General features: G+C 42.2%; 3 protein-coding genes across 3 annotated transcripts; 2 read left to right on the forward strand and 1 right to left on the reverse strand.

The window, feature by feature from the left end:
• Nucleotides 1–11,177: 11,177 nt before the first annotated feature.
• On the forward strand, nt 11,178–33,697 carry LOC117518246. Its single transcript, XM_034179331.1, has 6 exons — nt 11,178–11,443; nt 15,364–15,515; nt 26,901–27,023; nt 28,017–28,038; nt 31,786–31,830; nt 32,165–33,697. Exons 1-6 carry the CDS (start codon nt 11,350–11,352, stop codon nt 32,329–32,331), a joined length of 603 nt encoding a protein of 200 aa, XP_034035222.1. The 5' UTR covers nt 11,178–11,349; the 3' UTR covers nt 32,332–33,697.
• A 5,062-nt stretch (nt 33,698–38,759) lies between these two features.
• Nucleotides 38,760–69,193, reverse strand: orc1 (origin recognition complex, subunit 1). Its single transcript, XM_034180775.1, has 17 exons — nt 69,029–69,193; nt 60,776–60,900; nt 60,035–60,204; nt 57,542–57,968; nt 55,599–55,863; nt 55,238–55,363; nt 51,768–51,884; nt 50,466–50,736; nt 49,602–49,684; nt 46,218–46,319; nt 41,232–41,403; nt 40,788–40,895; nt 40,420–40,569; nt 40,091–40,210; nt 39,854–40,008; nt 39,688–39,775; nt 38,760–39,384 (listed from the first exon to the last, which is right to left on the reverse strand). Exons 1-17 carry the CDS (start codon nt 69,121–69,123, stop codon nt 39,190–39,192), a joined length of 2,769 nt encoding a protein of 922 aa, XP_034036666.1. The 5' UTR covers nt 69,124–69,193; the 3' UTR covers nt 38,760–39,189.
• A 3,965-nt stretch (nt 69,194–73,158) lies between these two features.
• prpf38a (pre-mRNA processing factor 38A) lies at nt 73,159–84,041 on the forward strand. Its single transcript, XM_034179332.1, has 10 exons — nt 73,159–73,369; nt 74,168–74,327; nt 75,089–75,210; nt 76,354–76,439; nt 76,509–76,619; nt 79,626–79,732; nt 80,317–80,343; nt 80,481–80,572; nt 83,002–83,050; nt 83,905–84,041. Exons 1-10 carry the CDS (start codon nt 73,240–73,242, stop codon nt 83,948–83,950), a joined length of 930 nt encoding a protein of 309 aa, XP_034035223.1. The 5' UTR covers nt 73,159–73,239; the 3' UTR covers nt 83,951–84,041.
• The last annotated feature ends 57,473 nt before the right edge of the window (nt 84,042–141,514 follow it).

Genomic DNA, 141,514 nt, shown 5'->3' on the forward strand with positions numbered 1-141,514 from the left:
CTGACCAACATTTTGGCTCGAGTGGTGTAGGGTATGATGAACCCCAAAGGGTCAAACTGACTCGCTAAGACCCGATAGATGGTGCGCATTGTGGGAATGTCGTACTCTATGGGTCGGTGCTTGTAACTTATGATGTCAGTTTGACAGTGCCAGCTAAGTCCAAGTGTAGATTCGGGGAATCAACTCTGTCTTGGGCGAGACAGAGCTCAATGCTGTCTGACCTGGCCTCCTTGGGTAGGTGTTCGATGACACTTGGCACGTTACTTGCCCACTGGCGCAATTCAAATCCTCCGGATGCAAGAAGCTCCCGAAGTATGTCTACTAGATGTCTGGCATCCTTGAGCTTAGGAAGGCTTTGCAGTAGATTGTCTAGATAGAAGCATCTGTCGATTGAGAACCGCACGGCATCTTCTGGCTGGCTGTGATCAGCTACGTGGCGCCGCAGGGCAAATGTGGCACAGCATGGACTGCAGGTGGTGCCAAATGGTAGAACCTGCCACTCAAACACTGCTGGAGGGTCGTCTCGGGTTACATCACGCCACACAAACCGAAGGAGGGCACGGTCTTCGGGCAAGAGGCGGACTTGTTGGAACATTGCCTTTATGTCGGCACTTAGGGCGACAGTGTGTTCCCGGAAATGCAGCAGCACTCCTAGAAGTAAAGCCCCAAGAGTGGGTCCAGGCAGCAATGACTCATTCAGGTTTTGGCCCCTGTACTGATAGGAGCAATTGAAAACAACCCGGTTCTTGTTATTGTGATTCACCATGTGATGAGGGATGTACCACTCTTCTCCCTCTCAGTTGACCTATTCAGGGTTTAACCTAGTGATGGAACCTGCATCCACTAACTTCTGGATCTCTGTGCTGTAGGCCTTAGCCTGTTCTGGATCTTTAGCCAACCGTCGTTCAGTACTCCACAGACTCGGCATGACTGCTTCTTTGGTGGCATGAAGTAGAGGCATATCTACCTTGCGTAAAAGGGGAGTGGCATAGTGCTGGATTCCTGCTACTTCTACACGAGTGGTCTTTGCTTCCAACAGAGCCAGAGCTGTCTGGTCTTGCTTCGACCTGGTTATGACCTTCTCACTCTTGTAGGGGAGGGTGTCCAGCTGCCGTAGCCTCTCAGCGTGCTTAAAGAGCTCTGATACGTGTGGGGGAACAGATGTCACCAAACACTGCTGGGGGCATAGAGGTTGCTGGATGGATCTTGCTGGTCCCTGAAGAGTCCAACCCAATCTGGTCCGAACAGCAGCAGGCCCACCTGGAGAACCTAGTCTGACTGGCTCAATGGAGGTGATCAGATGTGGGTGGTCAGAACCGATAAGCACCAGGGGTCTGACCTTCTGAAAGGACTTGATAGGCACGCCAACTAGGTGGGTGTACCTTTTCTGGAGACTCTCTACTGGGTCGGACTGGTCCGCTAGACCAAGGCGGGATGAGGTGAAGGCCTTGGATATGAGGAACCTGGTCTTAGGTTGATCAGCGGGAGAGATGTGGAAAGACACGCTAGAGCCACGGAGGGTCTGGACATCCTGCCGGATGGTCCTCAGGGGCAGGTCCTCTTGATTACCTTGGAGGCCAAGCTCTTGAGCTGCTGCTGAGAGAAGCATAGTCCTTTCAGGCCCGTCATCCAAGATGGCATAGGTATTTATTGTGCGACTTCCATGACGGAGGAGCACCCTGACAACCTTCAGTAGGACCCGGTGGTCCTCTGGTGGTCGGTCGACATAAAGGATCTCAGTGGTCGAACTCACTAGACAACTCTCTTCTTTGTTGTCCAGTCTCAAAGATCTATCATTGACTTTGTGTAAGACCAGTAGATGTTTCCCTTGGCATAGGCTGCAGAGCTTCTTTAAGTCACACTGGGATGCCTGGTGAGGCCTTGCACAGCGCCAGCACCTCCTGTTGGCCTTTATCCAATCTATGAGCTGTTCCCTTGAGATCTTCTTCACTTCAGTACACTGACTGAGGAAGTGTTCCTCATTATCACAGAAGGGACAGTAGGGCTTGGCTCTACCCTTCTGCCCTTGGGAGCATCTTGTAGGAGCATTGTTCCGTTCGGGCTCCTGAGCTCCATGGAGGACTGCCACAGACTTCCGCCTTTGGTAACCCTCTGATCTGGAGATGTGTTTCTCTCTCTGCCCTACGGTTAGTCTCTGCCCATCAAAGTCTTGACACCAGGATTCATATTGTAGCCACTAAGCAAGATCGTTAAGCGTGGCTACAGCACCAGGATGTTTAAAGGTGCACCGACAGAAGTCAGCTCTTTGCTCGGGAGGTAGTTTGCTTAACAACCTCACTACATGTGATCTGCAGCGAAGTTCCACATCCCCTTTCCGGGCCTAAGGTCTTCAGAAGGCCAACCAGCGACTGTACGTGGAGGGCAAACCGCTCAAACGCTGCAGTGTCATCACGGCGGATATCAGGTGAATCTAGTACACTGGTTATTTTCTTGAGAGCTATTTGGTGTGGCTGACCAAATTTATCATTAAGGGCTGACATGGTGTCATGGTAAGGCGTAGGGGAGTTCAAGTAGGAGTCTGCTATCAACTTTGCCTCTTCCAACTTCAGGTGATCGACAAGAATCTGGTACTTGAACAGCTCGGTCCCCTCGACAGGCAAGAGGTTTTCTAGGGCTATTTTTAATCGTGCCCACTCACACGGGTCACGGTGGCTGAAGTTAGGGATGGTTGGGCGTGGACCCCTGTATACCTGTTCAGTGGCTGGTGCTGAGTTATGGTGCAATGGAACAGGGGTATGCTGGTCATGACTCTGCATCCATGGAACTTGTTGGGTGGAAACTGGAAAGGTGGCAGGCTGCTGTGGTGTATAGGCTGCTGCATATGATGGCGCTCGTTGGGGTAGAAGCTGTGAGTATGCAGGCTGGTGGAAGTTTGGAGGCTGCCTAGGTGCATAAGCAGTGGCATAGGATTTAACTGTGAGGGCAGGAGGCGGAGCCGCAGGTTGATATCGGTACTGAGGCTGCTGAGGTGTAGAATTTGCAGTGTGGATTGTAGCTCTCTGATATGGAGTGTATGCAGTTTGTTTAAAGTGGTTAGGAAGCGGTGGAGGGGAATATCAAGCAGCATAATTTGAACTGCTGGATGGAGGAGGCCGTGAGGTCAGGTCCTCCCGGTATCGGCAGTGTTCAGGGTAAGTGGCTGCTCTGTATGCTGGGTACGTCTCCTCTCTGCCATTATCTGGTGCCCCACATAATTGACTAGGCTCAAAACGCAGAGGTGGAGGGCCACGGGCCCTCCGTGGTGATGTCACATGACTGTTCGCTGACATGGCCTGATCCTTAATTAGCTGGAGCTCCACCATTAGGCGATCCAACCTTTCCACCATTGGTTGCTCCAATGGCTCCATGTGGACTTCCATGTCAGGCCACGGTGGGGGGGTCAGACCAGTCCTCTTCATCCTCAACGCCAGTAGCCTCAGAAAAATGTGGTGTATCCTGCTGAGGACTATTCACTGTGCCAGTTAGCCTCCCCATTTCCGCTTGAACATCACAGGGTCTCTGTACATTAGTACGTGTGATGTGCTGTGACTGTAGCATGGCACTCTCTTGGTGTATCGCTCGGATTTCCTCCCTCAAGGTGTGTTCTCGGCTTGGGTGGAGCAGTGTGAATGGATCTTGTATCCTTTCCCTTGGTTCCCTCTCTCTGCACCGTAGTTGGGCTAGCCGGGTTTCCGGACTGTACGTCTGCCGCTCTCGGTGGTACAGGTCCGCCTCATCTGGAGCAGTATCCCTCCGGCAGTGGTCGATATAAGGGTAGTAAGGGGAATTCAAGGTGATCATCGTGGTCACTCCCTCTTCATGAGATGATTGCACTTCCTCTTGCCCATGCCTGTCTCGCTGCCTGTGCCCGGTGTAGTTGACCTCATAGTCATCGAGGTGGGCTGGTGGACGTGTCAGATGCTTAGGCCGTGCTCCGTAATGCTGCTCTTCATACTCCATGTTGTCCAGGGGTAAAGGGAGCTATCTGGCTCGAAGGACCATAAATGTTATGGAGACTAGGATTTAAAGGACTGAATAGGGTTGGCTCGTGATGGTAATAAGCCTCTTTCACCCCCGGGGTGTCAGTCAGGACACAATAACAGGAGATAGTGGTTCAGTTTAGGCAGTTTACTGAACAGTTGCAGGCACAGGTGAGTTACAGGCATAAAAGGGTAACTGGGGAGGAGAGTGCACATGGGGGTCTGTGTGTGTGGTTCTAAGAATACAAACAGAGAATAGCAATAATGAGTATAATGGCCCAGTCACACGGCACTTAACGAAGGGTGACGAAGACCTGACGAAACAAGAAATGTGGACCTTCGTTGACTGTCGCTGGCATCGTTTAACCTTTGCACAGCCTCGTTCCTGCAGCGGGCGCTTCGTCAGGATTTTTAAACTGTTGAAAATTTTGAACGAAGGGCAATGAAAACCTCAATTCGTCTGTGTCTCGTTTTGCTGTCATTCTTGATGTTTTTTAAGCATTTGTGTAGTTTTTGTAACGTTATTGTTTAATTTGACTTCGTTGGAGCAGCTGAACGTTTTCACACAGCGCAGAAGCCGGTTTGTGAGTGCCGAGGCTGCTGCTGCGTTCATGTACATTGGAAATTACAGGGCAAACTCAGCCTGCTTGCTTGGATTTTTTTATATCAAAACAAAAAGTTGTGTAATTTCTGATGGTACATGAATGCAGCATCAGCGGCAGCAGGAGTGCCTGCGTGCGCTTATTATTTTGTATTAAATATAACAATATGAGTGTTACGCAGTGTTGCCACAGTTACTTTGAAAAAGTAATCCAATTACTGATTACTCCTTGAAAAAGTAACTTAGTTACTTTACTGATTACTCAATTGTAAAAGTAACTAAGTTAGATTACTAGTTACTTTTTTAGTTACTTTTCCCAGCTGCCGACAACAACCCTCTGCCACCTCAACATGACAATGATACTTGTTTTGCCAAAACTCACTTTATAGTCACCCTTTCTTGACTTCAATGAAAATAAATACTTGTTTTATAAAAAGTAAAATAAAGACCTCTTTCTTGACCTCATATTTAACTGTTGACAGCACTGTAACAGTAAAACTTGCAATTTTGAACCTACATTGTTTATAAATGTAACTATTAAATTCATTCTAGCATTTTTCTAACATTTAAATTCTCTCTAAATATTTTACTTGTCGAAATTATTATTTTAAGTAGTATTAGTAGTTGTAGTAAAAAAAGGCTTCAAAACTGGACCTTTAATCTAGGGGTGTTGTGAGGGGGGCACATCCCTGCCCCACGCCCCCATTCCATCTGGATTCGCCCCTGCTTTGGCGTTTGAGCACAAAGAATGGATAACATTTATTTATGCAGAAAACGTGACCAGATTTACAGGTAAGAAAGTTTTATTGTGTTTTCACATCATGTGGTCCTCAGAAAGAGAGTTTAGGTGCATTTGAGTGGAAAATAGTGTTAGTTGTTGACGCGTCGCGGAGGATCAGCTGTTTTTAACGTGCAGATACGGAGCAGCTCAGCTCTAAATAAAGGAGGAAAAAAAGTATAAAAACGTCTTTGTAAAGCTCAGTGCAGGTGTGCTGATCACCGCGCTTTAAGAGGTGAGGACGAGTCGAGCAGCTGCAAAAAAACGTGGATGAAAAGCTCACAGCTCGCTTAAAGTGGGCCGTTCAGTCGAACCCCGACCTCCTGCACACAGACCAAGTTTAATGCTGCTATCGACCCACAATGAAAAATAATAGTAACGCACAGTGACATGGAGAAGTAACTTTAATCTGATTACTGATTTGGAAAGATTAACGCATTAGATTACTCGTTCCTAAAAAAAAGTGGTCAGATTAGAGTAACGCGTTACTAAGTAACGCGTTACCGGCATCACTGGTGTTAGGAATGATAATCCAGTCCTTCTGTACATGTGGCAACAGGTAGATGAATCAAAATGATGATATAAAGAGCTGTTCTGGAAGGAAGAATTCACGTTGTGGATCAGTGATCAATACCCACACATGTGAGTCAATGCGCGCGTTCACACGCACTGATTAATTTACTGCTCTGATATATTCAATCATCTTTACACTTATATTTATATTTATTCTCCCTTTTGACGGTTTTCTGTTATAAATTAATATATATGGCTTAGAACATAATACAGTGATACAGCAGTGACCATGGAACACTTTTTTTTTTTTTTTTTTAAATTGGAGGAAGACGGAGCGCACAGCGTGTCAACAGACAGTGTGGATTCTGATAATGATGGACATGATCCCTCTTTTGTTCTGGATGAGGAACCAGAGCAGGTGGATGTGCACACAGATCTCCACAGCTTCTGTTTGCAGTTTCTCCAGGACTCAGGCGCTATGAGCTCCGTTCCAGCGCTGAGTCCTGGAACTCAGAGACGCAGACACACACTGTTCCAGCTGTGGCTCCAGGTGCGTTTCGTCGAGATCGTGAGCTTCGGTTTTGTTAAGTTCCTCTTTCGTCCCTTTTGCGCTCTTGCTTCGCAGGCTGTTCGGTGATAAAATCTCTTTCGTCCACCTTTTCTCAACGAATTGTGACGTTTTTCAGGAATCGTCGTGTGACTGGGCCATAACAGATTCTATAACTTCAGCCATATAATATGCAATGCTGTTGCATTTATACTCCTCAGGTTAACATAACATGTAATCAGAACTCAATAATCTAAACTAGTGAAATAGCTGAACAATAAATCCCAATCAACCATTTCAGCATCCTTACAAACTACATAATGATGTAAACAATAAACCAGGGAGGAAAAGTGATCTCCACAGCCTTAAACGGTGTTAACAAGCTTAATTGCACATCAAAGGATCTGCCGCACGGACCTGTCAATCAAACACCCCGTTCTAACAGCACTCACAAACGCATGTTATATTATCTCTAAACGGACCACGGACTCTACGTGGGAATGAAACGCATATTATTGAACTGAAGAATACGCTTACATTCAACAATGACGCACACTGGCACTGCACAATGAAGAGTTTAGTGAAGAAATGAAGGTGACTTGTCTGTGGTTAACTTCTCCGGCTGCTGTAATCCCACAATGCAAACCATCGCTCTCTTAAGGTGGCACAGGTAAACATTGCACCTCCACTCTTAAGGTGGATTATTGAGGCACAACAAACATAAACATTGAGAGCCTTTCTAACAAGGAGACTGTGGAGGGTGAAAAGGGGGCCATCTGTGCTCTGGACTCCAAATGCACATGCACACATACACACAGATCAGATCCTGCTGCAGTCCAGCACTCTTAAAACTTCAGTTACCTTTATAATTTTATTACTGGTAAATTTTAGAATTGATTTAGATGAGACAGACTCATTATCTCACACAAATATAGCACAATTATCTGGGAACTACTTTTTGTGCAGGAATTCATCAATCACAGAATATACAGAAACTGTACGAGGTCTATCAGAAAAGTATCCTACCTTTTTATTTAAAAAAAAAACTATATGGATTTGAATGACGTGCGATTACACCAATCATGCTTGAACCCTCGTGTGCATGCGTGAGTTTTTTCACGCGTGTCGGTGACGTCATTTCCCTGTGGGCAGGCCTTGAGTGAGATGTGGTCCCGCCCTCTCGGCTGAATTCCTTTGTTTCACACGCTGCTCAGACGTGTTGCTTTATCAACATTTTTTCTGGACCTGTGAGGAATATCCGAGTGGACACTATTTGAGAAATTAAGCTGGTTTTCAGTGAAAAGTTTAACGGCTGATGAGAGATTATGGGGTGTTTCTGTTGGTGTAAGGACTTCCCACGGAGCGGGACATCGCGCAGCGCTTCCAGGCGCCGTCGTCGGCCTGTTTCGACCTGAAAACATCCTAATTTAAGGCTTAATTCACCCAGGACATCGTGAGAGAACAGAGAAGATTCAGAAGAGGCCGGCATGAGGACTTTATGCAGACATTCCACTGTTTAAGGACATTTTGTAATGAAAGACGTGCGTGCAAATTCGCCGAGTCGTTTCCGTGATGACTCGGCGAATCTGTGTGCGCCGCGACAGGAAAAACACCTCCGTGTTGAAAACCATTTGTAGAATTCAGGCGGCTTTTGATGGCTTTCAACAAGTGAGTAACTGAGAAATTGTTTAACAGCTTGGGCATGTTCTAACTTGCCCGTTAAGGTTTCCAACGGAGGTGTTTTTCCTCTCGTGACCCCCCGCGGTCGGGTCCAGCCCGACATGCGACTCTGCCCGCACGTTCTTTCATTACAAAATGTCCATTAACAATGGAATGTCCAAATAAACTCCTCATGCCGACTTCTTCTGAAAGTTCTCTGTTCTCTGATGACTTACTGCGTTAACAGAGCCTGAAATGTGGAAGTTTTCAACTTGAAACGGCGAGACGCTGCCGCCTCGGAGCGCAGATCGCCGTCAGGCGCCGTGGGCCGTCCTTAAAGTGACACTACCAGACCAAAATCTCTCATCAGCCGTTAAAATTTTTACCGAAAACCAGCTGAATTTATCAAATGGTGTCCACTCAGTTGTGCCTTACAGTTTTGAAAAAAATTTTGATCAAACAAAGCAGCAGTCTCTGAGCCATTCCTAAACAATGAAAAAATCGACGAGCGGGTGGGCGACTCCTCACTCAAAGACTGCCCACAGGCGAATGACGTAACCGACAGGCGTGAAAAAACTCTTGCATGCCCACGAGGGTTCAAGCATGTCTGATGTAATCACACGTGATTCAAATCCATATGGTTTTTGAAAAAAATAAGGTCGGATACTTTTCTAATAGACCTCGTATATCGTTATTTGGTCAAAATGAGAGCGTCCACTGCCTGAGCAGTGTGTGAGAGTATGGGTCAGGAGCAAAGAGGTTTATATATATATATATATATATACACAGTGGTGAGCAAAGCTAACCAAAAACTTAGCTTCAATAACCATTAATCTGCTAAATGAAAAGTTAGCTTTTATAAAGCTAAACTGATAAACCCCAAAAAAAATTTTGTGGAAGTTACAGATAAAACTAAACCGATGACTTTCAGTACTGACTTCAGTGCACTAGCAGCTACTGACACAACAACGAGTCAGTGTATCTGTCTCAGGTCAGCCTTCTCTCAGCAAACAAGACCTGTGATCAGAGATAAAGAGAAAAGAAGAGAGAGAGATTTTTTTTTTTTTACACCTTATGAACTTGCTGGAATATCACTGAAGTCATGTACAGGCAGACAGTTTGGACTTATGGTTAAAATTTTAAACAAACTAATTCTGGACAAGTTATTGAAATTAACATCACGTCTGTCATTTTACAAAGTGAAAATATCAGCTATAAGTTTTAAAGTAATGCACTAATTTTGAAGGTTTTAGAGTTTAGACACACATGCCGCAATGCATTATGGGAACATTAGTTTCCTGTTGTCAGTGGCTGGTTAGTCGCTATACAAGTTACTGAAACAATTTGAAAATTCTGTTTAAGTGATTCAACACCTAGCGAATGTGTGGCATGAACATGTGCCATGAATACTGCCATCTCCTAGCCAGTAGATGGCAGTATTCATGGCAGTGTGAACAAGTGCCACATTTGTGTGCATTTCCGTCACTTAATTGTTATGCGCTTTTGTTTCACAATTCTTTGGAATTGATGGTGTCTGTAGTTGACAAAGTAAAGCTGCACCACATTGTAAAGAGTTCCAGCACACGGAAAAGAAGCTGTGAAAAGCAGTTCTTTTTCAAGACTTTTAGCTCTTCAGCCCCACACTCCCATGAGCACCACTAGCTTAGCTTACGACAAGCTAAAAGTGGACGTTATGGCCGAACAACTGTCCAGTTTCTGGGTATTCTGTTAGTACGCGCCCGCGGCCGACATGCTTGAAGAATTCCTGCGCAAAAAGTAGTTCCAAGATAATGAGTGTATCTCATCTAAATCAATTCTAAAATTTGCCAGTAATAAAATTATAAAGATAACTGAAGTTTTAAGAGTGGCCGTAATAAATATTTAAGAAACTTGAAGTATGTTGTCCACAGGTAGGCATTTGCTTTAATTTTCACCAGGAAAATCCTAATGATTTCCTCACACACACACACACACACACACACACACACACACACACACACACACACACACACACACACACACACACACACACACACACACACACACACACACACACACACACACACACATCCAGCAGCATCTTCTCATGTCGGAATGTCACGAGCTGGTTGCGCTCGTGAGAGTGTGGCGAAAGTAGTCCGGCGAGCTCAATCTGTGGACGTGAGCTATCCCACAATTCCAAAATAGCAGAGATGTCGGTCCAGTGAGAGCGGCACTCTGATCAGGGTGCTCCATCCCCAGTCAAAAGACTAACAAGGTAGTTTAAGACCCTGGATGACCTGGAACTTTCTTTTCCTGGCCTTGAACAAAATGTGCATTTTTGTAACAAATATTACAGCAAAGATCTGTACAGGCTAAGCGCTCCCATTAAAAAAAAACTATTTTTTTTTTATTTTGGGATGTCTAATAAGTTTGTTGTGTTTTTTTTTTTGTTTTTTTGCATGGGAGCGCTTAAACCGCCGATTGACTGGTGCGAGCCTATTGTGAAGAGACCCATTCAATATGGCGGCGACGCTAGATTACATTGCAGCAAGTTATGAGGCGTCTCTGTATATAATGTCTATGGTCAAAAGTCACGCAGAAGTTTTTTTTTTTTTTACTTTGACGAGTCACACAATGGCAGGCGGTGATTGGATGAATAGATCGCGCCACTGGCTACAAGGAAGTTCGGTGGTCGGTCGCTTCGTTATCACTAGTTCAGTGTTCAATATGTAGTGATGGCAATTTCGAAGCCTCGTGAACCAACGAGCCACTGGCTGAAAATCGACACACTGCTTCGACGCGTTTGATACAGTTTGAAGGGTGACATCTGCTGGATTGCTTTGAGAATTTCACTTCAACAAAATCACAGCTCTTCAGTCACTCAGCTCAGTCTCTGATCTACCTATAATATATAATCTAAACTATAACCTATGTTGATGTACTGTGTGAATATATGTTGTGTATGGTGTGTGTCTGTCTATGTTAGATCCTATGTGTATGTACTAAATGAACTCTAAACTAGACCTAAATATAAACTAATGCTTTCCTTGGCTCCGATTCACGTGGTAATTGGCAATAACACTGTCGCTAGCAATCTCCTCCTCTCAAAAACCCACGGTTTGAGCTGCGATTCAGATCTCATTTAAATACTTGGTGGGTCGTATTGAAACGCCCAGATTATGCGAAGCTCGACACGTGGTGTGACGTAACGAGGCCTCGCTCGCAGTGGTCACGTGATGGGGGCGTGCTCGAAACGCTGCTCACTGACACTTCTGGTTCAAAAAGCTCGATGCTGTGTCGAGCAGACTTACTTGACCTTAACGTCGCTATCAATATGCACTTCACCAGGATTATCTGCATTTTTACCACATTGTCTCTGAGCAGTAAGTAAAACTTTAAATAATTTTAGGAAGAGGAAGTAACGTTAAACCATTACTGACAACTACATACTTTAAAGCAAACTCGGGAGTAAATTCATTCATTCATTTTCTGCCGGTTATCGCGACGACAGCGCCTAAAAACTTGATTATAATGTGTAAATTGATGATCTCATGTTTATTTTTGTTTCTTTTTATGGACTTTGTGTATTATTGTACGGTGACAAAGGTGCACTGAATGTCACAGGAGTGCGCTTCTTTTTTTTTTCTTTTGCTTTCTTTTTTTTTTCCGGAGGGCCTGTGGTTGGTGTATTGGTGTTGGATATTTGTGAAGATTCGGGTTTTGGTACAACCCCAGTTCCAATGAAATTGGGACGTTGTGTAAAATGAAAATTAAAAACAGAATATAATGATTTGCAAATCCTCTTCAACCTATATTCAATTGAATACACCACAAAGACAAGATATTTAATGATCAAACTAATAAACTTTATTGATTATTGATTTATTGATTGATAAACTGATTTGAAAATCATTGTATGATTGTATGATTAAATGAATAATTAATGTGATAAAAAGTAAAAGTTGATTAGAAGAATGTGTTTTACAAATAAGTGAAATGAATGATTATATGAGTTGTTTTTCTGGCTGTTAAAAAGAGGAAATGAGAAAAGCTGTTTTTGAGCAGAGGTGAAAAAAGAAGAAGTTAATGATGTAACAAGCGAGGCCAGAAGGGCTGAGGAGAAAAACAACTGATTAGAACATTAAGATGTAATAAGATATGAAATGAATAATAATTAATGGAAATGTTGTATATGATCATATGAAATGTTTTTATGTGAAAAAGAGTTGAAATGAAATGATTGAATATGATTAAATGTGATTAATATTACATGATTTAGAAAGAATGAATTCTCAGAAAAGATGTGTTAAACAGAAAAACAGGAAACTTGCGCAACAGATTTACTGACAATCGGGACATCAGTTACCGGTAGCCAGGAAATGTTCTCCAGATGGCTTCCAGTAAAAGAAGGGGGTAAGGGAGGAGGTTTGGACTCATCATCATCCCCATGGTTACTAAGATCACCCCAGCAACGGCAAGAATTTTCGTATAAAAACTGTACAACAACAGGAAACGGGGTTATTCTTCCAGGGAGAGGTGCTGTTGTCACTTCTCCGCTGCTACGAGGAGATCACAAGAATTGACCATCTTGTGAGCTGCAATTGGAATCGAGGAGCGAGAGGATTGGAGACATAAGAGATTATTTGAGAGAGTTTTCAACTCCCACTCAGGCCGTCCAGTCATGGAGTAGCAGAGCATTGGAGAATAATCACTGGCCTTAAGTCTGAGTGGGGAAGTTTCAACGTTTTCTCTCTCATGGAACATCACATCGTACCGGAATGGATTAGATCAACTTTTGGTTGATTGAAGAAGGAATAACCTCTTATGTGGATTTATTTCCTGAAGGATTACAACATCACAAGGATCGTGGTCAGCTAACAACTAAAAGCTGATGAAGAGGAGACCAAGTTCATCGAACTGGGGATTTTGACATCAAAAGACCTCCTTCCCTCACTCCTAGGAAATTTGATGAGAAGTTAATCCAGTCCAGTCAGAGTAAGATCAGATAGCATTATTGAATCAAAAACAAAAATCTCTGCCAATCATTATTCTGATTATATTTGAATTACTGTTGTGAAATTATCATCACATAACCGATTTTGATTATGTTGTCAGCACTTGCAAAACCTGCAATAAATTTCCAAGCATGCAGTTAAAGTGTTAAGGCTCGGACATTGGATTTATTGATTCTTCTTAAGGTGTAAAAGTTAAAGTTTTTTGGGTGTATAACATCAAAAAGTGCTCTAAAAGGTTAGTCTGGTTTTTAACGAAATTAACGCATCCTGGGGACTCGCTGTACGAATCACTAAATTTAAAATCTAGCAACATTCCAAGAGCCCTGATCCATAAGAGGAGAGCTGCCGTTAACGGGCGTGGCCGGCTCGTATCCTGGTTCCAGAAGGAGGCTATTCGACCGGGGTGCGAGATCAGCGTCAGCGGGGTGGACGTCCGGAAGGAGGCAGTGAGCGGCTAGACGAATCTCCTCGCCACCAGCTTGAACAGCCTTTGTGCAGCCCCGCCGGGTAATACCCGTGGAGACACGAAGGTCGGACCCCAGAGACGGAGAGCTGGTCTTATATAAAGCGGGATCTGACACGCCATTGTATTCCATTTATATTATACACAACGTCCCAACTTCGTTGGAGTTGGGGTTGTACATGTCACCTACTTGACTGCACCTTCATTATGTGATGTGCTGGTGTTTTGTCTTTTGATGAAAAAATGATAAATAAATGTTTTTAAAAATGACTAATTGTAGTTCCGTTACCGTTGAGTTGTCCAGCTGTGGATAAATTCTTTTTAAAAACTGAAGCACTCTGTGCTGCTTTCGCAAAAGACCAACAGATTTCATTGCAAAACAAACAGATAAGGTTTAAACTAACGCTGGAATCCCGTTGGTGTGAGCGTGCTGATGAAAGTTTGGTTTCATTTCCCTTTATGATCGCCTTGTTTTTGGGGACTTTCCCATCATTCCTGATCTGTTGTAGTGCACAGCCAAGCAGGTAGTCATGAAATCTCAAAAAAACACGTCAGCAGCTCTCCAAAGTGTTTGCAGGCGATTTAACTCCAGATTTATTCATACAGACCAAAGAAATCACACTTTTAAATGGCTTTAACTAATTTATTGCCATATTTTCTGTCTATGAATTGTGTTTTTTACATCTGCCAAGCACATGCGATAATAAAATCACCTGTGTTTATTTATTTCTGTCAAAATTTGCACCACAGATAGATATTAGACCATGAAGGACTCCACTGAGTTTTGGAGTGATCCTGATCTGGATTATCGGATGTCAGAAATCTCTGATTGCTCTTGCTTTTTTTTTTTTTACTAGTTTTGGAGGTCCTGTGACTTCTACTCCTGTGAGACTTATATACGAATAAACCATGTTTGTGAATAATAATATTAATTATAATTACTGTTTGTATCAAACTTTCCCGGGAACAAAAGGACAAACAAAACAAACTCTAATAATGCACATAAATCCCAAAATAAAAAGCTGATAATACAGAAAAAAGTTGTGACTTATACTTCAGTGTGATTTATATTCCAGTGCTGTTTATACAGCAGGAGTAACTCCTCCATTTACCTGCCAAGATTGGTCCATGTTGGTTTGAAACCTTCCTGACCTTAACCTTTGCCAAAATGACCCTTTAATGGTCAATTCTGGGGTGACCTTCATCCACATACCAGGTTTGGTGAGCCAGAGAAACTGAGAAGAACCGGTGAGCAAACAGAAAGGCAGATAACCTTCACCCCCACTAGTCGACTCTATCTGGGAAATTCCGTAACGTGTTGTTCCTAATACATGTTGGAAATCAGCCGGAAAACAGAGATCATAGTCAAACTCAAGGTACAAAGTTAATCCCTTTAAAAAGATACTCCACCTTTAGTGGTTTAACAGCAGCCCAAACTATTCCAGATTCCTATGATCTGAACCAGATTAAAACCAGATTAACGTCTTTGTGCTGCTGAGAGTCAAAGTGGATCATTTTGAGACATAAAGTTTTAAAGTTCAGAGGAAAATTACAAAGAAACAGGACATTTTTACAGAACGTGACAGATCTTAAGTGTTAAAGAAAGTTGAAACCATAAAAAATTGTGTATCATTTAAAATGTTATATTATTGGAATTATTAGAAGAACATCTAGACTTTTGTGGGATTTGTCATGTTACCTGTGAGGGACTCGATCTGTCTGTGTTTGGTTTACAGCAGTTTAAACAGATGTTCTGACTGATTGCAGCGGGTTTGCGGTCCAGAGACTCCAAAATGTGACAAAGTGCATGTTGTGTTTTTTGCAGTTCTGCAGGGGGGGGTTCTGTGCCTCCCCACAGCAGAGTCCATGCCACTTTTAACCTGCACATCGGCTTTTGATCCTGATGGTGATGCGATGTTTCACCTGAACCACGCACCCATCAGCCCCGTCTGTGACACGAGCTGGGAGGATGAGAGCGTGAGACTTACACACACACACGCACTCTTCAACATTAAAAATGTCTTTATGATCTTCAAGGGATGAGCAGCTGCAGCCCAGTGCCCCCAAAGTCCTCGTGTTCAATCCACAGATTGTCTCTATCCTGGACAGAGAGTCTGTGTGACATCACCCACTGGTTTTCTACCGAGACCCCGAACATCTGAAATGACCCCTTTTCATGTTGAGAGCCCCGCCCACACGGATACACTGTGAACTCATTAATGTAGATTAGACAGTGGTGGGCACAGCCAACCAAAAAGTTAGCTTTGATAACAGCTAATCAGCTAACTGAAAAGTTATCTTTTATGAAGCTGTACCAATAAATCACCCAAAAAATGATCAGAAGCTACAGCTAATCGATAACCGATATCTTTCAGTATTGTCTCCGGTACACTTGCAACTAGCTGAATCGCTTCTGGTAGCATCGACTACAGACCGAAACAATCAATCAATCAATCAATCAATTTTTTTTATATAGCGCCAAATCACAACAAACAGTTGCCCCAAGGCGCTTTATATTGTAAGGCAAGGCCATACAATAATTATGTAAAACCCCAACGGTCAAAACGACCCCCTGTGAGCAAGCACTTGGCTACAGTGGGAAGGAAAAACTCCCTTTTAACAGGAAGAAACCTCCAGCAGAACCAGGCTCAGGGAGGGGCAGTCTTCTGCTGGGACTGGTTGGGGCTGAGGGAGAGAACCAGGAAAAAGACATGCTGTGGAGGGGAGCAGAGATCGATCACTAATGATTAAATGCAGAGTGGTGCATACAGAGCAAAAAGAGAAAGAAACAGTGCATCATGGGAACCCCCCAGCAGTCTACGTCTATAGCAGCATAACTAAGGGATGGTTCAGGGTCACCTGATCCAGCCCTAACTATAAGCTTTAGCAAAAAGGAAAGTTTTAAGCCTAATCTTAAAAGTAGAGAGGGTATCTGTCTCCCTGATCTGAATTGGGAGCTGGTTCCACAGGAGAGGAGCCTGAAAGCTGAAGGCTCTGCCTCCCATTCTACTCTTACAAACCCTAGGAACTACAAGTAAGCCTGCAGTCTGAGAGCGAAGCGCTCTATTGGGGTGATATGGTACTACGAGGTCCCTAAGATAAGATGGGACCTGATTATTCAAAACCTTATAAGTAAGAAGAAGAATTTTAAATTCTATTCTAGAATTAACAGGAAGCCAATGAAGAGAGGCCAACAATGAATCAGCACTTCTGTCTTTGAGCGCCCTGCCCCCTGCTGGAAGCTCCTGTTTACTACATAGCTTCCAGCAGTTGAGAGGAGCAGCAAAGCTCAACTCTCTACTCCATATCAGTGTCACCGTGAGGTGGAGGTCTTGGAAAATAAAGCAGTGCTGACTTATGCTTTTGATTTATAAATAAAATTAATACTGATTAGAATTTATTTAGGTTTATTTGAATAGGGACAAGTATGTTCCATGAGTCATGTTACATACTAAAACATTTTAGCATTTGATACAATGGATCACCATATTCTACTTGATAGGCTGGAAAATCATTTTGGGATTACTGGGAGTGCCCTTGCATGGTTGACGTCATACTTGACCAGTCGTTCTCAGTGTTTTGTACAGTAACACTACCTCTAACCTTAGTGACATGAAATTTGGGGTTCCACAGGGGTCTGTCTTAGGCCCCCTGCTTTTCTCCCTTTATATAGCACCCCTTGGGCACATATTGCGGCGTTTAGTGATTACCTTTCACTGCTATGCAGATGATACTCAGTTATACATGCCGATAACTGCTGGTAATCTCATTCACATAAAATCCTTAGAAGATTGCCTTGCAGCAGTGAGAAGTTGGATGTCTAGAAACTTCCTACTTTTAAACTCTGATAAGACTGAAATGATGGTTCTTGGTCCAGTGAGACATTGGCATCAATTTGACCAGTTAACTCTCAGCCTCGGCTCATGTGTCATACATCACACTGACAAAGTGAGGAACCTTGGGGTAATTTTTGATCCTTCATTGTCCTTTGGCCTCCACATTAGAAATATTACTAGGACTGCTTTCTTCCACCTGCAAAATATAGCGAAGATTCATCCCATCCTGTCTATGGCTGATGCTGAGACCCTGATCCATGCATTTATCTCTTCTAGATTGGACTACTGCAATGTTCTATTTTCTGGTTTACCGCAGTCCAGCATTAGGGGTCTCCAATTGGTTCAAAATTCTGCAGCCAGACTTTTGACACGAAGCAGAAAGTTATACCACATTACACCCATTTTGGCATCTCTTCAATGGCTTACTGTCCCAGTGAGATCAGATTTTAAGGTTCTGCTACTAACCTATAAAATTATTCATGGACTGGTACCTCCCTTCCTAGCTGACCTAATTAAACCTTACGTACCGGCCCGGGCTTTACGTTCTCAGGGTGCAGGACTACTTTGTGTCCCTAAGGTGAATAAGAAGTCTGTGGGTCACAGAGCTTTCTCTTATTGTGCCCCTGTTCTGTGGAATGATCTCCCTGTGTCAATAAAACAGTCAGATTCTGTGGAGATTTTCAAGTCCAGACTTAAGACGCACTTATTTTCACTTTCATATGGCTAGCATACTGGTACAGTTTTGTTTTACCCTTTTTACTCTTTTAATTCATTTTATTAGTAATTGGAGCGGGCCGCTGCCTCAACTTTACCTAAATTCTGGGTCTTTTAGTGAAGTTTAGGACTAGTGGCCGGCGATCACCTTAGTATTTCTCTGTTTTTCTTGTTGTTTAATGCTGGCAAATTATACTGTATTTTTTTGTCTTTCTGATGCCTGATTCTGTTTTTTCTCTCTGTTTAAGGTGCAGCTCCATCCAGAGATGGGAGTTGTATTCGTATTGGCGATCCTCCTGTCCTGTGCGCCAATAGCATTTCTTGTATATTCGTCCGTGAATGGTTCTATGAATTGTGTCTGTAGCATGGCCCAAGCAGAGGGTCACCCCTTTGAGTCTGGTCTGTTTGAGGTTTCTTCCTCAGAGGGAGTTTTTCCTTACCACTGTTGTTCTGGGGTTAGTAAGGTTAGACCTTTCCTGTGTGAAGTGCTTTGAGGCAACTCTGTTGTGATTTGGCGCTATATAAAGGAAAATAAATTGAAATTGAATTGAAAAATTTAGCAAGCGCTAATTTGCAATGGCCGTCCCTAGATAGGTCTTGCATAAAACAAAACAAAAACATAAACACAATAAAAGACATTTCAACACAAAGTTAATAAGCAGTCAGTGATGGTCACATGTCTGACCTCTGATTAAAAAGTCCTGGAGTTTATGTTTGAAGAAGACCCAGTTCGTCTCTCCCTTCAGATCAGTGGGCAGAGAGTTCCAGGCTTTAGCGACCTGCAGACTGACCAAATGATGTTTAACATCTTGGTCTTTGACAGTTCCCGCTCTGAGCTCCTCTGGTCCTAGAGCCCACAGACTTGAGAAGAACTATACAGTCACTGAGGACCATTGGGGCCTGTTTAAACATTTAAACATTAACTTTAACTGACCCTATTTCATAAAATTTTCAAAAGTTAACATTTTTACATTCTTAATACTAACACAATGATGTGATCTGATGGGCTTTTTATCCAAGATTTTCACAGCTCTGTTATCGATCATTTGCAAAGGCCTGACTGTAGTAAGTGTGGCCTGTGACCATGAGCTGATGCAGTAACTTATGTGGGAAAGAATCATGCAATGCATAAAAGTGCGCGCAGCATAGAATGGCAGGTGGTCCCTGATCATTCTAAATGTAAAAAGGTTTGCTTTGACAACTCTGCAGACTTTTTTGATGTGACTCTCAAATTTAGGCCGAGAGTCTAAAACCAGGCCCAGATATTTAATCTCTGGGACCTGTAAGATGTTTTGTCCATTTATCTGTAAATTCATTTGTTCCGTTATGGTCTTGTTTCTCGAGGCAAAGCAAACAGACATTGTCTTTTTTATATTTAAAGACAGACGAGCATTCTGAAACCACACAGCTACCTTGTGCAGATGTTTTGACAATTCCTCTGAAACAGCCTGTACTGTTTTCCTTCTCACATAAATCACTGCATCGTCAGCATACATTTGAAAACCTGCTGTTGGACGTGAATCAGGTAGATCATTAATGTACAGTGTGAAGAGCAAAGGCCCAAGAATGGAGCCGTTTCTGCTACGTTTAAAATGCGTGGAATTTAATCAACGCAAACTGAATTTCAGACATCTTATATATATTACTCTGGAACAAAGATGACAGACAGTGTTTGACATAAGCAAAATGTTAAAGAGCAAACAGGAATCGATTGCACTGATTCCAATTGAAAATAACGGAGAAGCAACCTGGACTTCTTCTGGCATTTTTACATAAAACAAACACAATAACAACGTCTATAAACCCAGAGAATATATTCACAAGCGTTTTAGGCACAATATACAAAGAGTTTAATGCTGTTGTCCATGTGGAGCCTGATCAGAGTGTCTCAAATGCATTTCTTCTGTTGTGAATGTACTAAGGTATATTTTCACTTTATAAAACTTCAAACGTGATGTTAATTTAAATAACTTGTCCGAAATTAGTTTGGTTAAAATTTTAACCACAAGTTAAAACTGTATGCCTCTGGATGACTTGGGTGATATTGCCAGCGTATCAGTATTGGGTCAAAAGAAATGAGCTTTTTTTCTTTTCTGTGACCAGTTGTCCTTTGCTTGCAGAGGATAGAACAGTTTCTTCTAGAACCAGCTCTCTTTTGTTTGTAGAGGATAGAACTGCACATCTACAACCCCTGGCAAAAATTATGGAATCACCAGCCTTGGAGGATGTTCATTCAGTTGTTTAATTTTGTAGAAAAAAAGCAGATCACAGACATGACACAAAACTAAAGTCATTTCAAATGGCAACTTTCTGGCTTTAAGAAACACTATAAGAAATCAGGAAAAAATATGGACTCACTCACTCAATTCTGAGGAAAAAAATTATAGAATCATGAAAAACAAAAGACCACTCCAACACATCACTAGTATTTTGTTGCACCACCTCTGGCTTTTCTAACAGCTTGCAGTCTCTGAGGCATGGACTTAATGAGTGACAAACAGTACTCTTCATCAATCTGGCTCCAACTTTCTCTGATTGCTGTTGCCAGATCAGCTTTACAGGTTGGAGCCTTGTCATGGACCATTTTCTTCAACTTCCACCAAAGATTTTCAATTGGATTAAGATCCGGACTATTTGCAGGCCATGACATTGACCCTATGTGTCTTTTTGCAAGGAATGTTTTCACAGTTTTTGCTCTATGGCAAAGATGCATTATCATCTTGAAAAATGATTTCATCATCCCCAAACATCCTTTCAATTGATAAGAAAAGTGTCCAAAATATCAACGTAAACTTGTGCATTTATTGATGATGTAATGACAGCCATCTCCCCAGTGCCTTTACCTGACATGCAGCCCCATATCATCAATGACTGTGGAAATTTACATGTTCTCTTCAGGCAGTCATCTTTATAAATCTCATTGGAACGGCACCAAACAAAAGTTCCAGCATCATCACCTTGCCCAGTGCAGATTTGAGATTCATCACTGAATATGACTTTCATCCAGTCATCCACAGTCCACGATTGCTTTTCCTTAGCCCATTGTAACCTTGTTTTTTTTCTGTTTAGGTGTTAATGATGGCTTTTGTTTAGCTTTTCTGTATGTAAATCCCATTTCCTTTAGGCGGTTTCTTACAATTCGATCACAGAGCCAGATTGATGAAGAGTTCTGTTTGTCACTCATTAAGTCCATGCCTCAGAGACTGCAAGCTGTTATAAAAGCCAGAGGTGGTGCAACAAAATACTAGTGATGTGTTGGAGCTTTCTTTTGTTTTTCATGATTCCATAATTTTTTCCTCAGAATTGAGTGATTCCATATTTTTTTCCCTCTGCTTGGTCTAAAAAAGTAACCGTTACTGACTGCCACAATTATTTTTCCTGATTTCTTAAAGCCAGAAAGTTGCCATTTGAAATGACTTTAGTTTTGTGTCATGTCTGTGATCTGCTTTTTTTTCTACAAAATTAAACAACTGAATGAACATCCTCCGAGGCCGGTGATTCCATAATTATTGCCAGGTGTTGTACTACAAAACATTTAACAGGTAGGTACTCAACTGATTTTAGGCTTAATAAATGTTTGTAACTGCAAAGCTTTGTTCACCACGCCTGAAAAAATATGTTAGCAGTCTAAAAATTATCAGACCAAAACTTATCGAAAGATAATTGGTCCGAAATGGTTTTCAAAGTTATCTGAAAAGATAATCTGGTAATGAAAACGTTATCTTCTATAATTAGCGGTTAGCAGATTAGCAGAACTGTGCCCACCACTGAGATTAGACTAGGTAGAACTTTATTCATCTCTTGGGAAGACTCTCTCAGAGAAATTGAGGTTCCAGTTGCATTGTATAACAGCAAGCAGGGTAAGAAGCACACAGAACATCAAAAGTGAAAGTAAAAAAAAAGAAAAAACAGTTTGCAAATGTAAATACCAGACATACTGATCAATACTGGTTTACTGGTTACTACTGTTGCTCTCCTTCCCGTACTCTGTCTTCCTGTTACTCCTCCTCCCCTGAGTGTGGAGTTGTACAGTCTGATGGTCTGAGGGACAAAGGAGTTTTTCGGTCTGTTGGTCCTGCACTTGGGAGGGAGCAGTCTGAGGCTGAAGAGGCTCCTCTGACGGTGTGCAGAGGCTGACTGGCATCGTCCATAATGTCCAGCAGTTTGTCCAGTGTTCTCTTCTCTGCCACTGTCACTAGCTTCATGCCAACCACAGAGCCAGCCTGATCAGTTAGTCCAGCCTGGATGTGTCCTTGGATGTGCTGCCCCCCCAGTCCCCAGCACACCACGGTGTAAAAGAGGATGCTGTATAATGTATAAAAGGGTGGAGCATGGGTGGCACCGTGTGTAACCGAAAAAGCCTGACCACGCCTCCCTGCCGAGTCTGACCCACAAGCTCACAGCTAACCTGGGTTTGTGTGTTTATTAAATCATATTTTTGGGGACTGTGTGGTGGTTCTCATAACGGTTCACTTTGGTTTGGACAGTAAGTTATCCGCTTCATATTTCCTCAGTATTCGTGCATTAAGTGGACCTACCGACAGCTGCTAAAAGTGCTAACACTGTTAGCATGCAACATTAAATAAGACAAGAGTTTCAATCTGCATGAATATTACAAAAGGAAAGCCTCAGATGATCCGTGAGGACATTTCATCATGTAACAAGTCAGATTATTCCAGGTGTTTGTAATGAAATACTGCAAACACACACAAGCGAGCGGCTCCGTTTCATTCAGAGACTCAATCATTCACCCCCTGTGCAGTTGTCATGGAGGAGGAAACTATCTACAGAGACCAAAACTATTTTTTGTACCAGACTGTAAACGTGTTTATTTCTGTTCTAAAGTTGGACTTTTTAAAATGAGTTTCTATAGGAATGTGCTCTGTTTTTGAGCCGACCTCAAGTGGCCAGTCAAGGAACTGCAAGAAAAATGACTTCCACAGTATGGTCAGAATGTGAGCTCTGGTGTTGCTGCTTGGTTCAGTTCCAGTTTATTTAAAAAAAAATACTGTAGGGGCACTTGTTGGTGTGCCAACCACAGACCACCATGGCCCTCACCTAATATTAATAACAATGTTGGGAGGTGATGGTTTACTGGTTAAGGTGTTGGGCTTGAGACCAGAAGATCCTCAGTTCAAATCCCAGCCTGAATGGAAAATCACTAAGGGCCCTTGGGCAAGGTCTTTAATCCCCGAGTTGCTCCTGATGTCTAGTGAGCGCCTTTTATGGCAGCACCCTCACATCGGGGTAAATGTGAGGCATTATTGTAAAGCGCTTTGAGCGTCTGATGCAGATGGAAAAGCGCTATATAAATGCAGTCCATTTACCGTTTTGGTTTCTGTTCCTGATCAGACCAGATCTTTGGAAATTAGTTCACAAGCAAACTTGTCTTCACTCAACAAAAATATAAACGCAACACTTTTGGTTTTGCTCCCATTTTGTATGAGATGAACTCAAAGATCTAAAACTTTTTCCACATATACAATATTACCATTTCCCTCAAATATTGTTCACAAACCAGTCTGAATCTGTGATAGTGAGCACTTCTCCTTTGCTGAGATAATCCATCCCACCTCACAGGTGTGCCATATCAAGATGCTGATTAGACACCATGATTAGTGCACAGGTGTGCCTTAGACTGGCCACAATAAAAGGCCACTCTGAAAGGTGCAGTTTTATCACACAGCACAATGCCACAGATGTCGCAAGATTTGAGGGAGCGTGCAATTGGCATGCTGACAGCAGGAATGTCAACCAGAACTGTTGCTCGTGTATTGAATGTTCATTTCTCTACCATAAGCCGTCTCCAAAGGCGTTTCAGAGAATTTGGCAGTACATCCAACCAGCCTCACAACCGCAGACCACGTGTAACCACACCAGCCCAGGACCTCCACATCCAGCATGTTCACCTCCAAGATCGTCTGAGACCAGCCACTCGGACAGCTGCTGGAACAATCGGTTTGCATAACCAAAGGATTTCTGCACAAACTGTCAGAAACTGTCTCAGGGAAGCTCATCTGCATGCTCGTCGTCCTCATCGGGGTCTCGACCTGACTCCAGTTCGTCGTTGTAACCAATTTGAGTGGGCAAATGCTCACATTTGCTGGCGTTTGGCACGTTGGAGAGGTGTTCTCTTCACGGATGATGCGAAGGAGATGTGTTGCACTGCATGAGGCAAATGGTGGTCACACCAGATACTGACTGGTATCCCCCCCCCCAATAAAACAAAACTGCACCTTTCAGAGTGGCCTTTTATTGTGGGCAGTCTAAGGCACACCTGTGCACTAATCATGGTGTCTAATCAGCATCTTGATATGGCACACCTGTGAGGTGGGATGGATTATCTCAACAAAGGAGAAGTGCTCACTATCACAGATTCAGACTGGTTTGTGAACAATATTTGAGAGAAATGGTAATATTGTATATGTGGAAAAAGTTTTAGATCTTTGAGTTCATCTCATACAAAATGGGAGCAAAACCAAAAGTGTTGCGTTTATATTTTTGTTGAGTATATATTAATTTCAAGTTTCTTGACTCAGCCCCTTTACGGCATCATTCTGTTTATCCATCCATCAAACTTTATATCCCTCCATCATTCTATTTGTCATTCATCATTTGTCCATCCATTATTCAGTTCATTTATATAGCACCAAATCACAACAAAGCTGCCTCAAGGCGCTTCACAAGACTAAGGTCCCCCCCCGAGCAAGAACACAGGAGACAGGGTGGAAAACTCCCTCTGATGATGATGAGAAATTTTCATCTTAGGTGCATGTCCACTGTGAGAGACATAATCTAAAAAAAATACAAATCTGGAAATCACAATGTATGATTTTTTTAATAATTTATTTGTATGTTACTGCTGCAAATAAGTATTTGAACACCTACCAACCAGCAAGAATTCTGTGTCTCACAGACCTGTTAATTTTTCTTTAAGAAGCCCTCTTATTCTGCACTCTTTACCTGTATTAATTGCACCTGTTTGAACTTGTTACCTGTATAAAAGACACCTGTTCACACACTCAATCAATCACACTCCAACCTGTCCACCATAGCCAAGACCAAAGAGCTGTCTAAGGACACCAGGGACAAAACTGTAGACCTGCACAAGGCTGGGATGGACTACAGGACAACAGGCAAGCAGCTTGGTAGAAGACAACAACCGTTATGATTATTTATTAGAAAGTGGAAGAAACACAAGATGACTGTCAGTCTCCCTCGGTCTGGGATTCCATGCAAGATGTCACTTTGTGGGGTAAGGATGATTCTGAGAAAGCTCAGAACTACACAGGAGGACCTGGTCAATGACCTGAAGAGAGCTGGGACCACAGTCACAAAGATTACATTAGTAACACATGATGCTGTCATGGTTTAAAATCCTGCAGGGCAGCAAGGTCTCCCTGCTCAAGCCAGCACATGTCCAGGCCCATTTGAAGTTCACCAGTGACCATCTGGATGATCCAGAGGAGGCATGGGAGAAGGTCATGTGGTCAGATGAGACCGGAATAGAGCTTTTTGGAATCAACTCCACTTATGTTTAGAGGATGAGAACAACCCCAAGAAAACCATCCCAACCGTGAAGCATGGGGGTGGAAACATCATACTCTGGGAGTGCTCTTCTGCAAAGGGGACAGGACGACTGCACCATATTGAAGGGAGGATGGATGGGGTCATGTATTGTGAGATTTTGGCAAACAACCTCCTTCCCTCAGTAAGAGCATTGAAGATGGTTCATGGCTGGGTCTTCAGCATGACAATGACCCCAAACACACAGCCAGGGAAACTAAGGAGGGGCTCCGTAAGAAGCATTTCAAGGTCCTGGAGTGGCCTGGCCAGTCTCCAGACCTGAACTCAATAGAAAATCTTTGGAGGGAGCTGAAACTCCAAACCTGAAAGATCTAGAAAAGATCTGTATGGAGGAGTGGACCAAAATCCCTGCTGCAGTGTGTGTGAAAACCTGGTGAAAAACTACAGGAAACATTTGACCACTGTAATTGCAAACAAAGGCTACTGTACCAAATATTAACATTGATTTTCACAGGTGTTCAAATACTTATTTGCAGCAGTAACATACAAATAAATTATTTAAAAAAATCATACATTGTGGATTCCGTGTTTTGGTTTTTTTTTTGTTTTTTTTTTTTAAGATTGTCTCTCACAGTGGACATGCACCTAAGATGAAAATTTCAGACCCCTCCATGATTTCTAAGTGGGAGAACTTGCAAAACCGCAGGGTTTGCAAGGAGGGACAGCTGCCCTGTCATTAGGAGGGTGCTAACTAGAGCACAATAGATGCTAATTAGAGCTATTGTTTAGTCACCAGCCTATAGCAGTCAGTCTTTTGGTAGGAGGGGTCTGGTTAGGTTTAAAACTCCAGCGTTTGTGGCTTCTGTCTACAAGAGTCAAGACAGAAGTCAGACCACCAGAGCAAGAATTTTAGCTGAGGAAGTTTCTGCGATTTGAAGCGAAACGTTCTCGCGTCAAGCAACCCAGTCCAGTCGAAGATTCAAGCTTCTCTAATATGGAAACCACCTGGACAACTGAGAGCCTACACAGAAAACCGCAGGGTGTTCAAATACTTATTTTCCTCACTGTACCTTAGTATACACTAGTAGAGTTCCACCTTAGAAATGGAATATATTCTAGAAGACATACTTTACTGAATTTTCATGTAAGAGGACAGTCTTATGACATCATAAAATGGGGCTTTGAAGAACCTTCCAGAGGGGGAAAAAAAACAAATCTGAGGGCTAATCCTGATGGAGGTGGAGGAGGGAACATCTTAATGTTGACCTGACTCTCTGTTTTCCAGCGACTCGTCATCGCTCGTGGTAACAAGTTCAATGGAAGTTTGGTGAGGAACCTGACGGACCAAAGCATCACACTGTGGCGCTGCAATGACTACCTGCTCTACACAGTTGACTGTGCTCATGGGGTAAAGGACGCTTTATTACATCATTTAATTTCAAGTCATTACAGACAGCACCTTATTGGAATCGGATCATAACCGTATGTATTCAGTATAGTCGTTTATTTCTAAACCTGCTTGGTGCACTTCAGGGTCCTGGGTGGGAGGGGCTGGAGTTTTTCCCCAGTGGTGATTGGTTGACTCTGGACAGCTTGCCGGTGTTCCACACAGCTGCTCAAAACAGATTTTTAAATTCATTCAGGCAGAGACGCCTGCAGGCATCCATTTCAAAATGAGCAAATATTTGCACAAAAGCAATAAAGTTTATCAGTTTGAACAGATGATGATGGAATCCCTAAATTCCTTGCAATTGAGCATTGAGAAACATTGTTCTTAAACTGTTGGACTATTTCTTCACACAGTTGTTCACAAAGTGGTGATCCTCACCCCGTCTTTCCTTGTGAACGGCTGAGCCTTTTGGGATGCTCCTTTTATACCCAGTCATGACACTCACCTACAGTATTACCAATTAACCTGTTCACCTGTTGAATGTTCCAAACAGATGTTCTTTGAGCATTCATCAATGTTCACAGTCTTTTGATGCTCCTGTCCCAGCTTTTTTGAAACATGTTGCAGGCATCCATTTCAAAATGAGCAAATATTTGCATAAAAACAATAAAGTTTATCAGCTTGAACATTAAATATCTTGTCTTTGAGGTGTATTCAATTGAATATAGGTTGAAGAGGATTTGAAAATCATTGTATTCTGTTTTTATTTACATTTCACACAACGTCCCAACTTCATTGGAACTGGGGTTGTATTTGTGATTAATTGGTAATGTGAACTGTTGGACATGGATTTATTCCCGTGTGCAGAGCACAGAAGGGTCAACGTACAGTTTATTGAATAACTGTCTTTGATTTAATCTCATTAACGTCAGTTGACGTTGATAGAAAACAATTAGTTTGTGGTCAACATGTTTCTTCAACATTAACCTTTTTGCTTTATTTTATCCTCAGATAAAAGAAGTTAAATGCACAGGTGAGTACTGCAGAATACCACCACATCATACAGATCAGAGTGTTTGGTGACAAATGTGTAGTAGTTATGTGGTCGGGTCCAAATGATCAGGATTGATGTACCTTCATTTAAATGATAATCTGGTATTAATATGTCTTCATCTAAAAAGAATCAGAGTCAGAATCACCTTTATTGTCATTGCACAGTAAACCAGCACAACGAAATTTGCTTGTGCATCCTCAAAAACAGTGCCAACCCTCACACATTACTTACACACACACACACTTCAGTAAATATTCAGAACATCAGGAGATTTTTTGGGGGGTTGGGGGGGATGAAGGGAGCTCATAAACCTCTAAATTACACCATTCCAGTCAGACATATGTCTCATATTACACTGTCCCCAGCAGACATAACTCATATTGCACTAATCCCACACTGTCTTCATCCCATATTGCACGTCCCTCTAAAACGTCAGTTGACATTTAAAATGCAGAACTTTAATAAAACCTTTAAATAGCTAAAAATCAATCCAACAGTTAATAAATATACCTAAAACGTTAAAATAGTTCAAATCCAATATTGCACATGTCCCCCATTGTTCTAATGAAAGCAGTGCAGCTGTGACTGAAGTTTGGGTGTGTCTGTTCAGTTCTGTAATGGCTCGAGGAAAGAAGCTGCTCTTCAGCCTTGTGCTTTGAAGGTCCGATGACGCCTGCCGGATGGAAGCAGAGAGAAAAGGTGGTGCGAGGGGTGTGTTCCGTCCTGCAGAACACTGCTCACTCAGCGGCAGCAGCGAGTTCTAAAAATATCATCCAATGAGGGCAGAGGGAGACCAGTGATCTTTTCTGCTGTTCTTATGACTCGTTTGTTGGATTCCTTGTTGTTTTCAGAGCAGTTAGCAAACCGTGCTGTGATACAACAGGTTAACACACTCTCGATGGAGCAGTCATAAAAGGCCTTGAGAAGCTCAGCCAACAGGTTGTTCTTCTTAAGTGTTCATAGAAAATAAAGCCTCTGCTGTGCCTTTTTGACCACAGATGTGTTTACTTCCCATTTAAGATCCTCGGTGATCCAGGTGCCCAGAAATTTAAAACAGGAGACCTCACCTTTAATGGTTAAGGGGGAGGGGTCATCCTTGTGCTTCCTGAAGTCAACTATGATTTCTTTAGTTTTCTTGACAGTCATATTATTTTCTGTGCACCTTTCAGCCAGCCTGTCAGCTTCATCTCTGTAGTCTCTCATTGCCGTTGAAGATCTGTCTCACCACAGTGGTGTCATCAGCAAATTTTATAATTGTGTTTGAGGGATGGGTGGGGATGCAGTCATATGTATAGATGGAATACAGCAATGGACTTAGCGCTCAGCCTTGTGGTGCGCCGGTGCTGAGAGACAGACTGGAGGATGGATGTGGGCCCAGTCTGACTGCCTGTGGGCGGTCAAACAGGAAGTCCTTAATCCATGCGCATAAAATATTGCTGAGGCCCAGGTTGAGGAGCTTTGTGACCACCTTACTGGGTACAGGAATGCAGAGCTGTAATCTATAAAAAGCGTTCTCACGCTTGTCCCTTTATTGTCGAGGTGCGTTAAAGCTGTGTGGAGAGCCGTGATGATACATCCTCTGTAGAGCTGGTTGCCCTGTAGGTGTACTGGTGCTGATCCAGACTGGGGGGAAGGACCGATCTGAAATGCTTCATCACCAGCCTCTCAAAGCACTTAGCCACAACAGGAGTAAACACCACAGGTCTGTAGTCTTTCAGGGTTCTGATGTTGCTTTGCTTGGGCACTGGAATGATGGCGGTTTAGGATTGGTCTGCCTGCATTTAAGAAAAAAAGGTAATATAGAAATAATCTGTCTGCATTTTAAAAGGTAATCTAGGATTAATCTTAAATTTATTTAAAATGGCAGGATTAATCTTCTTCCATTTAAAAAGGTAATCTATGAAAAACAATCTTGGATTAATGTGCCTGCATTTAATAGGAGCTCAGGAATTAATCCACTTTCATCTAAAAACAATTCTCAGTTATATCACAGTTGCCTCATTATATCTTAATCATCTCATAATTACCTTTAATAATTTCATATTATTACATATTATTATCTTGAATAAATCTTTCTTCATTTAAAAAAAATGAATCATGAATGAATGTGTCTTTATTTGAAATTGTAATCAAGCATTAATGTGCCTTTGGTTTATTGTAATACAGGATTAATCTGTTTAAATTAGGAAGGTAGCCGATGATTAATCTCCTTTTATTTCAAATAGTATTTTATTATTAAAATGCTTTATTTGTAAAGGTAATATAGGATCAATATGTCTTAATTTAAAATGGTAGGATTAATTTCACTACATTTAAAAATCCTTTTATCCATTCATTCATTTACTTTGATTAAGGGTCATGTGGGGGGGGGGGGGGGGCGCTGCTGGAGCCTACCCCAGCTGTCACTGGGCATGAGGCGGGCTTCACCCTGGACAGGACGCCAGTCTGTCACAGGGCACATTTAAAAATGTAATCTAGAAATAATTTGCCTTCATTTAAAATGGTAATATAGGATTAATCTGCCATTTACAATGTTAATTGTGGATTAATCTGCCTTCATTTAAAAAGGCAAACTAATTAATCCACTTTTATCTAAAAATATAATCTCATAATTACCTAATATCTTAATTATCTCTTAATTACCTTTACCAATGAAGTTGGAGGAGGTAATGTTTTCAGCCCTGTTTGTTTGGGATCAGCCTGTAACCCACAATTTTTCATGTCATTATGAAATTTTTACTGAAGATTCATATCCTGATATGCAAGACCTGATTCAAGGTCAAAGTCAGGAAAAATCTTGGAAAATTGGGAAAATCTGTATCTTTAACAACTTGAACAAATTTTCAGAAATTCATACCCCTCAAAAAAAAGGTCAAATTTCTTTCATATTTGACAGTGTTGCATACAGCGCCCTCTGAACGTACTGGAACACTTGGTATTTCACACATTTTAATTTGTTTATGCCATTTAAATACCAAAAAAACCCAAAAAAAACATAAAAAATAGAATTATCTTACTCAAACTGAAAGCAAATCTCTCCAACTTTATATAAATGAATTACAAATATAAACGCAAAGATGATGGGTTGAATAAGTAATGTAACGCTTTGGTATAACATCTGTAAATAATCAGATTCCTTCAGACATTGTATCATGGCCCAAGCAGAGGGTCGCCCCTTTGAGTCTGGTCTGCTTGAGGTTTCTTCCTCAGAGGGAGTTTTTCCTTACCACTGTTGGTCTGGGGGTTGGTAAGGTTAGACCTTACCTGTGTGAAGCGCCTTGAGGCAACTCTGTTGTGATTTGGCGCTATATAAAGGAAAATAAATTGAAATTGAAATAGACAAGTCAGGGGATGGATACATGAACATCTCCAAGTCACTGAATATGTCCTGGACTTTATTTACATCAGTTATGTAGAAACTTGCATCACTTCTTGCTTATCAGGATATGAATCCTCTGAAAAATTTCATAATATATGAAAAATTGTGGTTTCCAGGCTGTTTACAAACAAACGGGTGAACACATAACCTCCTCCAGCTGTGTTTGTTATGAACCTGCTGGTTGTGCTGTTTTGTTTTTTGTTGTTGTTGTTGTTGTTTGTTTGTTTGTTTTTTGAGGCTGGTACATTTCTCCTGTAGCCTCTGAGCAAGTTTTAGTCAAACGTAGCGTGTCTTTGGTCAGGACGAGTTCAGTCTGATAAGTTGCTGGTTTTCTGTGTTTTTCTTAGTGAACTGCACCGCTGAGCTGGAGCCGAGACGTCCTGCATCAAACGGTGAGTCTGTTGCCTTCAGACACACTGAAGGGTTTTTAGTTCTGGTCCAGGTCCGGCTCAAACCTGCAGGGGTTTTTTTTTTTTTTTTTTTGACAGTTGTTCTGCGGTTGCAGTTTGATGTAACTGGATTAAACTGGACCTCTGACACTGTGTGAATAAACACTCTGACTCAGCTGCGTGTTCCTCCAGCAGAATTAAATTTATATTTTTATTTAAATTCATGCCAGAATAAATCTGGTACATTGAGCTGTTTAACACCAGATGTTAAAGTGCTGCTTCAGTGGTGGTTTTGGTTTTATGTGGGTTAAGAAAATGTGTCTCTGTCTCCTCTCAGAGTCTGAGCCTGAGATCAACAGCTTCTGGCAGAAGTATTGGAGGGTTTTGGTTGGTGTCATGTTGGGTTTAGTGGTCGTTGTGCCTGTGATCATCTACTGTACCTGCACAAGGGTTAACAGACATGATTATGGTGAAGTCTCTCCCTGCATCAAAAGTATGTCCTAGATCGAAGACACCTTTTGGGAAGAGGTGGCCTGTTACCATCCCAGTCAAACCGTGAAAGCCTTTCTGTTTAAATACATATATATTATAAAATAATAACATATTATAAGTGTATATATATCACTATCTGCACTGAAAAAAGGACTAAGTTAATTTAACTTATTAAGATCATTTCAAAGAACTTAATTTATTCAGCTGTTGCCAATTGAAACAATTCAGTTAAGTTGGTTCAAGTATTTTTTTCAGTGTGGATAATATATTTAACAGTAAAAATAATAATAAAACATTTTTTTGCTATACAGACATGTTAGTGATAAATAGATTAAAAATAAAACATTTATCTTGATGTTATACCTTTATCATGTTGGTTGGTTAAGAAACGTAACACGGTGCGACAGCAAAAGGCAAGTTAATGTAAAAATGTAAATGTTTTAGGTTCCAAGCACCAGTTTATATTTTGTGCAAAAGGAAACATGCGCTTTGTGTTGCTGCTTGCTTCCCCATAGTCCCTGCTTGGGGCACGCCGGGAGCCGTGGGGGTGCTTGGACTGCTTGCAAATCCAGTTAAATGTGTTATTGTCCAAGGTGAAAGGTCGTTCCGCTGTCGAGGAACCCAAAGACGGCAGGTGTGGTCAGCCTGAAGATCATACGGTGCTTAAATGACTGCAAAATCACTTTTCTTGCAAAGTCGAGAGTGCATCCCGACATGATAAACCTTAAGGCAAAATGATAATAAAATTGGTCTCTGACTTGCTTCTGACAGCCAGCTGACGGCTCTCACTGCCTGGAACGGTGAGATTTATACAGCAAGCTGACCTGAAATGCGCTTTTGCACATTATATTGACTTTACTGACGTGTTCCTTTGAAAAGTGACCAAATTACATGGATTTGTACCGGGTTCAGTGACGTTTTCACAGACTAAAAACAGCCACCAGAGGGTGCTGGAGTAATGCCTGACCTCTAGAATGTCATTGGTTGACATGGAGGCAGTGTTCATTTACCCAGCATTCATCACAACATAAGGATAAACAGCAGCACAGAAACAACATAATGAAAAACAGGTTAATATCCTCCACTGTAGCTCCAGCAAGTGTTCAACCTTTGACATTTCCTGTTTCACTGTTGACTCAAAATTTGGCACTTCCTGTTTGGGTCTCCCTGTGCCATGAGCGAGCTTGCGCGCTCGTGTGGCGCTTCGCTCGCATAAAAATAGAACAGAAAAAAATCTTTGTGACTGAATTAAAGAGGCGTTTTTATCCTGAATCATGAGGGAATATCTAACTTGGATCATAGCTCATAGCTGGAGCTAATAAGCTTTGAAAGATGTGATGACGACAATAATAAAACCATTTCTGATATGTTCCAGTTTTTAAACTGGAAAAAAGTGTGAAGGCTTTGCTGCAGGTGATTTCTCCTGAACTATTCAGCAGAAATCCGGTTCTGAACCCGGGATGGAAACCTCAGTTGACCTTTTTCAGAGAGGGTTGGTTTTTACCGTCTGGGAGGATTGGTGGGTTGGCGAGATGCCGTTAGTCACGTTTTGGTCTCCCTACACTTTGCTGATTGCTCAGGTGCATTTATAGCCTGGCTTCAAAAATTCCCAGTGGATATTTTCCGTACTTCCAACTCAGTCATAATTGAACTGGTTGGAAATCGTCTGGTTAACTTTGAAAAAGAAGAACCAACCTTACGGAGGTGATAACTGTTTACCTCAGTGGGTGGAGCTTCTCAAGATAGTCACTGTAATGCTGGTAGGAAGTACTTCCAGTCCGGTACTTTTACTTTTCCTGGTGGAGTGTCCTGATGCACCAAGCCAACTCCAACTGACAACTGATCCAAACCTTGAACAGCCTCACATGATCTGGATTGAACATAAATATTCAGCTTCATCCTCCGTGTGAAATTTCGGTAATTAACAAACCAAGTTTAGAACACCAGGTCCCAAACTGCCTGAAGTCCACCATCTGCAGGTGGATTCTTGAACCATCCCACGAACGCAAGACTCTTTGTCCACGGTTAAATCAAGCAGATGTTTCCGAACTCTTAAACAGGCCTGGGATCTAGAACTTACGTCTTAAGCAGGTGGACTTCCTGTCACGACATTTAGTAACACCCACGTGGTCTCTTCAGTTATAGGTGTACTGATTGGAGAACCACAAGAGCTCCAAACAAGAAGTCCATTTGTTTTGAATCTAGTCTAGATGGATGTTGTCCACCTGGGTGTCTGAGAATCTTCATGGACAACACCTGTGTAAGTTACTGAGGTCTTTCTAAACCAGAGGAAAGCCAAATGAGAAGCAAAGTGCCTCCGGTCCATGTGGATGTGGACGTAAAATGTTAAACTCACAATTAAGCCCAAATGAAACCCAATAAGAAGTCCTTTGATTTGTCATTGTCCGTGAAGGACCGCCCACTTTCAGACTGCAGGAACAAATTTGCAGTAAGCTACGATTATTTCATAGGCAGAAAAATGACAAATATTTTCACACAAAGAAAATAGTATGGCAGGGAAAAAACCCCGGATCTGCTCCAGTGTGACCCAAACGTGTCAGTTTCCCAAAGAACCTTTTTTTTTTTTTTTTTTTTTTCTTTCAGCCCAGACGTACGGCTGTCGGCTTGGTGTTTCAGGACTCAGCTCAGGTGACTACGATCCTTCAGCAGGATGCACTTCCTAGATCCCCATTATAATCATGGAGGTCAGGGGTCACGGACCCCAAGTGTAACCTCTGATTGAAGGACGGAGGATGGAAGTGAAGAATCCCGTGAGGAAAAAGACTCTCTGAGTAACTCGGAGAACATCAGTCTGTCAGATAAACTGTCTGTTAAAAAGGGTCACAGTTTAAATTGATAGGTGGCGTTGCTGGTGACATCACTGGTGACATCACTGATCTTCCACTGTGGAAGTTGGGAGAATTATTTTTAGTTCAGAATAAGAGCTGAATAATCTGATAGAGTTTCTGAGATACAGAAACCTCTGAATGTTGGATGAGACTCAAACAAATGTGCGGACAAGTAGTTTGTACATTTACGGGCTCCCAGACTGAGGAACGACCAATCACCAATCAGCATCTCATTTATCATTACTTCCTGATAAACGAAGGAAGATTTTCTTACAGTACTTTTTGTTTTTTCCTTATTTCTTTCATGTTTAGGGTGTTGTAAATTTGCTCTGTAATGGTTTGAATTTACTTTTTTTTTTTTTTTTTTTTTTTTTTTTTTTTTTAGTTTGACAGCAGATTCATTTTTAGACTTTAGGTATAAAATTAGTTTTTAATATAAACTGACAATTTGTTTTGTACAACATGAAAATCAGAATTTAATCATTTTTAATATCGAGCGTGGAACCAATTTTTTAATGGGAAAAAATCATTCCATCATGAACTGTAACTTTGTTTGAATTTTTGTCCTTTTTTATCGTTGCAATCCTTTTATTGATAATTCCTCATTTCTGTGGTGACCTCTAACCTTTATAACATCTTATATTTTTCACACAACTGCCAAAGTTACAAAATATTACTTATTTTTAAAAATAAACAAACCACCAAATTTAATTCTTTAATTTGATCAATTATCAGCTAATTAAGTTGCAGTTTTCTGTATATTGGACCAAATGTTTAAGACGACTGTAGATTTTATTTGCTGGTTTTTCTGGTGTTTGCATTCATCAAACTGTTTTTAATGCTTTTATTGTTGGAGTTTTTTGTCATGCTTGTAAGTAGATCATCTTGTGTCCTGCTTCATATTTTAATTTCTATATTTTGAGTGTAATAAAAAAATATCTTCCACATATTTGTCTTAGTGCTGAATCGGCATGTTTAAAAAAACATTTTAAACTCATGTTTTCAGATTTAAAAATTTATTTCAATGCTCTTTTTTACAGATATATTTGAAAAACATGGTGTTAAAGTGTAGGTGACAGCAAAAAATGTGCACAAATAATCACTAAAAATGATGAAATGTTAATATTTTTAAAAATCCTGAACAATAAAAGTCGATAAGTGCGGGTGAAGTTTAAACAGCAGCTGTCTGAAATTTCAGCCCATATGGTTGATACATCATCACCAGAACGGAACCTGCTGATTCAAACCCAAATCAATTGTAAACACGGCAGAGGGTTTTCAGATTTTTATTTTTTTTTTCTTTCTAATGTGGAACTTTTTTTGTTGTTTTAAAGTCCAGTCTGAAGGTGTTTCTAAAGAAAATGTGGAGGACACACACTGATGGGTTTGAACCTTATTTAGACCACAATAAGGGAGAAGAAACCTTGAAGGAAAACCTTCAGTCTGACAACAGTGATATCGGCAAAGTTCAGAACACAGAATGGTGATTATAAAATACATAAATAATGCAGTCAGAGATGATAAACTTTTTTTGTCAGCTCTTTGGTCATAACTGATTTTTTTTTTTCTTTTTCTATCTGTGACATCAGGAGAAAAAGTGGTGGTGTGGATTTTTAATTTATTTTTTCCTGAAACACTAGTGCATTTCAAATCTGAAAAATATCACGAGGGACTGAAAATATCAGCTATAGTTAAAATATTATTTCCTTCTTGAATAGTGTTCTGTACGTCAGCAGGGTAACATGTTGTTATTAAATATTAAAACCACACAAGGAGTAAATAATATAGTCTTACCTGTCCATTTCAGTGAGATCATCTTCAGTCTGATGAAAACATCTGAAAATAATTTAATTTGTTGTCCTGGCTGAAGAAAAGTCAATGATGGGCCGAGTCTCTGCTGTACTGATGCAGGACCGGTGCGGTCTACTACAGGCATCTGCGGCTGATTGATCGAGTCTGCGGTGGACGAATTCTCCTCGTTTCACCGCGAGCCACTTTTCACATCAAGTTGAAAGACTCGCAGTCCCTCATCTGCTTATAACGTCTCAGTCTGCACTTGCCGAATTTATGCCATGATCCACAAAACAATAAAATGTGTAAATACTCAGTTTTGCCTCCGTGTCAAGTGGAGAAGCCGCAGACACCGTGCATGTGTGTTCATTAATAAATGTTCCATCTGCCAATCAAAAGGATTCTGCCGGCGAGAATTAACTGTTCTGACACTGAAAACATGATGAAGCTCCAACCCGAACCACTCAGTGGAAACAGGGCTGGCAGTAGCCTGTAAAAAATAAATCTATTAATTTATAATCTGTAAATTAATGGGCTATTAAAATAATGGTTCTGGCGCTGATGTCACTTTCTCCTTCTCTGATGTCGGGACTCGCCCGGAAGTTCCTGGTTTTTAGTGGCGCACAGTTCAAAATCTGAATATTTATCTCTTCCATAACTGCGTACCAGGAAAGGATACCTGTTAAAGTGTTTAATTTTAGTCTTAAATACTCAAAAAAACATTACATACTGTGTCACCTAGTTTAATTTGTGGTCTGTTCATGTTCTACTTAGGTCCATCAGTGTTTGGATGGTGGCAGTTCTGTAATTTTGTGACTGCGAGTTTTCTTCTGGTGAGTTCGGAACCACGAGTCTCTAGTCCTGCTGAGGATCTGGACATCGCCCCTCTGGGATCCTGCAGCTGTGCGAACTCCTGAGATTTTTTTTTTTTTTTTGCCGTGTGTGAGGTTCAGCTGGCGTGACTTCCTGGGTATCTCAACAAGAGTCATCAAGAGAGGACACGCCCCCCACCCCCAACAAATCAAAGTGTCCGGGATCACCAAAGTCCACCCTTATGCTAAATATGAATGGAAATGGTCAACTGGTTCTTGAGATATCACACTAACACGAGTGGACATGCTGACCACTATATCCCCCCCTTTATTCCAACCAGTGTCAAATCTGGCACCAAAATTCACAGGGATGGGTAGGAAGGTTTTAGAACTTTGGTGGTAGAACATCCCAGATGGTAACTCCTGGATGGGACTCAGGCTGTACTTGAACCTTTGATTCTGGGGACAGGGTTTGCTGGCTGTCCTGATCCTGGTCAGAAGTTGATCCGGTTTAGGTTGAGCTTTGTGAAATCTGCTCAGGGTCACTGACCTGGCATCAGTCCAATCCCTGACTCACTTTGATCTCCTCCTCATGGTTAATGATCCCATCAGGAGGAAGTTTTTCATACGCTCCTTTAGTTGAGAAAATAAAAGGGTTGACTTAATCACAGAGGTCAGAAATATTACAAAAAGTAACGGCAGACGGGCGACCTCCAGCACGGGCTATGACCCCGGGTCTCTATCTCACTCATGTTATGATCCGACACCATATAAAAAATAAACAGTTGTCAGAGCAGATTATTCAAAAAGTTTCCTGCTGATAAATTTGAGACGTGTGGATGAAAAAAAAAAAGATCCCAAAGGGATTCGAACCCAGAGAATAAACCAGTAACTTGTGTGTGAAGGTCACTTTTATTTCCATAAAGTTGGATTTCTGGTACTGCACTGAACCATAATAATAAAAACCACTTCAGAACTTTTACAATGGCATCACCATGACAACGATGAAAACAACATAATAAACAAAAATAAACAAGGTGAAAGAAAAATGTTTTGAGGCCCAAAAAGTAATGTGACTATAAAGCATGTTGGAGTCAATTTATATTATAAAATATTTCAAAAACAATGTTTTGTGTTGCCATGGCAACACAAAGCTAATGATATAAGTCATTTCAAGTTCTGAAACATAAAACTATAAATATACTAAAAGATTAAAAGTCACATTTTACATCAAACAGACATTAAAAAAGTACAAAGAAAAGAAAATTAATTCTCACAAGGAGGAAAAAAGTTCAAACAGTTTTGACATTCGAACTGAATTGCTTCATTTCAGGAATTCACGTTTTGCAAAGTGAAGTAAAATCTGTCTCGGGGTTCTGGCTTGGGGTCGAGCAGCGCGGCGGCGGTCCGGGTCGGGCTCAGTCAGCCTTCAGGGCGTACAGGACGTCGTCCTGGCTGACGTTGAGCCGGACGCGCTGCAGGACGCCCAGGCGGCTCGGCTCCAGCAGCAGTAAGCGACAGGAGCCCAGACGCTGGCACAGGGTCAGACCCTCGGACACGGAGACCGGCTGCAGACCTTCGACCCGGCACAGGGCTTGGTGCTGGACGAACACCTGGCGGGACAAACGCAACGTGTACACTCAGTTTTAGGACAGTGTCTCATTCTGAAGGACGCCCAGATTTATTTCCACGTCTGAAAAGTAAAACTCAAAGTCATGAAATTTTGTGGAAATGTTTATGTTCTTTGATTTGATTATGACATCATAAAGAGCAGGTGGAGGATGCTTTGAGTTTTAAAAGCTGCTTCAGCAGGTTTGCTTTTGTTTTTTTTTTTTGTTTTTGTTTTTTTAAATACCTGCTATCAGTGTTTTTAAATTTCTTTTTTTTTTTTTTTTTAAGGATGTGACGGCGTTTACCTGCTGGAACGTGGCCTCCTCCAGTCCGAGCCGGCGGAACTCTGCGATCACGGCCCGAAGGAAGAGCTGCTCCTGAACAGATGCACACCTGAAAACGGATGCGACCGAGTTACCACCTGAACACCGAGGCGACACAAACGGGGCGGCGATCACGTTAAAACCTCACTTTATGGCGACGATGTAGGCTGAGGAAAACATCTCGTTCAGCGCCTCCATCACATGACTCACTGACACCAACCCGCTGCCAGCGTGTTCACAGATCTCTGTTGCTCGGCGACAGATGTCCAAACAGCGGCGCGCGTCGCCTGACAAAGCAGCCACCTGTGAGCAGAGAATCAGCGCCGTGTGAACGAGTCCACAGCAACACGCCGCCAGGGGACAGGAAGAAGTGCAGGTCGTGTACCTTCCTGGACACGAGCTGCAGCGCATCGCCCTCGAACGCTTTCACCTTGTTCAGTCTGGATGTGATGATCTGCTGCAGCTGCTTGAAGCTGTATGGCTGGAAAGACATCCGGGTCAAACCCTGGACACAGACAGACAGAGACCACATCTGTCCTCAAAACTCAGTAAGTGTCCACAAAAGTGACTGGTGAGGAGAACCACCAAGCTGACAAGCGCTGGTGGTAAGGTAACTTCCCTGAAAGCCAACAGTCCACGCCGTGCGCGCCCGCTCTCTGTCCATGTTTAGGTGTCAAACGGGTGTTAAACGCACCAGCGTAGAGTTTTCCTCACCAGTCTGCTGGCAACTCGGTTGATCATGATCCTCTCCGGCAGGTCCATGGTGTTAGCGATGGTCAGCACCACCAGGCGGGCGTGGCGCCGCGTCGGCCAGTCAAACAGGCTGTACATCACATTCTGCTTCCTGGTCCACAAGAGGTCCAGCTGGAGCCAAACCCAACACACAAACAGGTCACATGACTCACATATTCAAACACAGTCACAAAGTGTTTATACGACACTGATGATGACATCATAACGTTTAAAAGACAAATATTTGGGGGGAAATATTTACTGCTTAAATATTTTATTTAAATGTTCTCAAAGTGAGATTAAGCCCCTCCCCAAACATTAATGTGAAAGAGACTTTTTTTTGGTCTGACCTCGTCCACCAGCAGCACAGTCGTTTCCTTCCTGGGCGCCGCGTTACTGAACCGTTTGTCTAGCAGAGCCGCTGCGTGATCAGCCGTGGCCTTCTGACCCGTCAGCTTCTACAAACAAATAAAAATACTGTCAGGGGGAATACGGATCACCATCAACGCAAAGACCAGTTTCACCACCGCAAGTCCAATACCAAGTGCAGGACAGGTGGCGACCGCTAGCTTAGCAAAAACACTGAAGTGACAAAGTTATCAACAAACTTGGACTCACTGCTGCCTCCTACAGGACCAAAGCAATTTCAGCAGGACTTGAAAATATCCAGTTTTGTTATCATTTCGTTTGTTACTTTTCTTGCCCCAAACACTGAATTTCTAAAACGTCTAACTGCAGCACGGACGCAGTGCGAGGAAGCGGGTTGGGAGGTTCTGGTCTCTATCTGGTCTCACCTGCAGAATCTGGACGTAGGCCTGATGAGGATCCGTCATCTTCATGCCGTTTATCTCAATGAAGCTGAACGGAGGAATCTCATCGGCGTCGGCGGCATGCTGCAGGCAGCGCATCACCTCGTGGACCGTGGCCGTCTTCCCCGTGCCGGGAACGCCGGAGATGTACATGCAGCTAAAACCACAGATCACAACGAGGTGGTACCAGGTCAGAGTGGAACCAAGAAGGAGGACAGTCTGCAAAACTCAGACCTGATCAAATCAATATAAAAAAACTGAATTTTTCTTTTGTTTTTTGATGTCTTAAAAAAAAATCAATTTCCAATTTTCAATTTATTTTAATTTATATAGCGCTAAATCACAACAGAGTTGCCTCAAAGCTCTTCACACAGGTAAGGTCTAACCTTACTAACCCCCAAAGCAACAGTGGTAAGGAAAAAGTCCCTCTGAGGAAGAAACCTCATGCAGACCAGACTCAAAGGGGTGACCCTCTGCTTGGGCCATGATACAGACAGAAATTACAGAACAATTCACTGAAACAATTCACAAAACGAATATACAGGAAATGCTGTTGGTGCACAGGACAGGAGGGTCTCCAGCACAAATACAACTCCCATCTCTGGATGGAGCTGTACCTCAAACAGAGAAAAAACAGAATCAGGCATCAGAAAGACAAAAAATACTGTATAATTTGTCAGCATTAACCAACAAGAAAAACAGAGAAATACTAAGGTGATCGCCGGCCACTAGCCCTAAACTTCACTAAAAGACCCAGAATTTAGGTAAAGTTGAGGCAGCGGCCCGCTCCATTTACTAATAACAGGAATTAAAAGAGTAAGAAGCGTAAAACAAAACTGTACCAGTATGCTGCCATATGAAAGGGAAAATAAGTGCGTCTTAAGTCTGGACTTGAAAGTCTCCACAGAATCTGATTGTTTTTTGATGCAGGGAGATCATTCCACAGAACAGGGGCATGATAAGAGAAAGCTCTGTGACCCACAGACTTCTTATTCACCCTAGGGACACAAAGTAGTCCTGCACCCTGAGAACGTAAAGCCCGGGCCGGTACGTAAGGTTTAATTAGGTCAGCTAGGTAGGGAGGTGCCAGTCCATGAATAATTTTATAGGTTAGTAGCAGAACCTTAAAATCTGATCTCACAGGGACAGGAAGCCAGTGAAGAGACGCCAAAATGGGTGTAATGTGGTATAACTTTCTGCTTCGTGTCAAAAGTCTGGCTGCAGCAGTTTGAACCAACTGAGACCCCTAATGCTGGACTGCGGTAAACCAGAAAATAGAACATTGCAGTAGTCTAATCTAGAAGAGATAAATGCATGGATGGTTTTCACAGAACTGTACTGGAGAATAGTCACCTGATGGTGTCACATTATTACTCGTCTTTTCAGATGCTGTTTTCAGGTATTTACCCATAAACCATGTGGTCTCAAAACAACTCTCACGTGATGATGATGTCATAGATGAGTCTGCTGCAAGAAAAACAAGGAGAGTCGAGCCGCAGCAGGTGAGGAGATGGTTTTGAGGTTTCTAATTTGTTCTACATGTTCTAAACAGTTACTGACTTGTTCGACATTATATTCTTTAAAAAAACATTTAAGTTTCTTGTGCGCGTGCAAATGTGTAATTTACTGTGCGCGCGTGTATGTACATGTGTAATTTACTGTGCGTGTGTACATGTGTAATTTACTGTGTGTGTGTGTGTGGTGGGTGGGCATTAAAAACCTTGCCTAGGGCGCCAAAATTGGATAGGGCCAGCACTGATTATAATAACTAGACCTGCCAGCAGGTTCACACGGGGTCCAAGCCCTGTACGCAGAACGCCTCCCAAGCCCCGGCGAGGACCATGTGACTTGTAACGATGCAGCTGTAAGATGTGGGCCTGACCCACTGAGCCACATGGGCGATGGCGCTGTCATGCCAATGTTGCCATCAAGAGGACTAAATTTAACTAAGAAGTTACTTTTCCAATACGTCCACTGAATCACAGCCTTTGTTCCATCACGTGTGTGAAGTGTACGTCCAGGTAACTGTGCTCTAACAGATTTATCAACATTCAAAATCAAGTTTACCCTCATATCTGTTCAGCCAGGTGTTCGACTAAATAGCAGCAACACTGATAGAAATACTGTCTTTATGGCAACATAAAGGTCAGAGGTGACCAGCCTGAATATTTTTTAAATATGACGATCACAGTAAGGTTTAACCTGACACACCCCCTCAGTAAACACATGGGGAATAATGTTCAGAAAAAAAGAAAAAGAAAAAACTTCCTCAGGAAGTGATTATAACAAGGAACCAGACTGTCCTTACACATGACTTAAGACAACTTTGATCCCAAAAAAGGGCAATTATGTTTACACTCCAATTACCTCAGACAAGATACAGCAATTAATCCACAATTACTACTTGTTTACCGTAATAATGACACACATCAAAATTAAAGACAACACATATACATTTGACATTGTTTATGTGCACTAAACTTGAAGCAGTCCGTCATCCGAATTGAGGTAAAGTGGGTGAAGGCCGCTGCAACTGTAAGTCGCACCACCAAGACCAGCTTGAGAGAGGACGAGGCCTGCCGCAGGGAGGGAGGGGCAGAGAGTGGCCCAGTGTCCAGACAGACAGCCCGGAAGGCACGTGAGGCGCTATCGACAGGCCTTATCTGTCCATCCTGGGGGGGATCCCAGTCCTGAATCAGTCCACCAGAGTCTCAAGGTCCCACAGTCAACATCTCAGGACTGGGAAGGGAGGGAGGAAGGGGGGGGGGGAGACGAGGAGCGAGGCTATCAGGAGTGTTCCTCGGGGGGAGGATTTTATCCCAGCGGCCTTGAAGGACAGCTGTTGTTTGGAAACGAAATAGATATCCAGATTAACAGACCCCTGGCAGATTCCACAGTCTGAAACTTCAGAGTGGCTCCCAATACATATGAATAGAGGAGAGACGTGGTCTTACAGACGATCAAAGTGGTTTTCCAGTGCAGCCATTCTCCCCAAGATGGATTCTAACATGCGGTTGACACCCGCCGACTGAGCTGACACTGCCCTTCCAATCGAATCAATCATGTGGGGCAGCCTGGTCGGGCCGATTAATGCCGCCTCCACCTTCTTAATTTTCCGGTAGACCAGTGCTGTGGCCGCTCCACACAGCAGAAACCCAGTCACCACAGCTCCAAATAAGTAAACATCTTCAACGTCCTCCACAGACAACATGTACAGGCACATGACTTGCCACCTCCAGCTGTCCATCACGTAACCGGCCACGTGTCCCGGCAGGACAGGTCGGGTCCTCCGCTCCCGAGTGTCTTGTGGAAAAAAATAATATCAATTGCGTTCAGAGACCACTAGATCAGATCCATTTTGCCGTTTTCCAGAGGAGCAGGGCTGGCAGCCTCACAGACAAAACACGCTAAGGGAGAGTGGAGGAGATGCGACCACCCTCGTTGGAGTCCCAAGCACAATCTGTACTTGGGACACAATCCTGCACCTCCCTCACATACTTCTCTGCCACTCCAGACGTCCTCATACAATCCCATACACACCTTTTCTTTTGACAAAAGCTTTCCACAAACAAACAATGCAGCGCCTTTGGGCCTTCTCGACACTTCAATACTCTCAGAGCAAATATTGCATCTGCAGTGCTCAGTCTGTGTGATTTAAAGCTACTCATACTGAAAATTATAGAATTACTGGTAATTCTAGCCAATTACTTGTAGCACCAATTTGTGACCGACTACTATGAAATTTGGCAGCCTGCTTTTTGTTCATTTGTCTCCGTCATTAGACCATGTTTCGTGTTTATTGGACTTAATAATCTTAATAACATAAACACGTGAGTGTCCACTGAACATATATGCAGGTTGTGGCACGTACACAGAACGCGTCCCGAGCCACCGCGAGGTCCATGCAGCTCTTTGCATTTCAAATGTTGGGATGTGGGCCTGACCCACAGAACCACACAAGCAATGGCGCTATCACTCCAAGAGGAAAAACAGAAATGGGTGTAGCCTGTATCAGAAGATATGTGACACTCCAGAGCAGGGGTGCACAAGTTCGGTCCTCGAGATCTACCTTCCTGACACTCTTAGTTGTCTCCCTGCTCCAACACACCTGAATCCAATGAAAGACTCATTAAAAGCCCACTAACGAGTCTTTCATTGGATTCAGGTGTGTTGGAGCAGGGAGACAACTAAGAGTGTCAGGAAGGTAGATCTTGAGGACCGAACTTGGGCCACCCTGCTGCTCCAGAGAATCTGTGGATGTATGCGTTTTTGTGCGATGAATTGTTTTGGAGTTGTGGTCAAAAAAGTTAAGAAAATGCATTTTTCTTCATTATAGCACCACCTGGAGGCATACAAATGTCAATTTTACTGTTGCCCTACTTTGTGCTGGTCTGTATCATCCCTAAAATTTTCATCTTGATAGGTTGAATGGTCCGTGACCCAATCCCAGATAAACAGCTTAAGATTAGTTAGTGTGAGGTAGAACTGTGTGAGCCACGCCCACTTTTCTGGGACTGGGAACAGCGGTGTTTTACAACCGCTGTTCCCAGTCCCTGTTAGAATTGGATCCCTAATAATAATAATAATAATAATAGCCTTTATTTGTTGTTGTACATACATACAGTGAAATCTGTCCTCTGTATTTAACCGTCCTAATTACAGTTAGATACAATCCAACCACTAGGGGCAGTGTGCAGCCACAGTCCGGGGCCCAACTCCACGTGTGGAGATGCTGCCTTGTTCAGGGGCAGAAAAAGGAGCAGACCCTCAAATAAGCAGGTTTTTGATTGTGGGAGGAAACCCATAGACACGGAGAGAACATGCAAACTCCACACAGAAAGGGCAGGAAGCGATCCCATGACCTTCTTGCTGTGAGGCATCAGTGCTAACCAGTAATCCACAGTGCCAAGTAAAAAAAACAAAAAAAACAAAAAAACAAGAAGAAGCAAAAACCTGGAATCAGGAACTCACCCTCCGGTCCCATCGATGATCTTACTCTCCACGAAGCTGTAGATGTCCTGGAACTCCTGCTCCCTGCAGGGCAAAGACTCCGGCACCGAGGACACGTGGAGCCTGAAGAACAGGCAGAATCAGCTGAAGTCACCTCAGGTCCAAAAACCCTCCAAACTCCAGTTTCACCTTCTGCCAAACGTGACTTTATCGTAATCATATAATGTTACTTAAAGCTCCTTTTCAACAAGTTTGCATCTCAGTGGTTCACAAAACACGTCTGATGCTTCTGAAGAGCCTGGAAATCCTCTCCCATTTTAGGGCGCCTACAGAGCGTGTTTGCAGTCATGTGACACAAACGTAGCTGACTGGAGTCCAGTGTTGCCACAGTTACTTTGAAAAAGTAATCCAATTACTGATTACTCCTTGAAAAAGTAACTTAGTTACTTTACTGATTACTCAAATGTAAAAGTAACTAAGTTAGATTACTAGTTACTTTTTTAGTTACTTTTCCCAGCTGCCCACAACAACCCTCTGCCACCTCAACATGACAATGATACCTGTTTTGCCAAAACTCACTTTATAGTCACCCTTTCTTGACTTCAATGAAAATAAATACTTGTTTTATAAAAAGTAAAATAAAGACCTCTTTCTTGACCTCATATTTAACTGTTGACAGCACTGTAACAGTAAAACTTGCAATTTCGAACCTACATTGTTTATAAATGTAACTATTAAATTCATTCTAGCATTTTTCTAACATTTAAATTCTCTCTAAATATTTTACTTGTCAAAATTAATATTATTTTAAGTAGTATTAGTAGTTGTAGTAAAAAAAGGCTTCAAAACTGGACCTTTAATCTAGGGGTGTTGTGAGGGGGGCACATCCCTCCCCCACGCCCCCATTCCATCTGGATTCGCCCCTGCTTTGGCGTTTGAGCACAAAGAATGGATAACATTTATTTATGCAGAAAACGTGACCAGATTTACAGGTAAGAAAGTTTTATTGTGTTTTCACATCATGTGGTCCTCAGAAAGAGAGTTTAGGTGCATTTGAGTGGAAAATAGTGTTAGTTGTTGACGCGTCGCGGAGGATCAGCTGTTTTAACGTGCAGATACGGAGCGGCTCAGCTCAGAATTCTAAATAAAGGAGAAAAAAAGTATAAAAATGTCTTTGTAAAGCTCAGTGCAGGTGTGCTGATCACCGTGCTTTAAGAGGAGACGACGAGTCGAGCAGCTGCAAAAAACCGTGGATGAAAAGCTCACAGCTCGCTTAAAGTGGGCCGTTCAGTCGAACCCCGACCTCCTGCCCAAAGACCAAGTTTAATGCTGCTATCGACCCACAATGAAAAATAATAGTAACGCACAGTGACATGGAGAAGTAACTTTAATCTGATTACTGATTTGGAAAGATTAACGCGTTAGATTACTCGTTACTAAAAAAAGTGGTCAGATTAGAGTAACGCGTTACTTGGTAACGCGTTACCGGCACCACTGCTGGAGTCACACCGCGATGTTGGAGTGAAAACATCGAGTACTGCACACCCAGCCACGTTTGTACGTTCACTACACAAAGGATGATGTCATCCAGGTAACATCTCCGATCAGACTGCAGGGTTCTCCCCAGAAATGTTTAGTATAGCGGAGCTGTTGGCAATTATCACCTGAGGCGGCGCATTGCGAGTTATTTTGACCGGTTTTAGATGCATTGAAAGCAAGAATAATACACCAAAAAAAAAAAAAAAAGACGTTATAATATCAAAGTTCTTTTTGCATGTTTCTGTCTAAGTTAATAAAATAAATAAAACACATTAATATTTGATGGACATAACATTTACTCTCTTCTTTAAAAATGACACACTGTATCTTTAATCCAGTCAGACAGGCAGAGTTTTACTGTCATTTTGACAGTTTAGTTTTTTCTTTTTAACATTTCTGAGTGGGATTGCATACTTTTTAAAACAATATAACCCCTAACTGTCTTGTTTGAACAAGAGCTAAACCTGGACTGATTTGATTGTCAAATCAGAATCAAATTTATTGACAAGTTCTCACAAACAAGTAATTTGTTCTGATGTCATTGGTGCATAAACAACAATAATAAAAAGAAAATGGAAAAAAAATAGTTCTACAAGAAGTAAAGGAGTAAATTTGCTCTTTTAATGATGAAACCCTGGATGAAAAACTTTTTGAATCAGTTTTTCACACTTTACTGTGTCACTGTGTGGTGAAGATGATCACTGATTAAAATTGCTTCGCTGTTTGTTTTTTTGTTACAGCATCTCTCTCTGTCTCTGTCTCTGTGTGTGTGTGTGTGTGTGTGAGTGAGTGAACGGGAACGAGAAACTTGTCACTCTCACACCATCTTTGCGGCTTATTTGAGCAAACTTTGGAAACATGAAGGTTTTCATCTGTAAAATAAAGCCTTAATGTGTCAGTAGCTATGCAGGCAGAAGGAGCTGTTTTTATTGGAAGACTTTGACAGAGTTTTTGTTCTTTCACTCTCTGAGCTGTGGCGCTGTGACTCTGCTCGGCTCAGCTGCCGGCGTGGGGGAGGAGCAAGCAGGCAGCAGTCCGTTCAGCACAAACAGCATGGCTGGATTAAAAATATAACAGCACTGTGGTCACAGTATAATGGCGCTACGCCGTTGTTCCGTTGTCTGGGGAGAACCCAGGACTCTGTGAGCTCATTATTAGAAAGGTGGAGGATGGACTTTCCTCATGTTGGGCGGAGTCTAGACAGCCGGGGCAAACAATTTTTGTAAAACTACGGTTAAGAGATTTTTGCGTAATGTGACCTATAAAAAAGGAACAGATTTAATTCAGTTTGTATTCTTTATGTCACTTTTTTAGAGGGTCAGAATCAGAGTCTGACTGATATATCAATTAGCCGATAATATCGGCCGGTATCAGCCTTTCACAAACATATTGGTAATCAGTATCAGCATTATGTTTGCCAGTATGCAATTTTTTTTGGGGGGGGGGGGGGTTAAAAAATATGCAGAAAAACAATTTGGCTGTTGAAAATGGCATCATTACATAGTTTGTCCAGCAGAAGGCTCCAACGACATTACTTGCAATGCTGTCCAGCATGGCTGGCACCTCCATCACCCCAGTGGAAAAGCGATCAGCTGCCGTTCGTTTCAGAAAGTGACGTTTTACAGTGACAAAAGACATGCGGTCACTATGCCGAAAGTCTATTTGATGCAAATGCTGAGTGACACGACATGGCGACCGTTAATCCATGTGACAGCAGTGTGATGTACGGTGGTTGGCTATTAGTTATATTTATAGTTATTTAGAATAAAGTTCAGGTTTAAAGTGTAAAACTTCAAACCTCAGTTACATTTGTTTAGTGTAAAAGTTTGATACTAAAATGTTGCGAATCATTTGGACATTTCTCACCTGGCTCGGGCCTCCTCCAGAACATTTGTGGGTTGTCGTACCGGCAGCGACCTGTTTGGGATGTTGGGCGTGGCGTGCAGAATCTGTCAGCACAGGAGACGTTTGCTCAAAACTCAGAAACACTTTGAGGAACCATCAGTGATTCGTTTGGCTACATATGTGCCAGTTTGGCATTTGAAGAGAAAATACTGAATAATAATAATTATTATTATTATTACTGACAATTTCCCAAATCATTAAAGTTAAACAGGCAAAAGCAAATTATCTACTTTGCCTGCCAACGCTGAAATGTCTCAAAAACGTGATGATAAAAATTATTATTTCAGGCTACGTTTTACACATAACCATAAATATTTTAGACAACTTTACATTTTATTACAAAACTTAAAATCAAACTGTTTTTTTTATTAATATATTTATATTTTAACCCTCTGGAATCTTGGGTATAATTTGGCATTTTGACTACTTTTGCTTTTACCTTCATAATTTACCTTAAAAACTGTTTACCTTTTCTGTGTTTGGTGTCATTTTTTTCAGAACAACCTCACCTGTGTGACTTTACAGTTTTTCTTTTATTCTGACATTCTGCATTAAAACAGCATTCACCCCAAAACCGAAAATTCAAATCAGAAAATATACTGGTATATATATTTTTACTGTAAAAACTAGAAATATGTTTAACAAACCATTTTTATAACTTAGAATGCGAATATAAATTGTAAATTTCAAAAATATATGTAAAAAACAAAGTTATCTAAAACAATTCACATTAAAATGCAGGAAATGCTTCAGGCATTTTTTTGTGGCTGTTTACATGCATCCAGGTACCCTGGATGGCCACCGTATCCTGAGGCTGGACTGTACGTGTTGTTCAGTGGTACCACTTAGACCGGGTCTTACCATCCTTCTGGGAGTTCTGCATGGCGTTCTGGTTGAGAAGCGGACCTTCCCAGTGGATCGAGGCGTGCGTGGCTCCGTGGTGTCGGACCGGCACCTCTGCTGCTTCATCAGCTCCTTGTCGCCCTCCAGCACGTCGTCTTCATCGCTGCTGCTCTGCAGCTCCTTCAGGGACGGAACAAACTCATCCTCTCCATCCGAGTCCAGCTCCTGGTCCTGGCGGGTGTCCATAAGTTTTCTGAAGGAGATGAAAAAGATAATAAAACACTGAAGAATTCCACTGAATCTATTTTAATTTCTTTTGAATTAACTGTAAGATTTTTGTCTCCTGTAGAAAAAAAAAAAAAAAAAAATTCTGCTTTTAAATTTGATGATTTCACCATTTTTAGTGTTTCACAAATTATTAAAAATAAAGTCCCGTCTAACATCTGCACCTTCTCCTGTTTTACATTCAAACATAATAAACAAAGTGTTTATTTCAGTTGTGCTGAAGGAGATTTTGTCCCGTCACTCCGTCACTGCAGACACCTCGTGTGTCCTGGTGGCTTCAGGGCGAGTCATCAAAAATAATGGATCATAAAATAATCTGGAATAATCAAGGTCTCGGAAATAAGAACGCAGGAAAACAACTTATCTTGTTTAAAGCCAAAAGACAGAAAAACACTGTCCAGATTCAAAACTGCCATAATTTATGCAAAAGTCTGACTTCAAAAACATTAATTATAATATTAATAATAATTTAAAAAAAAAACTTTTTTTAAAAGATGTTTTTGTTTATATCAGACAAAAGAACGAACAGAAGCTGCAGAAAATAACACCATTAAAATGTAACGAGGCAAGCAAGCTTTTTTGGGGGGGGGGGGGGGGGGGGCTGTTTGCAGCTAAATCATGACTTCTGTTTTTTATTTTAACTGATAAAGTAGCGAATCTGTTAAAAAATTATTAAAAATTATTTTGTAAATGATGTTTCTCAGAAGTATTCGATCTAATCGCTGCTTTTCTAATTTGAATTTGCACATTCTGAGTGTAAAACTCTTCCATAAAGTGGATCTAAAACAATCACACAGTGTGAACGCTAAAACTCCCACAATGCAATGCTCAAAACAATAGCTAAATAAATAATAAAACAAAAAATACATTTAAAAAAAAACTCCTGAGGTCACATGATATTGCTGCTATGATGATTAGTAACTTCTGGAAGGTTAACGGTTTATGATGCGCTGAGCGGCGGCGCTTTGGGATGCAGCTGTGGGCCACGCCCCCCCTTACAGCTGCTTCCTGATGCGCGACGACGCAGCCTGCACAGACTTCCTCTTGGAGCTCCGCGGCATGGTGGCGCTGGCGGCGGCTGGCAGTGTGGGCGTGTCCTCGTCGTCCACTTTAGACCTGTTCAAACAGAAAGAACTTTTTATTGTTATTAGTAAAAATGGCAGAGAATCAGCTTCCTGTCCGAGCGAGACGCTGCTGATGATTTCAGACAAACCGCAGCTGAACAAACGGAGCGAGTTAATAGAACTGGACGACCTTCAGTCTGAAGTAAAGCGGTTTAGCAGCATGAGTTCAAACCCTCCAGTAAAACGTTCTGACACCAAAAACCCGTTCAGTGATTGTGGACTGAACTTCAGGCCGTCGTCACCTGATTGTCTGAAGAACGAGCTCAGCTCGCTTCAATCCTTTGATTCTGAACTTTGGTTTGTTTGGGTTCATGTCAACAAAACATTCAGCAACGCAGTAAAAATAATCTGACGATTTTGTCACAACGAGAACATAATCTGCCCTGGATTACGGATTAAGGCTCCGACACGAGCACGCCATTGACTCGCACTAGCACGACCTGTGTGTCATGCTGGAGAGTAAACTCGTCTTTAACGGGTGCAGACAGGACGCTGGATGGGTGCCGGTGCGTGCTACTGCACAAAGAGAATTTTGAAATGTTCAAAAAAAAAAAACTTTCATGCATAAATGTCGTGCTACGATCTAATCTCCAACACCACGTGCAGCTTGGCAAGTGGAGTAAAGAAGTGAACAGAGCGAGTGGTGACGTGAGCAGATCACATCAGAGTAGGGATGAGTACTGATAAGTATTTATCGGCATCAATACCATTATGGATTCTGCTTATCGATCCGCTTCCTTATCGATTCCGCTCAGTGGTGGCACCAGGAAATTTTTGTTAGGGGGGCTGGGGCAAATGTTGGAGGGGCTCCACAAAATTTCGTTGAAATGAACAATATATAGTAAATTGCTTTATAAATGTTTTAGTCACCTGTGCTCCTCTAAAATGTGGTATGTGGTATTAATGCACACACATCACTTAGAATGACTGCAAGTTCAGTAAACTTGCACAAAGGTATAAATAAAGATAAGTGAAGTGTTAAGAGTGGCCTTAATAAATAGGGGTGTTGGGGGGAGAAAAAAAAAAAAAAAAATCGATTCACGTCCGAATCGTGAATCTTATTTATTACGATTCTGAATCGATCCAAAATGTCCAAGAATTGATTTTTTAAAAGCATTTTTTAAACATAATCTTGCTTACTTGCTGCGTGTACTGTTTGTCAGGCAACGGCTTCCGTATTACAGCGTCTCTGCGGGGGGGGTTGGCGTGCTTCAAACACTCGTGAGCTGCAGAGTTCAGTGGCTGTAGCTTAGCATGACGGATGAAGAGCTAATTCAGCCAGCACCGTCTTTGCTGAAGGCAAATGTTTGGCCGCATTTTGGATTTTATTATTTGCTGTGTAAGAAGGAGCTTGACATGACTTATGCAAAATCTGCAAAATGAAAGTCAAGTACTTCGGAAACACTTCAAATCCGCAAGCCCACATGCTACGTCATCACCTGGAGCTAAAAGAGGGGAGCAGCGGTCTCTGCCGATGACTGACCAGCGCTTTGCTAAACTGCCAGCCAACTCTGAACAAGCAAAGCAGATAAGTAAATTTACATCTAGAATCACTTGATTAACCTTGTAAAGCTGCATTTTCTTAAACATAAACATTTTTAAGTAATATAACTATTTCTCAGAGCACTTTGAATCGAAAATCGATTCTGAATTGAATCATCACCCCAAGAATCAGAATCGAATCGAATCGTGAGTTGTACGATTCACATCCCTAGTAATAAATATTTAGGAAACCTACATTTTTGGAGAATGGAGTTAAATTTGTCTCATTAATACTTGCAAATGCACAGAGGGTGATTTACAAATATCCTTTGATTTGTACATGTGCTTTATGATCCACAAACACAAATTTCTGATTTGTAACTTGTGTGTGGGTTTTTACAAATAAATGTTTATTTGCAAAACTGAACATTCTGTTTGTGAAGTCTGTCTGCTTCTGTCTCTCCCTCAGCCCCAACCAGTCCCAGCAGAAGACTGCCCCTCCCTGAGCCTGGTTCTGCTGGAGGTTTCTTCCTGTTAAAAGGGAGTTTTTCCTTCCCACTGTCGCCAAGTGCTTGCTCACAGGGGGTCGTTTTGACCGTTGGGGTTTTTACGTAATTATTGTATGGCCTTGCCTTACAATATAAAGCGCCTTGGGGCAACTGTTTGTTGTGATTTGGTGCTATATAAATAAAATTGATTTGATTTGAAGGGTGATTCAGCATCGGTGGATCACCGAACACACACACATTCATCACTTTGCTCAGTTACGCAATATTGAGACATTCTCAGCGTAAAACTGCAGTTGAGATCCACAAATATGTCAGTCGCTATTCACATTATTGGCAGAATTAATGGGGGGGCTGAGGGGGAGCTTGGCTCATTATTGGGTGGGTTTAAGCCCCCCCCAGGCGCCGCCACTGATTCTGCTTATCAACACTGGGGCCAGTGTAGAATTGTGTATTTCGGTGTACCGTCTACACTGAGTTTAAGCAGCTCTACACCGGGTTTTTGCTCCCTACACAGCAGTGTGCTGAGGGCTACGCAAGGACGACGCAAAAAATTAAACGTTTAATTTTTTTCTGCGTGGAGCGCTGGATGCAGAAAGTACACCGTTTTTAAGCACGTCTACACAACAGCTACTGTACAATAAGCCTTCGCAATTCTACACGCCAGGGCGACAAATCCTTGTATCAGTACAAACTTGGATTGATAGTAACTGAAACCAAGACGAGGAACACAAACACACACAGCCTGCACAGAGACGCCGCCAAAAGCTGTGCAATTTTCCACTGGACTCTATACGCATCACAATGCAACAGTATGCAAGCCCGGTGTGAAAGGGGCTGTAGGAAAAAAAACAAAACAGCTGTTCATGCACACAACAGCACCCCCTTACATTTCTGAAACTGCTTTATTCCACAGGAAAATAAATTGCCCTTTGGGGATAAATAAAGTGATTTGAACTGAAGACATCAAATTTCACGGTTGACAAATATTAAATGAAAACAAACAAATAAACTCGTCAGCAGCGACTCGAACAATGACCCACTTCCTGTTTTCTTAACTGATTAATTTCTCGATTAGTTGTTTGGTCCATATTTAGTTTACTGCCAGACAGCAGGAAAATATTCACATTTAAGAAAAGAAAAAAAAAAGAAAAAAAAAAGAAAAGATGAACTGATTATCAAAACTGTTGTTAGTTTAATCATTCATCCCTACTCAACTAATCGTTGCAGCTCTGTCAGCCCCACCCCTAAACTCTGGATTAGGATCTGCTTCCACATGTTCGTATAAACACCAGACCCAGATTGGATCTGGTTTTACATGTTCATAGGCACCAGAACCTGATCAGGAAAGACTCACGTCTGCCCTCTAGTGGCGTAGTGTTTCTTCAGGGCTGCGTTTTGCGTCCTGGGTGTCTGAACTGAGCAGGCGTGTGAACCTGGTTCCTGAAGGGGACTCTGCTGAGGGCTATGATCCAGCTGCACCCTGCAAGAAGAACCAACATCTCTGGACTCATCTGGTTTATTACTGGTTCAAACCAGGGTTTTTCAATTAAAACCACTTTTGCTTCAACTCGATTCTAACAGATTAGAAAAATATGGAAAAAAAAAATTTCTAGCTTTAACTTGTTTCAAAACAACTGGGACCAGAAACCAGATTCAAAGTGGTGATTCAATGAGGTTTAAACATCAAGTGTATGTATTTGAGTGTCAACACGGACCTGGAGGACTCGTCTCTGGTCAATGGAGGACTTTCTGTCCCAGGTTGGGACAGTCTGTGCAGGATCACAGACGGGTCCCCGAGCTGGATCCGGTCCTGATGGTCACGGGTCCTGCGGGCGCTGCTGATCGGGCTCAGACTTTGGCAGGAAGTCAAAGTCTGAGGTGGCGATGAGGACATCCGCTGAGCCATCATCAACTCTGGCTCCAGCTCCTCATCCAGCAGCTTGTCCAGGATGTCCTCAGGGCTCGTGTTCTTGTCCGGACCTGATGAGATCAGAACACGTTTGTTGGTGTCCAGAGGGATCTGCTACTGAGTGATGTTCTTCCTGAAGATGTTTTTCCCTCATGTATTCCTTTACTCCATCCATATCCACACTCTGTTCTCATCACACTGTCCTGATGTCCCCTGTCTGGACATCTGCATTTGTCATCTGTCTGTACATGTTACTTCATCCTGCTGGTCTACATCTGTTGTTGCTGTGATGCTGCAGATGTTCCCGTGGAGGAACCACTACTGTCAATCTTCTTGATGATCTCTAGAAGTTACTGCTGCTCTGATTCTCTCTACAACTGGACTCTTTAGTCTTTAAGACATTTTGTCCCTCGTCCCACTGACTTCATCACTTGAGGGTGCAGACGTTCAGAATCACCCGGCAGGAAACAAACAACAACTAAGATCATCATTTGTTTCTACTCAAGAGCTCCTCAAGTCTACTCAGCTCCAAATGGTTGTTGGTTTGACTCTCCATGGATGTATGAAGTGTTCCTCATCATCTTAATCCCCTCAAACCTGCTGAAGACTGATGACTCTTCAAGAGCCATCAATAGAAAATGATGGGGGGGGGGCTCCGTCATCGCTCCTCAGAAGATTAAGGAACCTTCACACCATCAAAGGAAGGACACCTAACAGCCACCTGGACACAATCAGACCTTCAACAATGTCTTGATGAACACACCGAGCTTGTTTTATAACAAAGACTCGCCCCCTGGTGGACAAATCGCACATCATACGGTCTAAAAGTGAAGATGTCACTGGGGGGGGGGGGGGGGCAAAGTTCTTAAAGAGCACCAACAAGTCCAGCTGCTGCAACCTTCTCAATGCCTGAATGACAAAGCCGTCTTCCTGTCCACCTTTGGGATGTCTGTCTCATCCTGCACTCGTGTCTGCTCCATCCACCTTCAAATTCTGACCGTCAACCTTTATTCTTTGCTCACTGTCATGTTCCATCTTCAGCTCCCACTGATCCTACACACGGAAAATGTTCCCACTGCAGGCCAACATCATGAATCTTGATCTTGAGCAGGACTCTCGTCCCGGCAATGAGATACTCAAATGATACTTGAAGTTTACTCAAAGATACAAAACAATGAACATCAGGACATTTTCATCACTTTCTTAAAAAAAAACAAAAAAACAAAACAAAAGAAAAAACAACAGCAACACGAGGACGTGAGACCAGGTCCCTAAAATAACCTCATGTTGAATGTTTTTTTATATTTAAAAAAATACGTCAATGCCCATAAAAATATTCACTTTAATCTTTGTGTTATTATTTATTAAATTATGATTTAAAAATAATAATTTATCCAATAATTCCAATTTCTCTCAAATCAACTTGCTGTAAAAGTGATGATTAAAGTCTGTGCATTAAGTTCCGTCTGCATTTTCTTTTATTTCTCGACTGAACTTTTGTCATGTGGGAGGGAATTGTTTTTACTTTAAGCGCTTTGGGGCAACTGTTTGTTGTGATTTGGCGCTATATAAATAAAATTGATTTGATTTGAAGTATGAAAAAAAACAAACAGAATTTCAAAAATTTTTCCACGAATACATCAGAATTGATTTCATGCAGACTTTAAAGAGGTTAACTGATTTTGTTTCATTTTAAGTCGGTACTCAATCAACATGTAAAAACACAGGACTTATTTTTCAGACACTCACTGTTCAGTTCCAGTTTCTTGCGCACGCTCGGCGCCCGGCTCGCGGCGTTCCGCCTCTTACTGCTCAGACATTTGGAGGCGGAAATCTTTGAGGTGGAGTGCAGTGACTCAGCCTCGACGGCAGCCCCGCACTGACCTGAGCCCCCGTTCACTGCACCGTACGACGCTGAAGAGGCTCTGTGCATGACGGCGAGGTCCGGAGCAGGCAGAGCGTGTCGGGCGTGGTGTCTGGACACTGGTGTGGCAGCGGGCAGGGAGCAGGGCGGTGAAGGCGAGAGTGACCGTTTCACAAGAGAAGGCGCGACGCTGCCCTCCACCACCGCGGCGTCCACCGCCTTAAAGGACTTTTTGTCCCATGAAAGCTTGACGAACAGAGTGTCCTCGTCTTTGCAGTCGGGGAACGGAGACGCCGCTTCCACATGTTTGACCTTTGAGCAAAAGAGGAAAAACACAAATCACCACAAATTTAAAATGGTGTCACTGTGAAGGCAAGTACCATATTTTCAAAAGTCACATGAAAAAACATGACATACTCTGGAGAGTACGGTAAGTTGCCCATTAGGGCAACGGGCAAACCTGTCAGTCGATTTCATCTTATTTTCACCAAAAAGTTAACTTCTCAAATGAGCAAATAGTTGAGATCTTGCTGCACAGTCAAGCAGCCTTTGCTGCCATTTAGTGGGTGATGTGAGCATTTCAGGGCTTCTGGTGCATTTCCTACTTGAAAGGCAAAAACACAGCAAAAAAAAAAAAAAGGCATTTAGAAATGTCAGAAATGTATGATTTTTTTGGGGGGGGGGGGGGGGGGGGCAGGCAGAGCTTCAATCTCCCAGAATTAATGTAAGAAAAAATTAGATTTTGAGAGTTTTGTGATATGACAGTTTGCCTGAAGGACATAATTCATCCTGACAAACAGAAGTTACAGCTGTGAACACAAACACACATGTAACCTCATCAAAAATAAACACATCAATTTTTCTCCTCAAAATTTTGGCGGAACTCACTCTGCATCGTTTCAAATTTAGGAACAGAGAGAGATGTTGATATAAGCTCCGCCCTTCTCAATCAGTTATAACAACATCTGTCAGATTTAAATACATTTTCCTGACAGCAGAGAAGCAAGCAGGTCACAGGGTCACTGTGAGAAAATACTGCGGTGCCATCTCTGGATTCTGGGAGGAAATGAGTAAAGATTTTGAAAATAAAACTCAAAACTATTCCGTTTTTACATTCTGAAATGAAAATAAGTGGCTGCATTTACAGCTGCTGCACAACTGTTTCATATAACAATTTCTCTCCGTTTGTGTGTTCGGGGGGGGGGGGGGATCTGCCCCAACAAGTTCCACCTTAGAGACGCTGATGTTGGCATTATGAAATTAGACACTGACAAGTTGTCAGTTGATCACAGTCCAGAAAACAAACATGTAAATCTTTAAATTTAAACAGAATTGACAAATGGTGACGTGAAAACACCACCAAGGAGCCGCCAGTGTGAAACAAACATTTAACACCACGACAAAACACATTCAAAACCTTTCAAGTATGTTTTTGAGAAAACCTGAACTCCCCCCTTTGACCCCCACACCCATTAATATTCAGCAGAGTACTGCATTTCAAAATAAAACTTTTACTGGGTGCAGTCTGCACTGCCCTTCAAATGCTTTTATTGTGAAAGTGATTCAAGAAAGCTGCTCAGAATCGCAGGCAGCAAAAAAAAAAAAAAAAAAAAAACATAAATAAATCACAAAATATGGATCAAAATCTGCAAAAGAAAAAAAAAATGTACACAAGAGCTGCCCACCATCAGACCCAGAAAACCCTAACAGGAGTGAGAGTTCGGCTGGACGACGTCTGGATCTGCACTCCGCGACGAGCCGACAGGCAAACAGCATTAACAGTGATTCTACATCCACAACTGCTTCCTGGTCAACACTTCTTCATCTCGATAAAACCAACTTTTCTTCTTTTTTTTTTTTTAATCCTTTACAGCCAGGCCAACCTCAGCGGTCACGTGACCTCAGCACTGCTCACGATGCATTCTGATTTTCACGGGTTAACGTGCAGGTTGTGGGGAGCGAACGCAGAAGACTCTCAAAAACTGACAGGAAACGGACTTGAATTTTACATGTTGTACTGAAAGATGCCTTCACTCAACAGAAAGTTGCTACAACAGCTTGCAAGCTGACCACAGCGCTCTGCCCGTCTCTTCTGCCCGCCCTCGACTCCGCACCCAGATGGGTGGGCCGTTGCCCTCAGTGTTGATCAGTAAAGTTATTTGATTGGTTGAAAAATGTTGCATTTGACATTTATGTGCGGTGAGTGCTCATGTCGTCTATAAACAGTATGTATAAAAGTAAAACTGTGTTCTGTCTGTGTAGCGCGGTAAGCAAATGAACAGTACGCACCAGAGGAGACATGAAGTTATCAAACAGACAAGAACATGGACATGAGACATACTGTCCAACAGTTCAGACGTCACGTTCTCTCCGTTTACCGTCACAGTTCTGATGATGGACTCAGCGTCGACGTCGTCCTCACAGCTGCCCTGATAGTAGAAGATCTCCTGAGGGTGGGGCTCTCTGCCCAGCAGCTTCAGTTTGCTCGGAGGCACTTCGGACACACGCATGAACCATTGAACCATCACCTTCTTCTGGCTCCCGCTCTCTGAAACACCAACCAGAAAAAAAAAAAAAAAAAAAAAAATCAAAGATTACTAACAATATATATATATATATATATATATATATATATATATATATATATATATATATATATATATATATATATATATATATATATATATATATATATATATCTGTATGCATCTGTTTCCTCCCAGGTGAGCTTCTTTATGTTGAGAATAACTCTGTGCTCATCATCTATAGGGGGCGCTGTGGCACAGAGTGACTGATCAGCCGTCTGTGGTGACGTTCTAAATATCAGATGGCGAATTCTGACACAGCAAAATGTATTTAAAGCACCTTCGTTGAGACGTCTCACAAGTTAAATGTGACTACTTATAACAATTCAAAATACTTTAAACTATTTTTTATATATATTTCTACATTTTTAGACTATAAATTACTTCAAAGCAAAAGTAAAACATCTGCAATTGAACAGGATCACAGATATTTTGGTTTGATCATGTTGCAGAGGGTTTTGAGTTGTAGAAACAAAAACCAGTTTCTTATGTCATTTGTTCCGTGTTACTGAGCGTGACCCAATGACCTCTCACCATCGCCGACCAGCCTGACAACCCGCGCCACAAACGGGTTGTTGTCATCCTCGCCCTCGATCAGAACATGTTGGCCGGCCTTGATGACGATTGACTTCAGACCTTTCACACTGATGGTCAACGAGCTGAAAAACACAATTACAGACGTTTATATATATATACACACACACACACACACACACACACACACACACACACACACACACACACACTGGATTAATACAGGAAGGTCCAAGACTTCATCAACAAGGGTCAACAGATTTAAATAAAACAAATAATCATAATGGTTCACTTCAAACAGAATGAAAACAAAATATTAAAAATAAGATAAACTTTATTGATCTCACAGAGGAGAAATTCACATTACATCAGCTCTTAAAAAACACACAAGATGGGTGGACCGGGAGTGACATGTTTAGCCGCATGTTCTCCTTGAATTGCTGGCTGTCTGAGTGGTGTCCAAAAAATGAGGTGGGCTTCATAGATAATTGGCAAAGCTTCTGGGGAAAACCTGGTCTTGTTAGGAGAGACGGCATCCATCCCACTTTGGATGGAGCAGCTCTCATTTCTAGAAAAAGAAAAAATAATATAGCACCTTCAACTGCACCACAGACTAAAACAGTTAAATGTGGTCTATTAAACATTAGGTCTCTCTCTTCTAAGTCCCTGTTGGTAAATGATATAATAATTGATCAACGTATTGATTTCTTCTGCCTAACAGAAACCTGGTTACAGCAGGATGAATATGTTAGTTTAAATGAGTCAACACCCCCGAGTCACACTAACTGTCAGAATGCTCGTAGCACGGGCCGAGGGGGAGGATTAGCAGCAATCTTCCATTCCAGCTTATTAATTAATCAAAAACCCAGACAGAGCTTTAATTCATTTGAAAGCTTGTCTCTTAGTCTTGTCCATCCAAATTGGAAGTCCCAAAAAACAGTTTTATTTGTTATTATCTATCGTCCACCTGGTCGTTACTGTGAGTTTCTCTGTGAATTTTCAGACCTTTTGTCTGACTTAGTGCTTAGCTCAGATAAGATAATTATAGTGGGCGATTTTAACATCCACACAGATGCTGAGAATGACAGCCTCAACACTGCATTTAATCTATTATTAGACTCTATTGGCTTTGCTCAAAATGTAAATGAGTCCACCCACCACTTTAATCATATCTTAGATCTTGTTCTGACTTATGGTATGGAAATAGAAGACTTAACAGTATTCCCTGAAAACTCCCTTCTGTCTGATCATTTCTTAATAACATTTACATTTACTCTGATGGACTACCCAGCAGTGGGGAATAAGTTTCATTACACTAGACGTCTTTCAGAAAGCGCTGTAACTAGGTTTAAGGATATGATTCCTTCTTTATGTTCTCTAATGCCATATACCAACACAGTGCAGAGTAGCTACCTAAACTCTGTAAGTGAGATAGAGTATCTCGTCAATAGTTTTACATCCTCATTGAAGACAACTTTGGATGCTGTATCTCCTCTGAAAAAGAGAGCTTTAAATCAGAAGTGCCTGACTCCGTGGTATAACTCACAAACTCGTAGCTTAAAGCAGATAACCCGTAAGTTGGAGAGGAAATGGCGTCTCACTAATTTAGATGATCTTCACTTAGCCTGGAAAGAGTCTGTTGCTCTATAAAAAAGCCCTCCGTAAAGCTAGGACATCTTTCTACTCATCACTAATTGAAGAAAATAAGAACAACCCCAGGTTTCTTTTCAGCACTGTAGCCAGGCTGACAAAGAGTCAGAGCTCTATTGAGCTGAGTATTCCATTAACTTTAACTAGTAATGACTTCATGACTTTCTTTGCTAACAAAATTTTAACTATTAGAGAAAAAATTACTCATAACCATCCCAAAGATGTATCGTTATCTTTGGCTGCTTTCAGTGATGCCGGTATTTGGTTAGACTCTTTCTCTCCGATTGTTCTGTCTGAGTTATTTTCATTAGTTACTTCATCCAAACCATCAACATGTTTATTAGACCCCATTCCTACCAGGCTGCTCAAGGAAGCCCTACCATTATTTAATGCTTCGATCTTAAATATGATCAATCTATCTTTGTTAGTTGGCTATGTACCACAGGCTTTTAAGGTGGCAGTAATTAAACCATTACTTAAAAAGCCATCACTTGACCCAGCTATCTTAGCTAATTATAGGCCAATCTCCAACCTTCCTTTTCTCTCAAAAATTCTTGAAAGGGTAGTTGTAAAACAGCTAACTGATCATCTGCAGAGGAATGGTCTATTTGAAGAGTTTCAGTCAGGGTTTAGAATTCATCATAGTACAGAAACAGCATTAGTGAAGGTTACAAATGATCTTCTTATGGCCTCGGACAGTGGACTCATCTCTGTGCTTGTTCTGTTAGACCTCAGTGCTGCTTTTGATACTGTTGACCATAAAATTTTCTTACAGAGATTAGAGCATGCCATAGGTATTAAAGGCACTGCGCTGCGGTGGTTTGAATCATATTTGTCTAATAGATTACAATTTGTTCATGTAAATGGGGAATCTTCTTCACAGACTAAAGTTAATTATGGAGTTCCACAAGGTTCTGTGCTAGGACCAATTTTTTTTCACTTTATACATGCTTCCCTTAAGCAGTATTATTAGACGGTATTGTTTAAATTTTCATTGTTACGCAGATGATACCCAGCTTTATCTGTCCATGAAGCCAGAGGACACACACCAATTAGCTAAACTGCAGGATTGTCTTACAGACATAAAGACACGGATGACCTCTAATTTCCTGCTTTTAAACTCAGATAAAACTGAAGTTATTGTACTTGGCCCCACAAATCTTAGAAGCATGGTGTCTAACCAGATCCTTACTCTGCATTTACGCAATATCTCTAAAATTAGAAAGGTCTTGTCTCAGAGTGATGCTGAAAAACTAATTCATGCATTTATTTCCTCTAGGCTGGACTATTGTAATTCATTATTATCAGGTTGTCCTAAAAGTTCCCTAAAAAGCCTTCAGTTAATTCAAAATGCTGCAGCTAGAGTACTGACGGGGACTAGAAGGAGAGAGCATATCTCACCCATATTGGCCTCTCTTCATTGGCTTCCTGTTAACTCTAGAATAGAATTTAAAATTCTTCTTCTTACTTATAAGGTTTTGAATAATCAGGTCCCATCTTATCTTAGGGACCTCGTAGTACCATATCACCCCAATAGAGCGCTTCGCTCTCAGACTGCAGGCTTACTTGTAGTTCCTAGGGTTTGTAAGAGTAGAATGGGAGGCAGAGCCTTCAGCTTTCAGGCTCCTCTCCTGTGGAACCAGCTCCTAATTCAGATCAGGGAGACAGACACCCTCTCTACTTTTAAGATTAGGCTTAAAACTTTCCTTTTTGCTAAAGCTTATAGTTAGGGCTGGATCAGGTGACCCTGAACCATCCCTTAGTTATGCTGCTATAGACGTAGACTGCTGGGGGGTTCCCACGATGCACTGTTTCTTTCTCTTTTTGCTCTGTATGCACCACTCTGCATTTAATCATTAGTGATCGATCTCTGCTCCCCTCCACAGCATGTCTTTTTCCTGGTTCTCTCCCTCAGCCCAACCAGTCCCAGCAGAAGACTGCCCCTCCCTGAGCCTGGTTCTGCTGGAGGTTTCTTCCTGTTAAAAGGGAGTTTTTCCTTCCCACTGTAGCCAAGTGCTTGCTCACAGGGGGTCGTTTTGACCGTTGGGGTTTTACATAATTATTGTATGGCCTTGCCTTGCAGTATAAGGCGCCTTGGGGCAACTGTTTGTTGTGATTTGGCGCTATATATAAAAAAAAAATTGATTGATTGATTGATGGGTGCAAGTAGAGGAAAATGTTCATCAAACAGTGTGTGCAAAGATAAGCAATAATAATAATAATAATACTTGTAACAGCACAATAAAATAAGAAAATGAGGTAGAGATAGAATATACGAGGGCTGTCCATAAAGTATAGGTCCTTTTTATTTTTTTCAAAAACTATATGGATTTCATTCATGTTTTTACGTCAGACATGCTTGAACCCTCGTGCGCATGCGTGAGTTTTTCCACGCCTGTCGGTGACGTCATTCGCCTGTGAGCACTCCTTGTGGGAGGAGTCGTCCAGCCCCTCGTCGGAATTCCTTTGTCTGAGAAGTTGCTGAGAGACTGGCGCTTTGTTTGATCAAAATTTTTTCTAAACCTGTGAGACACAAAGAAGTGGACATGGTTCGAAAAATTAAGCTGGTTTTCAGTGAAAATTTTAACGGCTGATGAGAGATTTTGAGGTGATTCTGTCGCTTTAAGGACTTCCCACGGTGCGAGACGTCGCGCAGCGCTCTCAGGCGCGCTCGTCAGCCTGTTCAAGCTGAAAACCTCCACATTTCAGTCTCTATTGATCCAGGACGTCGTGAGAGAACAGAGAAGTTTCAGAAGAAGTCGGTTTCAGCATTTTATCCGGATATTCCACTGTTAAAGGAGATTTTTTTAATGAAAGACGTGCGGACGGATTGCAGCGTCGGCTCCGCCACAGGAAAAACACCTCTGTTGGAAGCCTTAAGGACAAGTTGGAACATGTCCAGCTGTTAAACAATTTCTCATATACTCACTCCACTGAAAGCCATCAAAAGCCGCCTGGATTTTACAAATGGTTATCAACATAAAGGTGTTTTCCTGTGCCGCCGCTCCGCGCCGGCTGCGTATTTGAACACCTGTGAAAATCAATGTTAATATTTGGTACAGTAGCCTTTGTTGCAGTTCCAGAGGTCAAATGTTTCCTGTAGTTCTTCACCAGGTTTTCACACACTGCAGCAGGGATTTTGGTCCACTCCTCCATACAGATCTTCTCCAAATCTTTCAGGTTTGGAGTTTCAGCTCCCTCCAAAGATTTTCTATTGAGTTCAGGTCTGGAGACTGGCCAGGCCACTCCAGGACCTTGAAATGCTTCTTACGGAGCCCCTCCTTAGTTGCTCTGGCTGTGTGTTTGGGGTCATTGTTATGCTGAAGACCCAGCCATGACCCATCTTCTTCACTGAGGGAAGGAGGTTGTTTGCCAAAATCTCACAATACATGACCCCATCCATCCTCCCTTCAATACGGTGCAGTCGTCCTGTCCCCTTTGCAGAAGAGCACCCCCAGAGTATGATGTTTCCACCCCCATGCTTCACGGTTGGGATGGTTTTTTTGGGGTTGTTCTCATCCTCTAAACATGGTAAGTAGAGTTGATTCCAAAAAGCTCTATTCTGGTCTCATCTGACCACATTACCTTCTCCCATGCCTCCTCTGGATCATCCAGATGGTCACTGGTGAACTTCAAACGGGCCTGGACATGTGCTGGTTTGAGCAGGAGTGTTGTGAAAGTGTAGGAACACGGACCCACAACAGGGGGCGCAAATGAACGGACAATGGAGGAGTCGAATAACACTGCTTTTACTGCAGTGAAACAGGCACAACAAATACAACCGATTACAATATTGAAATGGAGTCCAATTACAACGGTGTCGTGTGGGCAGGCTCGACGATAGGAGACGTCTGTCCAAGTCGAACCGGAACCAACCCGATTTCCTCTGCCACCGAACCCCGGGAATACTGGAGCCGCCAAGTCCCGAATTCCCAGGTGGCCACTGCCTCCGCTCGTCGGATCCGGTACTGCCGGCAAGAAACAGAAACAGTCAGGTGTGGATGCGGCTGCACCCAGCAACACGGAGGGTGGAGAGTCCACCTCCACCTCTCGTCAACAACAATGTAGGAAGGTGAGTACTTATCCGAATGTTGTCTAGTAGTCAGCTGTCCTACAGATAATCAAACGAGAATACAATTAAAGTCACACGTGTGTGCAGGCTGAGATGGTTACCTCTTTGGTAAGGCGATATCTCGGCAAATGAGGTGGAGATGCCGTCCTGTTGATATACCTCCTTGTTAATTGGGATCAGCTGTCTCCAGTGATGGGTGGCAGCTGTCATCCTGGCTGCTCCTGTAAGGCGGCAGCGCCCTCCGGTGCCTGGAGCCCGCACTCCAGGCAGGGCGCCCTCTAGTGGCGGTGGGCCAGCAGTACCTCCTCTTCAGCGGCCCACACAACAAGGAGGACCTTGCTGCCCTGCAGGATTTTAAACCATGACAGCATCATGTGTTACTAATGTAATCTTTGTGACTGTGGTCCCAGCTCTCTTCAGGTCATTGACCAGGTCCTCCTGTGTAGTTCTGAGCTTTCACAGAATCATCCTTACCCCACAAAGTGAGATCTTGCATGGAGCCCCAGACCGAGGGAGATTAACAGTCATCTTGTGTTTCTTCCACTTTCTAATAAATAATCATAACAGTTGTTGTCTTCTACCAAGCTGCTTGCCTGTTGTCCTGTAGTCCATCCCAGCCTTGTGCAGGTCTACAGTTTTGTCCCTGATGTCCTTAGACAGCTCTTTGGTCTTGGCTATGGTGGACAGGTTGGAGTGTGACTGATTGTGTGAACAGGTGTCTTTTATACAGGTAAAAAGTTCAAACAGGTGCAATTAATACAGGTAAAGAGTGCAGAATAAGAGGGCTTCTTAAAGAAAAATTAACAGGTCTGTGAGAAACAGAATTCTTGCTGGTTGGTAGGTGTTCAAATACTTCTTTTATGCAATAAAATGCAAATTAATTATTTAAAAATCCTACAATGTGATTTTCTGGATTTTTTTTTTAGATTCTGTCTCTCACAGTTGAAGTGAACCTACGATAAAAAATACAGACCTGTACATTCTTTGTAGGTGGGAAAACCTGCAAAACTGACAGGGGGTCAAATACTTATTTTCCCCACTGTACACACACACACACACACACACACACACACACACACACACACACACACACACACACACACACACACACACACACACACACACACTCTTTGACAATTCCATATTACGAAGTACTCTAATATTTTAAGATACTTTAAGAACACACTGGAGGGATTTTATTTCCCATCTGGTTTGGGAACGCCTCAGGATCCCTGGGAAGAGTTGCAGGACTTGGCCGAGGAGGATAGGGAAGTGTGGTGTGAGCTGCTTGGCCTACTGCCACCGCAACACGGAAAGTGTTAAGAAAATCAGTAAGTGGAATCTGGACAGCATAAAACAGGTGCACAACGACTCTGTAAACATCCTACCAAATGTCATGAGTAGAAAGCAGGAAAATAAGTAATTATTAATTTATTGTAGTTAACAATATAACATTATTATTATCATCATCATCATCATCATTTAATTAGAAAATGCTACAAGAACAAACAAGTAAGAACAAAAAATTTTAATTCAAACTAAAATTTAGTTTTTGGAAAATAAAAATGTTTGAAACACTTTAGGTCATATATAATGAGTCTATAATAAATAAAATGTTGACTTTCAGAAATAAATTTTAAAAAAATACATTTTTCACAGTAACCGGATGACTCATAGACATGGACCATTCATGGACAAAAACAAACAAACAAAAAAACATTCATAGACCCAAAAAAAGAGACCATTTCCTAGAAAAAAAAGAGACCATTCATAGACAGACTTACTGAATGAAGTCGTCATACTTCTGAGAGATCACACCTGTGTTATAACTGATATCTATTGTTATGTTTTATATAGAAATATAATGTAGTCAGTCAGTATTTTGTTTATATATATATATATATATATATATATATATTCATAGCTTAATCATATATTGTCTCTTCAAATTGCTAAAATAGTTGACTTTACTGCCACTATCTGCTTCTCTATCATATATTATTGTGTGTATGTATGCATGTGTATATATGTATAATGTATGTGTTTACAGTGTTTGCAAAATACTTGTTTACAATCTAGGCTATATCAGAATATTTTATTACTGTTTATCCCAATATGAATATTAAACTACGACAAACCATTTGTCCTGTATCATAACTACATGTGGACGTCATGGAACATCCCTGCATCACCTGTAATAAACCAGTCCACAAGCATCACCCGTGACAGTGCTGTATTTTAATAAATGATGAATAATTAAAGAGTCTTCATATGTCTATGAATGGTCCTCTTTGTTTTTTTTGTTTTGTTTTTTTTTTTGTAAATGATCTTTTTGTGTCTATGATGCACCTATAAAAACTTACTTTATTTATCCCTATTATATTTTATTTTGAAACAAAACTTAATGATCAGAGAAAAATTAATCAGGACATCACTGATAAGTTGTATTTTTTTTTTTTTTTGTAACCAGTGACAAAGCTTAGTAAAATAAAGTTAACGGTGAGAAGAATTAAAATCGTGACTCTACTCACTCGAACTCGCAGGTTTTGAGTTTCCGGTTGAAGCTCCGCGTTTTCCCGCCCCACTCAAAAACTCTTTTTACTCTCAGTCTGGTGAAATATTTCATCCTGAATCCACACGAAATCAAGACCAATCCCAAGACAAGCGGCGTGCGCGGCTCAACGGTTACCGAACGTTTCCGACTGGGTTTTTTTTAACGGCTCGAAGTACAAAGCTAAAAAAAAAGAAGTCTGACGCTAACGCAGCCACCAAAAGCAAGGCAGTTCGCGCAAAAATTACGTCATCACCGCGCTCGGCCAATCACTTCGCCTACGTCACAACGGAATTGAAACCAATCCGTCCTTCAAAATTAAAGCTGTCTGTGGCTGTATATGTGATAGACCGCCACAAAAATCTGTTATTTTGCAAACAGAAATAAAACAAAGCACGAAAAGTGTCACAAACGCCTTTAAAATTAATAACTGAAAGTAAAAGCATTTTTTTTTTTGTTTTTCACCTGACTAAAATTTATTAATTTAGTTACTTATTACTTATTTAGTTACATCTGAATATGTGATGATGGTAACATGCCGACACTCGTCTGGTTCATTTCCTGCTGAGATGTCTGACAGTAGTTTTTTTGCAGCATACGTATAGTGTTCTCCCCCTCTAGCTGCCACCTTATCATGGTGGGGGAGTTTGCATACCAGGATGATCCTAGGAGCTATGTTGTTGGGGCTTTGTGCTCCCTGTAGGGTCTCCCAAGGCAAACAGGTCCTAGGTGATGGGTCAGACTAAGGGCAGTTCAGAACCTCCATGACCAGTAAAAAAATCAAGGACTGAGACGTCGCCCGGTATGGCAGAGCCGGGGCCCCACCCTGGAGCCAGGCCTGGGGTTGGGGCTCGTGCGTGAGCACCTAGTGGTCGGGCCTTAGCCCATGGGGCCCGGCCGGGCGCGGCCCGAAAGAGCGACGTGGGCCTGCCCTCCTGTGTGTTCACCACCTGCAGAGGGGGCCATGGGGGTCGGATGCAGAGAGGATTGGGTGGCATTCGAGGGCTGGTGGCCCGGTGGCCCAGTCCATGCTCACAGCCCCTGGCTGTTGGGACGTTGAATGTCACCTCGCTGGGGGGGAAGGAGCCTGAGCTTGTGCGGGAGGTTGAGAGATACCGACGAGAGATAGTCGAGCTCACCTCCACGCACAGCTTGGGCTCTGGTACCCAACTCCTGGAGAGGGGCTGGACGCTTCATTTTTCTGGCATTGCCCACGGGGAGAGGCGAAGAGCTAGGCTCGCATTGCTTATTGCTCCCCAGCTCAGTCGCCATGTGTTGGAGTTCACTCCGGTGAACGAGAGGTTCGCGTCCCTACGCGTTCGGGTCGGGGACAGGTCTCTCACCGTTGTCTCGGCCTACGGGCCGAGCAGCAGTGCAGAGTACCCGACCTTCCTGGAGTCCCTGGGAGGGGTACTAGATAGCCCTCCGACTAGGCACTCCATTGTTCTCCTGGGGGATTTCAACGCCCACGTGGGCAGCGACATTGAGACCTGGAGGGGGGTGATCGGGAAGCACGGCCTCCCCGATCTGAACCCAAGTGGTGTTCAGTTGTTGGACTTTTGTGCTAGTCACAGTTTGTCCATCACGAACACCATGTTCGAGCACAAGGGTGTCCATAAGTGCACGTGGCACCAGGACACCCTGAGCCGGAGGTCGATGATCGACTTTGTAGTCGTATCATCTGACCTTCGGCCACGTGTCTCGGACACTCGAGTGAAGAGAGGGGCAGAGCTGTCGACCGCTCACCACCTGGTGGTGAGTTGGATCCGCTGGGAGGGGAGGAAGCCGGTCAGACCTTGCATGCCCAAATGTATCGTGAGGGTCTGCTGGGAACGACTGGCGGAACCCTCTGTCAGCGAGGTCTTCAACTCTCACCTCTGGGAGAGCTTCTCCCAGATCCCGGGGGAGGTTGGAGACATGGAGTCCGAGTGGACCATGTTCTCCACCTCCATTGTCGATGCGGCCGCTCGTAGTTGTGGTCACAAGGTCTCTGGTGCCTGTCGCGGCGGCAATCCCCGAACCCGGTGGTGGACACTGGAAGTAAGGGATGCCGTCAAGCTGAAGAAGGAGTCCTACTTATCTTTGTTGGTAGGTGGGACCCCAGAGGCAGCCGACAGGTACCGGCAGGCCAAGCGTGCCGCAGCCTGTGCAGTTGCAAAGGCAAAAACTCGGGTCTGGGAGAAGTTTGGGGAAGCCATGTAGGAGGACTATCCGGTCCCTATACAACTGCAGCAGGAGCTTGGTTCGCATTGCCGGTAGTAAGTCAAACCTGTTTCCAGTGCACGTTGGCCTCCGCCAGGGCTGCCCTTTGTCACCGGTTCTGTTCATTATTTTTATGGACAGAATTTCTAGGCGCAGCCAGGGTGTAGAGGGGGTCTGGTTTGGGAACCACAGAATCTCGTCTCTGCTGTTTGCAGATGATGTGGTTCTGTTGCTTCGTCAAATCAGGACCTTCAGCGTGCAACTGGGCGGGTTTGCAGCCGAGTGTGAAGCATCCGGGATGAAAAATCAGCACCTCCAAATCCGAGGCCATGGTTCTCGACCGGAAAAAGGTGCTTTGCCCTCTTCAGGTCAGTGGAGTGTCCTTGCCTCAAGTGGAGGAGTTTAAGTATCTCGGGGTCTTGTTCACGAGTGAGGGACGGATGGAGCGTGAGATGGATAGACGGATCGGTGCAGCATCTGCAGTGATGCGGTCGCTGTATCGGACCGTTGTGGTGAAGAGAGAGCTGAGTAGGGGGGCAAAGCTCTCGATTTACCGATTGATCTACGTTCCGATCCTCACCTATGGTCATGAGATTTGGCTCATGACCGAAAGAACAAGATCGCAAGTACAAGCGGCCGAGATGAGTTTCCTCCGCAGGGTGGCTGGGCGCTCCCTTAGAGATAGGGTGAGGAGCTCGGTCACTCGGGAGGAGCTCAGAGTTGAGCCGCTGCTCCTCCACGTCGAAAGGAGTCAGTTGAGGTGGCTCGGGCATCTTTTCCGGATGCCCCCTGGACGCCTCGCTGGAGAGGTGTTCCGGGCATATCCCATTGGGAGGAGGCCCCGGGGAAGACCCAGGACACGCTGGAGGGACTACATCTCTCGGCTGGCTTGGGAATGCCTTGGGGTTCCCCCGGAGGAGCTGGAGGAGGTGTGTGTGGATCGGGAAGTCTGGGCGGCTTTGCTTGAGCTGCTGCCCCCGCGACCCGACTCCGGATAAAGCGGAAGAAAATGGATGGATGGATGGATGGACGTATAGTGTTGGAACTAAACATAATCACCTTCATCATTCACCATATCATAAAGTTAGGTGTCGTTTGCATAATTATTAATGCTACAATTGACAACTTTTGGCAAATCATTAATCAAGGTTACAAACGATAGCGGCCCCAGTATACTCCCTTCAACAACTTCAACTTCAACTTTTTTCTTATATAGCGCCAAATCACAACAAACAGTTGCCCCAAGGCGCTCCACATTGCAAGGCAAGGCCATACAATAATTATGAAAAACCCCAACGGTCAAAACGACCCCCTATGAGCAAGCACTTGGCCACAGTGGGAAGGAAAAACTCCCTTTTAACAGGAAGAAACCTCCAGCAGAACCAGGCTCAGGGAGGGGCAGTCTTCTGCTGAGACTTGAGGAACACCACTCCTGAAGTATCAGACCAACTTGAGAAAGCTCCATTAACATATACCTCATGTTTCCTTCCCACAATAAAAGAGTCCAACTACTTCAAAACACTTCCCATTGTACTGTAACGGTTAACTTTACAGAATAGTCATGGATGAGGGACAGAATCAAACATGATTAAACAATGTCTATACCGTCTCCTTCATCAAACATTACAGTCCAGCCTTAAAGACACTCCAACAGCCTATAAACTAATGTCTTTTTTTAGTGTTCTGGTAACATATAATCTTAATGAAAATTTGTATAAATGTTATGATAGAGTTTTAAAAGTCTTAATTTAGCATTTAGCAATGGATAAGGGGACCATCGATTACTATTTACTCACAGAGGGAAACAAAAAAAAAACAACAGCAGGTGGCAGAAGCGGACCGCTCAGAGTGCGAAGAGCCACAAAACTTCACCGAAAAAGAGACTGATGCGACTTTTATTGTGAAGAGGTCGGTCCGTTAGCGGGTTCCGGTTGTGTTTTTTTTTTTATATAGCTGAAAAAGTAAATTAGATACTTTTATATATTTCTGATGGCGAACAGGACGGTCAAAGACGCAAACAGCATTCATGGCACCAACCCGCAGTATCTGGTGGAGAAGATTATCCGAACCAGAATCTATGAGTCCAAATACTGGAAGGAAGAATGTTTCGGACTCACGGGTATGTGTTAGTTCAGTGGCTAACGTTAGCATCATGTCGGCGGCGGTTTTTATCACGTTGTCAATCAAATATTAACATGTTATTGATCTTACAGCAACATACAGTCGTATTTAGTGTTAGTTGTTCGTTGAATACACTTTTGCAACAACCAGGAACAAATTCTGAAACTAGTTAGAGACCGAATTGTATCTTGAATTACTCCGTTTCTATTTGTCACAATTAAATGTTTACCAAAAATATATACTTAATCTGTTTTGACCTTTGAACTAAAGGAAATCTTTACTCCCTGTATCTCAGCAGACTTTGGACCTCAGAGGTCATCCGTTTTTATTTTATACACTTGAATATTTATACTGTAAACAAGTGGAAAATCTCGTTTTCATAATTTTTAATGTTTCATGTCGCCGATATTCATGGGTGAAGCTCCTCACCATCTCACCGTGTCATTTAGGGGCATCAGACTTTTTCAGGATAATAATGTTATAAACTTAAATGTTAAGAAATGAAATTGCTGAAGAAGCAAGAAGGTAGCTCATATAGGTCCATCAGACTTTCTCCAGTATAATTTAGAGTTAGACAATGAAATTGTAGAAGAAGCACATAGTTTTAGATTTTTTTTTTCATGCCTTTGATCAGAAAATAATAGAAAATTAGAAAATAATCTCTTGCCTGCTTCATGCTGCATAATCTGTGGCTAAAAACATCACTGATGGTCCTCCAGGAACTACCCAAGGACCAGAGGGTCTGTAGTTGCGGTACAACGCCACAATCACTTTTTTGTTTTTTGTTGATTGACAGCTGAGCTGGTTGTGGATAAAGCCATGGAGCTGAAGTATGTGGGTGGAGTTTTTGGTGGGAACATCAAGCCCACACCTTTCCTCTGCCTCATACTGAAGATGCTACAAATTCAGCCTGAGAAAGACATCATTGTTGAGTTCATCAAAAATGAGGATTTCAAGTGAGTCTGCATGTTTTCACCAGGAAGGGGGCGGAGCCACTGACCCTTTCAGTTGGTCACAATAGCAGATTTAAAAAGGCACAGACATGTCTGCAAGAGAGAACCTGTTCAGACTGCAAAAACCTTCAGGTTCTGCTCTCAGCTATGGAGCAGTGTGTTTCCCTTGGGATGGTCACATCTCTGAAGCTGGCCATATGCTACACGATGAAACGATAAGAATCTGCGTTATGAGATCATTGACAAACGCGTGCTGTATTGCAGTGTGACTGTTGGGAAGGAAACTGGTGCCATATTTCCTGTATTGTGTGGTGTTGCATAAACATTTTTACAGGCAGACACACATGCTGTACATTAGCACATTATATCTCTAAGGTCACATTAGTCACAAGCACCAGAGGAAACGCGACGAGCTGCCACTCATTTTTAATCATAGTGAGCGTTTTACAGTGACAAGACAACTGGCTGCTATACGGAGATGTTAGCGTGATAAAGGAACGCCACTGTGAAAGATGGTGGGCTGAAAGAAATCAAGTGAACTTTGGTTACGTTAAGCGGGGATGAAAAACTCATTGTGACAGTGTTCTGCATGCATTTGTGTTATTGATCATATTGTGTGTTTCCTATATTTATTCTGCTGTTGTAATTATGCTTTTATTCTTCTGGTCTTTTTATGTTTTAGGTCCTTTTAAAAAGTTCTAAATATTTTTTTTTCCTTTCCAGAAATATTTCTAAAATTCCAACCAGCTGTGTCTTTCTTTCAGATACGTTCGATTACTTGGGGCGACGTACATGAGGCTGACAGGGACTGCAGTGGATTGTTACAAATACCTGGAGCCGCTGTACAATGACTACCGAAAAGTTAAGAGTCAGAACCGAAATGGAGGTGAGTGTGAACAGTTAGTCACTGTTACCAGGATGACTACGGGCCTTTGTGATGTCATAATCCTAGTACACAACATTAAATATACAACAGAACCAAAATTGAATGGCTAGTGTCTGAAAATTTCCTCTGTACTGAAAATGAATGATGCCAACTGGAATCGCAGCTGTGGAACATTTATTAGTCTTTGCAAAACTCATGTTTCAAAACATTCTTAAAGACAGAATCTGCATGAACAGGAAGAACTGCTGAACACATCTGCCTGAGGCTGGTTCTTCACACAAGGAACTATCACTACACATTTTGGACATTCAGCAGAATAAGCAGAGTTTTGTTAAATTGTTGTATGTGCTGTGGCTGGTTGCTATGATGGTGACCATTTTGGTCATTGTTTACTTCCACAGCCTCACAGGCCATCGGTGTTGAAATGGCTTCTGATTGGACCTTAACATGGGTCCAGTTCCTGGCAGCGTGGTATACGTTGGCTGGTTGTTGGTTATTCTTCTAGTTATTTGTAGTAAAGTTTATGTTTAACCCTCCGGGGTCAAAGGGAATTTTCTTGATTCAGTTTGTATATGATGTAGTGCCAGATCAGAATGTAAGTCACCCCAAAGCCCCCCCGATCAAGCACACAGGCAACATAGTCCATGAGGCAGTAGTTGAGCTGACTGGTGGTGAGGTGAGCTCTGCAGTGACACCTGTCAGAGCCTGGGATGAGCCTGGAGCTCTGAGCGCAAATTGTACAGGCCACTGCTTTTGTAAATAAAGACTCTCACCCACTGATGAAGATTGCCCCCCCCCCCCCCCCCCAAAAAAAAAAGTCAGTGCTGTTAACTGCTTAAAGACAGATGTCAGACAACCTTATTGCACAGTGAGCAGTAATGGGCGGCACCATCACCTGTAATTAACCTGAGGTTCTTCATCATCAGCCTGCATCCTTATTAAAGACAGGATGCAGTATGTCAACATCACCTTTAAATTAGTGTCAGTGAGCAACTGCAGGAAAGACTCCTGGAAAAATGTTTTTTTTGGGGGGGGAACTCTCGTCGAGCCGTCTGGAGGTTCTACAAACGCGTTTATCTGATGGCATCATCACAACTCAACACCATCTCCCTTCATCTTTTTTATTTATTTTTTCTTTCCAAGAGTTTGAGCTGACGCATGTGGACGAGTTCATCCATGAGCTCCTTCATGCTGAACGAATGTGTGACATCATCTTGCCCAGACTTCAGGTCAGTTTCCCTTCGTGTCGACACACACGGTTTACGTGCAGATGCTGTTAATACACGTCTGTCCTGCAGAAGCGGCAGGTCCTGGAAGAGATGGAGATGCTCGATCCACGTGTCAGCGCTCTAGAAGAAGACCTGGATGAGGTGGAGAGCAGCGAAGAAGATGATGAGGAAGAGGAGAAGGTAGAAACTAATCGTTACGCTGAAGTCTTACAGGTCACGTGGCAGAAAATATAACTATCTAAATCCTCACAAAGATACTGTTTCTGGCACCTCCACTAACTGATATTGCGGGGTGGGGGTGGTCAGGGGGCCAAGTTTAGCTTTTCTCATGATTCATTGAATTTATTTACACAACACCAACTCATTGAATAGTCACCCAAAATTCAAAGGTCAGAAAGATATGACTTCATACTAGTGTTTAACCGCCTGTCTGCGATCAATTCTATCAAATAGTAATTCTAAATATCTACAATATCACAGCACTGGCTGCACACTTTAACCTTTGGCTGCAACCTTGACATTTAACTAGAGCCCGACTGATATCCTGTTTGGCCGATAATATCGGCTGATTTGAGCCCTTCATGAACACGTCAGTATCTGCATTATTTTTGCAGATATGAAACTTGGATTCAGCTGAATAAACAATGGAGAAAAAAATACTTTGGCTGTTCGAGATGGTGATGTCACCTAGTTTGTCCAGCAGAAGGCCCACTGTTGGTATTGTTTACAATGTTGTCAAGCATGATTGGGACCCCATCACCCCTTGGTCACGTAACCTACAAGAGACAGAGGCAAAGTGACCAGCTGCCAATCATTGTCAGTCACGAGTGGGTGTTTTAGAGCGACACAAGACAATTCATTGCTAAGCTGCCAGTTAGGCGGGGCCAAATTAGAACTCTGTTTGATGTAAATGCTGAGCTATGAGACACGGTGGCTGCCAGTCCGAGTGAAGGCAACGTGACAAACGTTGGTTGGTTGTTGGTCACCTTATTTTCCGCAGTAAAAGTTGTACAGTGTTTCATAATTATCACATCATTAATTTCGGGTTTTAGTATGTTATGTTTTTTTTTTTTTCCTGGGAAAGTGTTATGGTTAGGAGTTCAGGTGGAACCGAACTGTTTCAGTTTATGGCCCCACATGCAGGGAGCTGGACATGGAGAAGAGTTCAAAAAGAATATAATATTTATTAATAATAACTAAGGAATGCTTTGCTGGGGTTTCTGCAGTATGGAGAGTGGCCCCCCCTCTTGGCAGTGAAATTAGGGAGCTGCAGTTTCCTGAGCCAGGCCTGAAGGAATAAAGGCACAAAGGAGTCAGTGACCAGGGCCAGGTGGAACACTGCTTCTGTAACCAGGATCTATGGAAGAAGACACACAGCGTGAGGGGAATGCACTCGTAACGCTGAACCACAAATGGTCACTGTTCATAAAAGGGAATAACACAGGATGTCTGAGTTCATAAGATAAAGTCCTCTTCTAAAGAAATACAGTTCACTGTTAAGCAGTTGCTCATAGTTCATAAGGTGTATCCAGATGTCAGAGGACAAGTGCTACATGTTGAAGTGCAGTTCCAATTAAGCAGGATTGACTATAGCTGGGCAGAGTTCTCAGTTGTTTGATATCTGAGTTTGTGTTGTTCTTAGACAGAGTTCTTGAGTAGTTATTTATGGTTCTTTAGGTCCGCTTGGAAGCCGTACTGGGATTGTCTGGAAAAGTAGGAAAAGACTGTTTGCTCTAATGTGGGAATTAGAGGGAGAGACCAGCATTACCTCAGCTTAAGCTGCAGGTGGTTTGGCATCTGAGCGCCTAGCTGGAAGACACAATCAGGGTCACAGTGCAGCAGTTAGTAAAAATCCCTGTGATCTCCATCTGGAGCATGGGCGAGGCTTGGCAGCTGGCGAGGCAAGCGGTTAAGCAAGGAAAATAGACAACAGACGTGCACGTCTACAGTAGTATCTGGCAATTCATGAACATAAAGTCTGGGTTTAAATAGTCACTCAATAATCAGTCGTAATCTGAACCTGGTGTGAAGTACAACTTAAGGGCGCCATCTAGTGGGGAACAGAATATAGTTCCAGAACAAAACGGAGGGCGCCCTCTAGTGGAGAACAAAAGTCACTGGACAGGTCCAGGCTGGGGAAATCCTGACAGAAAGTCTGATATAAATAATTATTCTAATCCAATTACAGTTTTCCGCAAATCTGATTGGTTAATCATGTGAGATTTCAGACCGTATAATATCGGGGTAATGGTGGCAAAATATTCAACCGTTTCACATTTAGATGTATTACTCCACGCCCTGACTGGTGTTCTGATGACATGTCATTCCTGTTGACAGGCCATCCCTCCGCGCAACTGCGCGCGCACACACACACACACGCATGCACAATATTGTCGGGACGCGGAACTGTCAATTTATTCAACGAGACACACAGTTCGACAGAACACCGGCTGTGCGCTGCTACGCAGATGTCATAGTGGTGCTGTTAGCTGAGAGCAAGAGAAAGTCGCGTACCGCCTCCGCCACCGAAATGGGTGAATTTAAGCTACGATACAAAAGTATTGATGTGGATTCTGACACAGAATTACCGTTTCACATTTGATGGATTTTCACATTTGATAGATTACTCTGCGCCCTGACCACTGTTGGAGTGACGCTGCCTCACGGTAAGCCTCGCTGACCGAATTAACTACAGAAAAATAAACCGTGCAAACGATGGAATTGGATTAGAATGGGAATAACCCCCCCCCAAAAGAACTGAATTAAAGTCCTGAAAATAAAATAGTTATTTACAATATAGGTCATGTTTGAACTGTAAAATATCAAGTCTTAGTTACATTTCTTTATTTTTATGGGTTTGATAATGATTTTTTTTTTTTTTTTGGAGTCGTTATTTTTATGTAAATATCAGCAGATTTATCTGTATCATTTAAAAAAAAAAATGCAAAAACTGCCTAATGTCACTATCAGCCCCCTAAAATTCATATCGGTCAAGATCTTCTTGAACCAGATTTTTCTCAAATTCAACTGAGTTTGTCTTTGGATGACTTTCAGTTATTTTACCAAGTTTGCGCTGAATCAGATTCTAGTTTTGTTGTTCAAACACAGAACACGTGCACAGCTGAGTGCAGCCCTGTACCGTTGGTGCAGGATCTATGACATTCACTTTTTCTTTCTGTTTTGCAGCCAGAGAGACTCCAGACCCCTGAACCCCACAGACGCGGTTACCGTGACAACGACAGGCCCCGTCGCTCGCCGTCTCCAAGATACCGACGCAGCCGCTCCCCCAGACGGTGATTAAATAAATTTTTACCAGTGGTTCCTGTTTCTGGTCTGCAGAGACCCGAATCCTGCAGGATTTTTATCTCTTGCTGCTCTGCTGATGATTCACGTGTGATCAGCCAATCAGGAGCTGACAGACGTCTAACTGAATCATTCAGCTATGGGTAGAGCAGGTCGAGGTCAGAAACCTGCAGGTTCGGGGTCCCTGTGAACAATAAATTTCAGACAGAGTAAAACATTTAAAAGAGCTGAATGTTCAGGAAAAGCATGAACTCTTTTTGGCTGGTGAACGCTAGCTGACGTTTGTCCGACGTGGCTGGTGAACGCTAGCTGACGTTTGTCCGATGTGGCTGTTGTAGATTGGTTGGTTTTGGACTCTCACAGGTTGAGGAGGTGACTTTGAGTTCTGTTGTTGTTTTTGGACATTAGCTGGAACAAACGGACAGATTGGGAAGGAACAAAGTGATGAATTGACTCCTAAATTACGTCACTTGAGTGATTTATTGATTGATTTCTTTAAAAGAAGATGAGGAAGAAAAAAGTCAGGATCTGCTTCAGGCCTCCTTAAATCAATCTGTGTTTTGTTTCCCATCAGGAGGAGCAGAACCCCAAAGAGGCGAAGGTGAGTTTATTTATTGATAATTTATTGAATTGAGTATCTCTGATTCTGATTCTGATGAGCACCTTGGGGCAACTGTTGTTGTGATTTGGCGCTATATAAATAAATTTGATTTGATGGTTCTTGTCTGTGTCGTTCAGCCCGTCGCCCCGTAGAGACCGCCATCGCAGTAAGAGCCCCCGACGACACCGCAGCAGGTCCAGAGACCGACGGCACCGCTCCAAATCCCCGGGTGGGTAAACAAACAACCAAATCCCTTAGCTGTGTTTTAATGTGAAATGATCAGACACAGTCTGATCAGTGATCACAAACATTAAATACGGTTAAACTGAGCTGCTGTGAAAATCACTTATTATTTGACTGACCAGTCGTTCTCGCTGTGTTTTGATTAATAAACACTACCTTTAACCTTATTGACATAAAATTTGGGGTTCCACGGGGGTCCGTTTTAGGCCCCCTGCTTTTCTCCCTTTATATAGCACCCCTTGGGCACATATTACAGCGTTTTGGCATTACCTTTCACTGCTATGCTGATGATACTCAGTTATACATGCCAATAACTGCTGGTAATCTCGTCCACATAAAATCCTTAGAACCTTGCATCAGTGAGAAGCTGGATGTCTAGAAACTTCCTACTTTTGAACTCTGATAAGACTGAAATGATGGTTCTTGGCCCAATGAGACATCGGCATCAGTTTGACCAGCTAAGGCTTAGCCTAAGCTTGTGTGTCATACATCACACTGTCAAAATGAGGAACCTTGGGGTAATTTTTGATCCTACGTTGTCCTTTGACCTCTACATTAGAGATATTACGGGGACTGCTTTCTTCCACCTGTGAAATATAGTGAAGATTTGTCCCATCCTGTCTATGGCTGATCCAATGAAAGGCTCATTAAAAGTCTGCTAATGAGTCTTTCATTGAATTCAGGTGTACTGGAGCAGGGAGACAACTAAGAGTGTCAGGAAGGTGGCTCTCGAGGACCGAACTTGGCCACCCCTGGACTACTGCAATGTTCTATTTTCTGGTTTACCTCAGTCCAGCATTAGGGGTCTCCAATTGGTTCAAAATTCTGCTGCCAGACTTTAAACACGGAACAGAAAGTTTGACCACATTACACCCATTTTGGCATCTCTTCACTGGCTTCCTGTCTCTGTGAGATCAGATTTTAAGGTTCTGCTGCTAGTCTATAAAATTGTTCACGGACTCGCACCTCCCTACCTAGCTGACCTAGTTAAACCCTACGTACCGGCCCAGCTCTGTGTTCTCAGGGTGCAGGACTACTTTGTGTCCCTAGGGTGAATAAGAAGTCTGCGGGTCACAGAGCTTTCTCTTATCGTGCCCCTGTTCTGTGGAATGATCTCCCTGCATCAATAAAACAGTCAGATTCTTTGGAGACTTTCAAGTCCAGACTTAAGACGCACTTATTTTCCCTTTCATATGGCTAGCATACTGGTATAGTGTGTTAGTATGCTTTTTACTCTTTTAAATTCATTTTATTAGTAAACGGAGCGTGCCTTGACCTCAACTTTATCTAAAGTCTGGGTCTTTTAGTGAAGCTTGGGGCTAGTGGCTGGCGATCACCTTAGTATTTCTTCTGTTTTTCTTGTGGTTTAATGCAGATAAATTATACTGTATTTGTTGTCTTTCTGATGCCTGATTCTGTTTTTTTCTCTCTGTTTGAGGCCTGGATGAGAATTCTCTACTGTTCATACAATCTAATCCAAAATGGACTTTAATGTTATGAAAAAGACAGTTAAATTGTTGTTGAGCTGTAAGAATGACTGAATCAGCAGAAAAAAAAAATCTGTTTCAACAGTCATTAAATATTCTCAAATGTGAGACATTCTTTTGTTTTTATTCAGATAAACTGGTTTGAAATTGTTGTTAATCAACAGTAAAATATATTTAATCTAGTTATTAATTTAGACCTTTAATAATAAAATAATTACTTTGGATAATAAATCCAATCTCTTTGGATTTCTGCTCACAAGTAAGTTATCCATAAGGGCAGGAAGATGACTGCAAGTTGATTTTATCTTATCACCAAAAATTAACTTCTTAAATGAATCAACAGTCCAGACCTTGCTGCGCATTTGAGCATGATTTCTCGCCATCTAGTGGGTGTTGTGAGCATTTCAGGTCTTCTGCTTAATTTCCTACCTGAAACCCCAAATTCAGTAAAAATAAAAAAGGCGTTTGTCAGAAATGCATGTGTTTTTTGGGGGGGGGGGGGGATACAGAGCTTTGACCTCTCAGAATTAATGTATAAAAATTGTGTTTTTGAGAGGGTTTATTTATTTTATTTTTTTTTAAGCAGTTCTTGAGTTTTAAGATACTAAAGTTTGCTGGAAGGATAGAACTTCTCCTGACAAGCACAACTTGCAGTTGTGAAAATTGGTTGTAGTAAGTTTTATTTCAGGCAAAAACTCACATTAAAAACATGAAAATGGTGATTATTCAAACACTTTCGGGCTAAAAGTCCAGTTTATCCACCACTGTGCTCTCCACAGTAAGACGAGCAATATAATAATAACCATGAATAACTCTCCATAATAATTCTGATTGATTGATTTTTAAATAAAGGCTGTTGTGTAGCTGTGATTTACAGGCGTCAGTGGCTGTTTACGCTAAACCTGCTGTTGTTGTTGTTGTTGATCAGGTCACCACAGGAGCCACAGACATCGCAGCCACTCAAAGTCTCCTGAAAGGTGAAGAAACCACATATATTTTAACTGGCATCATCTTACCGTTAGCATCATTTATCACGTTTCTGTGTTTTGTTTCTGCCTTGCCCTTGGCGTCGTTAAGCACGCTGCTGTGTTTTCTTTCCGCCTTGCCCTTGGTGTCGCTTAGCACGCTGCTGTGTTTTGTTTCCGCCTTGCCCTCGGCGTCGCTTAGCACGCTGCTGTGTTTTGTTTCCGCCTTGCCCTCGGCGTCGCTTAGCACGCTGCTGTGTTGTGTTTCCGCCTTGCCCTGGGCGTCGCTTAGCACGCTGCTGTGTTTTGTTTCCGCCTTGCCCTCGGCGTCGCTTAGCACGCTGCTGTGTTGTGTTTCCGCCTTGCCCTGGGCGTCGCTTAGCACGCTGCTGTGTTTTGTTTCCGCCTTGCCCTTGGCGTCGCTTAGCACGCTGCTGTGATGTGTTTCCGCCTTGCACTCGGCGTCGCTTAGCACGCTGCTGTGATGTGTTTCCGCCTTGCCCTGGGCGTCGCTTAGCACGCTGCTGTGTTTTATTTCCGTCTTGCCCTCGGCGTCGCTTAGCACGCTGCTGTGTTTTGTTTACGCCTTGCCCTCGGCGTCGCTTAGCAGGCTGCTGTGTTTTATTTCCGCCTTGCCCTCGGCGTCGCTTAGCACGCTGCTGTGTTTTGTTTCCGCCTTGCCCTCGGCGTCGCTTAGCACGCTGCTGTGTTTTGTTTCCGCCTTGCCCTCGGCGTCGCTTAGCACGCTGCTGTGTTTTGTTTCCGCCTTGCCCTCGGCGTCGCTTAACACGCTGCTGTGTTTTGTTTCCGCCTTGCCCATGGCGTCGTTTATCACGTTGCTGTGTTTTGTTTCTTTCGTACTGCAGGAGTTCCAAAAAGAGTCACAAGAGGAGTCGACGGGGAAACGACTGAGCTTCTTTTTCTTTTATCTGTAGAGATCAAAGTCTCGTCTTTCATTCATTAATAATTAAAATGTTTTTGAACATTGAAAATCTCTTCATGTTGAATTAATTTTTCTTTCTGTCCATGCTGGAAGAAGAGGGACTGTTTTTGTCAGATTTGTTTTCCCCAAAAAACTGATTGAGGAACGAAAATACGAACGCCCCCTGTTGCAGATTTTTGGCCCCAATTTCTGCATCGATTACGAAAATGAGCAAATCAAGCCCCATTTATTAAAATAGCAGACAAAAATTGTTTCCTGCTATTGTTGCTGAGTCGATGTGAGGGCCTGTGACCATGTGCTGCACAACGCAACTCCATCCAGTCTATGCGGTGCTCCTGTGGTTATTACCGCACTCTTCTACAAAACTTTCATGGGATGTATGTATGCTGTGGATTTATCTTGCAGAACAGAATCATGTCGGTTCGGGTCACTGCATGTTCAGAATTTCTTAAAAAGAAGACCAGAAAGTTCAGCTTCAATTTGCCAGAAGGCACATCTGAGATTCAAACTTGTATAACTGGAGATACAAAATGCAAAACATGCACTGTGCACAAATTCTGTAATCACAGCCACAGAAGCCTGTAACTTCTTTTGGGTTTCTTGGTGGCTTTCCTCACTCTTCTTGCACACTCAGTTTTTGAGAACTGTCTACACAGTTTTACCATTGTTACTGTTACTCTTACTGTTTATATTTCTACATAACTGATGTAAATAAAGTCCAAGATGTTCAGTGACTTGGAAATGTTCATGTATCCATCCCCTGACTTGTCTGAAGAAAACTGGCAATAATAAAGGATTTAACAGAGTGTGAGGTCTGTCCAGGAAAATATCAGACTGAGGTGTTGTCGGTACGGACCGAGTGTTAATGAGGTCTGTCTGAAAAACACAGAGGTCGGAGATTACTGCACAGACCGAGCAAGCGAGGGTAATAATTTGTTTATTATATGGCTACTACACACACAGGCTGAATATGAAAGCTGCTGATGGTTTTGGGCTTGTAGTTGGACCCTTTTGCTTCACCTTGAAGAACTTGCTAACAGATGGTCCACTCGTTAGCTGGCAAACTTTTCAGTCTTTTTTTTTTCTAATGCTGTTTCAATATTTCTGGAGTATGTTTGTGTCTGACTTGATTTTTGTCTTTCTGGTTTGTAACAAATGGGATATGTGTTTCGGGCGATTGTTATGGTAACTGATTGGATATGGGAAAATATTGGACTGGAAATCAGCCAATCAGAGCACACATAGTGTGGCAGCCATATAATAAAACTGATTTACAGGTATTATACCAAAGTGTAGCATCACTTATGCAACCCATCATCTTGGCTTTTATATTTTTAGTTAATTTATATCAAGTTGTAGAGATTTGTTTTGAGTTTAAGATAATTTTAGTTTTTTATTTTTTTTATTTTAGTATTTGAAATGGCAATGAATCAGGCTCACCTTTTTTGTAATGATTCTCTTATCTACACACAGACACAAAAAGAAACCTTACAAAATGAAATAAAAAGCCTGTGCTGTGATTGGAGAAGCTTCTCCAGTCACAGCCAGTGAATCCCGGAACGTTTTTTGGTGCTGGCCTTCAGTAAGTCAGTGAATCCTGCATCATCTCAGGATACGTCTGGATGGCTCAGCAGTGAGCATTTCCACAGTCTGGAGGTATCAAAGTCTGAGCGCAGATGGAGAGTCTCGAGGTCCACACAGACCTCCTTCACCATCCCAGAGGAGCTGATCTCCTCTGCAGTCTCACCTGAAAAAGGAGCCAGTTAGAGAAACTCAAGATGAATAAAGAGCCACAGGGTGAGCAGTGGCTGCACACACTGCATGGATGTGGGTAAAAAGTGTGAGATGAAGAAAGCTGTGAGATTTGGTGGCTGTCACAATCTTCTGCAGCTGCTGGTCCTTCAAATTCAGGGTCTTAATCTCAACCCGTCGCACCTGGTCCCCCCAGCTGTCCGAGTGCACCGAAGCACGTGTTCTGACTGACTCTCAGCTACTTTTAGAAGGCTCCAACATCAACAACACAGAATATCATTATCATCACGTCTCACCGCTTCATGACCACCGCAAGAACATCAGCTGACACAGCAGGTGCTGCTGCTAAATTACTCTTTAAAATGTCAGTTACAGATCCCTCTGTAGCTGCTCCTAACAGGTTTTTTGTTGGGTGCAGATAAAGCCATGATTCAACTGATGTTTTGTCAGCATTTATTTTCCAATAAGGCGTCTTCTGACCACACCGTGAAAAACTATAGCGAAGACAAATAAAAATATACATATTTGATGAAATTTGTACATAAAATTAAATACAACATCCACATTCAACAAAAATAATCTCACGTACCGTGTGCGCCCTCTACACCTACATATAGGAGTGGCTGGAATTATTTTCTTAGTCAAAGTCTCTATTTCTCAACTTCTTTGTCTTCATTGCTCCTCATATCTGTGTCTGGCGTCTCTGGAAGCTCGTCGTTCTTGCTAATTCAGACACGTGACTATTTCCTGCCACTACCCAATTAAACCACTAGAGGTCTGTAGTACAACATAGGTACTCCAATATTATGTGGATACAAAAATGAATAAATTACAACCATAAAAAATATTAATGAAACATTTAGGTGCGACAGCTACACCCTCTATATGTGGCTGACATCAACCTAATAATGCAGACGTGTGTGTGTGTGTGTGTTGAATCTTCTACTTTAAACAAAACTTAAGTCTGAAACGGCTCTTTATAGACTCCCGTAGACACACCCACTGAGCCAGTCTGCGCCCAGAGACACGCCCACTGACCCAGTCTACGCCCAGACATGCCCACTGACCCAGTCTGCGCCCAGAGACACGCCCACTGACCCAGTCTACGCCCAGACACGCCCACTGAGCCAGTCTGCGTCCAGAGACACGTCCACAGAGACACACCCACTGAGCCAGTCTGTGTCCAGAGACACGCCCACTGAGCCATTCTGCGTCCAGTCACGTCCACTGAGACATGCCCACTGAGCCAGTCTGCGTCCAGAGACACGCCCACTGAGCCAGTCTGGTTCGCTGTGTGTGCATCAGTGACGTCACATTGGTCACGGGCAGACAACCTCAGAATATTTTAGAGAAATTTCAAAAGCAGCAATAAAAGACAACAGAGGGCTGATCTTCAAACCACGTAGTTCAATCACCTAAAAAGTAATTTAATTGGGGGGGATGTCTAATCATCTTAAATACCTTACCTTTCTTAAAACATTAGAGAGACTGAGCCAGTCTGCGCCCAGAGACATGTCCACTGAGATACGCCCACTGAGCCAGTCTGCATCCACTGAGACACGCCCACTGACCCAGTCTGTGCCCAGAGATATGCCCACTGACCCAGTCTACGCCCAGACACGCCCACTGAGCCAGTCTGCGTCCAGAGACACGTCCACAGAGACACACCCACTGAGCCAGTCTGTGTCCAGAGACACGCCCACTGAGCCATTCTGCGTCCAGAGTCACGTCCACTGAGACATGCCCACTGAGCCAGTCTGCGTCCAGAGACACGCCCACTGAGCCAGTCTGGTTCGCTGTGTGTGCATCAGTGACGTCACATTGGTCACGGGCAGACAACCTCAGAATATTTTAGAGAAATTTCAAAAGCAGCAATAAAAGACAACAGAGGGCTGATCTTCAAACCACGTAGTTCAATCACCTAAAAAGTAATTTAATTGGGGGGGATGTTTAATCATCTTAAATACCTTACCTTTCTTAAAACATTATTTAATTTAGGGTGGGTGTTTAATTACCTTTATAAAAAAACAACAAACAAACAAAAAAAAAATCATTTAATTTGGGTAATTAATCAATTTTAACAACTAAAGAAATTTAGAGAGTGTTAAATCAAGTTTAATTAAAAAAGATGGGGGGGGGTGTTCAATCACCTATAATAAGTAATTTAATTGGGGGGAATGTTTAATCATCTTAATTAAAATAATTTAGGTTGGGTGCTTCACCAACTTGAATAAAAATAATTCAAGGTGGGTGTTTAATTACCTTTATTAAAACAATTTAATTTAGGCTTGAGTAGGACTCAAATGAAATGGCTGTTAACTGTAAGTTTGTCATTGAAATAAATTAGGATTTGGTTAACAAATTACATTTTTAAATATCCTTAATTTATTTGGTAAATTACATTCAGAATATTTGGAAATGACGAATTCAACTGATATATTTACCAAGATTGGCTACATTTAAAATGAAATGACAGCTTTTTCATTTTCTCTATTTTTAAGTGTAAAAATGTTTCACCAAAAACATTTGGGTTGAACACAGAGTTTTTAGAGTGGATACAAACACGATCATTGATTTTTTTTTTTTTTTTTTAATACTGATAGAAATGGATGGAAGCTCTGTTTGCTGGACACACACACACACACACACACACACACACACACACACACACACACACACACACACACACACACACACACACACACACACACACACACACACACACACACACACACACACACACACACACACACACACAAATCCAAAGATCTTTGTGCTTTGTATCTTAAAATCATTTGCTCGAGCAGGTGTATTATTTAAGTAACTAAATTTTTTCCACTCATCATACACAGCTGTTCCTGTTTGGTACACAGGAAGTCAGACATACAGGCAGAGGTATCAGACATGATGCAGGCTGGGAAGTGGTCCATAAACCAGGCAGAGTTCAGGGTAACGGTCGGAGTGAAGCAGCAGGACCCTCGTGGTCGGGACGACGGTGGGGATCGAACCCACGCTGCTCACACAAACGACTTTTCCTCTACCAGGTCAGCCAAAGGGGAACTCCCCGTTAGCCAAACTAGCGGGAACGTCTTTTCAATTGGAACCCGGGACTTTCATCCCGCTACAGGAGCAAGGAGCAAAATAAACTAGTGAAAATAATTAGGAAAAAAAAAAAAAAAAGATTATTATAGTGAACAATTGAATAAGAGTAAAGATAATATGAGGGCAACATGGGGAATTATAAAAAGTGTGATGGAAAGTGACGGAGTGAAATCAACTTTTACGAATTACCTTGTCAAGGAAAATAAAGAGATATATGACATAAAAGAAGTTGTAAATGAGTTTAATGATTATTTTTCAAATGTGGGATCAAGTCTGGTGGGAAATAAACCAATAGTAGAAGATAAATTAAATACAATTGTAAATACGGTCAGTAGTATTTTCCTGGACAATGTGGAAAAAGATGAAATAAGAAATATTGTAAAAAACTGTGTAAGCAAAAGATCAACTGACTATGAAGATTTAGACATGATGACTGTAAAAAGTATAATAGAAACTGTTATTGAACCATTCACTTACATTTGTAATCTGTCTCTGTCAACAGGAATTTTCCCAGACGAAATGAAAATTGCCACGGTAGTCCCATTATATAGAAATGGAGACAAACATAATGTTTTCTAAAATTATGGAAAAGGTTTTTGTGACAAGGTTGGACAAATTCATTGAGAAACATCATATTTTAAATAATGCTCATTATGGATTTAGAACAAAACATTCGACAGCTATGGCAATTATGGAATTAACAGAGAAAATATCAACAGCAATAGATAATAAGGATTATATGGTAAGTGTTTGTTTTTATTGACCTGAAAAAAGCTTTTGATGTTATAGATCATTCAAGATTGCTTCACAAGTTACAACAATATGGAATAAGACGGATTGCACATCAGTGGGTAAAAAGCTACTTAGAAAATAGAAAACAGTTTGTTCAGATAATTAATACTAAATCAGAATTGTGTAATATTATTTGTGGAGTACCACAAGGGTCGGTACTTGGACCCAAACTGTTTATTTTGTATATCAGTGATTTTGTGAATGTATCTAATGTACTTGGTAGGATTTTATTTGCTGACAATACAACATTATTTTACTCTGGATCAGATATACAGGAAGTAGCACAAGTGATAAATACAGAGTTGGAAAAAGTTAAATACTGGTTTGATATAAACAGATTGTCACTTAATCTTAATAAAACAAATTTCATATTGTTTAATGACAGAGTAAAAAAATGATGTCATTAAAAATAGATGGAATGGACATTCAAAGGGTAAAAGAAACGAAATTTTTAGGAGTTATGATTGATGAAGATTTTACATGGAAGTCACACATAAAATACATAAAAGGAAAGATAGCGAAAGCCATTGCTGTTTTGCATAAAGTTAAATATTCATTAAATAGTTATGGATTATTAACATTGTTCAATTCATTGACTGTTCCATATTTGACTTATTGTGTAGAAATCTGGGGATCAACATGTACAACTTATACACAACCTTTATTTATTTTGTAGAAAAGAGCTTTAAAAGTGATTAGCAACAGTCGTTTTAGAGATCCATCTAGTCCATTGTTCATTAAGTATAGGGTACTTAAATTTCATGATTTAGTTGATTTGAAATTATTACAAACAATGTACCAAGTGAATAACAATACCTTACCAATAAACATTCAAAATATGTTTGAAAAAAGAGTAAGTAGTTATAATTTGAAGGGCATAGAAGTCTTTAAAAAAACCAAGATTCAGAACCAAGATAAAGGAATGGTGGAACAACCTCAACAAAGAAATCAAAGAATCAAGGACGCTTAAATTATTTAAAAAACGCATTAAACTTGATGTATTTCGTAAGTGTGAAACTATGAAATAAGTCAGTGGGCTGTGATAAAGCCAAAAATGTAATCTGTTAATAATGTCTAAAATGTTTGAAGTTTAAAATGTAATCTGTTAGGGATGTAATCTTTTAAATAATGGTTAAAATTATGAAATAAGTCGGTGGCATGTGACAAAGTCATAGAAATGTAATCTGTTAAATTATGTTGATTAATGATGCTTGATACTGCAAGATTGTATTGTAAAAAAGGGGCAGAATATATAAGACTTGTTCTTCCAATCTGCTCCTTTTCATTCAATGATTTGTAATGTTTTGTTATTTCTGCTTTTCTGTTTTTTTTCTCTTAAATGAATGAAATAAATATTAAATAAAAATAAAAAAAGTAATAATAATAATAATAAACCACTGAAGAGCAAACAAGACAGAACAAGAGGTGAGAAAGTGAACTAAGTCAACAATCAGGCAGTGAGCTGTGGAACTGTGAGGGCTTAAATAAGGAGCAAATCTTCGACTGGACTGGGTTGCTTGACGTGAGGACGTTTCGCTTCAAATCGCAGAAGCTTCCTCAGCTAAAATTCTTGCTCTGGTAGTCTGATTTCTGTCTTGACTCTTGAGAAAAATAAAACAGAAGCCAACAAAAGCTGGAGTTTTTTAACCTAACCAGACCCCTCCTACCGAGAGGCCGACTGCTACAGGCTAGTGACTAAACAATTGCTCTAATTAGCACCTATTGTGCTCTAGTTCGCACCCTCCTAATGACAGGGCAGCTGTCCCTCCTAATGATGGGACAGAAGCCTCTCCTGATGGCTCCCTTGACGACTCTCCTGATGATGTGAATGACTCATTACCATGAACAAAAGACTGAAACTGCTTTGACCTGAGTACCCCATTGTAATCAGGGGACAAAGTGTGTCTCAGACCCCCTCCCCGGTTAAGGCTGGGTTTCAACTGTTTTACAAAGAATGCTTCCTTGACACCTCTCTCAAACCATTTCTTCTCTCTGGCTAAGATTTTAACTTCCTTGTCCTCAAACGTGTGGTTAGTGTCTTTCAGGTGGAGATGAACTGCAGACTGAGGTCCACTGGCGTCCTCTCTGCGGTGCTGGTATAGCCTTTTGTGTAAAGGTTGCTTAGTCTCACCTATGTAGTGTTCATTACAGTTTTCCTGACATCTGATAGAATACACTACATTGCTCTGTTTGTAACTAGGGATTCTGTCCTTAGGGGGAACTAATTTCTGTCTCAAGGTGTTAACCGGTTTAAAGTAAACTGGGATTTTGTGCTGTCTGAAGATCCTCTGTAGTTTTTCCCCTACTCCTGCTAAATAAGGGAGAGACACTCCTCTTCTTCTTGTCTCCGTCTCCTGTCTATCTGGTCTCTTTGTTTTCTGGGACTTCTGCACATTGTCCAGGGACCATCGTGGGTAAACCCCTGTCTGGAGCTGCCTGTTCTCTCCAGTCGTAACATCACAGTCCAAGAAGGCTAAATGGTTGTTTCTGGCATTCTCACGTGTGAACTTGATATTGGAATCCACCGAGTTGATGTGTTCTTTAAAGTCCTCAACCTCCTGTTGCTTGATTTTAACCCATGTGTCATCGACATATCTGAACCAGTGACTGGGAGAGATGCCCGTGAAAGACGTCAAGGCTGTCTTCTCCCCTCGCTCCATGTACAGATTAGCCACAATGGGGGATACCGGAGACCCCATCGCATTGTCAATGACACATGGGTTAAAATCAAGCAATGACCAATATCTGCTTTTTGGCTCAAACCACCCCCTTGAACACAAGCTCGGGGTGATCAGGACTCTTCAACACAGAGCCCTACAGGTGCCCACAACTGCAGAGGGAAGGGCTAAAGAACAACAACTTATACGGAAAGCCCTCACAGTATGTGGGTACAAACGATGGTCCCTGGACAAAGTGTAGAAGTCCCAGAAAACAAAGAGACCAGATAGACAGGAGACGGAGACAAGAAGAAGAGTGTCTCTCCCTTATTTAGCAGGAGTAGGAGAAAAACTGCAGAGGATCTTCAGACAGCACAAAATCCCAGTTTACTTTAAACCGGTTAACACCTTGAGACAGAAATTAGTTCACCCTAAGGACAGGATCCCTAGTTACCAACAGAGCAATGTAGTGTATTCTATCAGATGTCAGGAAAACTGTAATGAACACTACATAGGTGAGACTAAGCAACCTTTACACAAAAGGCTATACCAGCACAGCAGAGAGGGCACCAGTGGACCTCAGTCTGCAGTGCATCTCCACCTGAAAGACACTAACCACACGTTTGAGGACAAGGAAGTTAAAATCTTAGCCAGAGAGAAGAAATGGTTTTAGAGAGGTGTCAAGGAAGCATTCTTTGTAAAACAGTTGGAACCCAGCCTTAACCAGGGAGGGGGTCTCAGACACGCTTTGTCCCCTGTTTACAATGGGGTACTCAGGTCAAAGCAGTTTCAGTCTTTTGTTCATGGTAATGAGTCATTCACGTCATCAGGAGAGTCGTCAAGGGAGCCATCAGGAGAGGCTTTCGTCCCATCATTGGGAGGGACAGCTGCCCTGTCATTAGGAGGGTGTGAACTAGAGCACAATAGGTGCTAATTAGAGCTATTGTTTAGTCACTAGCCTGTAGCAGTCGGCCTCTCGGTAGGAGGGGTCTGGTTAGGTTAAAAAACTCCAGCTTTTGTTGGCTTCTGTTTTATTCTTCTCTACAAGAGTCATGACAGAAGTCAGACTACCAGAGCAAGAATTTTAGCTGAGGAAGCTTCTGCGATTTGAAGTGAAACGTCCTCACGTCAAGCAACCCAGTCCAGTCGAAGATTCAAGCTTCTCTACTATGGAAACCACCTGGACAACTGAGAGCCTACACAGAAACATTCTGGAAAGAGGTGTGGTTTTGTGAATCAAAGAAGAGGGAAGAAAGGCAAGAGGAGAAAGTGACTGAAAAAACTGTGAAAAACATGAAGTGCTCAAGACAAATAATTAACGTGAGCAAAACAAAAGGGGCAAACCTAAGAACTCATGACAAGTCAAAAAGAGGAAAACAAGATAACCAATGATTATAATGAAAACTAGAATGGAACTGATACTGCCTGGTACAGAAAAGCGAATACAATAAAATGGCTAAACAAATTATTTGTTAAACAGAGGATATGTGATGAACAGAAAACAAAACTGGTGACTACTTAGCAATGAATAACTGACACGTGATAAATGATAACAGATAATAAAACCCAAGACTAACAGAACACAACCTGACAATGGTTGTCCATTCGGCTGCTCCCGTTTTGTGTTCGGGGTCACCACAGCGGATACAACCAGATCTGCATTGATATTTGGCACAGGTTTTACGCCGGATGCCCTTCCTGACGCAACTCCAGTGTTACCCGGAGAAACACACACAGCCGCTGGTGTTCCAAAGAGGTCTCCCATCCAAGTACTAACCAGGTCTTGCACTGCTTAGCTTCTGAGATCTGACGGGATCAGACTGACACAGAACAGACCGGCTGCTTTTACACAGAGCAGATCGGCTGCTAGAACACAACCTGACAATAAGACACGAAATAAAGCAAAACCAGAGAACACATAACTACTACTGAAGACCATGAATAAATGAACAACTGCAAAACTAAATTATAAGATAAAGAATGAAACTATTGACTAAATCGTAAACAAAGAAAAGCAATAAACAGAACCAAACTGAGACTAACGTGATAAAGTATAAACATATGAAAAGTAAAACCGGAAACCATAGAGGAAATTACACCAAGAATTAAGACCTAAACCCTGAGTCGGGGCTGAGCATGACAAGTTCATAATGCTACTTTATAATTTCACGCTCCTGACACTGGGGAAACAGATTATTTCAGGGAACTGAATTTTGTACACCGGCTTACTCCAACTAGGGTCACGGGAGGCTGGAGCCTATATCCCCGTAGGCACAGGGTGTGAGGCTGGGTTCACCCTGGACAGGACGCCAATGTGGTTTTTCCCAGGCCATTATAAAAAGGCATATTTCATGAAAGCAGAAGGGAAAAACTTTCCTTTATTACAGTTCACAGGAAACACAGAAAGACTCAGGACATTCTAAAATACGACGTCTGGACAGACGAACCATGACGAACCTCTTAAACATTTTCAGAGAGAACATTACAGCAATACTGGATAAAAAAAGAGGGCAATATTTAGTGGGAATTACTCTTCTGTTGCCAAGACGAAACCCTTCAGTCGCATTTTATCAATCAATCATTTTATTACAATCATTTCACAGCCATGTCTTTTTGATATTCTGATGATGTCAGTTCACTTTTGTACAAATCTGAACTGGAAACCCAGCTGCAGGCAGACGATGTAAAACTTCAAACTCTAACAGAGAGAACTTAAAGAGAGATGGGAAACGCTAAAAAATACACAACCTCCCTTTGGGGAGCTTCAGCTGTCGGGGTCCCGGGGATCTGGCGATCCGGAGGGAGCCAGCGGAAGAAGACTTGACTAAAAAACTTTCTGGTTGCCTTGTCTTTCCAGCCGCCGATAAAGACATGTATGTGACAGTGCTGCTTTCAAAAACTCAATGACCAAAGTTCTCTGGAACTAATCAAATCTCCGGGTTTGGGATGAATCATTATTTATGCTGGACATTATTACACCATATATTATTTGGTGTGACTAATGACACCAACAGTTGCGCTTATCACATTAGCATAGACTACGGTTAGCATTTTCTTTAAAATAGCCCTTCGAGAGCAAAACGGCCATGTTATCCCCATCTCCAGATAAGATGATGTGAAGCCTGTGGGAGTCTACGACTCCCCCTCCATGGGACATTAATCTATTGCAGGTTACTTTCTGAAGCAATGCTGGTACCCATTTATAGCTGGACAGACTGAGATGATGTAGTTGAAGTGTCTTGTCCAAGGACACAGACCCAAGTCTACATATGGGCAGGTCGCTCAGTTGGACAAAATCCAGCATAAAGAGAGATGGTCATCCCAAACCTGAAAATTTGGTCATTTCCAAAAGTACAAGTATTTGAGTGTCTCACAGCACAGTGGTGAGACACTGCAACAAATAGAGTGCAGAGTTTTACAAAGATATTTTAAAACTCTTCTTTCAAAGTCTGCTCTGAGTGTCCTCGCTGTGGTTAAACTAAAAACAGCTGCAAACCCGTGATGCATTAACAACAAACACTAATGCTTTTTCCCCCATTTCCAAAATACAATTAAAATCTCTTTTTGAGGGTAAAATGATGTGAAATATGCTCATAAAACCTTCTTACCTCTCAATCAGGTTGCGCTTTCCACATAAATACGCAAATTCTTTATCCTACTCAGAGACTGTAAACTAGGGGCGCATCTAGACAGAAAGAGGGTGTTGTGGAGGGCACGTCCCCTCCACAACACCCCTTGATTAAAGGTCCACTTTTGAAGACATTTTTCACACTACTACTACTACTACTACTTATAATAAAATCAGTATTACACTCTATGTTTTACTATAGTTCTGGACTAAGTTTAATTGATGAGCTACATAAAATAAGTTTATTTGATGTAACTTTTGTGCATAACTAAGGTGGGATCTGAAGCAACATCTTTGTTTTAATGTAATGTCTAAGCTCAGCATTTCTGGTTCTGTTTGGGGTTCCAGCTTTAAAATCAGGCCAGTTAGGATGAGGGAAGCAAAAAATATGAAAATGATTATGGCTCTTGTGGTTAGTAATCTGATCAAACAAACGTGTAGGTTGTGGTATCAGTTTTGGTTAAAGTCAAAGAAAAGGTGAAAATCTACAAAAGAAAATATAAATGCACACATTAAACAGAAAAACTACACGGGGGGGCATCAGGGTGAGAAAATAGTCATCAAGAAAACCCTCCACATCACTGGTCATCAAAAACCCAAAAGTTAGAAGTTAGAAAAACAGCTGTTTCCAGACAAAAGCAGTCAGGGTAAGAAATGTTGTCAATTTTTTACTGTATGTTTGACTGTAACAGGAATGTTTGTTCCTGCGTGACAGGTTCAGACTTTGTCCTGATTCTCCTTCACGCTGAGGTAGTTAACATCTCTACGTCTTCCAAGCCAAGGAAGTGTTGCAGTGACCCAGATATTTTCTGTTCTATCTGTGGCTGCTTCACTTTACCACCTCAAAGACGCAACATCAGTACTTTTACATAAAAGAGTGTACTTTGTTTATTTTGGAGTACCACTGGGGAGGGTAAGGTCAGCGAGTCCTGACCCTGCTTTTCAAACTGCTTTTGAAGAGAGCTCTGTTAATGATGAGGCCTCTTCCTCTTCCTCCTCCACCTGTGCCGGGGTTGGATCCCCTCTGTCTCCATTTCCTTATTACCGATGCGGACATTACATTTAAGGGCAGAAGACCTGCTACTGAAAATAGCTTTATGGCAGACAGCGCAGCTTTCAGCAAGGCTGCATGGCAATAACAAAACATACCTGTGACAACGTCAAGGGATCTAATCAGAAAAACAAACTACACGTGCAGAATCCCAGAGTACCATCTGCTGTACAACCGGTTCCCACAGTGATGAAATACTCTTACCCATTTTCACTGAGCTGCCAGACATTGATGAGGACCACGTTACTTCTTCCACATCTTCATCCACTTATGATGATGAAGAAGAGGAGGATGGAGTTTCTCTGTATATTCAGTCCTACTACTGATCCTTTTAAAGTGACAGTGTTCCCTTTTCCTGTATTTTTTGCAAGCTTTTGGTTTAAAGCTGAAAATTTAATTCCATGAGAAAGACACAAAACAAAGTAAAAATGAGCTTTTCAGCAGTGCCTTACCTGTGATGGGCATAATGCTCCAGATTGTATGTTTTCAATATATTTTTGTTGTGTGCTGGGGTGTTTGGCTGGCTTTTTGTTTTCTGTTTCTCCCACCAGGTGGTATGCATTCAGGACTGAGTGGCTGAGCATCAGGACCTCACCCTGAACACCTGAGGCTTGTTTTCACGTGCAGGTCATCAGGACTCACAGCTGTGGTGTATTTTGTCTTGATCAGAGATTGCTGCATTTAAACCTTGAATGCACAGTGTGTGATTGCCAGAGACTCGACCTTGTGAGCAGACGTGTGAGATCGACGTCAGGAGAACAATCTCACCATTACGGACGCAGAGACCGCTCCAGGTTTGATGCCACAGTCTGTGAAGGAGGATTGGGTGAGGTCTCACGCTCTTCAGCACACTTCCTGAGGTAATTTGGTTTTGGTGACTTTTATGAAGTAATGACAGTGGATTTGGTGTCCCTCACACCTTGTGTTAGTGAGCTGTCACGTTATGCTAATTGTCTAATCAGCTTCTGCTGCAGTGGAGATTTGAACTGAGTTGTTCCGTACCTGCAGGGTGAGAAGCTGATATATATTTAAGCCAGGAAGTGTTTGCTGATTGTATGCACCTTTGAGTTGTGTCTCTCTGGGTGGAGAGTGTTGGACTCACCTCATGTTTTCTTTCTTCACAGACTCGGTTTGTCGTGGCCACCTGGGGGTGTCAGCGGGGTCCCTGGGTCCGAACTGCTGTGGCTCCGGACCGTTTGCGCTGCTGAGAGCGCGCCGTGTTTTCACCTCACCAGGCCGCGGACATTTTTGGTTGTTTATCACTAAACTCACTATGTTTATTAAATTCTGTTATCCTTTGAACCGTGCTCTGCTTATTTTATGCTGGGTCCTGTCAAACGCTGGGTCGGTGCTCCGACCGCGTCCCACACATAACACTGTGAAGCTGCGGGAATAAGTGAGAGAGGAAAGCCACCATGGGACGGGGGGGGGGGGGGGTAAGGTGGGGGTGCCGCTCTGCCGTAACGTAGCCATGAACCCCCTGTCAGGACAACTCCCCCCACCCCGTTTTTTTTTCCGCATGGTCGTGCCTCCCCCCCGCGATGCCGCCCCAGGCGGCTGCCCAGTCGGCCCGCCTCCAGGACTGCCCCTGTGCTGTAGACACACAGCATGATTATTCACAATATATACGTATACAGACTTCAGACAACTTTATTGATCCCAAAAAAGGGCAATTACGTTTACACTCCAATTACCTCAGACAAGATACAGCAATTACTCCACAATTATTACTTGTTTCCCGTAATAATGGCACACATCAAAATTAAAGACAACACATATACATTTGACATTGTTTATGCACACTGAACTTGAAACAGTCCGTCATCCGAATTGAAGCAAAGTGGATGAAGGCCGCAGCAGGAGGGGCCCGCGCCACCCAGCTTGGGGGTTGAAGGCTGCAGCAGTAAAAACCGCACTGCCTTCGAGGTGGCAAGGAGGAAGCCAGGGTGAGGGGAGTGGAGAGACACGGGGGGGGGGGGGGGGGGTAATAGGGATGGAGAGGAGACATGCGTCGTGTGCAGATGAGTTAAATTTCTGGCAATTTCTGTCCGTGTGTGTACAGTCTGTTGTTGCTAGGCAACAGCAGGCTGGAGGGGGGGGATAGATGAGAAGGGGGAGCCAAATTCCTTCACCAAGGCCATAGATCCTTCTGGGGGAAGAGCAGGGAATTTGGCCTTCAGGAGCTGATAAGGCTGCCATGTTGATGCTTGGCGGAGAGATACAGAATTCTATTTACTACACCCCTGACCGTCGAGAGTCCAAATTTATGAAGAATATTCTCTGGTCCTCAGCAGTACAATCCTTTGCAATGCAGTGATTTGCTCCGAGATTGAATCCATTTTGCGTTTGAGTTCAAGAGTTCACGCAGTCTGAGATTACACAGCATTGCCCAACTCATTAATTATGACGGACTGATGAGGGGACAAAATTCTGGAAGCAGCCATCTTGCTAATATTCCTGTGGGTCAGGGCAGCGCACAAACCAATCAGCACCAAACCTCCCACAATAAAAGCGAATACGAATGAATCCTCAACGTCTTCCACAGAGACTGGAGCCACATGTCACACTCCATTCTCTCAGGTGTCGAGAGCAAAGCCCGCTGGGTAGGTTCCATCAGGGCACGCAGGGTCCCCAAACCCTGATCTCCTTGTCGAAAACAAATGGTGTCAATGGCGTTGAGAGACCAGCTGATCAATTCCATAGTTAATCCAAATCATAATTTGAAGAATTCACAGTCTGGTGAAGCTGGGACTTTGAAGGTCGGAGCAGAGATAGAGAGCAGAAAGGAGGAGAGGAGAGGGGAGGAATGCGACCAACCTTGCCAGAGTCCCAAGCTGATACATTTGTGTGTACTGTGAATGATCATGCCCTGTGTACTGTGAATGATCATGCCCTGTGTACTGTGAATGATCATGCCCTGTGTACTGTGAATGAACATGCCCTGTGTACTGTGAATGAACATGCCCTGTATACTGTGAATGATCATGCCCTGTGTACTGTGAATGAACATGCCCTGTGTACTGTGAATGATCATGCCCTGTGTACTGTGAATGATCATGCAGTGTGTACTGTGAATGAACATGCCCTGTGTACTGTGAATGATCATGCCGTGTGTACTGTGAATGAACATGCCGTGTGTACTGTGAATGATCATGCCCTGTGTACTGTGAATGATCATGCCCTGTGTACTGTGAATGATCATGCCCTGTGTACTGTGAATGATCATGCCCTGTGTACTGTGAATGATCATGCCCTGTGTACTGTGAATGATCATGCAGTGTGTACTGTGAATGAACATGCCCTGTGTACTGTGAATGAACATGCCCTGTGTACTGTGAATGATCATGCAGTGTGTACTGTGAATGATCATGCAGTGTGTACTGTGAATGAACATGCCGTGTGTACTGTGAATGAACATGCCCTGTGTACTGTGAATGATCATGCAGTGTGTACTGTGAATGATCATGCCCTGTGTACTGTGAATGATCATGCAGTGTGTACTGTGAATGAACATGCCCTGTGTACTGTGAATGAACATGCCCTGTGTACTGTGAATGATCATGCCGTGTGTACTGTGAATGATCATGCCCTGTGTACTGTGAATGAACATGCCCTGTGTACTGTGAATGAACATGCCCTGTGTACTGTGAATGATCATGCCGTGTGTACTGTGAATGATCATGCCGTGTGTACTGTGAATGATCATGCCCTGTGTACTGTGAATGATCATGCCGTGTGTACTGTGAATGATCATGCAGTGTGTACTGTGAATGATCATGCCCTGTGTACTGTGAATGATCATGCCCTGTGTACTGTGAATGAACATGCCGTGTGTACTGTGAATGAACATGCCGTGTGTACTGTGAATGAACATGCCCTGTGTACTGTGAATGATCATGCCGTGTGTACTGTGAATGATTATTCACAATATATATACATTTGTGTGTACTGTGAATGATCATGCCGTGTGTACTGTGAATGAACATGCCCTGTGTACTGTGAATGATCATGCTGTGTGTACTGTGAATGAACATGCCCTGTGTACTGTGAATGAACATGCCCTGTGTACTGTGAATGAACATGCTGTGTGTCTATAGCATGATTATTCACAATATATATACATTTGTGTGTACTGTGAATGATCATGCCGTGTGTACTGTGAATGATCATGCCGTGTGTACTGTGAATGAACATGCCGTGTGTACTGTGAATGAACATGCCCTGTGTACTGTGAATGATCATGCCCTGTGTACTGTGAATGATCATGCCGTGTGTACTGTGAATGAACATGCCCTGTGTACTGTGAATGATCATGCCGTGTGTACTGTGAATGATTATTCACAATATATATACATTTGTGTGTACTATGAATGATCATGCCCTGTGTACTGTGAATGAACATGCCGTGTGTACTGTGAATGATTATTCACAATATATATACATTTGTGTGTACTGTGAATGATCATGCCGTGTGTACTGTGAATGATCATGCCGTGTGTACTGTGAATGAACATGCCGTGTGTACTGTGAATGAACATGCCCTGTGTACTGTGAATGAACATGCCCTGTGTACTGTGAATGATCATGCCGTGTGTACTGTGAATGAACATGCCCTGTGTACTGTGAATGAACATGCCCTGTGTACTGTGAATGAACATGCTGTGTGTCTATAGCATGATTATTCACAATATATATACATTTGTGTGTACTGTGAATGATCATGCCGTGTGTACTGTGAATGAACATGCCGTGTGTACTGTGAATGAACATGCCGTGTGTACTGTGAATGATCATGCTGTGTGTCTATAGCATGATTATTCACAATATATATACATTTGTGTGTACTGTGAATGATCAGGCCGTGTGTACTGTGAATGATCATGCCGTGTGTACTGTGAATGATCATGCTGTGTGTCTATAGCATGATTATTCACAATATATATACATTTGTGTGTACTGTGAATGATCATGCCCTGTGTACTGTGAATGAACATGCCCTGTGTACTGTGAATGATCATGCCCTGTGTACTGTGAATGAACATGCCGTGTGTACTGTGAATGATCATGCCGTGTGTACTGTGAATGATCATGCCCTGTGTACTGTGAATGAACATGCCGTGTGTACTGTGAATGAACATGCCGTGTGTACTGTGAATGATCATGCCGTGTGTACTGTGAATGAACATGCCGTGTGTACTGTGAATGATCATGCCCTGTGTACTGTGAATGATCATGCAGTGTGTACTGTGAATGATCATGCCCTGTGTACTGTGAATGAACATGCCGTGTGTACTGTGAATGAACATGCCCTGTGTACTGTGAATGAACATGCCCTGTGTACTGTGAATGATCATGCCGTGTGTACTGTGAATGATTATTCACAATATATATACATTTGTGTGTACTGTGAATGATCATGCCGTGTGTACTGTGAATGAACATGCCCTGTGTACTGTGAATGAACATGCCCTGTGTACTGTGAATGAACATGCCCTGTGTACTGTGAATGAACATGCCCTGTGTACTGTGAATGAACATGCTGTGTGTCTATAGCATGATTATTCACAATATATATACATTTGTGTGTACTGTGAATGATCATGCCGTGTGTACTGTGAATGATCATGCCGTGTGTACTGTGAATGAACATGCCGTGTGTACTGTGAATGAACATGCCGTGTGTACTGTGAATGATCATGCTGTGTGTCTATAGCATGATTATTCACAATATATATACATTTGTGTGTACTGTGAATGATCATGCCGTGTGTACTGTGAATGAACATGCCGTGTGTACTGTGAATGATCATGCCGTGTGTACTGTGAATGAACATGCCGTGTGTACTGTGAATGAACATGCCGTGTGTACTGTGAATGATCATGCTGTGTGTCTATAGCATGATTATTCACAATATATATACATTTGTGTGTACTGTGAATGATCATGCCGTGTGTACTGTGAATGAACATGCCGTGTGTACTGTGAATGAACATGCCCTGTGTACTGTGAATGAACATGCCCTGTGTACTGTGAATGATCATGCCGTGTGTACTGTGAATGATTATTCACAATATATATACATTTGTGTGTACTGTGAATGATCATGCCGTGTGTACTGTGAATGAACATGCCCTGTGTACTGTGAATGAACATGCCCTGTGTACTGTGAATGAACATGCCCTGTGTACTGTGAATGAACATGCTGTGTGTCTATAGCATGATTATTCACAATATATATACATTTGTGTGTACTGTGAATGATCATGCCGTGTGTACTGTGAATGAACATGCCGTGTGTACTGTGAATGAACATGCCGTGTGTACTGTGAATGATCATGCTGTGTGTCTATAGCATGATTATTCACAATATATATACATTTGTGTGTACTGTGAATGATCATGCCCTGTGTACTGTGAATGAACATGCCCTGTGTACTGTGAATGATCAGGCCGTGTGTACTGTGAATGATCATGCCGTGTGTACTGTGAATGATCATGCTGTGTGTCTATAGCATGATTATTCACAATATATATACATTTGTGTGTACTGTGAATGATCATGCCCTGTGTACTGTGAATGAACATGCCCTGTGTACTGTGAATGATCATGCCCTGTGTACTGTGAATGATCATGCCGTGTGTACTGTGAATGATCATGCCCTGTGTACTGTGAATGATCATGCCGTGTGTACTGTGAATGATCATGCCCTGTGTACTGTGAATGATCATGCCCTGTGTACTGTGAATGATCATGCCGTGTGTACTGTGAATGAACATGCCGTGTGTACTGTGAATGAACATGCCCTGTGTACTGTGAATGATCATGCCCTGTGTACTGTGAATGATCATGCCCTGTGTACTGTGAATGATCATGCCCTGTGTACTGTGAATGATCATGCCGTGTGTACTGTGAATGAACATGCCGTGTGTACTGTGAATGAACATGCCCTGTGTACTGTGAATGATCATGCCCTGTGTACTGTGAATGATCATGCCGTGTGTACTGTGAATGATCATGCCGTGTGTACTGTGAATGATCATGCCCTGTGTACTGTGAATGAACATGCCGTGTGTACTGTGAATGAACATGCCGTGTGTACTGTGAATGATCATGCCGTGTGTACTGTGAATGAACATGCCGTGTGTACTGTGAATGATCATGCCCTGTGTACTGTGAATGATCATGCAGTGTGTACTGTGAATGATCATGCCCTGTGTACTGTGAATGAACATGCCGTGTGTACTGTGAATGAACATGCCGTGTGTACTGTGAATGAACATGCCCTGTGTACTGTGAATGAACATGCCCTGTGTACTGTGAATGATCATGCCGTGTGTACTGTGAATGATTATTCACAATATATATACATTTGTGTGTACTGTGAATGATCATGCCGTGTGTACTGTGAATGAACATGCCCTGTGTACTGTGAATGATCATGCCGTGTGTACTGTGAATGAACATGCCCTGTGTACTGTGAATGAACATGCTGTGTGTCTATAGCATGATTATTCACAATATATATACATTTGTGTGTACTGTGAATGATCATGCCGTGTGTACTGTGAATGAACATGCCGTGTGTACTGTGAATGAACATGCCCTGTGTACTGTGAATGAACATGCCGTGTGTACTGTGAATGAACATGCCGTGTGTACTGTGAATGAACATGCCGTGTGTACTGTGAATGATTATTCACAATATATATACATTTGTGTGTACTGTGAATGATCATGCCGTGTGTACTGTGAATGAACATGCCCTGTGTACTGTGAATGATCATGCCGTGTGTACTGTGAATGAACATGCCCTGTGTACTGTGAATGAACATGCCGTGTGTACTGTGAATGAACATGCCGTGTGTACTGTGAATGAACATGCCGTGTGTACTGTGAATGAACATGCCGTGTGTACTGTGAATGAACATGCCGTGTGTACTGTGAATGATCATGCCGTGTGTACTGTGAATGAACATGCCGTGTGTACTGTGAATGATCATGCCCTGTGTACTGTGAATGAACATGCCGTGTGTACTGTGAATGATCATGCTGTGTGTCTATAGCATGATTATTCACAATATATATACATTTGTGTGTACTGTGAATGATCATGCCGTGTGTACTGTGAATGATCATGCCGTGTGTACTGTGAATGATCATGCTGTGTGTCTATAGCATGATTATTCACAATATATATACATTTGTGTGTACTGTGAATGATCATGCCCTGTGTACTGTGAATGAACATGCCCTGTGTACTGTGAATGATCATGCCCTGTGTACTGTGAATGAACATGCCGTGTGTACTGTGAATGATCATGCCGTGTGTACTGTGAATGATCATGCCGTGTGTACTGTGAATGATCATGCCCTGTGTACTGTGAATGAACATGCCGTGTGTACTGTGAATGATCATGCCGTGTGTACTGTGAATGATCATGCCGTGTGTACTGTGAATGATCATGCCGTGTGTACTGTGAATGATCATGCCGTGTGTACTGTGAATGAACATGCCGTGTGTACTGTGAATGAACATGCTGTGTGTCTATAGCATGATTATTCACAATATATATACATTTGTGTGTACTGTGAATGAACATGCCGTGTGTACTGTGAATGATCATGCTGTGTGTCTATAGCATGATTATTCACAATATATATACATTTGTGTGTACTGTGAATGATCATGCCGTGTGTACTGTGAATGAACATGCCCTGTGTACTGTGAATGATCATGCCCTGTGTACTGTGAATGAACATGCCGTGTGTACTGTGAATGATCATGCCGTGTGTACTGTGAATGAACATGCCGTGTGTACTGTGAATGAACATGCCGTGTGTACTGTGAATGATCATGCCCTGTGTACTGTGAATGAACATGCCGTGTGTACTGTGAATGATCATGCCCTGTGTACTGTGAATGAACATGCCGTGTGTACTGTGAATGATCATGCCCTGTGTACTGTGAATGAACATGCCGTGTGTACTGTGAATGATCATGCCCTGTGTACTGTGAATGAACATGCCGTGTGTACTGTGAATGATTATTCACAATATATATACATTTGTGTGTACTGTGAATGATCATGCCGTGTGTACTGTGAATGATCATGCCGTGTGTACTGTGAATGAACATGCCGTGTGTACTGTGAATGATCATGCCCTGTGTACTGTGAATGAACATGCCGTGTGTACTGTGAATGATCATGCCCTGTGTACTGTGAATGATCATGCCGTGTGTACTGTGAATGATCATGCCGTGTGTACTGTGAATGATCATGCCCTGTGTACTGTGAATGAACATGCCGTGTGTACTGTGAATGAACATGCCGTGTGTACTGTGAATGATCATGCTGTGTGTCTATAGCATGATTATTCACAATATATATACATTTGTGTGTACTGTGAATGATCATGCCGTGTGTACTGTGAATGATCATGCTGTGTGTCTATAGCATGATTATTCACAATATATATACATTTGTGTGTACTGTGAATGATCATGCCCTGTGTACTGTGAATGATCATGCCCTGTGTACTGTGAATGAACATGCCGTGTGTACTGTGAATGATCATGCCCTGTGTACTGTGAATGATCATGCCGTGTGTACTGTGAATGATCATGCCGTGTGTACTGTGAATGATCATGCCGTGTGTACTGTGAATGAACATGCCGTGTGTACTGTGAATGAACATGCCGTGTGTACTGTGAATGAACATGCCGTGTGTACTGTGAATGAACATGCTGTGTGTCTATAGCATGATTATTCACAATATATATACATTTGTGTGTACTGTGAATGAACATGCTGTGTGTCTATAGCATGATTATTCACAATATATATACATTTGTGTGTACTGTGAATGAACATGCTGTGTGTCTATAGCATGATTATTCACAATATATATACATTTGTGTGTACTGTGAATGAACATGCCGTGTGTACTGTGAATGATCATGCTGTGTGTCTATAGCATGATTATTCACAATATATATACATTTGTGTGTACTGTGAATGATCATGCCCTGTGTACTGTGAATGATCATGCCCTGTGTACTGTGAATGATCATGCCGTGTGTACTGTGAATGAACATGCCGTGTGTACTGTGAATGAACATGCCGTGTGTACTGTGAATGAACATGCCGTGTGTACTGTGAATGAACATGCCGTGTGTACTGTGAATGAACATGCTGTGTGTCTATAGCATGATTATTCACAATATATATACATTTGTGTGTACTGTGAATGAACATGCTGTGTGTCTATAGCATGATTATTCACAATATATATACATTTGTGTGTACTGTGAATGAACATGCCGTGTGTACTGTGAATGATCATGCTGTGTGTCTATAGCATGATTATTCACAATATATATACATTTGTGTGTACTGTGAATGATCATGCCCTGTGTACTGTGAATGATCATGCCCTGTGTACTGTGAATGAACATGCCGTGTGTACTGTGAATGAACATGCCGTGTGTACTGTGAATGATCATGCCGTGTGTACTGTGAATGAACATGCCGTGTGTACTGTGAATGAACATGCCCTGTGTACTGTGAATGAACATGCCGTGTGTACTGTGAATGATCATGCCCTGTGTACTGTGAATGAACATGCCGTGTGTACTGTGAATGATCATGCCCTGTGTACTGTGAATGAACATGCCGTGTGTACTGTGAATGATCATGCTGTGTGTCTATAGCATGATTATTCACAATATATATACATTTGTGTGTACTGTGAATGAACATGCCGTGTGTACTGTGAATGATCATGCCCTGTGTACTGTGAATGATCATGCCGTGTGTACTGTGAATGATCATGCCCTGTGTACTGTGAATGAACATGCCGTGTATACTGTGAATGATCAGGCCGTGTGTACTGTGAATGATCATGCCGTGTGTACTGTGAATGATCATGCCCTGTGTACTGTGAATGAACATGCCGTGTGTACTGTGAATGAACATGCCGTGTGTACTGTGAATGATCATGCCCTGTGTACTGTGAATGAACATGCCCTGTGTACTGTGAATGATCATGCCGTGTGTACTGTGAATGAACATGCCGTGTGTACTGTGAATGATCATGCCCTGTGTACTGTGAATGAACATGCCGTGTGTACTGTGAATGATCATGCCCTGTGTACTGTGAATGAACATGCCGTGTGTACTGTGAATGATCATGCCCTGTGTACTGTGAATGAACATGCCGTGTGTACTGTGAATGATCATGCCGTGTGTACTGTGAATGATCATGCCCTGTGTACTGTGAATGAACATGCCGTGTGTACTGTGAATGATCATGCTGTGTGTCTATAGCATGATTATTCACAATATATATACATTTGTGTGTACTGTGAATGAACATGCCGTGTGTACTGTGAATGAACATGCCGTGTGTACTGTGAATGAACATGCCGTGTGTACTGTGAATGATCATGCCGTGTGTACTGTGAATGAACATGCCGTGTGTACTGTGAATGATCATGCCGTGTGTACTGTGAATGATCATGCCGTGTGTACTGTGAATGAACATGCCGTGTGTACTGTGAATGAACATGCCGTGTGTACTGTGAATGAACATGCCGTGTGTACTGTGAATGAACATGCCCTGTGTACTGTGAATGAACATGCCGTGTGTACTGTGAATGAACATGCCGTGTGTCTATAGCATGATTATTCACAATATATATACATTTGTGTGTACTGTGAATGATCATGCCGTGTGTACTGTGAATGAACATGCCGTGTGTCTATAGCATGATTATTCACAATATATATACATTTGTGTGTACTGTGAATGATCATGCCGTGTGTACTGTGAATGATCATGCCCTGTGTACTGTGAATGATCATGCCGTGTGTACTGTGAATGATCATGCCGTGTGTACTGTGAATGAACATGCCGTGTGTACTGTGAATGAACATGCCGTGTGTCTATAGCATGATTATTCACAATATATATACATTTGTGTGTACTGTGAATGATCATGCCGTGTGTACTGTGAATGATCATGCCGTGTGTACTGTGAATGAACATGCCGTGTGTACTGTGAATGATTATTCACAATATATATACATTTGTGTGTACTGTGAATGATCATGCCCTGTGTACTGTGAATGATCATGCCGTGTGTACTGTGAATGATCATGCCCTGTGTACTGTGAATGATCATGCCGTGTGTACTGTGAATGATCATGCCGTGTGTACTGTGAATGATCATGCCCTGTGTACTGTGAATGATCATGCCGTGTGTACTGTGAATGATCATGCCCTGTGTACTGTGAATGATCATGCCGTGTGTACTGTGAATGATCATGCCGTGTGTACTGTGAATGAACATGCCGTAGACACACGTGTCGATTGTATAAAAGTGAAAAATTAAATAAGCCATGAAATGATTAAACAATGATCAAATATTTTAAGGAACCGGATATGTAACTACCAAAAGAGATCACCATTGAATATTTATACTCAACAGCTGCTGCCTGTTTATATAAAAATCCATTAACAGACCCGTTTCTGAATTTGACATGCTATAACAATATAATGTTTAGAATCAACCTTACACTTTACAACTATATTTGACACTTTTCATGAAAATATAAAATACAGAAATCGACATGATCGTATATCGCTCTACTTTTAATTCACTTTTCACACAGATGGTCGAATTACAGACCAATCAGAGGCCGCCTTCAGAAGGTTGTGTCCATTGTCCAATCACGTCGCGCGTTATTGGGCGTAATGCAAAACCGGAAGTCAGTTGTCAGTTGTGTACTTACTCCAGACGATCATCACTGTATTTTGGCGATAAAGGATGGATTTAGGCAAAATTAGACGGTGACAAGGTAAGAGGCCGTTATACACATATCTTAAATGGCTTTGCGCAACCTGTACACTATTTTTTTGGCTGTCTTTTTCGAAAATTGAGCGTCCAACTACCGACTGCTGCCTTCTGAAAGATGAAATTCCTGATTACTATGATTTAAAAAAAAAAATGAAGATTCCACCTGTACGACGGCGTTTTAGGGCCACACTGAGGTTTGTTGTTGTTTTTTTTTAGACTTCGAGAATAAAGTCGTAATTCTATGAGAAAAAAATCGTAATATTACGAGAATAGAGGTTCTATTATTTAACGTGGGTAAACAACGAAAGACTTAATTCCAGAAGTGCCCACGGCACGTGTCTCTCACTTGCTGGCGTCCCAGTCCAACATCATATCATTATCATTATATCATCATATTACAAGAATAAAGACGTAATATTATGAGAATAAAGTCGTCATATTACGAGAATAAAATCAGAATTTTATGAGGAAAAAAACGTGTCATATTATGAGAATAAAGTTGTATTTGTATGAGAAGTGATAACCCTGCAGACTGCCGGTTCCAGCTCCTCCTCCACGAAAGAGTTGATTTTGGGAGCTACTGATTACCGGAACTACAGGCGAAGTCCGTGTGGTTCCTCCTCCGGAATAGACACATTTTCTTACATATTCTTTTCAAAGTTCTGATAATAATGATAATGTGGTGCAGATGGGCCAAAAGATGAAGTATTTCCTTATTTGTAAAACTGATACTGAAGTACAGTATCAGTACAAAGTGCTCCACAGATCTCATTTTGAGATGCAGAGTATTTCTGTCATAAAATTACATTGTTATTCTTGTAAAATTGCAAGTTTATTCTCATAATATTACAAGTTTATTCTTGTAATATTACGAGGTTTTTCTCATAAAATTACGACTTTATTCTTGTAGTAGTACAGATTTTGTTAAGGATACCACCCTTCCCCATGTCCGAAAGGACCTGGAAGTGTTCCTTGCATGTTCATGAATTGTGAGAGACACAAAAAACTCAGAATTCAATTTGCAATTATACAGACCTTAAAGGGTTTATTGAAGAATACAGCAGAACAGATCAGCGGATTGTCATCATTCACCAAGCGCAGGGTGGGTTCAATGCAACACACTTTATTACGCAACAATGATACCAACAGGTTGTGTGTTCAGCAAAGAACCTCGAATGCTGGAAACACACAGTCTTTATACAGATAGTTCAGTTCAGTTGGGGTGTTATCGTCTTCTGATTGGTTAACCGGGGGAGACCAGGAGGTCATGAGATCTTCGGGAAGTTGGCGGGGGAAATGTCTTCAGGAAGTGGCATGGGGGGTGTCTGGGGCAAAGGGATTGCTGAGTCAGATGTTTGGCTGGACATCTAATCCTAAAACCAGTTTAAACCTGTTCAACAGTCCATATATGGAGGTGTCTTCAATTTTAGTGCCCCATTGTACAGACAGCGAGAAACCACAGTTCTAATATCAGCACAGACAAAAGTTTCAGTTCCTATGTCAGAGTCAAACATTTCCACAGCAGAAAAAGGTCACACAGAGTTCATTCAACAGCAGTAACACATTTGAACAATTAATAATAATGAAACATTATTCCAATTACATGATAAATCATCCAAAGCATTTCCAAAGGATTATGTGTAGTTTAACAAAACATAAGATCTTTAAACATATTATAGCATAAGCATCATGCCGGCGTCAAATAATGACTTTATTCAAAATGGTCAATGCTGGGCTTACCTACAGGAAGTCAACAACACATGTCAGCAGTTACCCACAATTTCTTGGATAGTCACACAACTGAAAAGCCACCGAAAGCTGTCTGAATCTTCCGAATGGTGGAAGAGCTGGACATGTCACAACATGTCCTGTGAGGCTTCAACACGGAGGCGCTGTTGCTGCGCCATCAGCTTTGTGCCGATGAATTTTACAGCAACTCTTTTCATGGCAAAATCTTCTGTCACTGTGGAATGTGCTGAAAAAGTGCTGATGTCCACCTCTTCCACAATTTCTCAGATAGTCACACGACGGTCCCACATCATCACAGCGTTCACTTTGGAAATGATCCGGTCATTTCAGCATGTTGATGGCCGACCGTTGTGCGGACGTCTTTAAACTGGTTGTACCGCTCCTTAATCTGTGTGATGCCCAGAGGATCGTCACCGAAAGCTGTCTGAATAATCCGAATGGTTTCCACCTGGCTGTCCCCAGTTTCTGGCAAAATTTGATGCAGTCGCGCTGCTCCAGTCGTTCCGCCATTTCCTTGCAAAGAAAAAACGACGAGAGACTCCACCCATCCTCACACAAAGGCTGCTTACAAGCAAATGATGCAACCGACAGGCGTGAAAAAAATCACGCATGCGCATGAAGGTTCAAGGTTTGCTCATGCAAGCACACGTGATTCAAATCCATCAGGTTTTTGAAAAAAATAAAAAGGTCAGATACTTTTCTAACAGACCTCGTATAACTTCAGTTTACTCTCATATTCAAAGTTTTTTTCTCATAAAATTACGACTTTATTCTTGTAGTATTACGAGTTTTTTTCTCATAAAACTACAAGTTTTTTTTTTTGTCATACAATCAATCAATCAATCAATCAATTTTTTTTATATAGCGCCAAATCACAACAAACAGTTGCCCCAAGGCGCTTTATATTGTAAGGCAAGGCCATACAATAATTATGTAAAACCCCAACGGTCAAAACGACCCCCTGTGAGCAAGCACTTGGCTACAGTGGGAAGGAAAAACTCCCTTTTAACAGGAAGAAACCTCCAGCAGAACCAGGCTCAGGGAGGGGCAGTCTTCTGCTGGGACTGGTTGGGGCTGAGGGAGAGAACCAGGAAAAAGACATGCTGTGGAGGGGAGCAGAGATCGATCACTAATGATTAAATGCAGAGTGGTGCATACAGAGCAAAAAGAGAAAGAAACAGTGCATCATGGGAACCCCCCAGCAGTCTACGTCTATAGCAGCATAACTAAGGGATGGTTCAGGGTCACCTGATCCAGCCCTAACTATAAGCTTTAGCAAAAAGGAAAGTTTTAAGCCTAATCTTAAAAGTAGAGAGGGTGTCTGTCTCCCTGATCTGAATTGGGAGCTGGTTCCACAGGAGAGGAGCCTGAAAGCTGAAGGCTCTGCCTCCCATTCTACTCTTACAAACCCTAGGAACTACAAGTAAGCCTGCAGTCTGAGAGCGAAGTCTACAACTGTGACTTTATTCTCAAGTCTAAAAAAACCCCAAAAACTCAATGTGGCCCTAAAATGCCATCATACCTGGGAGTGGAACATCTCAAAAATAAAGGTCAAATTTATCAAAAATCTTTGGGGAGCTTGTCTTTGTTTCAAAGGTGAAATAAGTCTTTGCACTTAAAACTAAGTACAGTAAAATTAAATAGAAGCTGCTGCTGTTTGCTGATGATCCTTTTGGTAATGAAAACAAGAAGTTTGAAATAAGATAAAATATAGGTGCAGTGAACCTTACACTAAAGAAAATAAATTGCCAAAATAGTGATGTAATTGCATTTGTCCATGACTCATCCAAACTGAACTAGTTTAAAGTGGTTTGGTTTTGGGTAGAATCAAATCAGTTTTATTTATATAGCACCAAATCACAACAAACAGTTACCCAAGACACTTTATATTGTAAGGCAAAGCCATACAATAATTACGGAAAAAACCCCAACAGTCAAAACGACTCCCTGTGAGCAAGTACTTGGCGACAGTGGGAAGGAAAAACTCCCTTTTAACAGGAAGAAACCTCCAGCAGAACCAGGCTCAGGGAGGGACATGCTGTGGAGGGGAGCAGAGATCAATCACTAATGATTAAATGCAGAGTGGTGCATACAGAGCAAAAAGAGAAAGAAACACTCAGTGCATCATGGAACCCCCCAGCAGTCTGTCTATAGCAGCATAACTAAGGGATGGTTTCAGGGTCACCTGATCCAGCCCTAACTATAAGCTTTAGCAAAAAGGAAAGTTTTAAGCCTAATCTTAAAAGTAGAGAGGGTGTCTGTCTCCCTGATCTGAATTGGGAGCTGGTTCCACAGGAGAGGAGCCTGAAAGCTGAAGGCTCTGCCTCCCATTCTACTCTTACAACCCCTAGGAACTACAAGTAAGCCTGCAGTCTGAGAGCGAAGCGCTCTGTTGGGGTGATATGGTACTATGAGGTCCCTAAGATAAGATGGGACCTGATTATTCAAAACCTTATAAGTAAGAAGAAGAATTTTAAATTCTATTCTACAATTACAGGAAGCCAATGAAGAGAGGCCAATATGGGTGAAATATGCTCTCTCCTTCTAGTCCCTGTCAGTACTCTAGCTGCAGCATTTTGAATTAACTGAAGGCTTTTCAGGGAACTTTAGGACAACCTGATAATAATGAATTACAATAGTCCAGCCTAGAGGAAATAAATGCATGAATTAGTTTTTCAGCATCACTCTGAGACAAGACCTTCTACTTTTAGAGATATTGTGCAAATGCAAAAAGCAGTCCTACATATTTGCTTAATATGCACATTGAAGGACATATCCTGATCAAAAATGACTCCAAGATTTCTCACAGTATTACTAGAGGTCAGGGTAATGCCATCCAGAGTAAGGATCTGGTTAGACACCATGTTTCTAAGATTTGTGGGGCCAAGTACAATAACTTCAGTTTTATGTGAGTTTAAAAGCAGGAAATTAGAGGTCATCCATGTCTTTATGTCTGTAAGACAATCCTGCAGTTTAGCTAATTGGTGTGTGTCCTCTGGCTTCATGGATAGATAAAGCTGGGTATCATCTGCGTAACAATGAAAATTTAAGCAATGCCGTCTAATAATACTGCGTAAGGGAAACATGTATAAAGTGAATAAAATTGGTCCTAGCACAGAACCTTGTGGAACTCCATAATTAACCTTAGTCTGTGAAGAAGATTCCCATTTACATGACAAATTGTAATCTATTAGATAAATATGATTCAAACCACCGCAGCGCAGTGCCTTTAATACCTATGGTAGAACAGTCTAAAAGTAATACAGCTAAAGTTAGTGAGTTTCAATTTATTCTCATCTTATATGGAAGACCTTTAAAGTGAAATAACCCCATTATTTCTCATTTAGTTTGAACCAGCCCGTTTTAAGTATCATTTGTTTATAGCAGTTTTAAACCAGAATACAATTTAATCTTATTGTTATTTTGCTGTAATTATGTGGAAAACAGTAACATATTTAACAGCACAAAAATCTGTTTTGCAGGTGACCATGTGATAGTCGGCTCTTTTTTATTTTTTCGGTGAGGTGCTGTATGCCTTCTCCTAAGGAGGAGGAAGAGGACTGGCCGAGGGTTTGAACTCAGTCCAGGATGAGCGCTGGACTCCCAATCCTCGAGCCAAACCTTTGTGCCCCGGCAGCAGAGAAGCTTGTACCTCACCTGGAAATACAAACTGACCAATAAGAGGACTATCCACCGCATCTGTCAGGTCGGCCTTAAAACTGTCACGGTTTCTCAGAATTCAGGGTCCTGTCCAAAAATGTCTTGTCCATCTGAAAGTCCAAGTCCAAAGTTATTTCATTATCTGCAGTACTTTTTCTTTATAAGAAGTTTGAAGTAAATATAGAGTCATTTATCAGGGGAAACGTCAAAATTTACTCCTTTCTTCTTAAAGGTGTAGCCTATGTTACTTTGAACATGTTTTTAAAACGGCTTTTAAATCTGGTAAAACTTTATTTTGTGCTGATTGTAACCAGTTCTAAACTAGTGATGCACTGATCCACAATTTTTCACTTTCGATTCCCGATACCTAGTTTTGGATATCTACCGATATCGATACTTTTGCAATCTGATACCAGAGACCTGTTTGCTTTAATATTATCATTACTATTATTATCATTATTGCTGATTTTATATGACGATTTTCTTAAAAAGGAGACCTGAAAAGTTCAACTACAATTTGCCAGAAGGTGCATCTAAGATGAAAGCTGAGATTTGATGTTTTGGTAAAAGAATTAAGTCAATTTTATAGACTTTTATAGCCTTATTTTATAAAGTTAAAGAGAAAAGATCTCTCTCTCTCCTCTCTCTCTCATCTCTCTCCTCTCACATCTTCATCTCTCTCTCTCCTCTCTCTCTCTCTCTCTCTCTCTCTCTCTCTTGTGCTGCGCAAACTTCGAACCTTTTGGAAACATGAAGCCTTTCAACTGTCAAATAAACCATAAATTTCTAAATTTATCATCACTGACGATCACACGCAGGATTTTAATGGAGATTTTTTTCCCATTTTTCCATCAGCGGACAGAAACTCTGTTTGGCTGTCCTCTTCAGCTGCGCTCTGAGTTGGCGTTTCACAGCCTCTGGATGCTGAAGCAGCTAACGTTTCAGCAACAATTCAGTTCATATTTCAGAAAATCTGTTCTCGACGAACACACTTTGAACCTGAGAACTGGGTGAAATTTGCCGCCAGCAGCAGCTAGAACACTGCAGAAGAGAGCTCTCTCAAACAGCTTGGCTGCAGAAACCTCCCCTCCTCATGCTTGGCAGCAGACAAAGCAGAGAGCAGCAGTTGAGAGGATTCACAGTGGCTCCTCACGTATCAGAAAACGTCACGGGTTATTAATTATGTCTGTATCGGAAGATGATCCCGATACCGGTGTCACCGACTGAATGGTCCCCCTAAAAATCGGTCCACCCTGCCTTCACTGCACATGCGTCATTAGCCGCGGTTCACTGATTATCACCTCGTTTCTGCTTCAAACTGCCTCCAGTCATCATCTATCTCAGATCTGAAGCTTTTGTACAAAAATCATTTCCACATAAATTCAGCATTATTTCATCATAAAAGATGGAGGAAATGATCAGAGCGCCACGGCTAAATAGGGTGCTGGCGTTCCAGTGGTTAGCGTTGTGTAGAAACTGACATGAAAATGTTCTGGTCCTGCAGGCCTGTGCCGTCCTGTTTTTGCTGATAACCATCATCATCAACGTTAAGCTCATCTTGGACACAAGAAGAGTCACCAGTGAAGATGCTGCAGCACAAGACTACGGTGCGAAATGCAGCGTTTTACTTTATGAAGCTGTCTGGCGTAAATGTGTTTATGCTGTGATTATGACGGTAAAACTAATTAAACAAAAACAAAACACAAAGCTGACTGTAATCAATTGACAAAGCAAAAAAAAATCATTTAAAATTGATTTCTTCTTGCACTGAAGGTTGGCTTAATATTTTAAGAGTTCAAAACTCAAACTTGGAAAAGTTGCAGGTGTTTTAAAATAGTTGACTGCTCCATTACTCTTCTTCATCATCCATCTATTATCTATACCTGCTTACTCCAATTAAGGGTCATGGGGGTGGAACCTATGTCAGCAGTCACAGGGCGTGAGGGGGGCTCGCCCTGGACAGGACGCCAGTCTGTCACAGGGCTCCTCTTTGTCAGTGTCAAGCAAATGTTTCTTAATTTTAAGACAGAATTAAACATGAAAATTGTGTGCTTAAAACAACTACAATGCAAATCCTGTGCTTTTGGGCTCGTCAAGTTGACGTGCAAATGAACACAAATTTATTTCCCATCTCCATAGCAACCCCTGAAATCATGGTCATGCTTAAAGTCCGTATGAGAGCAGTTATAAAGATGAGCTGCTCCCAGAGGCAAACAACAAAATCATGCCAACACATGATTTTGTTGTTTTTCTTCAGTTTAAGTTAGAAGATTCATTCAGATTATTTAAAAAAAAAATCTCATCTTTAATGTGAAAACCGGTCAAGGAGAATGTCTTTTTTTTTTTTTTTTTTGGAAATACACACTCCGTCTGTTGGACTGATGGAGATGTAGTTTTGGTTTGATATTTTCACAGCCTCTGCCGTCACTGAAAATGGCAACTTGGTCATGTTTCTCTTTTTTCCCTCTTTGGCTGCTCTTTCAGACGATTCCATTCCCAACATGCAGATGCCGCGCAAGCCGGCCGGTGGCCGTAAGGTCCTGGACATCGAGGTTTACTCCAGCCGCTCCAAAGTCTATGTGGCCGTGGATGGCACAACGGTGAGTTAAACTGATCAATGCATTGAACAGAAAACTTAATAATCTGATGATCACTGCGCTCTTTTTCTTTTTCTGAGTTAAACATTTACAAGTGTTTAACAAATCATTTAATTTTGACACCTCTTGGATCTGTCTTAAGCTATGAAATTTTAACTTAGCCTTAAATGTAGGAAGTTAAAATTTTAGGCCAAGTCAAGATCTCTTTAAGAGGCCTTTGAGTTGTGTCGTGGATACGGGCCAGGAGTCCAGGTAGAGGCACTTTCCCCCTCAGAGTCCAAAAGATCTTTTTTTTTTTTTTCCACTGACAGTCAGGACAATCAACACCAACAAAAATGCTGCAAAAACCAAAGAATTAGGGGGAAAAGTACAAATGGACTGACATTGAGATGGAAGATCTGTACAAGTTTTTTTTATTTTTTGGGGGGGGGGGGCTTCTGATGTACATGTCATTGCTGTCGCTGCCAAGTCTCCAGGACTACTGGAAACAGAATCCTATTTTGTCTGTACCCCTTCCAGATGAAGTAATGATCAGAGACAGCTTTAGGTCCATATTGTGGAACATCTACTCAGTGATCCAGATCAGGATGGAAAAAAAGATAGAAGGGAACACCAGGCCATGACAAAGCATTTAGGGTCAGGCCTCTTCATGATGAGCTCCTCAGTGCCTGCCAGGCTTCTTACCACCCGAGGAGGAAGCTGGCACTGGATGAAAGGCTGGTGGCAATGAAGGCAAAAACTGGGATGACACTATATGAAGGACAAGCTGACCAAATGGGGCTTGAAGCTTTTTGTGTTGGCAGAGTTAGCAGTGGCTACACAATCAGGTTTACCATCTACACTGGCAAGACTGTGACCACAAGAGAACATGGGCTGTCTTATGATGGGGTCATGAATCTGGTTCACCCATCCTCTCTTGGTACTGGGTACCATATTTACATGGACAGTCTTTATACAAGTCCCAAACTGTTCATGAGCTGGCCAAACTGAAGTTTGGCACATGTGGTGCCTACAGGGAGAAAAGAGGATTCCCCAGAGGGAGGGCAAATGCTCTCAACACAAACTGTGCAAGAGGATCTGTGAGATGGATCAGAGAGGGGGCTCTGGTGTTTGTGAAGTGGATGGACACATGGGAGGTGTCTGTGCTCCTGCATTTTCAAAACATGGGTAGAGTCGACCTGTCCGACCAGCTCATCAAGTACTATTCCACCCAGATATCAGTCAAAAAAAATCAAACTTTTTTCTACTCTGATTGTGTTTGTGTGAATTTAGGTCCATTGTGTTGATACAGTATGAAAACAGGGGTGGTGGCCAAGTGGTTAATGCGCTTGGTTTCAGTTCAGAAGGTTCCGGGTTCAAATCCCACCACATTTCTCCATGTAATGTGGAGTTGCGTCAGGAAGGGCATCCGGTGTAAAACTTGTGCCAATTCAACATGCAGATCCACCTTGGATTTGCTGTGGCGACCCCGAGTGCAAACAAGGGAGCAGCCGAAGGGACTTACTAATGTTGATACAGTATGAAACAAAAACTGTAAAGTCACACAGGTGAGGTTGTGCTGGAAAAAGACACCAAACAAGGCAAAGTATAAACCTTTTAAGGGTAAAACAGAAGTAGTAAAAAAATGGGCACTTATACCCCAGACAGTTAAACATAAACTAGCCCTGATGTCAGTTTCCTTCTGGATTAATACAATCTTCTTATTCTTGTTGCTTTGTCTGTTTGCTGATATTAAAATTCAAAATTGGTTCAGAGACTGAATTTTATTTTATTTTTTTTTTTAACAAAAGCTCCCTGCCTCGGTTTTTTTTTTTTTTTTTTTACCAAGGAGTTTCCAGCAGTGTCCCCAGGTTTGAATCCCTGCCTCAGTGTCTCTACGAGTATAATCGAGGCTGAACAATGCCCTATATATTTGTTTTCAGTTTCTGTAGCAATAAGTGATTTTCTTTTGCTCACTCCGTTGTTGGTGGTAATATTTATCGGGTCTTGGTGTTGTTTGTGGTCCTGCAGGTGCTGGAGGATGATGTGCGCGAGCAGGGCAGAGGCATCCACGTCATCGTTCTCAACCAGGCTACAGTAAGAACAAGCTTCTTGGTTGTCTTCTGTGCTGTGAGGTTTTAGTAATTGTGCCGCACACATGTTGCATTGGCCACAAAAATGTGGTTTATTTTGAACAAACTTCCTGGAAATGATGGTTCTTGTAAGAAAAGCTAATCATACATTTTTGATGTTTTTAAAAGCTTAGATATGCTAAAATGTGCAGTTTAGCATCCTCTGTATGATATTAAACTGCACCCGGGAGTGATGGTGGTCTTCCAGCCTGCAGAAAACCCCCTTTTGGTACTGGGGCTGGATGATGGAGCTGAAAAAATCTGTCACAATAAAATATTTCACTCAAAATAGATAATCTTATTTTATTTTTGTAAGGACCAGGTAGCTCAGTGGCTTAGGAGCCGGCCTGCCCTTATATAACAATGGATTCAATTCCCACTCATGCTAGCTGTCTGTGTCCTTGGACAAGAAACATAATACTTCATCCACCCAGCCTCGCCTGGGGAAGTAACCTGCTTTGGACTGGTGTCCCATCCAGGAGGAGTCGTAGACTCTCATCTGCTTCATGCTACAGAATCTAAAGATGAGCACCAGCACCAATGTGTCTCAAGGCCTCCATAGCACTTAGTTCTTCTATAAAGACCAGAGGCCTCATGTACAAAGACTTGCGTGGATTTCCTACTGATACTTGGCGTATGCAAAAACCCAGAAACTGGAGTAAGCACAAAAACATCCAGATGTGGAGTTTAGTACTTCTGGACATGCAGAAGTACCAAACTCCTCCCTGTCCACACCTCCATCTCAATATGCAGATTTATTTAAATAGTTTGGTTGTGTCATGTTGATGGTACCATAAGTGTGAGATGTAGTGTGTTTGATGTCCGCCGTTGTCACGTGTCAAAAATGAAAGAACTTGTAGAGGCAGAGTGTAGAAAAAACGAAAGCTGTGGCTCGGTCTTCCTTGTACCACGCAGCTCGCCGCAGTGTGAAACAAAATGGAAATGTGTGTGTGAGTGAGGCTACGTAAATGCTGAGGCTCAGACCAGCGCGCGCACACACACACTGAAATAAGAAAAAAAAAAGGTCAGACGGAGGATTTCAAAGGAGGGGAGAGAGTGGAGGAATTCCCCCCCCCCTTGGACAAAAAAAGTGACCGTGTGACAACCAGCTGCTCACAGTACACTTGACCTCAGAATGACCTAAAAAAAAATCCAAAATACTTTAATATCTCTAAAACCATAGCAGCACAAATTTTAACGCCACAAAAGAAGCACTAACCACTTGGCCTGTTTGTTTGACACAAACGACTTTTCCTCTACCAGGTCAGCCAAAGGGGAACTCCCCGTTAGCCAAACTAGCGGGAACGTCTTTTCAATTGGAACCCGGGACTTTCATCCCGCTACAGGAGCAAGGAGCAAAATAAACTAGTGAAAATAATTAGGAAAAAAAAAAAAAAAGATTATATAGAACAATTGAATAAGAGTAAAGATAATATGAGGGCAACATGGGGAATTATAAAAGTGTGATGGAAAGTGACGGAGTGAAATCAACTTTTACGAATTACCTTGTCAAGGAAAATAAAGAGATATATGACATAAAAGAAGTTGTAAATGAGTTTAATGATTATTTTTCAAATGTGGATCAAGTCTGGTGGGAAATAAACCAATAGTAGAAGATAAATTAAATACAATTGTAAATACGGTCAGTAGTATTTTCCTGGACAATGTGGAAAAAGATGAAATAAGAAATATTGTAAAAAACTGTGTAAGCAAAAGATCAACTGACTATGAAGATTTAGACATGATGACTGTAAAAAGTATAATAGAAACTGTTATTGAACCATTCACTTACATTTGTAATCTGTCTCTGTCAACAGGAATTTTCCCAGACGAAATGAAAATTGCCACGGTAGTCCCATTATATAGAAATGGAGACAAACATAATGTTTTCTAAAATTATGGAAAAGGTTTTTGTGACAAGGTTGGACAAATTCATTGAGAAACATCATATTTTAAATAATGCTCATTATGGATTTAGAACAAAACATTCGACAGCTATGGCAATTATGGAATTAACAGAGAAAATATCAACAGCAATAGATAATAAGGATTATATGGTAAGTGTTTGTTTTTATTGACCTGAAAAAAGCTTTTGATGTTATAGATCATTCAAGATTGCTTCACAAGTTACAACAATATGGAATAAGACGGATTGCACATCAGTGGGTAAAAAGCTACTTAGAAAATAGAAAACAGTTTGTTCAGATAATTAATACTAAATCAGAATTGTGTAATATTATTTGTGGAGTACCACAAGGGTCGGTACTTGGACCCAAACTGTTTATTTTGTATATCAGTGATTTTGTGAATGTATCTAATGTACTTGGTAGGATTTTATTTGCTGACAATACAACATTATTTTACTCTGGATCAGATATACAGGAAGTAGCACAAGTGATAAATACAGAGTTGGAAAAAGTTAAATACTGGTTTGATATAAACAGATTGTCACTTAATCTTAATAAAACAAATTTCATATTGTTTAATGACAGAGTAAAAAAATGATGTCATTAAAAATAGATGGAATGGACATTCAAAGGGTAAAAGAAACAAAATTTTTAGGAGTTATGATTGATGAAGATTTTACAGTCACACATAAAATACATAAAAAGAAAGATAGCGAAAGCCATTGCTGTTTTGCATAAAGTTAAATATTCATTAAATAGTTATGGATTATTAACATTGTTCAATTCATTGACTGTTCCATATTTGACTTATTGTGTAGAAATCTGGGGATCAACATGTACAACTTATACACAACCTTTATTTATTTTGTAGAAAAGAGCTTTAAAAGTGATTAGCAACAGTCGTTTTAGAGATCCATCTAGTCCATTGTTCATTAAGTATAGGGTACTTAAATTTCATGATTTAGTTGATTTGAAATTATTACAAACAATGTACCAAGTGAATAACAATACCTTACCAATAAACATTCAAAAATGTTTGAAAAAAGAGTAAGTAGTTATAATTTGAAGGGCATAGAAGTCTTTAAAAAAACCAAGATTCAGAACCAAGATAAAGGAATGGTGGAACAACCTCAACAAAGAATCAAAGAATCAAGGACGCTTAAATTATTTAAAAAACGCATTAAACTTGATGTATTTCGTAAGTGTGAAACTATGAAATAAGTCAGTGGGCTGTGATAAAGCCAAAAATGTAATCTGTTAATAATGTCTAAAATGTTTGAAGTTTAAAATGTAATCTGTTAGGGATGTAATCTTTTAAATAATGGTTAAAATTATGAAATAAGTCGGTGGCATGTGACAAAGTCATAGAAATGTAATCTGTTAAATTATGTTGATTAATGATGCTTGATACTGCAAGATTGTATTGTAAAAAAGGGGCAGAATATATAAGACTTGTTCTTCCAATCTGCTCCTTTTCATTCAATGATTTGTAATGTTTTGTTATTTCTGCTTTTCTGTTTTTTTTCTCTTAAATGAATGAAATATATTAAATAAAAAAAAAAGTAATAATAATAATAATAAACCACTGAAGAGCAAACAAGACAGAACAAGAGGTGAGAAAGTGAACTAAGTCAACAATCAGGCAGTGAGCTGTGGAACTGTGAGGGCTTAAATAAGGAGCAAATCTTCGACTGGACTGGGTTGCTTGACGTGAGGACGTTTCGCTTCAAATCGCAGAAGCTTCCTCAGCTAAAATTCTTGCTCTGGTAGTCTGATTTCTGTCTTGACTCTTGAGAAGATAAAAAGAAGCACAACAAAAGCTGGAGTTTTTTAACCTAACCAGACCCCTCCTACCGAAGGCCGACTGCTACAGGCTAGTGACTAAACAATTGCTCTAATTAGCACCTATTGTGCTCTAGTTCGCACCCTCCTAATGACAGGGCAGCTGTCCCTCCTAATGATGGGACAGAAGCCTCTCCTGATGGCTCCCTTGACGACTCTCCTGATGATGTGAATGACTCATTACCATGAACAAAAGACTGAAACTGCTTTGACCTGAGTACCCCATTGTAATCAGGGGACAAAGTGTGTCTCAGACCCCCTCCCCGGTTAAGGCTGGGTTTCAACTGTTTTACAAAGAATGCTTCCTTGACACCTCTCTCAAACCATTTCTTCTCTCTGGCTAAGATTTTAACTTCCTTGTCCTCAAACGTGTGGTTAGTGTCTTTCAGGTGGAGATGAACTGCAGACTGAGGTCCACTGGCGTCCTCTCTGCGGTGCTGGTATAGCCTTTTGTGTAAAGGTTGCTTAGTCTCACCTATGTAGTGTTCATTACAGTTTTCCTGACATCTGATAGAATACACTACATTGCTCTGTTTGTAACTAGGGATTCTGTCCTTAGGGGAACTAATTTCTGTCTCAAGGTGTTAACCGGTTTAAAGTAAACTGGGATTTTGTGCTGTCTGAAGATCCTCTGTAGTTTTTCCCCTACTCCTGCTAAATAAGGGAGAGACACTCCTCTTCTTCTTGTCTCCGTCTCCTGTCTATCTGGTCTCTTTGTTTTCTGGGACTTCTGCACATTGTCCAGGGACCATCGTGGGTAAACCCCTGTCTGGAGCTGCCTGTTCTCTCCAGTCGTAACATCACAGTCCAAGAAGGCTAAATGGTTGTTTCTGGCATTCTCACGTGTGAACTTGATATTGGAATCCACCGAGTTGATGTGTTCTTTAAAGTCCTCAACCTCCTGTTGCTTGATTTTAACCCATGTGTCATCGACATATCTGAACCAGTGACTGGGAGAGATGCCCGTGAAAGACGTCAAGGCTGTCTTCTCCCCTCGCTCCATGTACAGATTAGCCACAATGGGGGATACCGGAGACCCCATCGCATTGTCAATGACACATGGGTTAAAATCAAGCAATGACCAATATCTGCTTTTTGGCTCAAACCACCCCCTTGAACACAAGCTCGGGGTGATCAGGACTCTTCAACACAGAGCCCTACAGGTGCCCCAACTGCAGAGGGAAGGGCTAAAGAACAACAACTTATACGGAAAGCCCTCACAGTATGTGGGTACAAACGATGGTCCCTGGACAAGTGTAGAAGTCCCAGAAAACAAAGAGACCAGATAGACAGGAGACGGAGACAAGAAGAAGAGTGTCTCTCCCTTATTTAGCAGGAGTAGGAGAAAAACTGCAGAGGATCTTCAGACAGCACAAAATCCCAGTTTACTTTAAACCGTTAACACCTTGAGACAGAAATTAGTTCACCCTAAGGACAGGATCCCTAGTTACCAACAGAGCAATGTAGTGTATTCTATCAGATGTCAGGAAAACTGTAATGAACACTACATAGGTGAGACTAAGCAACCTTTACACAAAAGGCTATACCAGCACAGCAGAGAGGGCACCAGTGGACCTCAGTCTGCAGTGCATCTCCACCTGAAAGACACTAACCACACGTTTGAGGACAAGGAAGTTAAAATCTTAGCCAGAGAGAAGAAATGGTTTTAGAGAGGTGTCAAGGAAGCATCTTTGTAAAACAGTTGGAACCCAGCCTTAACCAGGGAGGGGGTCTCAGACACGCTTTGTCCCTGTTTACAATGGGGTACTCAGGTCAAAGCAGTTTCAGTCTTTTGTTCATGGTAATGAGTCATTCACGTCATCAGGAGAGTCGTCAAGGGAGCCATCAGGAGAGGCTTTCGTCCCATCATTGGGAGGGACAGCTGCCCTGTCATTAGGAGGGTGTGAACTAGAGCACAATAGGTGCTAATTAGAGCTATTGTTTAGTCACTAGCCTGTAGCAGTCGGCCTCTCGGTAGGAGGGGTCTGGTTAGGTTAAAAAACTCCAGCTTTTGTTGGCTTCTGTTTTATTCTTCTCTACAAGAGTCATGACAGAAGTCAGACTACCAGAGCAAGAATTTTAGCTGAGGAAGCTTCTGCGATTTGAAGTGAAACGTCCTCACGTCAAGCAACCCAGTCCAGTCGAAGATTCAAGCTTCTCTACTATGGAAACCACCTGGACAACTGAGAGCCTACACAGAAACATTCTGGAAAGAGGTGTGGTTTTGTGAATCAAAGAAGAGGGAAGAAAGGCAAGAGGAGAAAGTGACTGAAAAAACTGTGAAAAACATGAAGTGCTCAAGACAAATAATTAACGTGAGCAAAACAAAAGGGGCAAACCTAAGAACTCATGACAAGTCAAAAGAGGAAAACAAGATAACCAATGATTATAATGAAAACTAGAATGGAACTGATACTGCCTGGTACAGAAAAGCGAATACAATAAAATGGCTAAACAAATTATTTGTTAAACAGAGGATATGTGATGAACAGAAAACAAAACTGGTGACTACTTAGCAATGAATAACTGACACGTGATAAATGATAACAGATAATAAAACCCAAGACTAACAGAACACAACCTGACAATGGTTGTCCATTCGGCTGCTCCCGTTTTGTGTTCGGGGTCACCACAGCGGATACAACCAGATCTGCATTGATATTTGGCACAGGTTTTACGCCGGATGCCCTTCCTGACGCAACTCCAGTGTTACCCGGAGAAACACACACAGCCGCTGGTGTTCCAAAGAGGTCTCCATCCAAGTACTAACCAGGTCTTGCACTGCTTAGCTTCTGAGATCTGACGGGATCAGACTGACACAGAACAGACCGGCTGCTTTTACACAGAGCAGATCGGCTGCTAGAACACAACCTGACAATAAGACACAATAAAGCAAAACCAGAGAACACATAACTACTACTGAAGACCATGAATAAATGAACAACTGCAAAACTAAATTATAAGATAAAGAATGAAACTATTGACTAAATCGTAAACAAAGAAAAGCAATAAACAGAACCAAACTGAGACTAACGTGATAAAGTATAAACATATGAAAAGTAAAACCGGAAACCATAGAGGAAATTACCAAGAATTAAGACCTAAACCCTGAGTCGGGGCTGAGCATGACAAGTTCATAATGCTACTTTATAATTTCACGCTCCTGACACTGGGGAAACAGATTATTTCAGGGAACTGAATTTTGTACACCGGCTTACTCCAACTAGGGTCACGGGGAGGCTGGAGCCTATATCCCCGTAGGCACAGGGTGTGAGGCTGGGTTCACCCTGGACAGGACGCCAATGTGGTTTTTCCCAGGCCATTATAAAAAGGCATATTTCATGAAAGCAGAAGGGAAAAACTTTCCTTTATTACAGTTCACAGGAAACACAGAAAGACTCAGGACATTCTAAAATACGACGTCTGGACAGACGAACCATGACGAACCTCTTAAACATTTTCAGAGAGAACATTACAGCAATACTGGATAAAAAAAGAGGGCAATATTTAGTGGGAATTACTCTTCTGTTGCCAAGACGAAACCCTTCAGTCGCATTTTATCAATCAATCATTTTATTACAATCATTTCACAGCCATGTCTTTTTGATATTCTGATGATGTCAGTTCACTTTTGTACAAATCTGAACTGGAAACCCAGCTGCAGGCAGACGATGTAAAACTTCAAACTCTAACAGAGAGAACTTAAAGAGAGATGGGAAACGCTAAAAAATACACAACCTCCCTTTGGGGAGCTTCAGCTGTCGGGGGTCCCGGGGATCTGGCGATCCGGAGGGAGCCAGCGGAAGAAGACTTGACTAAAAAACTTTCTGGTTGCCTTGTCTTTCCAGCCGCCGATAAAGACATGTATGTGACAGTGCTGCTTTCAAAAACTCAATGACCAAAGTTCTCTGGAACTAATCAAATCTCCGGGTTTGGGATGAATCATTATTTTGCTGGACATTTTACACCATATATTATTTGGTGTGACTAATGACACCAACAGTTGCGCTTATCACATTAGCATAGACTACGGTTAGCATTTTCTTTAAAATAGCCCTTCGAGAGCAAAACGGCCATGTTATCCCCATCTCCAGATAAGATGATGTGAAGCCTGTGGGAGTCTACGACTCCCCCTCCATGGGACATTAATCTATTGCAGGTTACTTTCTGAAGCAATGCTGGTACCCATTTATAGCTGGACAGACTGAGATGATGTAGTTGAAGTGTCTTGTCCAAGGACACAGACCCAAGTCTACATATGGGCAGGTCGCTCAGTTGGACAAAATCCAGCATAAAGAGAGATGGTCATCCCAACCTGAAAATTTGGTCATTTCCAAAAGTACAAGTATTTGAGTGTCTCACAGCACAGTGGTGAGACACTGCAACAAATAGAGTGCAGAGTTTTACAAAGATATTTTAAAACTCTTCTTTCAAAGTCTGCTCTGAGTGTCCTCGCTGTGGTTAAACTAAAAACAGCTGCAAACCGTGATGCATTAACAACAAACACTAATGCTTTTTCCCCATTTCCAAAATACAATTAAAATCTTTTTGAGGGTAAAATGATGTGAAATATGCTCATAAAACCTTCTTACCTCTCAATCAGGTTGCGCTTTCCACATAAATACGCAAATTCTTTATCCTACTCAGAGACTGTAAACTAGGGGCGCATCTAGACAGAAGAGGGTGTTGTGGAGGGCACGTCCCCTCCCACAACCCCTTGATTAAAGGTCCACTTTTGAAGACATTTTTCACACTACTACTACTACTACTACTTATAATAAAATCAGTATTACACTCTATGTTTACTATAGTTCTGGACTAAGTTTAATTGATGAGCTACATAAAATAAGTTTATTGATGTAACTTTTGTGCATAACTAAGGTGGGATCTGAAGCAACATCTTTGTTTTAATGTAATGTCTAAGCTCAGCATTTCTGGTTCTGTTTGGGGTTCCAGCTTTAAAATCAGGCCAGTTAGGATGAGGGAAGCAAAAAATATGAAAATGATTATGGCTCTTGTGGTTAGTAATCTGATCAAACAAACGTGTAGGTTGTGGTATCAGTTTTGGTTAAAGTCAAAGAAAAGGTGAAAATCTACAAAAGAAAATATAAATGCACACATTAAACAGAAAAACTACACGGGGGGGCATCAGGGTGAGAAAATAGTCATCAAGAAAACCCTCCACATCACTGGTCATCAAAAACCCAAAAGTTAGAAGTTAGAAAAACAGCTGTTTCCAGACAAAGCAGTCAGGGTAAGAAATGTTGTCAATTTTTTACTGTATGTTTGACTGTAACAGGAATGTTTGTTCCTGCGTGACAGGTTCAGACTTTGTCCTGATTCTCCTTCACGCTGAGGTAGTTAACATCTCTACGTCTTCCAAGCCAAGGAAGTGTTGCAGTGACCCAGATATTTTCTGTTCTATCTGTGGCTGCTTCACTTACCACCTCAAAGACGCAACATCAGTACTTTTACATAAAAGAGTGTACTTTGTTTATTTTGGAGTACCACTGTGAGGGTAAGGTCAGCGAGTCCTGACCCTGCTTTTCAAACTGCTTTTGAAGAGAGCTCTGTTAATGATGAGGCCTCTTCCTCTTCCTCCTCCACCTGTGCCGGGGTTGGATCCCCTCTGTCTCCATTTCCTTATTACCGATGCGGACATTACATTTAAGGGCAGAAGACCTGCTACTGAAAATAGCTTTATGGCAGACAGCGCAGCTTTCAGCAAGGCTGCATGGCAATAACAAAACATACCTGTGACAACGTCAAGGGATCTAATCAGAAAAACAAACTACACGTGCAGAATCCCAGAGTACCATCTGCTGTACAACCGGTTCCCACAGTGATGAAATACTCTTACCCATTTTCACTGAGCTGCCAGACATTGATGAGGACCACGTTACTTTTCCACATCTTCATCCACTTATGATGATGAAGAAGAGGAGGATGGAGTTTCTCTGTATATTCAGTCCTACTACTGATCCTTTTAAAGTGACGTGTTCCCTTTCCTGTATTTTTTGCAAGCTTTTGGTTTAAAGCTGAAAATTTAATTCCATGAGAAAGACACAAAACAAAGTAAAAATGAGCTTTTCAGCAGTGCCTTACCTGTGATGGGCATAATGCTCCAGATTGTATGTTTTCAATATATTTTTGTTGTGTGCTGGGGTGTTTGGCTGGCTTTTTGTTTTCTGTTTCTCCACCAGGTGGTATGCATTCAGGACTGAGTGGCTGAGCATCAGGACCTCACCCTGAACACCTGAGGCTTGTTTTCACGTGCAGGTCATCAGGACTCACAGCTGTGGTGTATTTTGTCTTGATCAGAGATTGCTGCATTTAAACCTTGAATGCACAGTGTGTGATTGCCAGAGACTCGACCTTGTGAGCAGACGTGTGAGATCGACGTCAGGAGAACAATCTCACCATTACGGACGCAGAGACCGCTCCAGGTTTGATGCCACAGTCTGTGAAGGAGGATTGGGTGAGGTCTCACGCTCTTCAGCACACTTCCTGAGGTAATTTGGTTTTGGTGACTTTTATGAAGTAATGACAGTGGATTTGGTGTCCCTCACACCTTGTGTTAGTGAGCTGTCACGTTATGCTAATTGTCTAATCAGCTTCTGCTGCAGTGGAGATTTGAACTGAGTTGTTCCGTACTGCAGGGTGAGAAGCTGATATATATTTAAGCCAGGAAGTGTTTGCTGATTGTATGCACCTTTGAGTGTGTCTCTTGGGTGGAGAGTGTTGGACTCACCTCATGTTTTCTTTCTTCACAGACTCGGTTTGTCGTGGCCACCTGGGGGTGTCAGCGGGGTCCCTGGGTCCGAACTGCTGTGGCTCCGGACCGTTTGCGCTGCTGAGAGCGCGCCGTGTTTTCACCTCACCAGGCCGCGGACATTTTTGGTTGTTTATCACTAAACTCACTATGTTTATTAAATTCTGTTATCCTTTGAACCGTGCTCTGCTTATTTTATGCTGGGTCCTGTCAAACGGGTCGGTGCTCCGACCGCGTCCCACACATAACACTGTGAAGCTGCGGGAATAAGTGAGAGAGGAAAGCCACCATGGGACGGGGGGGGGGGGGGTAAGGTGGGGGTGCCGCTCTGCCGTAACGTAGCCATGAACCCCTGTCAGGACAACTCCCCCCACCCCGTTTTTTTTTTCCGCATGGTCGTGCTCCCCCCCGCGATGCCGCCCCAGGCGGCTGCCCAGTCGGCCCGCCTCCAGGACTGCCCCTGTGCTGTGACACACAGCATGATTATTCACATATATACGTATACAGACTTCAGACAACTTATTGATCCCAAAAAAGGGCAATTACGTTTACACTCCAATTACCTCAGACAAGATACAGCAATTAATCCACAATTATTACTTGTTTACCGTAATAATGGCACACATCAAAATTAAAGACAACATATACATTTGACATTGTTATGTGCACTGAACTTGAAGTAGTCCGTCTTCCGAATTGAGGCAAAGTGGGTGAAGGCCGCAGCAGGAGGGGCCCGCGCCCCAGCCTGGGGGTTGAAGGCTGCAGCAGTAAAAACGCGCTGCCTTCGAGGTGGCAAGGAGGAAGCCAGGGTGGGGGAGTGGAGAGACACGGGGGGGGGGGGGGGTAATAGGGATGGGAGGGAGACATGCGTCGTGTGCAGATGAGTTAAATTTCTGTCAATTTCTGTCCGTGTGTGTTACGTCTGTGTGTTGCTAGGCAACAGCAGGCTGGGGGGGGGGTAGATGAGAAGGGGGGCGAATTCCTTCACCAAGGCCATAGATCCTTCTGGGGGAAGAGCAGGGAATTTGGCCTTCAGGAGCCGATAAGGCTGCCATGTTGATGCTTGGCGGAGAGATACAGAATTCTATTTACTGCACCCCTGACCGTCGAGAGTCCAAATTTATGAAGAATATTCTCTGGTCCTCAGCAGTACAATCCTTTGCAATGCAGTGATTTGCTCCGAGATTGAATCCATTTTGCGTTTGATTTCAAGAGTTTACGCAGTCTGAGATTACAGAGCATTGCCCAACTCATTAATTATGACGGACTGATGAGGGGACAAAATTCTGGAAGCACGTCTTGCTAATATTCCTGTGGGTCAGGGCAGCGCACAAACCAATCAGCACCAAACCTCCCACCATAAAAGCGAATACGAATGAATCCTCAACGTCTTCCACAGAGAGTGGAGCCACATGTCACACTCCATTCTCTCAGCGTCGAGAGCAAAGCCCGCTGGGTAGGTTCCATCAGGGCACGCAGGGTCCCCAAACCCTGATCTCCTTGTCGAAAACAAATGGTGTCAATGGCGTTGAGAGACCAGCTGATCAATTCCATAGTTAATCCAAATCATAATTTGAAGAATTCACAGTCTGGTGAAGCTGGGACTTTGAAGGTCGGAGCAGAGATAGAGAGCAGAAAGGAGGAGAGGAGAGGGGAGGAATGCGACCCTTGCCGGAGTCCCAAGCTGATACATTTGTGTGTACTGTGAATGATCATGCCCTGTTACTGTGAATGATCATGCCCTGTGTACTGTGAATGATCATGCCCTGTGTACTGTGATGAACATGCCTGTGTACTGTGATGAACATGCCTGTATACTGTGATGATCATGCCCTGTGTACTGTGAATGAACATGCCCTGTGTACTGTGATGATCATGCCCTGTGTACTGTGAATGATCATGCAGTGTGTACTGTGAATGAACATGCCCTGTGTACTGTGAATGATCATGCCGTGTGTACTGTGAATGAACATGCCGTGTGTACTGTGAATGATCTGCCTGTGTACTGTGAATGATCATGCCCTGTGTACTGTGAAGATCATGCCCTGTGTACTGTGAATGATCATGCCCTGTGTACTGTGAATGATCATGCAGTGTACTGTGAATGAAACATGCCCTGTACTGTGAATGAACATGCCTGTGTACTGTGAATGATCATGCAGTGTGTACTGTGAATGAACATGCCGTGTGTACTGTGAATGAACATGCCCTGTGTACTGTGAATGATCATGCAGTGTGTACTGTGAATGATCATGCCCTGTGTACTGTGAATGATCATGCAGTGTGTACTGTGAATGAACATGCCCTGTGTACTGTGAATGAACATGCCCTGTGTACTGTGAATGATCATGCCGTGTGTACTGTGAATGATCATGCCCTGTGTACTGTGAATGAACATGCCCTGTGTACTGTGAATGAACATGCCCTGTGTACTGTGATGATCATGCGTGTGTACTGTGAATGATCATGCCGTGTGTACTGTGAATGATCATGCCTGTGTACTGTGAATGATCATGCCTGGTGTACTGTGAATGATCATGCAGTGTGTACTGTGAATGATCATGCCCTGTGTACTGTGAATGATCATGCCCTGTGTACTGTGAATGATCATGCCGTGTGTACTGTGAATGAACATGCCGTGTGTACTGTGAATGATCATGCCGTGTGTACTGTGAATGATCATGCCGTGTGTACTGTGAATGATTATTCACAAATATATACATTTGTGTGTACTGTGAATGATCATGCTGTGTGTACTGTGAATGAACATGCCCTGTGTACTGTGAATGAACATGCCCTGTGTACTGTGAATGAACATGCTGTGTGTCTATAGCATGATTATTCACAATATATATACATTTGTGTGTACTGTGAATGATCATGCCGTGTGTACTGTGAATGATTATTCACAATATATATACATTGTGTGTACTGTGAATGATCATGCTGTGTGTACTGTGAATGAACTGCCCTGTGTACTGTGAATGAACATGCCCTGTGTACTGTGAATGAACATGCTGTGTGTCTATAGCATGATTATTCACATATATATCATTTGTGTGTACTGTGAATGATCATGCCGTGTGTACTGTGAATGATCATGCGTGTGTACTGTGAATGAACATGCCGTGTGTACTGTGAAAAACATGCCCTGTGTACTGTGAATGATCATGCCCTGTGTACTGTGAATGATCATGCCGTTGTGTACTGTGAATGAACATGCCACTGGTACTGTGAATGATCATGCCGTGCCGTGTGTACTGGAATGATTATTCACAATATATATACATTTGTGTGTACTATGAATGATCATGCCTGTGTACTGTGAATGAACCATGCGTGTGTATGTGAATGATTATTCACAATATATATACATTTGTGTGTACTGTGAATGATCATGCCGTGTGTACTGTGAATGATGCCGTGGTACTGTGATGAACATGCCGTGTGTACTGTGAAGAACATGCCTGTGTACTGTGAATGAAATGCCTGTGTACTGTGAATGATCATGCCGTGGTACTGTGAATGAACATGCCCTGTGTACTGTGAATGAACATGCCTGTGTACTGTGAATGAACATGCTGTGTGTCTATAGCATGATTATTCACAATATATACATGTGTGTGTACTGTGAAGATCATGCCGTGTGGTCTGTGAATGAACATGCCGTGTGTACTGTGAATGATCATGCTGTGTGTCTATAGCATGATTATTCACAATATATATACATTTGTGTGTACTGTGAATGATCAGGCCGTGTGTACTGTGAATGATCATGCCGTGTGTACTGTGAATGATCATGCTGTGTGTCTATAGCATGATTATTCACAATAATATACATTTGTGTGTACTGTGAATGATCATGCCCTGTGTACTGTGAATGAACATGCCCTGTGTACTGTGAATGATCATGCCCTGTGTACTGTGAATGAACATGCCGTGTGTACTGTGAATGATCATGCCGTGTGTACTGTGAATGATCATGCCCTGTGTACTGTGAATGACATGTGCCGTGTACTGTGAATGAACATGCCGTGTGTACTGTGAATGATCATGCCGTGTGTACTGTGAATGAACATGCCGTGTGTACTGTGAATGATCATGCCCTGTGTACTGTGAATGATCATGCAGTGTGTACTGTGAATGATCATGCCCTGTGTACTGTGAATGAACATGCCGTGTGTACTGTGAATGAACATGCCCTGTGTACTGTGAATGAACATGCCCTGTGTACTGTGAATGATCTGCCGTGTGTACTGTGAATGATTATTCACAATATATATACATTGTGTGTACTGTGAATGATCATGCCGTGTGTACTGTGAATGAACATGCCCTGTGTACTGTGAATGCATGCCCTGTGTACTGTGAATGAACATGCCCTGTGTACTGTGAATGAACATGCCCTGTGTACTGTGAATGAACATGCTGTGTGTCTATAGCATGATTATTCACAATATATATACATTTGTGTGTACTGTGAATGATCATGCCGTGTGTACTGTGAATGATCATGCCGTGTGTACTGTGAATGAACATGCCGTGTGTACTGTGAATGAACATGCCGTGTGTCTATAGCATGATTATTCACAATATATATACATTTGTGTGTACTGTGAATGATCATGCCGTGTGTACTGTGAATGAACATGCCGTGTGTACTGTGAATGATCATGCCGTGTGTACTGTGAATGAACATGCCGTGGTACTGTGAATGAACATGCCGTGTGTACTGTGAATGATCATGCTGTGTGTCTATACATGATTATTCACAATATATACATTGTGTGTACTGTGAATGATCATGCCGTGTGTACTGTGAATGAACATGCCGTGTGTACTGTGAATGAACATGCCCTGTGTACTGTGAATGAACATGCCCTGTGTACTGTGAATGATCATGCCGTGTGTACTGTGAATGATATTCACAATATATACATGTGTGTACTGTGAATGATCATGCCGTGTGTACTGTGAATGAACATGCCGTGTGTACTGTGAATGAACATGCCCTGTGTACTGTGAATGAACATGCCGTGTGTACTGTGAATGAACATGCTGGTGTCTATAGCATGATTATTCACAATATATATACATTTGTGTGTACTGTGAATGATCATGCCGTGTGTACTGTGAATGAACATGCCGTGTGTACTGTGAATGAACATGCCGTGTGTCTATAGCATGATTATTCACAATATATATACATTTGTGTGTACTGTGAATGATCATGCCCTGTGTACTGTGAATGAACATGCCCTGTGTACTGTGAATGATCAGGCCGTGTGTACTGTGAATGATCATGCCGTGTGTACTGTGAATGATCATGCTGTGTGTCTATAGCATGATTATTCACATATATATACATTTGTGTGTACTGTGAATGATCATGCCCTGTGTACTGTGAATGAACATGCCCTGTGTACTGTGAATGATCATGCCCTGTGTACTGTGAATGATCATGCCCTGTGTACTGTGAATGATCATGCCGTGTGTACTGTGAATGATCATGCCGTGTGTACTGTGAATGATCATGCCCTGTGTACGTGAATGATCATGCCCTGTGTACTGTGAATGATCATGCCGTGTGTACTGTGAATGAACATGCCGTGTGTACTGTGAATGAACATGCCCTGTGTACTGTGAATGATCATGCCCTGTGTACTGTGAATGATCATGCCCTGTGTACTGTGAATGATCATGCCCTGTGTACTGTTGATCATGCCGTGTGTACTGTGAATGAACATGCCGTGTGTACTGTGAATGAACATGCCCTGTGTACTGTGAATGATCATGCCCTGTGTACTGTGAATGATCATGCCGTGTGTACTGTGAATGATCATGCCGTGTGTACTGTGAATGATCATGCCCTGTGTACTGTGAATGAACATGCCGTGTGTACTGTGAATGAACATGCCGTGTGTACTGTGAATGATCATGCCGTGTGTACTGTGAATGAACATGCCGTGTGTACTGTGAATGCATGCCCGTGTACTGTGAATGATCATGCAGTGGTGTACTGTGAATGATCATGCCCTGTGTACTGTGAATGAACATGCCGTGTGTACTGTGAATGAACATGCCGTGTGTACTGTGATGAACATGCCCTGTGTACTGTGAATGAACATGCCCTGTACTGTGAATGATCATGCCGTGTGTACTGTGAATGATTATTCACATATATATACATTTGTGTGTACTGTGAATGATCATGCCGTGTACTGTGAATGAACATGCCCTGTGTACTGTGAATGATCATGCCGTGTGTACTGTGAATGAACATGCCCTGTGTACTGTGAATGAACATGCTGTGTGTCTATAGCATGATTATTCACAATATATATACATTTGTGTTACTGTGAATGATCATGCCGTGTGTACTGTGAATGAACATGCCGTGTGTACTGTGAATGAACATGCCCGTGTACTGTGAATGATCATGCCGTGTGTACTGTGAATGATCATGCCGTGTGTACTGTGAATGATCATGCCGTGTGTACTGTGAATGATTATTCACAATATATATACATTTGTGTGTACTGTGAATGATCATGCCGTGTGTACTGTGAATGAACATGCCGTGTGTACTGTGAATGATCATGCCGTGTGTACTGTGAATGAACATGCCCTGTGTACTGTGAATGAACATGCCTGTGTACTGTGAATGACATGCCGTGTGTACTGTGAATGAACATGCCGTGTGTACTGTGAATGAACATGCCGTGTGTACTGTGAATGAACATGCCGTGTGTACTGTGAAATTGAGCATGCCGTGGGTACTGTGAAGGAACATGCCGTGGGTCACTGTGAATGAATCATGCCCTGTGTACTGTGAATGACACCATGCCGTGTGTACTGTGAATGAGATCATGCGGTGTGTGCTAGAGCATGATTATTCACAATATATATACATTTGTGTGTACTGTGAATGATCATAGCCGTGTGTACTGTGAATGAGGCATGCCCGTGTAGTACGGTGAATGATCACTGGCTGTGTGTCTATAGCATGATTATTCACAATATATATACATTTGTGTGGTACTGTGAATGATCATGCCCTGGTGTACGATGAATGAACATGGCCCTGTGTACTGTGAATGATCATGGCCCTGGTGTACTGTTGAATGAACATGGCCGTGTGTAACTGTGGAATGGATCATGCCGTGGTGTACTGTGAATGATCATGCCGGTGTGTAGCTGTGAATGATCATAGCCCTGTGTACGGGTGGAATGAACAGGCCGGGTGTACTGTGAATGATCGAGATGCCGTGTGTACTGTGAATGATCATGGCCGTGTGTACTGTGAATGATCAATGGGCCGTGTGTACTCTGTGAATGATCATGCCGTGTGTACTGTGAATTTGATAACATGCCCGTGTGTACTGGTGAATGAACATGCTGTGTGTCTATAGCATGATTATTCACAATATATAGCATTTGTGTTGTACTGGGAATGAACATGCCGTGTGTTACTGTGAATGATCGAATGCTGGTGTGTCCTATACGCTGATTATTCACAATAGATATACATTTGTGTGTACTGTGAATGAATCATGCCGCGTGTGGTACTGTGGAATGAACATGCCCTGTGTACTGTGAATGATCATGGCCCTGTGTACCTGTGAATGAACATGCCGTGTGTACTGTGAATGATCATGGCCGTGTTGTACTGTGAATGAACATGCCGTGTGTACTGTGAATGAACATGCCGTGTGTACTGTGAATGATCATGCCCTGTGTACTGTGAATGAACATGGCCGTGTGTACTGTGAATGATCATGCCCTGTGTACTGTGAATGAACATGCCGTGTGTACTGTGAATGATCATGCCCTGTGTACTGTGAATGAACATGCCGTGTGTACTGTGAATGATCATGCCCTGTGTACTGTGAATGAACATGCCGTGTGTACTGTGAATGATTATTCACAATATATATACATTTGTGTGTACTGTGAATGATCATGCCGTGTGTACTGTGAATGATCATGCCGTGTGTACTGTGAATGAACATGCCGTGTGTACTGTGAATGATCATGCCCTGTGTACTGTGAATGAACATGCCGTGTGTACTGTGAATGATCATGCCCTGTGTACTGTGAATGATCATGCCGTGTGTACTGTGAATGATCATGCCCTGTGTACTGTGAATGAACATGCCGTGTGTACTGTGAATGAACATGCCGTGTGTACTGTGAATGATCATGCTGTGTGTCTATAGCATGATTATTCACAATATATATACATTTGTGTGTACTGTGAATGATCATGCCGTGTGTACTGTGAATGATCATGCTGTGTGTCTATAGCATGATTATTCACAATATATATACATTTGTGTGTACTGTGAATGATCATGCCCTGTGTACTGTGAATGATCATGCCCTGTGTACTGTGAATGAACATGCCGTGTGTACTGTGAATGATCATGCCCTGTGTACTGTGAATGATCATGCCGTGTGTACTGTGAATGATCATGCCGTGTGTACTGTGAATGATCATGCCGTGTGTACTGTGAATGATCATGCCGTGTGTACTGTGAATGAACATGCCGTGTGTACTGTGAATGAACATGCCGTGTGTACTGTGAATGAACATGCCGTGTGTACTGTGAATGAACATGCCGTGTGTACTGTGAATGAACATGCTGTGTGTCTATAGCATGATTATTCACAATATATATACATTTGTGTGTACTGTGAATGAACATGCTGTGTGTCTATAGCATGATTATTCACAATATATATACATTTGTGTGTACTGTGAATGAACATGCCGTGTGTACTGTGAATGATCATGCTGTGTGTCTATAGCATGATTATTCACAATATATATACATTTGTGTGTACTGTGAATGATCATGCCCTGTGTACTGTGAATGATCATGCCCTGTGTACTGTGAATGATCATGCCGTGTGTACTGTGAATGAACATGCCGTGTGTACTGTGAATGAACATGCCGTGTGTACTGTGAATGAACATGCCGTGTGTACTGTGAATGAACATGCCGTGTGTACTGTGAATGAACATGCTGTGTGTCTATAGCATGATTATTCACAATATATATACATTTGTGTGTACTGTGAATGAACATGCTGTGTGTCTATAGCATGATTATTCACAATATATATACATTTGTGTGTACTGTGAATGAACATGCCGTGTGTACTGTGAATGATCATGCTGTGTGTCTATAGCATGATTATTCACAATATATATACATTTGTGTGTACTGTGAATGATCATGCCCTGTGTACTGTGAATGAACATGCCGTGTGTACTGTGAATGAACATGCCGTGTGTACTGTGAATGATCATGCCGTGTGTACTGTGAATGAACATGCCGTGTGTACTGTGAATGAACATGCCCTGTGTACTGTGAATGAACATGCCGTGTGTACTGTGAATGATCATGCCCTGTGTACTGTGAATGAACATGCCGTGTGTACTGTGAATGATCATGCCCTGTGTACTGTGAATGAACATGCCGTGTGTACTGTGAATGATCATGCTGTGTGTCTATAGCATGATTATTCACAATATATATACATTTGTGTGTACTGTGAATGAACATGCCGTGTGTACTGTGAATGATCATGCCCTGTGTACTGTGAATGATCATGCCGTGTGTACTGTGAATGATCATGCCCTGTGTACTGTGAATGAACATGCCGTGTGTACTGTGAATGATCAGGCCGTGTGTACTGTGAATGATCATGCCGTGTGTACTGTGAATGATCATGCCCTGTGTACTGTGAATGAACATGCCGTGTGTACTGTGAATGAACATGCCGTGTGTACTGTGAATGATCATGCCCTGTGTACTGTGAATGAACATGCCGTGTGTACTGTGAATGATCATGCCCTGTGTACTGTGAATGATCATGCCGTGTGTACTGTGAATGAACATGCCGTGTGTACTGTGAATGATCATGCCCTGTGTACTGTGAATGAACATGCCGTGTGTACTGTGAATGATCATGCCCTGTGTACTGTGAATGAACATGCCGTGTGTACTGTGACTGATCATGCCGTGTGTACTGTGAATGATCATGCCCTGTGGTACTGTGAATGAACATGCCGTGTGTACTGTGAATGATCATGCTGTGTGTCTATAGCATGATTATTCACAATATATATACATTTGTGTGTACTGTGAATGAACATGCCGTGTGTACTGTGAATGAACATGCCGTGTGTACTGTGAATGATCATGCCGTGTGTACTGTGAATTAACATGCCGTGTGTACTGTGAATGATCATGCCGTGTGTACTGTGAATGAACATGCCGTGTGTACTGTGAATGAACATGCCGTGTGTACTCGGTGAATGATAAGTGCAGTGTGTAACTGTGATGACATGCCCGTGTGTACCTGGTGATGAGCATGCCGTAGTGTACTGGGGTGAATAGAACATGCCAGTGGTGTACTGTGATGATAATGCCGTGTGTACTGTGAATGTACATGCCGTGTTGTGAATGTGAATGAAACATGCCTGTGTAATGTTGAATGAACATGATGCCGTGTGTACTGTGAATGAAACATGCCCGTGTGTACTGGGAATGACATGGCCTGTGTACTGTGAATGATCATGCCGTGTGTACTGTGAATGAACATGCCGTGTGTCTATAGCATGATTATTCACAATATATATACATTGTGTGTACTGTGAATGATCATGCCGTGTGTACTGTGAATGAACATGCCGTGTGTCTATAGCATGATTATTCACAATATATATACATTTGTGTGTACTGTGAATGATCATGCCGTGTGTACTGTGAATGATCATGCCGTGTGTACTGTGAATGATCATGCCGTGTGTACTGTGAATGATCATGCCGCTGATGTACTGTGAATGAACATGCCGTCGTGTACTGTGAATGAACATGCCGTGTGTCTATAGCATGATTATTCCCAAGCTATATATACATTTGTGTGTACTGTTGAATGCTCATGCCGCTGGTGTACTGTGAATGATCATGCGTGTGTACTGTGCATGAAACATGCCGTGTGTACGGTGAATGATTATTCACAATATATATACATTTGTGT

This window comes from Thalassophryne amazonica, chromosome 10 (genome assembly GCF_902500255.1).
Source record: "Thalassophryne amazonica chromosome 10, fThaAma1.1, whole genome shotgun sequence".
Classification (NCBI taxonomy): domain Eukaryota; kingdom Metazoa; phylum Chordata; class Actinopteri; order Batrachoidiformes; family Batrachoididae; genus Thalassophryne; species Thalassophryne amazonica.

Coding starts and splice junctions, on each gene's coding strand:
- orc1 (XM_034180775.1), bottom strand. CDS start 69,123: ATGAAATATTTCACCAGACTGAGAGTAAAAAGAGTTTTTGAGTGGGGC. Junction 39,776..39,853: donor GCCTACATCGTCGCCATAAA/GTGAGGTTTTAA, acceptor ATCCGTTTTCAG/GTGTGCATCTGTTCAGGAGC. Junction 39,385..39,687: donor AGGAGGCCACGTTCCAGCAG/GTAAACGCCGTC, acceptor TTGTCCCGCCAG/GTGTTCGTCCAGCACCAAGC.
- LOC117518246 (XM_034179331.1), top strand. CDS start 11,350: ATGCTGTGTCGAGCAGACTTACTTGACCTTAACGTCGCTATCAATATG. Junction 28,039..31,785: donor AAAAGAAGTTAAATGCACAG/GTGAGTACTGCA, acceptor TGTTTTTCTTAG/TGAACTGCACCGCTGAGCTG. Junction 31,831..32,164: donor GAGACGTCCTGCATCAAACG/GTGAGTCTGTTG, acceptor GTCTCCTCTCAG/AGTCTGAGCCTGAGATCAAC.
- prpf38a (XM_034179332.1), top strand. CDS start 73,240: ATGGCGAACAGGACGGTCAAAGACGCAAACAGCATTCATGGCACCAAC. Junction 73,370..74,167: donor AGAATGTTTCGGACTCACGG/GTATGTGTTAGT, acceptor GTTGATTGACAG/CTGAGCTGGTTGTGGATAAA. Junction 83,051..83,904: donor CACTCAAAGTCTCCTGAAAG/GTGAAGAAACCA, acceptor TTCGTACTGCAG/GAGTTCCAAAAAGAGTCACA.